The sequence below is a fragment of the Aplidium turbinatum genome, chromosome 4 (genome assembly GCF_918807975.1).
Source record: "Aplidium turbinatum chromosome 4, kaAplTurb1.1, whole genome shotgun sequence".
NCBI classification, from domain to species: Eukaryota; Metazoa; Chordata; class Ascidiacea; order Aplousobranchia; family Polyclinidae; genus Aplidium; species Aplidium turbinatum.
The window spans coordinates 38,701,774-38,840,881 of NC_137475.1; the positions used below are offsets into that span (position 1 = coordinate 38,701,774).

The 139,108-nt window shown below is 38.8% G+C and overlaps 3 protein-coding genes across 4 annotated transcripts; 2 read left to right on the forward strand and 1 right to left on the reverse strand.

Annotated features, from left to right (window-relative positions):
• The first annotated feature begins 1,362 nt into the window (after nt 1–1,362).
• On the forward strand, nt 1,363–12,555 carry LOC145769709 (deoxynucleotidyltransferase terminal-interacting protein 1-like). Of its 2 annotated transcripts, none has more exons than XM_082581388.1 (14): nt 1,363–3,550; nt 4,346–4,522; nt 4,708–4,800; nt 5,004–5,133; nt 5,623–5,693; nt 6,565–6,624; nt 7,072–7,167; nt 8,586–8,644; nt 8,763–8,823; nt 9,185–9,256; nt 9,708–9,760; nt 9,947–10,086; nt 10,612–10,735; nt 11,120–11,257. In XM_082581388.1, the coding sequence occupies exons 1-13, from the start codon at nt 3,443–3,445 to the stop codon at nt 10,689–10,691; spliced, it is 1,200 nt and encodes a 399-aa protein (XP_082437514.1). In that variant the 5' UTR covers nt 1,363–3,442; the 3' UTR covers nt 10,692–10,735; nt 11,120–11,257. The 2 variants fall into 2 exon arrangements, with proteins under 2 accessions (XP_082437514.1, XP_082437512.1); XM_082581386.1 differs by having other exon boundaries at nt 1,366–3,550; nt 10,612–10,687; nt 11,120–12,555.
• Nucleotides 12,556–15,333: 2,778 nt separating this feature from the next.
• On the reverse strand, nt 15,334–48,809 carry LOC145769144 (uncharacterized). The gene is made up of 31 exons (XM_082580736.1): nt 48,728–48,809; nt 47,066–47,102; nt 44,849–44,905; nt 44,446–44,517; nt 43,989–44,157; nt 43,362–43,501; nt 42,255–42,373; nt 38,280–38,394; nt 38,043–38,116; nt 36,308–36,547; nt 28,132–28,235; nt 27,725–27,834; nt 27,027–27,255; nt 26,487–26,606; nt 25,456–25,644; nt 25,008–25,205; nt 24,544–24,689; nt 24,034–24,232; nt 23,096–23,317; nt 22,207–22,368; nt 21,978–22,098; nt 21,530–21,581; nt 20,969–21,028; nt 19,854–19,956; nt 19,518–19,621; nt 18,986–19,072; nt 18,498–18,612; nt 18,179–18,348; nt 17,681–17,865; nt 17,274–17,452; nt 15,334–16,813 (listed from the first exon to the last, which is right to left on the reverse strand). The coding sequence occupies exons 1-31, from the start codon at nt 48,769–48,771 to the stop codon at nt 16,749–16,751; spliced, it is 3,987 nt and encodes a 1,328-aa protein (XP_082436862.1). The 5' UTR covers nt 48,772–48,809; the 3' UTR covers nt 15,334–16,748.
• An 18,908-nt stretch (nt 48,810–67,717) lies between these two features.
• Nucleotides 67,718–68,765, forward strand: LOC145769422 (AN1-type zinc finger protein 1-like). The gene has a single exon (XM_082581065.1). The coding sequence runs from the start codon at nt 67,775–67,777 to the stop codon at nt 68,531–68,533; it is 759 nt and encodes a 252-aa protein (XP_082437191.1). The 5' UTR covers nt 67,718–67,774; the 3' UTR covers nt 68,534–68,765.
• Nucleotides 68,766–139,108: the final 70,343 nt, after the last annotated feature.

Consider the following 139,108-nt stretch of genomic DNA (forward strand, 5'->3'; position numbering starts at 1 on the left):
ATATTTTGTTAATGTCACTTTGTTTAAAGTCAAAATATAGTTGTTATTGAGTACCTACTTGCTAATTAATTGTGACAAATATTATATCATATTTTAAAGAAGCCGTAGTATGACGATACTTCGGAAAAATATTCAAATTTTGTTTATCCGCCAATTCGAGAAAAAAAATGGCGGATTTCGAAAAAGGCGGATAACATTTTTTCACCAAAAGATTTTCACGGGGATTTTTTTTTGGTCAATGTACATAATCAACAGCAACAATGTGCAAAGTTTCAGCTTTACACCAATTAAGTCAAGGTTCTGCCCTTTTTTTCGCTTCAACGACTGGACTATAAAGGCTTCCGATATTACTATCAGGTATTGGAGGCTCAAAACTGCTTGGTGTTCCTTATTTGCCTGCACAAACATCCGATTCAAACGGAAAGCAAATAGCCAATGCAAGCATGGAATTGTTAAACAATTGGAACTGTACTGCATGTCTTGCTGCAATGGTGTTTGACACCACAAGTAGCAATACAGGCCACAAAACTGCGGCTTGTATCCAGTGCTGTATTCGTAAAAAAAGCACAGGGTATACTGTCAGATTTTCCAAAATGATAAATAATACACAACTTACAAAATAGTCTTTATTTTACCATAACATGAATTATCAACATCAAAATTATACGAGTACGGAATTAAGTTCATGGTACACCCAGGTACCATTGGTCCTCAAATGGTTAAGTAGTTAGTTAGTAGTTGTCAAGAATCAGTAAGGATAGCATAAGCACTCTCTTTGGAAAACCAGAGGGTATACCATAATTGCTCGAAAAAGCAGAGAGTATACTGCGTATATCGCCGTATACCCTCAAATACAGCACTGCCTGTATCCAAATACAAGATCATCTTGGAAAAGGCCTACTTTGGGCAGCATGCAGGCATCATATTGGGGAGATAATACTGACTCATGTTTGGGAAGAACTCAAAGTAGAAAGCAGCAGTGGACCCAACATTTCCATATTTCAACGCTTTAAAAGCAATTTTCAAACTCTTCTGATAGCGCATCAGGTTGTCTTCATACATCAAAATTGCACGAGGAAATTGATCTGCTTGCCAGCAAGCGGGAAGAATTGTCTGAGCTGATAAATCAGATGAAGCTCCATCCAGAATCATCCAAATTTTTAAGAAGCGACTAATTAAAACTTTTGAATTTGTATCAATTGTACTTAAACATTGAGCCACCTACCAGTAAGGATGTGTCTCTCCAAAGACCTGGTGCATTACACAGAGCCAGGTGGATGAGCAAACTTATATATTCACTGAAAATTGTGCTCTTACAAGACAAAATTCATAAATTGCCCCAAAAAATGCCATCATGAAAGCATCTCAACTCGAATAGTTAAAGAGGTTTCTACAATTTACAGTTTATTTCTATGTATCATGGTGGTTTACATATGTTGAGGCGAAAAAGAAAGTTGATGCTTTCAGAGTCGTTAATGATGCGCTGAGCGAGGCGTCAAGTTGGCCCATGACTTCTTTGTCAACTTCAAACCTTGAAGAACGCTACCAAAACATTCTCCAAGTAGTCGAAAATGCGAGGAAGGTATTACCTAATCAACGTACTCGACAACTACAGTCTGAGGGTACATGGTTTTTAACCATGTAATTGTCAAAGTACTGACTGTATAACTCCATAAAGTGTTGTCAGCTTACACAACGTTGCAATCAGCATTATTTGCAGCCTGTCATAGCATACCAGTAGCCTATTATGCTGCATTTTACTTTGTAATTAGATACTAGATAGTTGTGTGTTATTAATTGCCATTTTACCTTACCATTTCACTATTATTGCAAGCGTTAAAATAAATGTAGGCCTCCATAAATTTTACGCTATTGTGGTTTTGTTGTTAAGTAGTGGATGTCTGGACTCTAAGCATTCTGCTTTGTGTTTATCTTTCTGTGTTACGTTTTTACTGACTATGTTTAGTGTGTAAAGATCCAAATTTTTGTTTTTGAGTCCAAGTTCCGTACAAACATAGCTGAGATTTTGATCTTCAAAGACCAAAAAGTTTTCAATAAACAAAAACGATTAGTTTATGAATGTAGCCTACTTTTGATTCTTCAAATGCTGTAGTAATTTCATCTCAATAGGCATTTTCTTTACATGGATCCTTTTTTATAATGCATGAAACCTCATATTTTTAGGCATTTTTTATAAATTGTTGAACATATACAATTGACACATGGTATGTACGATTGTAAATTAGTAAGTAAGTTTACCAGAAAGTGTTCGAAGTTCAAATACTCCGTAACTGAGAAGAAATGTCTGAGTTTTGATGATCTAGAGAGGGTTTTACTATTGAAATTGTGAAAATTTACCTTTAACAACTTTAAACCTAATCTGCACGTCCAAATTTTATCAAAACTTATTGAAATTTCTCACACATGCTTTTTTTACTAAGTGTCACATATAAAAAAAAGTTCAGGTGTATCGGACGCAATTTTAATTTTTGAGGGGCGCCTGTGGCACCCTAATGAGCAGTCATAATAATAATAACAATAATAGGATGGAGAAAGAAACCGGACATAAAAGAAACCCATCCTCAGGCAAAAGCCCGTTTCAATGTGGCCCAGGAGAGCAGGTGTTGAGCTCTTTCTATGGTTAGACTGCACATCACACGGTAGCCTAAGACGATTGAGGTTTGATATCCAGTTTAAGTTATTGTTTCTTGTCCTGGTGGGTGATGGAATGGATGAGCTGGTAGATGATGGTGTTGATGAAGCTCTCATCCCCTTTTGCGACGTGTCGTGTTGATTATGGAGTATTGCATTTGCTGTTAATATCTACAAACATAAAAGTACAGCACCAGCAATCGATATTATTGTTAGGTAAGCCTAATCTTTTGTAAATAATTTCAGATTTCCACTAAAATCTTCACAAGAATGCAAGAAAGCCTTTCTATTGCGTGTCCGTTTTGCTTAAATGTTGTAATTGTTGTATTTTAAACGTAAAGCCCATAAACCTCAATGGTTAAAATAAATATGTTACCATCATTTGCTAAGTTTCGCACAATAGTCTTAAAATATATATATCATATTCAATTAAAGAGAGAGAAAACTTTTATTTTGTCTGTTGCGAGAATAGTGCGCTACTGTACAATAATAAAAAATAAATAAAATGGCACCTTCAGCATCAGTTGATCTATATCAGTCATCTAGTCAGCAATTTTCATAAAAAAATTATGCTTCCAAAGTGATCGTTAGGTCGCAAAGATTTAGCATTATTTTTTAGGATTGTGCCATCAATTTAGCTGATCCCTGCTTTATACCATGGTGTGGCTTGTACAGAGGGGAGGTCTTGTGATTTGTCAACTCCACCTCTCCAAACCCCAATTTGCCTTTCCAGTTTAGGCTCTAGTCTTGAAGAATTGCATAGGCATATTTGTTACTCGCATTTGGAGACATGGTGGAAACGTTTGTACCATCTGGATATTGTTCAAAGACTTTTTGGCCTCAAGGCTTAAACAATACTGAAGATGATCACATTCCAGACACTACTCTTGACCATAAGGTATGTGATCTATCTGCTATACAGTAATTTTGCAGTTTGTAATCAGCTTTATTGAAAAACTACTGTAGCTCATTTGTTTGGGATGAATATACCTAGTAACAAATGGCCCCATTTCATAAGCTCAGTAATTCATCTTCTGCTTAGATGAAGTGAGCACAACTTTGAACATAATTTCTATGCTTTGAAACAACATCATTCTACCTCATCATTAAGCATAATTATGATGTTTTATTGCCAGTGTGTTTTTAACTAAATTGGCCTTAAAAATTTGAATTTTTTTTGTATATATGTATTGTATATACCTTTAAGCGTATTTTAATATTAACTTATTTTAATCGTGGTCATCCGTATTCCGTAAGAACTGTTTAGTGGGGGCCAGCTGTTTTTAACCACTCATCCTCAATCCTCATCAGTACAACTTCAAACTTAACCATCTTTTTTTTACAATCCTGCACAATAAATATTCTGCCTGTGCTATATTTGAAAACTAAATCTAGGAATCTCACAGAAAATCTAATGAAAGAATCTACGAATGAAACCTTGCAGATTGGAACATTCTTTTTGTCACTAGGAGTTCAGATTTTTGACCTGTTACACAAACAATCATACTGCATGCTGCATATACACAACAATTCAATGTTAACAAGCATGCATCCTAACGCATTATGGACAATTTTGGACATGTTTGAGAAACCACACCTGTGGCATTTGTCCAATGAATAGGTTACCAAAGAAGAATTTTTGCAGTTGCAGTAAGCTCTAAAATCAAGCTTATGTCAATGACTTTTTCCACAGCAACCTTTCAGTGTTTATCATCTGGAACAACCTCATCATATAAGAGTAAAATATGGCCATCTGGGTGCTTCACCTGTTTGCCGAGCAAATGCCAACAAATCTATGCAGCTGTTGCGGCGTGTCTTGCAGCCAGCTATTAACCACGACATTGTTGAAGTTTTCAGAAAATACATATTGGTGAGTTTGTATGTTTTGCTTTCTTGTAAAAGTTAAGAAATACAATTGTAGTAATTTGAGACGTTATATGAAACCATAATTTATGCCATTGAGGCTTTAAATAACAAAGTAAAAATTTAATTTACATGTTTTAGCAATCAGATATGTATATTTTATTAGTATTTTATGATCGTTTATATTTACAGGTGTTCAGAGAAGCTGCTGAAAATGTTTGTGAAAACATGTCTAGAGAGCCATTTCTTTCATCTTCATCTACCAACCTAAATGTGGATACAATGGTATGACAATTTTTATGTATCGTAGATCTCCACTAGCCTATACAGATATCTCATTACTTTTACTAAACCAGACGTGATTTTTTATGTTTTGCTTTGGTTTATTGTTTTTTTTCTCCTGTGCACTGGTGGTAGTAGTCATATTATTTGTCCAGGTGCTACAAGCATGCCTGTGTTTAGATAAAAACACAAAATATTGATTTCAGGTTGCTGAAATTTGCCAAGAATCTTTGAGCAATGCTAAGACACTTTTTAATGTCAAGGAAAGTGCTGAAAGTTCTAAAAGCAAGACTAATGATACCAACGTTTCCTCTTCAAACAAGCTAAGTAATCAAGGTATAAAGATGACTGCAATGCTTGCTTTATAAACATCTGTTATATTTTACCCATTTAAAAATAAGTAGGTCTGCAGTTTTCTAAAAGTTTGTGTGCATTGATAACAGCATGTGTATCATATAGTCTTAAATCCTTTGATGCCTATACAGACGTTTGTATTTTTTTCTTGACTTAATGCGTGATATTAAAATTGTGCGATATTAATTTGAAATAGTGTAATGTTTCATTATTAGATAGTGGCTGATAGCCGTATTGTCAAATTACTGAAGTTCATTAAAACGTCCTGACAGAATGGTATATACTATTTTATAAATTATTGCCACAAAATGGCCTGGAATCGAACCGGAGTCATCGATTCAGCGACATGTGCAAATCGCTCAGCCACTCAGATGGTCTACGACCCTGAATTTAATCACAAAAATAATTTTAATTTGCCAGTATTTGATTGACATTGCACAGTTTTTTTCGAAACAATTTTTCATCTTTCAGTGTCGAGCATTCCCAACCGAATGATCCATGGAAAGCGGCGAGCAGCCAGTCCTGACTTCCCATGGCAAAGAGTATGTATCTGCTCTTAACTTGATTTTGTTGGTCTGAATGACTGAGATGGGATGCAAACCCTATCGATTTGTGTTTGCATTCAAATTTGAGTTCAGTCGTTTTCTGTTGTCTTCAACTTAGCTTGGGACAAAATTACCCAAGTACAAAGTTTACCATATCAATCTTAAAGTTAATGGGGACTTCATTGAAGTTATCCAAACTATTTTTATTTTATTTCCAAACAAATTGAATTCATGAGTGAACTCAAGCTTGATTTTTACAAGAATACGTTTATTCGGAAACAAAAAATGAGTTGTTTGAGTTGGCACTCAGAGTTAAATTCTCAATCAATCCTGTAACACTGTGTTGCCAGCTTGGGCATAAATTACTGCAATTCTCATTACGATATTTTTATTTTATGTGATTTTTTGTTTGTTCAAGGTTGCTGTCATTTTAACTAATCGCTCCACAAAACTAATGGAGAAACACACAAAGCATTTCTTTGAAACTGTTTACTAGTTTGCGAACACTCATTTTTTTCAGATATTGTTTTTGCGGTCTATGATTCGTGCATGATATAGGTTTTTTTTTTTTCGGTGATTTGTCGGTCATTGACCGATTTTTTAGAAAAATGTCCGAAAAAAATATAGTCAATTCGGTCAAAATGTCCGAAAAACTATATAGTCAATTTGGTCAAAAAGGAAATACTTTCATCAGAAAAAATGACCGAATTTTTTCAAGTCATTTTGGACAAATGACCGAAAAGTCTGCGCGCAAAAAAACCCAGAATTAGTCATCGAGCGTCATATTCCTTGCTTAAGCCTGGCCAAGGTTTGGAGTCGTGTATTCCGTACTAATGAAATTACGTCATAATGTGTTGCAACTCCACAGAGACTAAAGGACGGTCAGCATGATATCACCCAACGGAGATCTTTAAGTCCGATACCGAAGGTAAGAGTGCAATTCCATTCAACAATTTGGTGCTTTTGACGATGATTCAACGTGTACAGATGTGTGCTGAATAATACTGATTTGCTGGTTGGAATGTCAATATCAAAAATAATATTTTCGTTCCATCAATATCAAAAAGAAAGATCTTAAGTAGCCTATTATTTCCGTGATTGGGCGAAATAGGTCGGAAGATCTCTGCAATTGTTTTTTTTTGCGTCTCGCCTGGTTTGCGGCTTTTTTCTCTTCCAAACTTCCCCTCATGCTTCCGTTTTCCTCTTTAATTCAACATATTTTTCACCCCTTTAATCACAAAATTAAACATTGTTATTTAACAGAAGCTTATCGATTAACGTTGTTATTAGTTATTTTTTGTGACTACAAAAATATACATTCCTGCCAATGCTAATGTTCAACAAGCTCATTGCTTGTGCAACTGATTCATTCCAGAAACGACCAAAGAATACAGCCCCGCTAATGCCGCCAAGGAGATATGGCAGCCCTCATAGAAACACCAAAGAAATCGTTAGGAAAAAGATCGAGAATGTAAGAGTTTGCTATATATAACTTGGACTCTGTCAACTACTTGTTCGTTTCATGGTGTACGGTAGCCTCCTCAAATATCACAATATTTTTCTCCAGCTTTATTTGCTTTCATGGTGTAATTACTGTGAATCCCGATATTCCGACCACCAACCGATCCTCAGTCAGTGGTCGTGTTAGCTAGTTGTCTCGCCAGTGCATGTTGATCCGCTACTGTCTATTCCAGGGGTGTCCAAAGTCCGACCCGCGATACTTTTTGTATGGCCCGCGTTTGTTGTTTCACAATGTGTTATTTACGGCCCGCGGACTCTCAGAAATCATACCAGTTCAACTTGCATTATTAAAAAAATTGATTAAGACAACATTTTCTTACAGACAAGACAAAAGTTAGAATCATTATTGCGTCATAATTGCGAAATCAACTATTGCTATCCCGCGATTTGTGAGTGTGGCAAGGAGGAACAAACCGCAGACCACATCATCTGTAACTGCGTCATTTACCATGCGCCAAATGGTGTACGTGATCTGCGAGAACTGGATGACGAATCAATTCAGTGGCTGCTCGACATCTGCCCAAAGATGTAGACCGCGTCGCCGCCACTGCCCAAGGGTGGTAAAAGGCAAAGCCCCTCGACCCCTGGAGTTGCAAAGAAGGTTCAAACGAAGGAGTCCCGAAGAGTATAGAAATGAGTAATAGGCGAGCATTCATTCCTTGCTTACGAATTCAACGTTCGCTGTCGGGATTTTGCCGTAATTGAAAAGGACTTGCTAACTATTCACTTTTTTCTGCGTGAACCCTGATGAGGTTCCAGCTCACCTGCAGCTAATTGAGCTTCACTGCGACGCCGAGTGCCGAAGTCGACAGCAACACTGCCAACACAATTCCTTTGTGTGTGTTTTTTTTTATCAGCAGCTGGTTAAAAATAAATTTCCAGAAATGCAAAAGTTTGCAAAGAAAATGTTGGGCTTGTTCGGCTGAACATACTTACGCTTGTCCAAATGTCCATCACTAACCTCGAACCAAGTTTGACCTGGGTATTCAAATCAAGACGTCAGTTTCATCCTCCACATTAACACAGCTGAGTTTTACAAAAATTTTAGATAAAGCAGATAACTGATATCCTAACTTATCACATTGGGTGATATGTGACTAAGAAGATATTTAAACCTGCATATTACTTTGTTGTATATGAAAATGATATGAAATGAAATGTTACTATATAATGCATCTTTGAGCATAACAAGATTATCAGATATTGTTGGTCCGCGGGCTCTTCCGCATTATCAAACTTGACCTGCCTGGGGAAAATTTTGGACACCCCTAATGTATTCAAAACCTCCACTAAGCAGTCGTAATAACTAGGGGCGGTCTAGTCGACGAGGTTAGGACGAGCCTTGGCGTCAAAAGTTTTGTTTTTCAGTGGGATCCGTCTCGTCTGTCGGTCAACACAGAATTTGTGATGGGAACAAAAGCGAACAGGTTGGTGAGCGTGAATTTTGGACTCGTTCGGCAATTAAGTTTGAAACTGTGTCAAAACTGTAGTTCACTGCGATCCGTTGAGTTGATCTACAGTCACTTCATCTTTGTTTCTCCACAGAGCGCTTGGTCTTGGAGCCACCAGAGGCAGAATCTATATGAAGCACCCGGACTTGTTTAAGGTGCTCCTGGTTATTGATTTGTTGAAGAACTGTTATACAAGCTATGTGTTAGCTCAAGTTACTTGTTTGTATAGTCGTACATGTCTTGCACAATATTATTACTGCACATAGTGCTGTTTGGTTTAATTGGTTCGTAGCATATCGACATGGGTTGTAGTATTTCATTTTTTTTTTCTGCCCGGAACTCAGCATGTAAATCAAATGTCTTTGGTCACACCGGATTAAAAAAAATGCTGTTTTTCTGTGTACGATAATGGCCAAACCTGCCTTACTTTTAATAGGTTATTCACATAAAGTACAGTAGTTAGTTACGTTTGACAGATCATCGGTGTTTTTTCTACAATTTGTTCGTCTTTCTCAGTATGCTGGTGATCATGACGACAAGAAATGGATGGTTAAAAATAACTGCATGGCGGCAACTGGAGGAAAAAACGTAAGCTTGATTTATTGAAATTCAAAGAAAATGAAGGGGTGTACCAGCAAACATCTATAGGATTGGCCCATGATACTAGAGAAGGATCCACAGAGGATACAAACTGATATGAATAAATCAACAAGTGAATAAAAAAATAACAGTTAATCTCTCAAGTACATGTAGCTCCACACAGAGTGAAATTTACATGCCTTTTGACGTCAAAAGGCATGTAAATTTCACTCTGTGTGGAGCTACATGTACTTGAGAGGTTAACTGTTATTTTTTTATTCACTTGTTGATTTATTGACTTAGTTTTTGCTGTGAACATGTTTTACAACGTGTAACACAACTGGGTACGGTTTTTTCAAAGGCACAATTTTGATGTTTGATTTTACTCACGCTCTTTTATGGCTGATGATCTCGCTTTCCAAGTGTGTTAATCTTGTTTGTCACCACTTCCATTTCACAGACGTTTCTGATGTTGGCCGATGACGTCATGCAGCTCTTTGAAACCGAGTACAAGTGAGTGAAACTGGCACACAGCGAGATTTGTTTGTATGTTGATAGATTGTTGAATGGGCGTTTCATTTTCAACCCTTTTTAGAGGCTACAGGCGAGGCGGTTTCAAGATTCTAAGAGCAATGACTCTTCTAGGCTAGTGCTTTTTGTTGGAGTTCGCCAATTCACAGTTTCTCGGCATTTTTACAGAGACAGTCCAGGTACCATGCCTGAGGAGCTTCAATTCTTCAAACTTCCCGAGTTTGTGTTGGAGAAGATGCGGAAGTGTATGGTCCAGGAAAAGATTTTGAGGGTTGGAAAGCTAGGAAGCGCCAAACATTCAATCCCAGGTAGTAAGGACTGTCTGCAAAAATGACAAAATCTCCCAACAATTAATCCGCTTTCATGAGATAGAAACTACGCAACTTGGAAAAGGTATGAGTGGTGCAGTTGCTTGTAGGCTCGTCTCGCTACCGATGAGTTGGTACAGCGGATAATGCGCTCGCTTTCCAATGATAAGGTCCTGGTTCGGCTCCCGGCAAACATTGCTCACCTCTACCCAGGGTGTAATAAATCAGGTGAACGTAGTTACTGAAGGGAAAGCAGCCGAGAAAAAAGAATTAGCCACCCTGCTCTCGCCAGTGCCAAAGGTTTAGTATAATGAGAACCTTATGTTCTCATTCTCCGATGCTTGGTTTCAGGTATGGAAACATTTTTACTTTTGTTAGTCTTTGGTCGCTTTGCAGTATTAACTTAAGTCGCCAAGGCTGACCTCTGCAACTAACTAAGTGCAGAAATACGCATTTAGTTCGGTTTTGTGCTCATTGAAATTACACAATTACCTGGATTCGAATTGACTTACTTTTCAACTTTAGATTTACCACCCAGACCCCTGTCTTACACATCGCCGTTATCTGATCCTCCAATAAAGCAACCAAACAACAGGACGATGTAATTACATTGTGTTTTGTAGTTAAGGAGATTCCAGTCATGATCATGGTTTGTAATGAATGCAACTTATTTCTATGCTTGCCTTGTGTATCTTACTGTCAAATATTGTAAATTTAATACGCAGCTGACTGTTCCATGCCATTTGTTTGTTAGAAATCTTTATCCTCCAACTGAAAAAGTCTCTCTGAAAGATTAACACTAGAAGTTTTGCATATTATGGAGGCTTTGAACCACCGTCGCAGGCCTGGTCTGGCAGGCAGTTTGATAGAATGAAGTTTTCACGTCATATTGAAGCGTTGTTGCCTGAATTATTCCACCCATTAGGGTTTTTTCTACTTTGTAATTTGTGTCACTTCATTTTGTGATCTGTAATTTACTGTTGCTGTTAAATCTTAAAAAAATAGTTTTAAAAAATGAATCCTTTTCTTGCAGCCGACAAGCCGCCCAGATGGCTGCTGCCGCTATTAGCGCTGCGTCGTTGTCGCCCGAACTCGGCATGGGCATAACAACAATAGCTGTTTCCCCGCTTCGACCCGTCATGGAGAGCAGCAGCAACAGATCCGACAGTTCCTCTGGAGATATGGCATCGGACAATGATATCAACAACTGAACGTCGCTGTGATCAATGCAAATGCCATTGAATTGTCAGCCAAAAATATCAAACTTTCCGAGCGACGCTCATGCTATATTGCTGAAAGTGTAAACTGATTGCGCTTCAATGCTTTTCTACCGTTTAGGCGCTTTGCGCATGCTCAGAGTGAATGGATTGCTCAGGAGAAAGCCCATTAACCGCTTCAAGTCTCATAGAATGCTACAAATTGGTACAAATCCTACGAACAGAAAGTGTTTGTTTTAGACCGCTGCCGCGCACCGAGACAATATGGAAAGTTGCGTTTATTTTTAGATTCATACCAAACTTGTTTATCGCGCCATCTTTCGCTTTTTTTTATTAGTGAGGCTGACCGTGTGTTGTAAAGGGTGGAGCAAAAAAGCTACATCTTGCTGTTATGTATTTAGTGTCGCTTCCATACCTCCTATGTTTCTTTTCGTAAAAATAACATTTGTCTGCAAAGGCAACCGCACTATCGGTGCCTGCAAGTTCAAATATCGCTTGTTCATCTCCGTATGACGTCACCTGTCAACTTGGTTGGCATCGATGTTAGTGCTTTGAAATCGCTATTCCAGTGTCGCCTTTGTTATTATCAACTTGTTGGTGACACCGCAGGTTAGCCAGCGTATCGTCGTCATATGAAATAGAATTGAGTCAAAGTTTGTTGCGGCGCATTTCGTGTTGGTATTTTGAACCATCGCAATGTTTCGTCAATAATGAACAGACTTTTTTTCAACCAACATTAATGGAAGTGTAACTTGGGAAGCTTAGCTGCACCGTCGTAAGCTTCGCTGTCAAGCAATAAATATCTCAACAGAATTGCCCTATCCAAGTCAGTATTTCATGCAAGCAACAGTAGATTCAGCTGTGGTTAAAACCCTACGGCTTACATAGAAGTCTCACAACATGCAAGTGTGTCAAGAAACCTGCCAAAACCAGATCTTCTACCCATGAAAATAATTCACGATCACGAAGAAAACCAGACAAACATATGGCTGCTTTGAGTTTATTTTACATATTTTTGTGTCCAAATTCGAGTAGTTTTATCAAATCCAATAAAAAATTAGTTCTAAGTCAATTGTTGTACGTTTAGATACATGTCTTATTTTTATGTAAATATATTGAAAAGCTAATATTCCATAATAAAAAATTCACATTCGTTCTGTAGAGTTAGGCAGATCGGAAAGGAATTCTCCACTTTTGCCTTGAAAAAAAGCTGGTTGGAAGTGTGGTGTATCTTGGGCAAGAGTACTCTCAATTCGAAGCAAAAAAGTTAAAAGCCCCTGATTAAAACGTCCACACTAAAACAGTTCATTGAACCATTTGTCTGATGGAGAGGGTCTCTAACTTTGTTAGACCGAAAACAAGTCATTTTTTGAAACTACAAACAGACGCGTAACATTTTTTGCCAAATTGGATCGACAATTGCAAGATTTACAATGCTTGCAAAAGCGTGTAATTCGCATTTTGCAATGCCGGTTTACGTTCACATCCCAAAAGCTTAGGGCGAACACTTTATGCCAACTGGCTAAGTTAAACAAAGATAAGAGCAAACTTGTTGAAACAGCTTTGAAAAAAAAATCGAAAACGTTTTAGCTGAAATCTTAATCGAAAAAAACGTCACAATTTTTTCAGCGGATCAAAAAAAGTCGAGTTGATCCACAAAAATGGCGGTGGACTTGAGTAAAACGCTTCGATTAAGGCAAATTGCTTCGAAGAACGTGAGCTGTGATAGAGCTCCCTGTAAGTAGGAATTCATCACACACATAAAAATAAATTGGTAGACGGCGAAACAAGTTCATTTAACAGAAATCGACACAGGAAAATGCAGTTTTACCAAACGTGGTCGGCACTTCTTTCTTCACTGCTTGAAGCAACACAGAAAGAAGACAATGAGGGAGATTTGAAGACTAACACGACTTGGATGCATCAAATTTTAAATTACAGGAGCTGCTAACAACGAAATTAGCTAACTTTTGTAGCCTACTTATAGTAAATACACAAAAGCCTGTGTTTGAGCAGTAGATGAATATAGAGTAAAAGAGTCATGAAACAGCTGGATAGATGCGTGTACTACAGTACAACCATGATGCCGCTGGCAAAATGAAACATGTTTACACCATTTCAACGCTTTCAGATGTTGAAACAATGTAAAATAGTCACTAGCCAGCTTGAAACAAAGTTATTGGATTGTGAAAGTCAATGCGACAAAATTTCACACATGGTGATGATTGTTATTTTCTCAGTAGAGTACGTGTTGGGAAGTTTTGCATCAAAGTCGTAACCAGCAATCCAGAAAGAAGCGTACAACAATGCCTTGGCATAACTTACCACGCCAGCATGATCACAATACATTGCTTCAAATAATACACACGGGAAAAATAAATACAAATTCATTCTAACGAAAGTTCAATTCGCGTGTGCGCGGCTTGAAACAAGAATCTGGGCAGATAAAATTGCCATTTTCTAACGACTGTTATGTTATTAACTAGTCTGCAATACATGTTAAGATAGGAAAACACACGTGGGCATTAGCTGGAAACAAATCCACGAAGAGCACCTTTAATGCAACCTAGAAATTAAAGGCATCTAGAAGACATTCAAAAGGTAACATAGAAAATATGTTTTGTTGCGCAGATGATATGTCTTAAGCTGCGGTAACTTCAACAGTGGATAAAACATAACTCTGAAGTCTCGACAGATGAATATTAATTGAACGGAGTGTCGAACACAGCAGACTTCGTGTGTATGGGGCAACAAGAATGAGTCGCAAATTACAAGACAATATCGTTGCCTGTGAAATTGATTAACTTGCGGGTCATAATTATGTTGGAGTACAGACGATACTTGCGGATGCCCAAATCATAGTGACACACGAGGCCTGCCAAAGTGCGAACCTATAGCAATGACTAGGGGCCGATGTAATTTTGATTTTGAACTCTAGACCGAATGCACTTTATATCTCTTTCAAAAGATAGTTTTGAAAATCCAAATGGTCGAAGTGTGATCACAATAACCTACAACTTTCACTTTCTTGTTTAAAAAATGACAAATCTATCGGTGTTTCAGTAAAAACTTTTCGGATTTTCTGCACAAGTGCCAAAATTTAGTTCATTATTCGCATGATAACAATAACACAAAAGTTCACACAACATATACCCAAGACTATATTTATCAACTGCTACTCCAACTATCAATTGCGATTTTGACTGCCATTAAGCGTTGCAGATCGGCCTCCAGTCAAATTTGAAGCTTGCACGTTGGAATGGCCTGTTTATATACTGTAGGTCGCTATGCTTCAAACTATTTCAGTGCGGTTGTTTAACGAACATAACACGCGAGTAATTAACGAAACGAAATAACGTATGCATTACCCCGTAACCAAGGGTACTTGATAGTTCAACGATGAAAGCAGAAATGAACCATCTTTAAAGCGGCTCTGAGATCAACTTTAAAAATTCAATAGTTTTCCCTAGGCTATTTACCTAAGTGATAAGGTGGCAGGCTTGAAATGCAACAGCTTTGGCGGTGTGACCTGTTTCAGCAAACTGTGAATTTAAGTTGCTTGCATACGGATGTTGAGGCCAAGCAAGTGAAACAGTAGAGATTTTTCATCGGGTTTAACTCGTTGAAGACAGCAATGTCATTTTTAAGAACAAAAACCATGCACCATGAAGACTATGCTTCAGTTGCGAGAACGAACGGCTTACTTTGATATTGTTGTATGCGCAGGTGAGTGTGACCTGCACGACGTTAAGGGGACACTCCTGATATTTTAATTGCAATTTTCATACTCTTCCCAAAGATATATAATATGTAGGGTATTTTTCAAGTTAAGAACATTTTTCAACCAATTTATTTTGGGTGGTGTTGAAATTGATATTCCATCAGGAGTGTCTCCTTAAAGTGAAATTACATCGTCTCCATTTTAAAAATCGACCGCTGAGCTGTAATTTTCATAAAAATAAACAAAAAAAATACGTTCGGTTGCAGCAAAAGCAGAGTTGTAGCGGGTAGCAGGGTAGCTGCCCGGGTAGGCTGAGTTTTTTTCTTTTCTTTTTTCATAAAAAAAACGTTTTTTTTTTTTTGAAGGACATGGCTAGATCTACAAAGTTAGTCTTCTGCTCCAATTTGGAAAAACTTCAAAGTTGTAAAACAACAAATTTGTGGCAACACCTGTGATGGAACAAAGCTTTTTCTCAAAAAATATCAAATAAACACTGCTGAAATAAATACTGCAAAGTTTGGATCTTCATCGAGATTGTTATATTTTCTAGCATTAGTTTAGTCGCAACTATTGCTAGAAAGAAAAAAAGGAATTTATATGTTTGAATTAAAATTCTTTACATTTAGCAGACTTGGCAACCAGCAACCCACTGCCTGGGAGAATGATTTTTCACGTAAATGCATAATCAAACAAATTCCGCAAAAAATTTTTTTTAGGTTGTTTTTACGTGATAAAACCCACTTTTGTCTATCAAACATGTTTTTTTTACCAAAAAGCCCGTATTGCCCATAAAAACCCGGGCGGGCTGGGTTTTATTAAGAAAAAATACGGGATTTTTAAACCAAAGGAAAAAGCATTCTTCTGCTGCAACGTTAAACAAAGATAAAAACCATTTGTTTGTGCTTGATAGTTTCCAAGCAAAGTTGTTGCGTAGCGATGTGACAAGAAAGTGGTTTGCTGCACGAAAACCGTCATGTGAAAAGACTTGATCAAATGTGAAAAAATTTGACCAAAAACATCCAATTAGTGCATTCAAACCAAAACATAGATGTTTTCTGTTGTCTACCTTTATATTAGACGCATAACGCGGATTTGGTGAAGAGAACGCTGTCCAAATAATACCTGCAGCGATATCGCTAAATGCAAACCGCAGAAAAAAAACCAACAAAATTACTTATCACAATATCAACACAAACCCAGCCAGCAAAAATTAGCTTGATTTACATTCTTTCAACGTCTGGCGATGCTGAAACGATGTATAAACCCGTTTTTTTGCTGGCTGGAAAAATAAAGGTAGCAAAGAAAAAGTAACAGTTTCAAAATACAAAAACAAAAAACAATAACTTAAAAGTCTTCGATCCTTCAAATGCGAAGCAGCTGACATGGAGTGATGCAGCTTTTGGATCCTGTGTGTTTCCTCTATTTCCCTCTAGCCATCATTGTTTATGATTGAGACGCTGCTACCTTGCTATGATCCGACTTGACCTTGGCCGCTCGTGTCAATCAACAAGGAATTTTAAAGGGAACGATGGCCGTGAGCAAAAGCTACCGTCTGAACATTGAATTACAGTCGCCCGAATAAAAAATGAAAACTTTTGCTGGGGGGGGGGGGGGGGGAGAAACAGTTCCTGTGGCGTTTCCTTAGTTTGGTGGTTTTGCAAACCCAGCTCTCAAAAACTATTGTCTTCGCATTGGAGATCGCTGGGTTGGAAATGGCTGGGATTTCAGTTTGCTGCTGGCGGTTGTTGGTAGCCTTGCACCATCTGTGGAGGATGTGGATGGTTTTGGTCTGCAACAAAGCAAGCATTGTGATGAGAAACGATACAATCGGTTTTCAAAATCAACAACTTCCACGTCTGCCAAACGGTCCGAACCGCAAGGTTGATTTAAGGTCAGTTTCACAGTGCGGACAAAACCAAGCTTTCAAATGGCCGCGAAAATGAGAAAAAATAAAGCATAACAGTTCAGTTGAACAGCAAAAACCAAATCAGAACACCAAGTCGTTGAGAATCCAAATGGTAAGTTCGTATTTTTTACATTGATCCGACGTCTCCTGACGTTAACATGCAGAAGATGGTCTGATTTGCTTGGAGCTAATTGCTTCAGCATTTACGACACGATCAAACGGTCGCATCCACTATCTGCAGACAGCTGCTGAGTGAAAACTTAATGAAAAAATTATATAGCGTTAAAATAACGCCAAAAAACGCGATTTGAAGTTTGAAGTAAACCAAACGTTGCCTACTCACACTGGTGCCTGCCGGGATACTGTTGCTGCACCGTAGCAGAGGAGGCAGCAGCGACTGGTTGCATGTAACCATGCTGGCTGGGCGGATTCGGGTTGGACGACATTTGCTGGGCTCCGTTAGACAGGACCATGTAGGTAGGAGGGTTGCGGGGCTGCATGGTCGGGTACGATCCGTGAAGTCTACAAATATGATAACGAGTTTAGTTTTATTCAGCTGGAAATTTAAAAGCTAGAAGTTCACGGTGGAGATAAATTTTGAAGTGGAATATACAAGTGGAATCATTTCTGCATTACGTGACTATGATATATGTGAAGTGAAACGTTTAAAATTAGCTGTTTCGTTGTCACTTAAGCGCGCGAGATCAAAATGATATGGTACCGAAAAGTGGGACGTGTTACAACACGTACGTGCTAGGTATAATGTGGCCGTGCATTGACGGGTGGGCTAAGATGGGTTGGTGGTAGTAGTTCTGGTGTGATCCCATCACAGCGTTTTGTGCCGGGGGGTGTATCTGTGCCGAAGGAGTCGCCGCCATGTTAGTGCCGGACTGTGCCTGTACGTTCGTGGCGGGGCTGGTGGGTGGGATATGTGCCTGCAAAATAATGATTAGTTTATCAGCTTCAAACCAACCAATGAAGCGGCGCACCCAATAAAGAAGCAATGCAAGAAGGACAGTCAGATTGAAGCAAGAAGTCTAAGGCAAAACCTTCAATGGTAGATAAAGTCTTATAGCTTCGAAATGGATTACACAGCACAAACTCAACCAAGTCACTGTTTTATTACACTGATTCAACGTTCGCAGATGCTGCGTACGATAATACGTAAAATCATGTGGTGACGAATACCAGACGCAAATTTGTAAGCCAAATTGTAGGTGGATAAACGCAAAAGACAAACAAGCGTACCGGACTGGGTGTGTGTGCAGAATGGGGCCTCTGCTGCTGCTGCTGTTGCATGTAGGATGCGTTAGACTGCTGTTGAGGCTGCTGCGCTTGCTGTTGTTGCGGCTGCTGTTGATGATGTTGCTGTGGCGGTTGTTGTTGTTGAAGCTGCACTTGCGATGATTGAAAGTTTGCTGTGAAGAAAGACAATGCATATTGAACAAAGTGACAATAAATTCGGCACTCAACACACAACAAAAACTTGCAACAACCATTTTCGTGCATTGATTCAACGTCGGCAGATGCTGAAAAAGGACATATTTGCTGGCTGGAAGAATCTTACCAAACAAGGGTGGCTCGGTGGTGTAACCGGCTTGTAGTGCTCTTGGCGTCGCGGATTGGACAAGTTGCTGGTTGTGTGGGGAATAAACCACAGATTCTGCGTTCTGGTAAGGCATCTGGTCAAAAAGAAAATACTGGTACAGACTCTCAATGCTGATGCATCAAAACGTTTGTCAATTCTATCAACACGTCGCCAGACAACGAAAGTTTTTGTTATGTTTACCAGTACAACTGGCCATTTATACATCGTTTCAAAGTCGGTAGTCAGACCTTAGATAGCCGCAGCTTTCAATCAAATTGCTTCGTATTTGTCAATCCAACAATAGGCGCTATTAAAAGTTTTAGTTATTATTTTTTTAATATAGGCTACCTGCCTTTGGGATATGAGATACAAGGTACAATATACAAAGACTAAAATACCTAAAAAATAGAACATATCATTCAGTGAAAGATACATTGGTTAGTAAATATCAATAAAAATATAAAAACCTGGGGGGGCATGACTGCGTGTTGCCCTGGTGTGGCCATTTGCTGATGGGCGCCTTGGGCGGGGGCGAACACCAAGGGGGCCTGAAACTGTTAAAAAATATCGCGCCATGATCAATCAATTATTAACCCTGTTTCTGCAATAATGTCGCAAGCGACAAACCGACGGCAAAGACAATGGTTTTCACGGCTTTAAGAACACAGACACTTCTTCCTGTTTTTTCGTCTCATTTCCCGGATGTCGGGGTAGGACGGTGTCTGGCAAGGCACATATAAGTGCCTTGCTAGATAAGTTGCATTAGCAGTCAAAATAAGTAAACAAAATCAGCCATGTTCAGAAAATTTATTAATAAAGTTTTCGCCACCGTAAAGGCGGCTCCTTCAGTAGCTGGAAATGTACAGACAAGCGAAAACACAAAAATTAATTCACCAGTGAAATCTACTGTGAAAACCATTTAAAAAAACAACTTCTTAACAGTTGTAGGGCTGCATAAGATTTTACGGTTCTGCAACTACGTACAAGAGATAGACTTACTGCGTGTGGGTGATAGGCATGTCCTTGTGCAACAAAAGCGTGACCGGCAGTTGTGGGGTGAATATGGGGGGCGACATGAGGGGCCACCCCTACAACAGGTCCTTCTGCAATTGAGTTACTACAGTAATAAACAGAAAAAAGGCTATGATATTTTTACTACAGTGAGACAATGCCGTATAATTTATAAATTTCAACATTATGCCTTGCTACATAATGTGAAACGACATTAAATCTGAGGAACCAGTTTTGGAGAAAACTGAGTGACTCGTTCCGAAAATCGGTTACAACTTCATCACGGAAGCACGCAAGTTATTACGTTTAAGAGTAAAAACGCACCCTGCTTCGGCACTTGTGTCTTGACGTACTGCACAGGTATTGCTGGGGTAGCAGTTGGAGCGATCACTTGACCAGGATTGGAGTAATAAGTCCCCGAGCCAGGCTGGGTTAAAAAATATTGCAATGTAATAATAATAGTTTTAATCATGTGTGTTTTTATCCAACGCGGTAATCATGGGGGATAATCAATAATCATGTTGTGTTCTCAGCACTTTACAGGTACTTTCAGAGCAAAGGAGTCAAATATTACGGTACCGTACCCTTAATGGTGAGTGCCAACCAGGAATGAAACTCATTGCCATTTTTTAAGTCTTCGTAAGATTCGACAATGATATCGAGCAGGCGTTTACAGATTCAAAAGCAGGAAAGCCATCCACTCAGCCATCGAGCTGGCACAATATCAACAAAGACTGTTCGTTATGAGCTGGCTAATGGACAACACAATAACCCATCCTCGGTTAGAAGACTTTTGAAACGCAACGTCATTTCGACAAAGGATTGCACAGGGATTCATGGGATTGCATAACATACATCAAGCGATACTACACTTCTTCGTGGCCGTGCAAGCATATGCACTCTGATGTCGCTATCTGTATCTTAATGATAGTGGAAGTTAGCAAGTAAACAACAATACAAAGCCACGGGGCTAGATTAAGCCCTCGCCCAGACAACAAATCAGCCCAAACTGTCTAGACGTTGAATTAATGTAAAGGGGGGGTAATTTCTTGGTTGAGCGCTGGTTATCAAAAACGTAGGAAAATCTCAAGATATTAACAGTTACGTCATGTTCTAGAACAGGGGTGCACAAAGTTGTTTTTCGCCATAAACCGTTATTTTGCTTTTTGCAAGTCTTGGCGCAATAAATTTTCACTTATTTTTCCTTGAAATTCGGCCTAAGCTATAAGATTGTATTTCTAGACTAGAGCAAAGACGGGGGCTACAGATAGTGTTCGGGCGGACCGCATGCGACCCGCATTTTGGGCACGCTGTTCTAGAATAGAGCAAAGACGGGGGCTACAGATAGTGTTCGGGCGGGCCGCATGCGATCCGCACTTTGGGCACTGCTGTTCTAGAATGTAACGTATAATAACTTTGTAATACTTAGCATAACCAACCTGGTGTGGAGGGGGGGCAGGGGTAGACGACTGGGGGGTAACTCCGCCCCCGCCACTTTTCTGCATTACAAATAACATTAAACATTTCATTGACGTAAATCAAACTTCAAGCATATAATAGATTGAGTTTCGCATTCAGCAGCATGATGGTTGTTTATTTCACAAGTGTAGATACAAACTGATTGTTTTAGCCTGATGCCGCAAATTCTCTGTGGTAGTAGCGGTTTGCCACGAGCTTACGGAGCACAGTTCTCAAGTTATGACGGAATTCAAGATATGCACTAATTTAACTATCTAATTAAATAAGAAAAATGCATTTCTTCCTTATAAAAACAAATCTTCAAAGCGTGGCTTCTGCATTGAGAATGCCAACCTTTCACGGTCCATCAAAAATGTCTTCAAACACCCAGTTCGTGGGTTGCGAGCCATAGGTTATGAACCACTGCACTGAGTAGACATAAAGACGGAGCTAAGCTTGCAGTAGACATTTTGAGACATCTCAAACAATAATTATACGCCTTCGATGCATTGAGTTTTATGCGAAGGTTACGTGAAACTTACCGCAGTAAATGAACGGGGCGTGAACTCTTTAGCATTGGGATCAAGCTGCTTTCTGAAAGCAAAAGTTACACAAATCATTACACTGATAACCTACACCAGTGGCTTTCAACCTCTCATAGTCTGTGGCCCCCTTTCATAACTTTTGGCCTACTTGCCCATCAATAAGAAATCCCTAGGTCTGTTGTTAAAGTATTTTCATTTGTTGTTTAATTTGCCAGGTTAATAATAAAAAAGTCAATAAACGTAAGTCTAAACATAACTGCATTCACATTTCACACTCAAAGAATTCAACCGAGGGCCCAGTTGAGAAACCTTGACCAACACCACTTTACCGTCTTTGCCTTACCAGTCAGCAAAATCCAATCTTTTTACATAGATTCAACGTCTGCAAACGTTGAATCAATGTAAAAAGGATGGATTTTTGCCTGATGGGTATTTTCTTCCTTACTTGTCCTCGGGGAGGGAAGCAGCTTCGGTGGGAGCGTCTGATGGAGTTGGAGCACTTGAAGATGCTGCAGCGGGAGTAGTCGAAGTGGTGGCGGCAGGAGTGGGAGCATTTTGAGTAGGAGCTGGAAGTAAATTTGATTTGTGTCACATTATCGTTTATTTTTGTATCCAGGCTTACATTATCGTATAAACTTGCAACGTTGCTAACAAAAAGGAATTTGTTGAAATACCTGTCTGTTGAGAGGTCATATCAGTTTGGGGGGACACATACGGGCCTTTTGCTGCGCTAATTGTGACTACATCACTGGCTGTGGTAGTGGCGAGTGGCGAGGGGACGTTGATGGACGGCTGCGGGGGTACACTGGTGGTCTGGACCACTTGGGCTTGTGGTTCTAAACAACAGGGTGCCATCAGAAACTTGTTAAAAAGAGATAAAAAGTCAAATATGACAATTTTTCCAAGATACTTATCTCAGAGGTTTAAATACCAAAATGTTTTATGTCTCAATAAGTGTTTAAGAGCCTGTAGCAACAGAAAAATTTACACTAAAAAGTTAAGCATAATCTTAGGTTTCTTAGCTAAGCAATTGTCACAAACAAATTTATGTAAAATAACTCCATATATTTATAATCTATTTGAATAAGTTTGAACATTGTGATTGCAGATGCAGAGGCAAAAAAAAACGGGGACAGCGCATAACTTTTTTGGTAAGTTTTTATTGATATGCCTGGCTCGACAGTAGTGTATTGAGTACTTTTGTTTGCAGCTTCTGCATTCTGAAATACACAGTAAACGATATACATATAAATATGCTTACGACAACAGCATGGACATTGGACACAGTTCAAAGAGTTGATATGCTTCAGTTGTTATGTTAGTGCGTGCTGCATACAAACTTGATTGTAAAATTTATGCCTCATCGCACCAAATACTGTACAAGGGATGAAATGCAGAATTCCATAAGACCAGCAAACGGCAACTCAACGCTTAAAAAGCATTTAAAATATGCCAGAATGAATCGAAAGTGTATTTAAAGTGCTCTGGAAACGAAGGCTGCTTTCCTTCATCTAACAAAATCATTAACTCCTGTAGATGTGGCAAAAAATGTGTTTTTCTTACCTTGCAATTGCCACATGCTGACAGGAGGGATCGGCATGAGAGGTTGCGGTTGGAGGAGAGCTTGGGCAGGCATCGCTCCTCCAGGAACAATGAGAACTCTTCCTGGTTGGGGAATTTCCATGCCTTCAACGCTTTGGTTACGTACAACCGAGACAGGAGCATGATGCATAGCTTGGGACTGCTGCATCACAGGAGGAGCCATTTGTTGGGATGAAACGGGCTCTAAAACGAGAATAAGGAAAAAGTATAACTTTATCGATCATTATCTCGATCTTCTTCTACAAGAAGATTAACTTGATTTCTAGCGTGTTTTTGACCAATTTTTTTTTTTTTATAAAATAGTTTGCATTATTAAGGTAAAGGCCACGTTAAGTAAGTTAGAGTTTAGACAAGCCGGTAGTACTAGTAGTCAGAGAGAAAACTTAGTAAATGAAACGGGCAACCAGGAACAAACACCTAACACCCAATGAACATTGCATCTTATTTCTATTGACTTCCGCCTGTGTTGTTTTTAGGACTCTGAAGAGCTTCAGAATGAAACATTGCATCAGGGCTGTACATTTGGGCAAAAAAATACTACTCATCGGTTTATAACTGGCCGACTCCGGCTTCAGTGTTGCCAGACTTTTCTTTTATATTTTTTCATTGTTTTAAATTTAATTTCACTTAAGTTGTGATCAAATTGAAACGGCGGCTTTCACAATAACTGGTAAGAACAACCACTTCTATTTTCTGGTAAACTTTAGAGCGCAACACGGATCAGAAACAATTTTTTGAAAAAATATTGCAAGCAAAATTATATTGTTTATGCATCAAGCTGGAGTCGGCCTTTTCTTTAACGACTCCGACACCGGACACGCCAAAATCCTTCCAGCTCAACAGCGCTGCATTGCATAAAGCAAAATACAAGTCATGTACATGACCACAAAATGCAATACCTTTGGATACGGGTGCTACAGGTTGGGGGGTGACCTGGCCAGCTGATCCGGATCTTGATGTCTTGCTCATGGAGGCAGGAGAAGCTTTGGATGGAGGTGGAACCTCTGCACTGGATGCAGCAGTGGCGGGCGGCTTCATCTGTGGCGGAGGAGCTTGTGACTTTGATGGGTCCCCGGTGGACTGGTTTGTGTCGGCCAACTAAGATTCATGCCAAAAGTTGGGTATTAGCAACTCAAATTTCTCTGGTTACTCTATAATTGTAAACATTGTTAACAAGTACTAATAAGCACTGACACTCAGACATCAAATCAGTGTTATTTCCATTGATTCAACATCATGAGATGTTGAATCAATGTAAAAAGGTTTATTATGTTGGCTGGAGAAAAACTTTCTGTTGTACTGGCTTGTTCAGATGAAACAGCAGAGGAAAGTAGCCCATTCCTTCATAAACAAGTGGCTGTTTACATACAAAAGAATAATTAAAATAGATCATACTGTTTAAGCCGTACCTTAAAATTTTTTGAGAAATCGGTCAGCTCCTTTTTAAGATTTGTCTTCGAAGATCCGGTGCTTGAAGATTTCAAGATTCCAACTGTGGGCGATGGAGTGTGGCTTGCCGCGGTCATGGAAGTCTTAGACAATCCAGTCGCCTTAGCTGAAAAAGTCGTGAACTTAAGAGGTAAAGCCGATTTTTGTCAGATAAGTGTCGAATTGACAGGCAGCAGAAATGTTTTCGAGAGTCTGTTGATTCGTGGATATGTGTTCACAAAGTGTGCAATTACAGGGGTTTGGTTTCGGCTAACAGCTGTGCCTCCTTGACACGAGCAGGTTATCACGGTGAGCTTAAAACTTGCTTCTCTTCTTCACTAAGATGCTGACGACGTTCTAGAAGCTTCAACAGGCGATAACACCTCGTTGAAAATATTACCACGAGGGACACATTAAAAAGCTGGCGAGAAGTTAGTTGAATTACCTTCCGAGGACAATTTACGAGATGATTGAGTTGGGACCGTAGGAGCAGCAGTAGATGCTGTGGAAGAAACAGCAGAGGTGGACGAGGGATATCTCTGTTGCATCGCCATCATCGGTCTCGGAGGGATTGGATTCGTTTGAGCAACCATCATGGGAGGGACACGATTTGCTCCCATCGCTGGACTTGGAGGAGAATGACCTTTGAGGAGTAATGACCAAATATTTACGCACAGTCTTTCTATTTTGAATATATTTTTCTTTTTTGAAACTTTCTTCACTTAAAAAAACGTTTAGCGACTTTGACTTTGATAAGTTCCAGGTTGAGTTTTCTTTAATTAAAAAAAAAGAAACATAAAGCAACCACGAAATACGTTTTATTGTGATTGAATAGAAATCAAAACAATGGCTAGACAGATTAAAAGCCCAACTGACATAAACAAATAAATTACCTTTAGGAGAGAAAATCAACCTCGTTCCTTGAGCGCTTTGTGGGCCGCCAGTCGTGGGCATAGTGGGTCGATAACCAGGAGCGAGGGGCACGTAGCTCCTATCAGGATAAGGCCCAGATGAGGGCTGCCCGCCACTATGTGCAGGTTTGGGGTTCGAGTTGTTCTGCAGGACCGACGAGTAAGAATTTCCTAAAAAAATCGTTCTTTTTAGAACTAGAAGTTAATAAAATATGTTTCGTAGCTTCCTTTGTCTCACGTAAAATATTTAGGGTACATCGATATGCATTAGCTGCAGATTGCTCCCTACATTAATACTTTATCTGTTTATCATTACATATAAAATCTTCTTTCACAAAACTCGACCAAGTATTAAACTTTAAAAAGCGTGACTGGGATAACTCAAAATCTTATTGTCTGTCTTTTTGAGACCCTTTTTTGAATGGAGGCATTTTTACACAAACCGTACACCATCGTGGTAAGCTTACAGTTTCACGATCTTCTCTGACACACAAGTTCGTGTTGATACATTTTCAATACTAAAATGTGAAAATAGTGCTTGGACGGCAAGTGTAACATCAATAATTTCGTACATATACAGGTCTGCTACTATTCGGTGAGTCGGATTCGGTGAGTCCAATTCGGTGAGTTCCTAACCTCTAACCCCTAACCCTAAAACGGCAATGATAATTAGGCTACGGTACCCGATAATTTAAAAAATCACCGAATAGGGATCGGATTCACCGAATCGGACTCACCGAATCGGACTCACCGAATCAGACTCACCGAATCGGACTCACCGAAACGGGCCATTCCGTACATATACAGCATATGAAGACTAGTACTCTGAAAAAGCTGACAACTGTTTGCTTCAATCGGCTGCCGATTTCCATCTCGTAGATGTCACACCACATACAGTGCGTTGGTGTGTAAACATCTCATGTCAACGATCTACATTCTGCTACTCTAAGAAAATCCAGCACGGCCCGGCGAGGGAAACCATTCGAATACATCTGAAAAATGCTGGTGGTCACCTGGTCTTGAACAACATCCTGGATTTCCTGCTGACTTGCCAGATAGCTGTCTAGGTCGGCCTAGAATTTTGGAAATGCCACACGTTTGTGATTTATGCTGGGTAGACTTAGACCTGTCGCCTGTACAAATATTTGTTCAAAATCGTAATGAGCTCACCAATATAAATCTGTTTGACTCAATGCGAATGAAAACATCTGGCAACAAACTGACTCGTCTGAATAATGTTATTAGTCTACCACTTACAGTAAAACACAAAGCTAGACTGGCGGCTCAACCACCAATAATTTTCTGACAATACAATGGCAGAATGCATGAATAATTTTTCTGCTTACTGTCTGTTGTGAAACACATTACTGCACTGCGTGTTGCTACGACAAATGCAAACATTGAAATAATTACCACAATACGATGCTTGAAAGGGCGTATGATCCTATTTCTGAAGTTCATATCTGTTTCTTGTTGGAGACTCGGTGCGTGAAGCTAAGCACTTTTGAAGTACCAATAAAAAAAAAAATTCTGACAATACAGACTTCACCTACCATCACGGTTACTTCCCGTCGAGAAGTTTCGAGTTAAAGGAGGATTTCCACCGCTTGGAGGAGCACTCATTCCTCCTGGAGGAGGATGCCGCTCCTCGCTAGTCACTGGGGATGACTTGTTGTTCCAGTGGGAGGTCATCTGTTGGTTGACGGATGACGCGGAGGAATTTCTTGAAAGAGACTGCGGGGTGCTTTGCCCAGAGAAAGAATTTGCAGACTCTGCAGTTTGCTAAATGTTGGAAAATTATTTTAACATTCATCCAAAGATTTTTATGCTGCCACATAACATTGCACATTGATGGAACGAAGTGTCGTGATCTTTAAAACGAAAGAAGCCTTTTTTTGGAAGGTGCAACCCTGCACAAGTGCACATTGGCAGTGAGTTACATATCTTTCCATTAAAAGTGTCTTGTTGTGCAAACACAGCTCTACAAATGCGACTTGCAGTTTAACAAAACAGAGCTTTAGTGAAACTGTATGCCGTTCCAAGATTCAATCAATACACAAAACAAGCGTTTTTTTTGTTTACCAATATGTCAAGTATAACTTCAACCACATTTGCTTGGTCGGGTACTAATGCTTGCTCATCATACAACCTGGTCAGTTGCCATGCCATCTATTTACTGATCAACACGGTGCTTTGGTAAAAGATTAAAAATACTGAATAAAGTAGAAACCCTGCATTGAGCAATGCTTACATTATAATCTTGCGGTTGCATTGGCGGATGATTTCTTGGATAATTGGAGCGCGGTTGGCCGCCTTGTCGTTGAGACTTAGACTGACTTGAGTAGCTGATGTGGTGAGTTGCTAAAAATAAATTGCTGCTGAAGTTTGGGTTGCATTTCAGGTTTTAAATGTCTTGTGTTCCGATTCTTGGTGCACTCTATTAGATTAACTCACTAACCAGCTAGCACATCGGTCGTTTGCAGACGTTGAATCAATGCAAAAAGAAACAAATTTTTGGCAGGGTTAACTTAAACAAGACAAGCAGCTAATCAAAAAAATATATAAATTTGCATTTAAAGAAGAAAAAAAAAACGCAATTATGAAACGCTATACGCATTCTGCATGCTTTTCAACTGAAGTAGAAAAGTTCCAACGTACTGTTTTCGTGCAATCTGCTCTCATGGACCCGATTAGCCCGCTCGTCATCGCGCTGGTACGACCTATCTCCTTCCCGAGAATATCCAGTGCTACCTTTCGAAAATCTATTGAAGAAAACACCACAAGTTGTCTCTCAATCGTTACCAGGAATGGTTCAGCGATCAAGTTTCAAGTATGTACAAAATACATCATGGATAAAATTTGTAAAATAAAGAGATAGAAGTTTTCACATTGTTCACGCCACTGTTGTCTTATACCGGTAGCCAATTGAAAAGCCTATAATTGAGTGACCTAAAGGTAGAGTGAGCCAAGTCAACTTGGACCGAAAATGAGTTTTTGCTTCCATAGAAACAACAAAAGATGCAACAAATTTTGGGGATAATTGGGAAATTCTATTATTAGAAAAAAATATGACAAAAGTAAACTTGGTTTATCACTGAAAAAAATTACAAATCCAACAGCGGCTCAAGTCTACTTGGTTTGTATTTGTTATCAAAATTAACTAATATTATAGTGGCCCACGTTTACTTGGCTTGCAATACGTGAAGAAAATTACAAAAGTAATAACAGCTCAACATCTGTAATAACAGTATACTCTTTCACAACTTAGTAAATTGAGTTGGCATGGTAATAATGACACTTGTCGGAAACCCAGGGGTTCCCAACCTGGGGGTCATGGCCCCCTAGTGAGTCATGAGCCTTTTTCAAGGGGGCCATGATGGAAAAATTTAAAAAATAATAATTTGTTTAATTTATCATCTCTAAGTCCATGTAGTACTCCTGATGAACAGAGATCAGGTGATCAAGATAAAAGTTTTTCTGTATTTTTCCACTCTTGGAAGCTGTTATTGCGTAATAATGGTTGGTGTTAAGGTTTCAGTACTGGGCTTGTCTAGTCTTGCTATCTGGTTAAGCAAAGCCCCACCTTGCATTGCTCCGGGACTCTTCTTGGCGCCGTCCACAAAAGAAATGGCATGGTAAAGATATATTTCGTTTATGTGGAACATGCATTAAAGGGTATGAATATCATGACCAACTTCATCATTAAAATAATTGACCAGTCGAGTTTTGACTCCGGACTTTTTTCCTGTGTTGAGAGCAGTCGTATCAGCCATGACTGAATATACTTGGGATAGGTGAACTCTGCAAGCCTACTGGATGATGGTGCCAAAAATCAGTTCAGCAGTGACCGACACACTTTTGGGAAAAGATTTAACAGCAAGCACACTGTCGTGCTTCATGCCAAGTTGGCCAATCATCAACAAGTTGACCCAAGAAAACGTATTGATCTATTTTATCGACAACGCGCCCATCATAACATAACTGCATGGCAGAAGCTGAGTTGAGAAGGTTCTCACTTTCCATTAGAAATTTTTCTCTCGTTTTTTGTCGTTAGCGGTATACTGTCGAAGGTGATGCAGCATTGCAGCTACTTGATCTTTTCCAAGAACGGACCTCATAAGATCTGACTGCTGGCGTACCGAAGTCATCCTACGATCAGCAAGTACACAACTTCTATCATTTATGGAAAAAGAATATATTTTTTGTACACTTTTTCCCAAACAGCTGGTTTCAGAGGCTCGTATTCCTTATTATCTTCCCAATTCATATCACCATCACAGTCGCTTTCGCTACTGTGTAGTCATCTAACTACTTCATTTCTTTTTCTCTGTTTTAAAAATAGTAGTGCCGATGCTTTGGCAGATTGTATGCCAGAAGTGCTAGGTTTCTCTGTTTGCTAAGCACTGGAAGACCAGCTTTGTTCCATATGCCAACTACATCTTTCAGCAGTTCATCTTTCAAATCTTTGAAATGGGGTATTTTCTTCAAAAACTTAGGATTAGTTTCGGCTACTTTCTTCCTCAAGTAAAAATAGTGATTGACTATATCTGAATTCATGGAAAGCACGTTTCTCTCCAATTCCTTGAAGTTTTGCATCGACTTACTAATACCTGACCTTAATGCCATAATGACACTTAAAGTGCCTCTGACAGGTAAATAAATTCGCTAAGTTTACCTAAGATACCATAAAGATGACACTAACAAACTTCCCTGACCAGCAAATCATAAAAAATATCAACAGGCTACTAAGTTACACGCTTGCAAACTTTCGTTGGCATCGGCGAATCTGGCACTCACTCAATTGCGAAAATAAAAACGGCAACACCGCTGTGACGTCACAGTAAGCGGGAAGGATACATTCTTTCTCTGTGATGACTTGGTGAAGTGTGGTACGGCTACTGCAAAACGTGAATGTGTGGGGCTCTGTTGGTCCAAAGCATGTGCAAATTAAGAATTACCGAAATGAAAAAGTGAACTAATTACTATCAGGTTTCGATCAAATAGGTTGAGTTTACTTTTATCAAGCAGCATCTCAATTCAATTGAAATTGCAGTTTCATAGGGCTACAATTTTCATACTTTTTTTTTTGTCCTAATCTGGCTATAGCCATTTGCAGTGTAACAACAGTATCTCACAAACAGTACCTTTAATTTATGGTTGAGGCAATGCCTACAAATTGCTGTTTATGTGACATTGTCAGTGACAAAGACCGTGTGCTTTCTTTTCCCACTTTCTCACAAAACAAGGTAGGCCTGCTGAGAATAAAATGGTCAAAGTTTTCTTCAAGTGTTCGAAAGTGGGATGGGCCATACAAAACTAGTCGTATATGTTCACTTCACTGAAGATGATTTTGTTAATACCACTCAAGTAAAAATGCCTACAGGTATGTGTGCATACTACAAGGTGATGCTCTCGGAAGCAACAATCGGATTGTGATGCCGTCATGCATTGTTTGGCGAATCCGAAACAATTTTCCAGTTCCAGATGACCGTTACACAGGATTTCAATGGCCAACTGAAGGCACATTATGAGAGAGAACTTTTATTTATTTTTGAATAGTGATGATGAATTAAATATGAATGATGATTCGTACGATTTTTTCACTTCAAGTATATTTTAGGTTTTGTAGGAACGTATCCAGTACAGTTTTATTAAACTGCAAACAACAATAAATCTTCAAAAAAAGCAACCGCTTGTACCAACTCCGACCAAACTGTGATCCACCAATTACATCTAGGAAGCGTTTGTTTCATCCGTTGCTAACGACATCCACTTAGGATGACGTAATACCACCAAAGTCGTCCCAGAGCAGTGAAATATGGAGTTTCGCCTGCGGTGGCGTTGCGGAGCAGTCGTTTGATTAAATTACGCCCTAACCAGTCGTGCTACGAGGTTAAGATTAAAAAGTTGGCTAAGTGTAATTCTGCGCTAGGAAATGCTTTAAAAAGTTACTATACTTGGATCCAACCTGTCAGGGGCACTTTAACTCTTTCGCGCCCAGCGATTTTGCACGGTTTGACCGCAAAACCCAGGCATTTTTGCTATTTTTTCTCTAACTTTAACGAGTTGACACGCGTGACACCGATTGTGTATTTCGACATGGAATATCTCATTGGAAAGATAATTTCAAGTTCTGACTATAAATGTTAGAACCTATTTTCCTAATACAACATATTTGAAGATCCAGTATTTTCAAAATGTGTATTTTTTTAACTTTTTTTTTTGTTAAAAATTTTGTGAAAATGAAGCATCTTACAAAAAAAAAATACTCCCACCTTTTCTGTAGAAGCTAAAAAGATTTTTTTTCTTCAGTGGACTTCCTAATGATGGGAAGTGTCAAGCAAAAATCATACATGCCTTTGTTCCTTTAGTACATAAGCTACTTTTATTTTAACTGTTGTTGGCTAAAGTAACCACACTTTGTCAAATTTGAGCAATTTTTTTTTTTTGAAAAACACGAGAATATCAATAAAATAAGCATTTTACAAGGGACCAGTAAATTTATAGATATTCTGCTACAAAGACAAAGTTTTATATCACGCATCAAACAGCATCATTTTAAAATGATGCTGGGCGTTTTGCATTAAACCTCAAATCATTTTAAAATGATGCTGGGCGTCATAGAGTTAATCTAAAGCAGGTGAACAGCATACCTCTTACTCAATGGTTACATTAATATTATGTACCTTCAAATTACCATTTCATCTCTTGCAAAACGAACAAGGACTATTATTACGCAATAGCAAAGTTCTGATTCCGTGTGACTTCAAGTCTTAAAATGTAATGATAAAATCATTTACTGCAGTAATAGCTACTGATTTGCGTGTGGTTAGTACAACAAGCTGTGCTCTGCTACTGAACGTCAACTGATACTTTTTTAATCCGAATGCTCTAGACGCTGCGTAAGCGCATCATCAGTTTACAGAACACATTGTGACTGACAGTCATTACATTTTAAGACTTGAAGTCACACGGAATCAGAACTTCGCAGTGGTTGCCGGAGGATTCTGCTGCCTGTCGCTTATACCAAAAAATGTTTCAACAGAATGCACCATCAGCATCGGTATTGCGACTGACAAGTTTCGATAACGATTAGAGAGCGTTCATAACTGACGTCAACCACTTTTTGGCCATTCCTCTTGGGAGGTCTTCGTTTGGCTCTTTTCTGAGGATTTTCTCTTAAGCTTCACGATAAACCATGACGCCGCAAAGCAACTAAATAAATTATATATGTCGCCACCGCGGAATGGCCCGATTCGGTGGGTCCGATTCGGTGAGTTCCCTATTCGGTGAGAGCCTTTTTCGGTGAGAGCCCTATTCGGTGAGTTTTTTTTTAAATTATTGCGCGCCGTAGCCTAATTATCATTGCCGTTATAGGGTTAGGGGATAGGGGTTAGGGGTTTGGGGGTTTTTGGGGGTTGGGGTTTGCAGTTTTGGGGTTTTTGGGGTTTGGGGGTTTTTGGGGGCTTTGGGAGTTTTGGGGTTTTTTGGGGGTTTGGGTTTTTGGGGTTTGGGTTTTTGGGGTTTGGGTTTTTGGGGTTTGGGTTTTTGGGGTTTGGGTTTTTGGGGTTTGGGTTTTTGGGTTAGGGGGTTTGGGGTTAGGGGTTTTAATTAGGCTACGGTACCCGATAATTTTCAAAAAAAAATTCAAAAAAATCACCGAATAGGGCTCTCACCGAATCGGACTCACCGAATAGTAGCAGACCCGTTCCGAACAGCCAAACTTTCGCTACAGTCGCCCACATAGGCCTTCGCCCACTTGGGTCGTCGCCACATGGTCCCGCCCAAGAGGATTTCGCCCAGATGTTGTGTACCGTTTTATTTATGGTCTGTGGTTGCTTATCCTTGAGTTTTGGTGATGTCATGAGTTAGATCACAATGCTGAACCTTGAAGTAAAAACGTTTTTACAGAAATTTTTAGTACCAGTTGTTTGCCAAACGATTCATTATATTAAGCATAAGCAGTGGCGCGGGAACTATTTTTCTCTAGGGGGGGCTGAAGCTGCCGTAGTGTTGTCAGCTTCTGGGGGGCTTCGCCCCCCAGACCCCCCTTGAGTGGGGGAGCTAACAAATGCAAAGCGGCAGCAACAAAGCTGCTGTGCAGGAAATTGAAATGTAAACGATCAAATTAGAAAGTGATATGGAAAGAACGGTTTGTGGAAATGAGCTTTCACACGCTTCCAAAGATTGATTTCGCTCAGGTGTTTTCTCTATGAACTGTGTCATGAGTTCTTTGACATCGACAGTGTTTTGGTGGATATGCACCAACGCAAGATGAGTAAGTCTTTTTTGTGTCATTGAGCTCCTCAACAACGTTTTCAGGCGTCTAAAGCCAGGGGCGCCGGAACGGTTTTTGACTGGGGAGGCAGGATTATGAAAAAAGGGCATTTTTGTTGCTACAGGCCAATTTTTTTAAAAGTTTATAATAAGATATAGCGACAGCCGACAATGCTCATCCACCAGCTGATCATCGAGTAATAATACAAGTGTCCTGTAACTTATAGGCTACAAAGAACAATGGCACGGAAGGGCATCATGCTATGTTATAATGATGTAGGCTAACCTACTGTGATACAGAATTTTGTGTCGTGAATATGACTTTGAGGCAGAAACGAAAGATTATAATTAGGCTAAAAGCGAATAGCTGAAATTGTTATATCGCATTGCAAAATGTGCAGTATCTTATATGACCTTAAAAGGGCACTATTGCCTCCCTGTCCCCCCCCCCCCCCCGCTTTCGGCGCCCCTGTCTAGAGCAGAAAAAGAACGTTCTGATGATGCAGCTCAAACCGAGAGGCAAAGGGCAGAACTCCACGAATTTTCGCATTTCTTTGAAAAGGTCTCGTGTTTGAGGGCGTAGTTGCGATAGTAGGCTATCTCAGCAACCTTTTGAACAAAGTTTGCGGTTTTTCCACATAACATCGTTGAGCAAAGTAGCCTAAATTCCGTTTGCAGGCGATCTTTGCTGATGGCATCGGGTAAGCTGATCTCAGTATCAGATTTCCTCACCGTTTGGACAGCTCAGAAAGGCCTTCTCTCTATTGGCTGCTGTAAGCAGATCCACCTAGTCGAATATTCGATCAAGCTCAATTTGAACCGAATCAAGGGCTTCGATGTAGGCCTTATTGCCGTTTCTACGCTCCTTCTCCCGCAGACGACAAGGCATCCGATTCATCTGTGTTTCGAAATCGAGTTTTGCTCACTCGGGGATCCTTTGGCGTCTTTAGGTTATTGACAGACGCAAAGACGTTCGCTACTTCCATAAGCTTGGAAACGGATTCATCTTTTCTGAGATTTTTGATCTGTTCGTCGAGAATGGTGATTGATTCCAAAGCTGAAGAAGCAGAGATTTTCTTGTTTTGTAGCTGTCTTGCGACGGTTCTGCTTCTGCAGGCTGAAAAGCTTCGCCGCTGCATCGCAAAATAAAGCCGCATCGTGCGTGCTTGTTTTACCAAGCCGAATATGTTTGCATGTGCGTCTCCTCTCATTGCATTATCTTCTGTCATGTCGATCAGATATGACAAAGCAATATCATGTATTATTGTAATGTTCAGAAGTACGTGTGGAATTTAGATATTGCAGAATGATGTCCAATAAACGATGGACAGCCGTGTTAGTAGGGAAGGTGGGTAGTACTGCTACTGCGAGGTATAGCTCCTTGTGATTGACGACTCTTTATTGCGAATGATGAGCGCGACCACACGTAACAGGAACTCGATTCATCGTAGCAATTATTGTTCAAATTTTTTTCTGAAAATATGTTACCTTAGATTGTAAGAATTTTGTAGGGGAGGATGAAGCAATTATTGAAAATTCCAGGGGGGGCTGAATTTGCTCTAGGGGGGGCTGCAGCCCCTTGAGCACCCCTACTTCCCGCGCCCTTGAGCATAAGTCAAATTTATCCTGCCCCAATCCAAAAATATGCGTTGCAATTATCCACTAGATAAAATTTCACTAAAACATGCATTCGTTTTTTTTTTTATTCAATTTTTTTTAGATGGGTCGCTTTACTGTTGGGAAATTATGAAATTTTGCAAAACCAAGTAAACTTGGGTCACTTTTTTTGCTAAAAAAGCAAACAGTAGAGTGACCCAAGTATAAAAAAAGCAAATAAAAAAAACGTGACGTCATATGACCACACGATTTTCCGAAAATTTTTTTGTAGTCATATGAATTATTCCCTGTACTTTACTGGATAGATTCAACTTCACCTTCATAGTAAAAAAAGTGCCTAACTTTGAAGTCGATTTACTCAAAATGAAGATTTTCGACTTGGGCCACTCTACCTTTAGGTCACTCAATTTGCAATAAACCAGCCATTCTTCAGTTATGCCGTGAGATCAAATTCATAATCGAAAGCGCTTTAGTGACGTCATATGACGTTGAAAAACTGCTGCTAACACTGTTGTTGAGTTTTCTGTCACCGCAAACTTTCAATTTGCGTTCTATTGAAAACGGACATATATAAAAGCTCTTTTGACCAAACGCTTCATGTTATTACAAGTCGTTATTTCTTTTGCAAGCAAAAACTGACTTTCGCACATGTCACAATGCAATAGTGAAGAAACAAGAGATCTACGTAAGCGAATGCACTAAGCAATTCGAAAAAGGCTCAAATCAAATCGTTGAATTCTATTTTATTTAATCAAAAACTGAATGAAATACAAGCCACTTGGCTGAACCAGTTAAAATACTCATACATTTCATCCACAAAAATGGCGCCCTTTACGTTGGTTAACATCTGCAGAGACTGAACCAATGTAGAAAGAGTGAATTTTTGTATATGGAATGTAAAAGGGGTCAAATTTTCTATCTGGAATATGATATTCGGTACCTCGGCGGGAGCTGACTCTGCATCCCAGATGGTCGATTGAAAGGTTTAGCTTGGGAAGGGCTCGTTGGGGATTCGCTTGGATTGGTGGGGGTGTTCGACCGCCCGGGTCCAGGCCCGTATGACCCTCTTTGTATTGGGCCTGGTCCTTGGTAATAGTTGTGGTTCGGTCTCTGGCCACGGAGTTCCCTTCCCTGGTCACGGTTTTGGTCTCTTCCACGTCCTTTATTGCGATTACTGAACCTGTTGGGCAGATTTCGAAATGTGAAATGTTTGAAACAAAAATTTAAAGTGCTAGAAGATAACCGATGGGTTGTGAAAATATGGGTTGGGTGAACACTGAACATTGCATGACTGAATAATAATAATTTATAGGACACCAGTTGGGTGCAATATAGTGACAATAAAAAGTCTCCATAATTGGCGATTTTCAGCCAACTGTCGCAGTTCTTCAGGGGTTTCCAGGCATGAGTGAAACGTATAGAAATACTTAAAATTGATGAAATGGTTTAAAAGCAACAAGACTGAAAAATAGTAAAACTGCGACAGAAAGATAAAAATGTGTAAAACTACTTCTTCAAAAAACATTTTTGATAGTTCATTTTATTTAAACAGATAACTTGACAACTTTTCTTACGAGAAATAGTTTATTGCTAAAACAGCACGTGATAAGAAAAAACACTAAAAAACAGAAGCTATCAACTACGAAAGCAAGCGTTCACGTAAAGTACACTTCATGGAGTATATATCTTTTTACATGAAACAAAGGATTAAAAATGATAGAAAGCACTGAGTATTGCTATAGAAAGTCAAAGTTCCAATAAAAAAATATCCCGAGAAAATTAAAAATTCCAAAACCATTTTATGCATATCAGAATAAAAGTCAATTATTATAGAGACTATTATGTAACAATTGGAAAAGTTCTGAGCATCCAAATATAGGACATCAGGCAATCGGGATGTTACAATGAGAGAAAAACGGAAGTCAACCTTCACCCAGTAAAGTTACAGTTTTTACATAGTCTCGACGTTTGGCGACGTTGAAACCACGAGTTAAAGTCAAACACAAACAAGCAAAAACAATCTCAGACAGAAAATCAGTCATTTTTACGTCTGCAGACGTTGATTCGTTGAATCAATGTTAAAATGGCTGATTTGCCGTCTGGGTTTTTAAACAAGCAAGCGAATCGAATGGCACTCAATAATACGAAGTAGACTGATAAGCGAAAAACGCCCACACAGCTCGAAACGGCTTGCAAGAAATTGATAACAACTTTGATCAAGCCAAGAAAGGACAACAAACAAAATCATCAACGCCGTTGGCCGCCGAAAGAGTATTCTCTGTTTATTTGTGGAATTGTTTGCGGCTTGGCGGTCATTGCCGATGCCTGCGTGTCACCAAAGTGCGGTGTCAGTGCATTTAAGGCAATACGGAAACCAAGCTTTGCTCTCTGAGCGAGTAAGCGTTTGGTTAAATGCTTACAAGTGCATTTCCTGATGGTAGCATAATCTTGTTTACATTTTGCTCTTGCCCGACGAGTACCTTGTTCAACAAATTTATGGATATTCAACATTCTATCATGCAATTTTACACAAATTCAGTAATTTTGCCAAAAAGGTATATTGAAACAATTCTTTACTAGCCAGCAAATCAGTCCATTTTTGCATTGAATAAACGTCTATATACATCTTGAATCAATGTTAAAAAGGACTAAACTGCTGACTGCGTTAAACTTACTTATTCTGGTCGCGAGGTGGAACATCTCTTCGCACAGAACTGAATTTTTCTTCTTCTGTTGTCGTGTCATCCAACTGAAGAGTTCAAACAGCATGTTAATTGCATTAAATTAATTCAATTACAGCTAATACCTTTATTAAGATGCAGATCTACATGTACGGTTGACATTACCTACTGGCTGCTACACATCAAGTGTATTGGCGTATTTTTAGAAAAAGCAGCATCAGCCAGACAAACCTCCAGATCAATGTTTTTGACATAGGCCGGAGAACTTTCAATCTCTTGGGCGATTCTTGTGGCTCTTGCTTTGCGTGCTTCAGCCTCGTGTGAATTGTCGTTATCAAGGGGCGTCCTGGAGGACAAAATAATTCAAACAGTTTTTTTTTTTTTTGTATTCTTGGTCAACACGTCTCCACAGACAAAAGACAATTGGATTGAAAATCGTCATTTTTACGCCAACTAGATCAGTGGACAGTTAAAAGTTAATATCAGTATTTTCGTTCTGCAGTGAGCCCAAATAGGTTGAAAATGATCATGAGTCTGACACACGAGTTTTAATGCTCTAAATGTATATTACAATTTGGGTGGAGAGGTAACTTTTTCAAACCATGAACAATAATGTTAAATGTAGTGTTGTTGCTGAGTTATGCCTGTATATTAGGGTGTTTCATTTTTTCACCATTTTTGAAATTCAAAATGCCTGGGGTCCCATCTGGTGGTATTTGGGGAAAAAAGTTTACACCCCAAATTTTTTTCAATTATGACGTCATATTGAGGTGGTCCACGAGCTTTGAAATTTTTGGGCCTCAAAATCTCGAAATTTGGCCGTATCTCCGGAACCGCTCATCATAGATCGACAAAATTAGTATCAAAATGCGCAGAAGGGTCGGTTTCCTATACCTGATGTAGAGAATATTAAGGTCTATCTGCTTCAGAAAAAAAGTTATTACAAAAAATCTGATTTTCGGTGTATTTTCTCCTGATGAACAGAGATCAGGTGATCAAGATAAAAGTTTTTCTGTATTTTTGCACTCTGAGAAGCTGTTATTGCGGAATAATAGTTGGTGTTAAGGTTTCAGTACTGGGCTTGTCTAGTCTTGCTATCTGGTTAAGCAAAGCCCCATGTTGCATTGCTCCGGGACTCTTCTTGGCACCGTCCACAAAAGAAATGCCATGGGAAAGATATATTTCGTTTATGTAGAACAGGGTTGTCCAAAGCCTGGCCCGCGGGCCGCATGCGGCCCGCGACCTCCTTCAATGCGGCCCGCCGCCTCTTCTAGAAAACTTTTAAAAATTACCGTATATCCTCACATATAAGCCGACCCTAGAAAAACAACCTTAAAATGGTAAATTTATAAAAATCCGCATATAAGTTTTATGTTTAATTTGTAATGAAATGATATCTGTTATGAAAGAGTACAATGTACAACGACACTACAGCACTCTTCATGTCACTGGCTATGATAAATACACTGGTGAGGCGCGGCGAGCCCTACTCAATGATCTCAAATCAAACCTGCGTAAACGTCAAGAAAACATGTTTCAATTAGTGAAGCCTTCGTCTTCTACAACCATTGCTTCTTATGATGTATCACTTTTGATGGCTAAATCCAAAAAACTTCAATGTATTCAATGCTCCGCTGACTATAACTATATCAGAAGCCGATGACGATTTGCAGCTTGAATTGTGTGACTTGCAAAGTGACCAGTTTTTAAAGCTACACTGCCAATCACTCAATTTTGGCCTCTTCTTTCTGAAGAGCATTATCCTAATTTACGCCGTTTTGGATTGCACTTGCTGTCAATGTTTGGCAGTACCTACCTTTGTGAAGCAGCATTTTCCGCAATGAAGTCGATTAAATCCAAAGAGAGGAATCTACTTAAACAAACATCTCTCGAAGCCTGCCTTCGTTTAGCCTTAACCTCAGTTGACATTGACACAAAGGAGCTGGCTTCCAAAATGCAGGCACACCCATCTCACTGAATTTTAAGTAAACTGTACCGTTTTACGTAGGTACTTCCTTAAATATTTTTTACGAATAAATTTATGGTTTATTCTTATTCATACTTGTCAGTTATTTATAAGGTTTCCTGGTCTACTGACGTTGCTTAAAATTTCCAAAACTCTCTTATTCGTAGCATTCACATCTTAGCTTCTTTAATCTATTCCCCAATATGTTTTTATGATAAATATAAAGATTCATTTACACATGTACGTGTTTTACTTTACATCTGGTACGGTGAGACAGTGTATAAGAGGAAAAATGTCAACTGCGGCCCGCGATCTAATTTCCTTGCCGAATGCGTCCCGCGTCCCATAAAGTTTGGACAACCCTGATGTAGAACATGCATTAAAGGGTATGAATATCATGACCAACTTCATTATTAAAATAATTGACCAGTCGAGTATTGACTCCGGACTTTTTTCCTGTGTTGAGAGCAGTCGTATCAGCCATGACTGAATATACTTGGGATAGGTGAACTCTGCAAGCCTCCTGGATGATGGTGCCAAAAATCAGTTCTGCAGTGACCAACACACTTTTGGGAAAAGATTTAACAGCAAGCACACTTTCGTGCTTCATGCCATTATCATCAACAAGTTGGCCCAAGAAAACGTATCGATCTATTTTATCGACAACGCGCCCATCATAACATAACTGCATGGCAGAAGCTGAGTTGAGAAGGTTCTCACTTTCCATCAGAGATTTTTCTCTCGTTTTTTGTCGTTGGCGGTATACTGTCGAAGGTGATGCAGCATTGCAGCTACTTGATCTTTTCCAAGAACGGACCTCATAAGATCTGACTGCTGGGGTACCGAAGTCATCCTACGATCAGCAAGTACACAACTTCTATCATTTATGGAAAAATAATATACTTTCTTGTACACTTTTCCCCAAACAGCTGGTTTCAGAGGCTCGTATTCCTTATCATCTTCCCAATTCATGTCACCACCACAGTCGCTTTCGCTACTGTGTAGACATCTAGCTACTTCATTTCTTTTTCTCTGTTTCAAACATAGTAGTGCCGATGCTTTGGCAGATTGTATGCTAGAAGTGCTAGGTTTCTCTGTTTGCTAAGCACTGGAAGACCAGCTTTGTTCCATATGCCAACTACATCTTTCAGCAGTTCATCTTTTAAATTTTGGAAATGAGGTATTTTCTTAAAAAACTCAGGATTAGTTTCGGCTACTTTCTTCCTCAAGTAAAAATAGTGACTGACTATGTCTGAATTCAGGGGAAGCACATTTCTCTCCAATACCTTGAAGTTTTGCATCAACTTACTAATACCTGACCTTAATGCCATAATGACACTTAATCTAAAGCAGGTGAGCAGCATACCTCTTCCTCAACAGTTACATTAATATTATAATAGTACTGTAATACCGGTACCTTCAAATTACCATTTCATCTCTTGCAAAACGAACAAGGACTATTATTACGCAATAGCAGCTACCAAGATAGAAAAATAGAGAAAAACTTTTATCTTGATCACCTGATCTCTGTTCATCAGGAGAAAATACACCGAAAATCAGATTTTTTGAAATAACTTTTTTTTTGAAGCAGATAGACCTTAATATTCTTTACAGCAAGTATAAGAAACCGACCCTTCTGCGCATTTTGATACTAATTTTGTCGATCTATGATGAGCGGTTCCGGAGATACGGCCAAATTTCGAGATTTTGAGGCCCAAAAATTTCAAACCTCGTGGACCACCTCAATATGACGTCATAATTGTGAAAAAAATTTGGGGTGTAAACTTTTTACCCCAAATACCACCAGATGGGACCCCAGGCATTTTGAATTTCAAAAATGGTGAAAAAATGAAACACCCTACTGTATATGGTTTAAATGTATACTGTTTCCTAACAGCAATGCATTCACGGGGCCCTTAAACCCTTCCTGGACCCGAAGGAGTTCAGGAATCCCAGTTTGGAAACCTCTGGCCTAGACGTAGTCAGAGCTTGAACTGCACTTATAATTAAATCACACTTCTACTAAGAAATCGTGTACGAAATGCTTTTTTGAAAGTAATACGGCTTTGAATGCTCTTTAATCATATAATAACGTTTCAAAATACTATTGTATTACCGTATACAACGAATTTAAAGTGTATATTTGAATAAAAAACTAACTTATCAAATTTGTGTAAGTTTCTTTGAAACCTTTTGAAAGCTTCCCAAGAGTTGTGTCTAGTAGTAGGATATTAACTTACGTGTATTCTGGCAACGCTGGGTCATAACTGGACTTGACGCCGTACTGTTCCTTGTTGATCCTAAACATATCTTCGGCACCCCAGCCGTTCGTGCCATTCGTTGTACTGTCTAAGCCATCCTGGAGATAACATTTTGATCATAGTTGTAACGCGAAAAACGTAATTTGTATTTTAATACGCAAAGTTGTACTGGCGACTGGCGTATGGCAAGTTGGCAACAACAATGTTTGCAGATTAATCAAGTGCTGCATAATGGATAACATTGCTAAGAGTAACATACCCGTCATAGCGGTACCGTATGTTTTTTATGAAGAGTCAGCAAAAATATTAAATAATCACCAAGTAGGCTATATACTTCATCCATTCTACTATGATAGTGCAATAGGCTTACATCTTGTACTGTACATATTTTGGTTTCACGCTGATTGTAAAACTGTGCAGCAGTGCGTTTTTTAAACTCGTTTCATCATGACTCATGCCGTTCATCCTCCTCTCTTGTCAGTATTTCAGTTTCTTCCCTGACAGCAGAATCCATCATTTTTACATTGATTCAACGTCTGCGGACGTTGGGTAGATGTAAAAATGACAGATTTTTGTCTGGGTTGTTAATTGTTAAAATTTAAATCTTTCCTTTTTTCTAACTTAATTCAAACTTTGCGCGCGATAATTTTGTCTAGAGTTGAATTTTCATTTTGCGTGTTTAGTTGGTTTCAACAACATGGTCCTGTGTTTTGCCATGCTAGACAGGTAGTCACTACCTGGTCTAGCCCCTGAAGAAGTCAGTCGTGTCTGATTGACGAAACGTCGGAATAAAAGCAAATTGTCACTGTATACATCTTGTGATAGTTTAGCTCAATTTGCACCAGTAGAACATCTCCTATTATTTAATGTAGTGTCAATCGTAAGCAAAATTTGGATATTATAAAACCATACGCATCAATAAACAAAAGCAAAATTCAAATCATCAGGTGATAGCTCAGGCCTGTCGCCTGTATTAGTGCTTTTGACACTTTGCATGTAGGTTTTGTGAGAAACTGAGAACCTAAAAAAGTTAGGATCTTCAAAAAAGTTTATCTTGTTGGAAGATGACATCTCTTGTCTACTTACTTCCAGGCCGGTGATGGACATTGCCCCATCAGTAGGAATGTCACCGCCACCATCCCATGGCTCCAAAGACTTTGGTTCGGCACCGTTCGAGGATGGAAATCGAGATTCCAGTCCCACATCGCCGTTGGATTTCACAGCAACTGTCAAAACATTACTCATGTGCCCACAAAAATGTCTATCACAACACAAAAATGTAAGTTTTGATTCAAAACTTAATCTTCATCAATGTAACTTGTTCGACAGTTGAGTATAATATTGCGCTATGTCTGCCGAAGGCAAAGAGTTTCCTACGACTACGACACAGCCCTTTTCAAAACCACTCGTGCTAGCAAACTTTTACATTGAAAAAACGGCCACGACAGCAAAGAATTCTTTTCACCGGCAGTAAGCGACCAGAAATCGTAATTGCACAGCAATCATTGTGCAGACGTCATAGTAAAATTTCTCAATAGTTGTCATTGAAAGGACAAGAAAGCAAAAGATGGAGAATAAATAACATAATGTGGCTGTGCCTATCGATGTTGAAATCGTAAAAGCAACTAGGTTGTACAAAACATGTAAATAGGTACATCATGCATTCGACTGAATACTTTATAATCAACGAGCAAAATTAGACAGTTCACCAACCTTCAGCGAAATCAAGCTTAACGTCACGAAATTTGACAACAACAATATCTTTTGCATTGAAAATTAACTCTTCCATAAGTTGCCCATTACGTGGAGAAGCTGGATCAACGTCATTCACAGATGACGTCACATTCTCTTGTTTACTTGCAGCTCCAATCACAAGATCCATCTGCACATGGGGTACAACAAGGCTCACTATTGCATACATACTACGAACAAAATCAGTTGATACCTGGAGCTTAATATTGCCAAACTACGATTGCAACAAGGTCCATTGATATATTAGGCTACACAAAACTAGCAATAAGACTTTGTGAAGAAAGTGATAAGATCAAAAAACGAATAAAATATCAGCAAAAAATCATTTTTTACTCTCAGATGTCAAGAAAATTAAGAACAAATAAGCCATAAAACAACCTTGGATCAATTCCTACTGCATGTGTATTGTGTAACTTACATTTTGACTAAAAGTGTGAAATATTCCTGAGTACATGCCGCCATTTTTCACTTGCGCATTGCACTTTGTCCCCTAAAAGCAATGGTATCAAAGTATTAAATATCAGGCAGACTGTTATCAAAACAAAAAATATCAATTCACAACATGACTTGGGTCTTAGAATATGCTAGTCAACATCAGTTTCATTGTAATCAACTCAGTTTAAGAAAGTAGATAATTAAAGAAATAATCTTGTTGATATCTGACAATTACTGAGCGACAATCGTAGGCCATCACGAGCCAGCACATTCATAAATGGTCAGAATTTTATTTCCCATCTACAATTTTCAGTTATTTTCTTTTTTATACAGAATTTGAAATCTTTCTGCTTGCAATCTAAGAGTGAAGAGAATAAATTATTTACCATCAACGAGAGCAAAGCATGGACCATTCTTGGGTTCCCATACACACCATCATAGCACTGTAAGAATATTTGTAACATAAATTTAATACAATTTGTTAAAACAATAACAGTACATTGACATATTGAATATAAATTTAAAAGAATACTCTATTTTACGGAATGGCCCGTTTCGGTGAGTCCGATCTCTTAATGGGGAATTTTCTCAATTTTTTTTTAAATTATCGGGTACCGTAGCCTAATTATCATTGCCGTTTTAGGGTTAGGGGCATAGGCGCCGACTCCGGGGGGGGCGGATGGACGGCGCCCCCCTTGAATTTAGCTCGGGGTGGCTGCCCCCATGCAAATTATTTTAAAAAAATCTTAAAGCAAATGTTTTCAAGTTCAAATTTGCGTTAGTTTGACCTTCATTGCGGATCGATCTCAATTAAAAGATCTACTTGTTGCAACAAGAGCGCTGCTCCTAAGATAACAAAAGAAACAGAAGCACGGTAGCTGATAAACGCCAGCATGGTGCCGTTGAAGCATTGTAACAATGATTGAAAAACGTTTTTCTTGATTTCTTCCGCTTTGTTTTTTTCTTGGGAGTGTCAATAACGAGTGCAGTTTGCTCAGTTTAGTATCTACGCCTATTAAGAGCTACAGTTCAAAGTGACTAGCATATAAGTCGAAGTAGCCTACAGGCCTCGAAATTCGTTTTTGTTGACGGCGGACAAACGTGTCCGGTCTGAGCAGCTATCTCGGCGGACAAATCAATTCTCACGGCGGACACGCCAGTTTTAGCCGTCGACCGTCATGCTTAATCACTTTATCTTGATAATAATTCTTCGCTATTTCAGAACTATAACAACGGTTTTAGAAGGCTTTTTAAGAAATCAGTAAAGTCACTCTGAAAGGCTTTCATCAGACCAACGACTTGCACTTGAAGAGTCAAAGCGTCGTGTAGCTGGTCAATACGTCACATAACTGATTAACTTCCCCCGAACAAGGTCGTGTGGCTTATTGCGTCACAATACTCTGGGCAGGAATCGGAAAATTTCTACAATGACGCTATTATTTTTTGCTGTGCAAAGTTTCACAGGATTTTTTCTTTAAGTTTATTTCTGCGCGTCATGTGAGTGAAAGTGAATTTTCCTTGGGTCTTTTCTTTCTTACTGTAATACCAAAACTTAACAAATTTTGTTGCATCTTGCTGTAATAGCTTACTCGTATAATCTAATTTAGTAACCAACCTTGCCATATCATTATTACTCGGAGATCAAAGCCAGATATTGTGACGTAAAACTTGAACTAAATTGCGCGTGACTAGTGTAGAAGTACCTGTACTCCTATCGTTTCTTAGCGAAGAATTCACCGTTGTTACGCTGATTTAATGTCATCAATCCTTGAAGCAACGTAAAAATCGAAAGTTTTCCTCCTTGAATGGAAGCTAAGGGATACAGTATTCACATTTTCTAGCTGCGCGCTAGAATGCGCTGGAAAATATATTATTGCAATAATTGTTTGTGCTATGCAATGACGATTTGTGTCGCTAGTTCCTGTGTTGTTTCTCGGCGGACAAATAGGACCGATCTAGATGGTACCGGTACTTCCCGCGGACATCACATGCTGTGACGGCGGACATGTCCGCCGTGAATTTCGAGGCCTGAGCCTACATTATAAAGCTTGGCGATATACAATGGCAGATAGACGCAAACAAACATCAATGCTGACAAACAAACATCAGCATTTTGATTGTAAGCAATCAGTCGGCTAGAAAGTTTGCCCCCCGGCAATTTTCAAAACCCGGCGCCTATGGTTAGGGGTTAGTGGTTAGGAACTCACCGAATCGGACTCACCGAATAGTAGCAGACCCCTATTTTAAGCATGATAAGTTTAGGTGTCATGATAATTAATGGACAGCACCTCAACATATTTAAAAAAGAAACTTCAAGCAACCTTTCATAAGTGAATTGAACCTAGCCCAAAAGTTTAGAATGCAACGCACAAGCAGCACTACTGTGACATTATTCAGTGAAGCAATAAAAAGTCCATTACATCTGGTATGCAGCACTGGTAGACAACCTAACAAGCAGAAATATTTAACATTAAGAGTTTCAAAAGAAGTCAAAGCTAATATCTCAAAGCTGCACAACTTGACCAGATCAAGACAGTTTATCTTCTTTTTAAAAAGAGAAAACAATTTCTGTGGCATTAAAAATCTGGCATAGCCATACTTACAGCGGAGTTCTGATTGCTTGATTTTTTCGATAAAGGCCTGAAAAAAATTGAATTGTTGAAAAATTTCTATTTCACTTGTGAGCAAAACATGTCATCTTGGGAAATGATGCAATGCAATTAAGGAAATGGCTAGACTCACGGTGAAGTAAATATAGCCACTTTAATAATTATAAATTTGTTTTTTTGTGCATGTGGTTAGTCATGAGTTTAAATTGTCAACAAAAAATTAGCAGTGTTTTACTTTCAGAAAGAACTGTTTTAAAGATGTGATAAATGATGTTCACTGTATTTCTGAAGTGGGCCAAGGTGATGACTAAGGACGGGCAAAATAATAGAAGCGCATTTAGTAATATATATACTGAGGCAACTATTATATATATGAGGCAACATAGCTAAGTCTAAACCAGTAAGATGGTATATAAACATAAACAGTAACACGTTGTAGATAGTCATGTTAACTTTCATTTAAAATTTACCTAATCCTGGTATGTTGAAACTGAATAACAGTAAAATTCGCTATGAGAAAAGGACATCTTATATTAATAATGATGTTGCAAGCACAGTTAGTGCTTTTTCACCTTCATGATAACTTACGTATAGATGGTGATTATTTTATTTATACTATTAGGTTAAAATACTTTTTTGAATCCATAGACCCAACTTAAAAATTTGAGATAATTTTATAGGCTAGCCTAAAATAGCCTAATATAATGTAATAAAACAGCCTAAAATAATGTAACAACAAAACGAGTAACTATTTTAAATTTCCTCTTCTAAAGATAGAAGAATAACATCCAATCTTCCATACTTGCTGTCAACTGTGTCACCCTGTGGTATGATATGGTACTATAGATTTATCGAAGACAGCCATTTCAATTTATTATTGGGCAATTGTTATTTTTTAAATTTAAGCAATTAATTTCCTGTTTCATACACCTCAATTTTCTACTCCCGGTACAACGAAAGTTTTGCATTTAAGATTGTTTGTTTCTGTACATGAGATTTGATATTTGAAATGACTTTTAAAACAAAGAATCCCTCAGGTTCCATTTTATATTGTCCTCATAACATAGCAACTTAGTTTCTATCTTCTTTTTTTAGGAGAACACTTGGCATGAAATTGTAAATTGAACAAATGGGTATTAAACAAAACAAAGTGTATTTTTAAACACAGTAAAACATAACTCTTAGCCATAGTGATCTATATTCAGTTATTCACAGGCCTTGACAAGACTGGAGCTCCTGACTGGAGCTCGATGTAATTTCAATTGTGAATTCTAAATTAAATTTACTTTATATATTATAATATCCCTTTAAAATTAATAGTTTTAAGAATCCAAATTGCCAAAGTGCAATTATTGTAACTCTTCTTTTTTCTTTAAACCATGACAATTTTTTCCCAATAACCAGTGTTATTAGACGCTTTTTGGGTTTCCAGCATAAGTGCCAAAATCTAGTCCATTACTCAAATGATAACAGCAGCACAAAAGTAACTCAAAGTATAGGCCTACACAAGGACTATATTTATTAACTATTACCGGTACCGTACTCAAACTATCAACTCATAAATGCTAGGTATTTTTGCTATTAACAATCAGCCTTCAGTCAAAGTTTAAGCTGCATGTTATCATGGCCTGTGCATACAGGTCGATATGCTTTTACCTTGCAGTCTTGCCTCCTTTTCGATTTTTCGAACCGCTCGACATCTTTTTAATAATATAAAAATAACAAAAAAATAGTATCAATTGTGGTTACTCAATAAAAGGATCACTTGGGAATAAACATTCCACTGGAAACTTTTCTTAAGAAAATTTTAAGATTTAACGATCAAGAAGCACAACTTTAATAAACTTGCATTTAGTAGTTCTCACTTTTGTTCTCAAAATCTGAAAAAAACAAACAATTAAAACGGTAAATAAGATATCATATGGGATGAAATGAAAGACATATTTTGAGATGGAAAATTATAAGGATAGAAGCATTGGAAGACATTCATTGAAAGACATTCTTCCATTCCAACATTTAAACACTCTTTTACGGGTCCAAGTCTTTTAGGCGCCGGTCAAATAGGCGCGCACACTGTGGCGTCTGGATATTTAGATGCGGAGCATAGTGGCACTCGTTCATTTATGTGCTATTCCTAGTAAAGTTTGCAGATTGTATCAGCTTGGCATTGGCAAAACCTAGTCGGGGTTTTGACGGAAAACTAAGTTACTCTTCACTCAAACCTACCACTCACTTGAATATAAGCTATGGTATATTTTTTACTGATGTTTAGTGTAGGCCTAGTAGTTATTACCTGATTTAGCTAAAAGTGAACTCAGTCATGTTAGGAAGCTTGAATAATTTATTGATAAAGCTTTTGCCACCGCAACCTGGACTAACAACAAATAAATGCCAAACACCCGCATTAAAATACAAATATATTTTTCTGTTCAATATAACATTTGTGTGAAAAGCATTGCCAGTTTAAGCAGCTTCACTCACGGAAGCCATGACATATTTTTCTGTTCAATATAACATTTTGTGTGAAAAGCATTGCCGGATAAAGCAGCTTCACTCACTGAAGCCATGACTAACAACAAATAAATGCACGCGCATCAACAAAACAACATATTTTTCTGTTCAATATAACATTTTGTATGAAAAGCATCGCCCTACCTGCCAAGCTGATACAATCTGCAGACTTTACTAGGAATAGCACCTAAATGTGCGGGCGCCACAGTGCTCCGCACCTAAATATCCAGACGCCAACGAGTGCGTGCCTATTTGACCGGCGCCTAACTGTCTGCGCCTAAAAAACTTGCTCCAACTTTTACCAGGGTGCAACCTAATTGGTATACACCATGAACAATTCGTACTGTCAGTTCGTACCTTGAAAAGATCGAGAGAAAAAATTAAAAAAAGCCGTAGTCGCTGATCGCAGTTTCCGCAAACATTTTAAAAGGGTTAGGGTATCTGAATATCCGGAATGGCCCGTTTCGGTGAGTCCGATCCCTATTTGGTGATTTTTTTCAATTTTTTTTTTTTAATTATCCGGTACCATAGCCTAATTATCATTGCCGTTTTAGGGTTAGGGGTTAGGATCTCACCGAATCGGACTCACTAAATAGTAGGTTAGTAGCAGACCCCTGAATATCGGTATCCGCAAACAAACAAACTGAAAAGATCGAGAGAAAAAATAGAACATCGCTGATTGCCGTTTCCGTTTTTCCGCAGTTTCCGCAAACATTTTAAAATTTCCGGTAATGCAAACATTTTAAAATTTCCAGTAATGATCTTAAGAGTTTGCCAAAGTCGCTGATCACAGTTTCCGCAAACATTTTAAAAGGATTAGGGTTGATCAGAGTTTCCACAAACATTTAAAAGGGTCAAGGTTTAGGGCTAGGGTGTTTCCGCAAACAAACAAACTGAAAAGACTGAGAGAAAAAAATAGAACAAAGCCGAAGTCGCTGATCGCAGTTTCCGCAAACATTTTAAAATTTCCGGTGATGATCCTAAGAGTTTGCCGAAGTCGCTGATCGCAGTTTCCGCAAACATTTTAAAAGGGTTAGGGTTGATCGGAGTTTCTGCAAACATTTTAAAAGGGTTAGGGGTTAGGGTTGATTGGAGTTTCCGCAAACATTTTAAAATTTCTTTAAATGATCCTAAGAGTTTTTGTGATCCTAAGAACAAACAAACTGAAAAGATCGAGAGAAGAAAATAGAACAAAGCCGAAGTCGCTGATCCCAGTTTCCGTTTTTTCCGCAGTTTCCGCCAACATTTTAAAATTTCCGGTAATGATCCCAAGAGCTTGCCAAAGTCGCTGATCGGAGTTTTCACAAACATTTTAAAAGGGTTAGGGTTGATCGGAGTTTCCGCAAAAATTTTAAAATTTCTTTAAATGATCCAAAGAGTTTTTGTTTGTTTGCGGAAACTGTGTCTTCGGCTTTTTAAATTTTTCTCTCGATCTTTTCAAGGTACGAACTGACCGTACAAATTGTTCATGGTACGAATTAGGTTGCATACCTTTTACCATCATATCTTAATTGGTATTTTATTGTTTTCATTATTGCAAACAATCAAAAAACTGCCTAACATGCATTTAATTCAGTTTGTTCATTCTTTGAGATCAGTTGATGACGGCACCTCATTTGTTGTTTTGTGAAACAGTGTGATGAAATAATAATTATGCAATGAGGGGATTTTTAATTGTGCAGATTTGAAAATTTATCCAAGTTTGAAAGTTCAGCAACAATTCTTCATCTGGCAACACTGCTATAAATCCAAGCTTTGTCTTGATCAGCTTAACTATTGACTAATGTTTACATTAGTCGAAATGAAAAATAATAGAAACCATAAACCAATAAAATTTCAGAACTTAACTTTTGAACAATTTTCTCTCTTTTTGCTTTTTACAGTAGGCTACTAAAACCAGGCCTGGAGAGTAGAGTGAAAAAAATATGACTCTGACTCCTCTCGCTTTAGGATGCAACCTAATTCGTACCCTGAACCATTTGTACCCTGAAAAAATCGAGAAATTTTTTTAAAAAAGCCAAAATAGCACACGAATTGGAGTTTCCACTTAACCTTAACTTTAAAATTTTTGCAGAAACTCCGATTAGCGACTTCGGCTTTGCTGCGATCAGTGACTTCGGCTTTGTGCTATTTTTTCTCTTGATCTTTTCAGGGTACAAAGCGAGGGTACGAATTGTTCAGGGTACGAATTAGGTTGCACCCCTCGCTTTATAACTAACCGACTTGAACCACACACACGATAAAATCCCTCAGACTCTACAGTCCTGAGTCTGACTAAAATTGTGAAACATGTTGCACAATTACAACCACATACATACACGTTTTTCGTTTACCCTTCAAAGTGAAGCGGTCAACGAGGGGTGCAACCTAGCTCGTACCTTGAACCATTCGTACAGTCAGTTCGTACCCTGAAAAGATCGAGAGAAAAAATTAAAAAAAGCCGAAGTTGCTGATTGCAGTTTAATAGCACAAAGCCGAAGTCGCTGATCGGAGCTTCCCCAAACAATTTGAAACAAACTCGAGGGTTAGCGGAAACTGTGGTTAGCGGAAATTGCGAAACTGCGGGAAAATGTTTGTGGAAACTGCGATCAGCAAGGGTTAGGGTTAGAGCATAGATTACTCTATGGTTAGAGTTAGGGTAAGCAGAAACTGCGGAAAAATGTTTGCGGAAACTGTGATCAGCGAGGGTTAGAGCACAGTCAGACTGTGGTTAGAGCATAGATCACTCTATAGCTAGGGTAAAAGTTAGCGGAAACTGCGGAAAAATGTTTGCGGAAACTGCAATCAGCGAGGGTTAGGGTTAGAGCATAGTTTACTCTATGGTTAGAGTTAGGGTAAGCGGAAACTGCGGTTAGCGGAAACTGCGGAAAAATGTTTGCGGAAACTGCGATCAGCGAGGGTTAGAGCATAGATTATTCTATGGTTAGGGTAACAGCGGAAACTGCAGAAAAATGTTTGCGGAAACTGCAATCAGCGAGGGTTAGGGTTAGAGCATAGATTACTCTATGGTTAGAATCTAGAATTAGGGTAAGGGGTACGGTAACGGAAACTGCGGAAAGTTTTGTGGAAACTGCGATCAGCGAGGGTTAGGGTTAGAGCATAAATTACTCTATGGTTAGGGTTAGCGGAAACTGCGGAAAAATGTTTGCGGAAACTGCGATCAGCGGACTTCGGTTTTGAGCTATTTTTTCTCTCGATCTTTTCAGGGGAAAATTTTAAAGCGATTGCGAAAACTGCGATCAGCGACTTCGGCTTTTTTTGTTTTTTTTTCTCGATCTTTTCAAGGTACGAACTGACGGTACAAACTGTTCATGGTACGAACTAGGTTGCATCCGTCAACGAGACTTTGCACGTGATTATAATAATAATAAATATTTGATGTTGTAAGCACCGAGGTGCTTTTTTATCATTCTGATATACATAACGCATTTGCTGTTAATTAGGTTAACAGCTAGTTTCATAACTAATAACTCTAACCATCAATAACATCTGATAACATACCGGTATATAAACTTTTAGAAGACATATTAGTGGGAGCAAAAAATGAAAAAAATACGATCATATGTACATGAAAAATACATACACAATAGTACTGTCACTTAATACATAACATCATAAGATAATTTCAAGGTAAATTTCCAGTGATCCATTGAATGATTATGAAGCGATATATGCAACAAGAGTGCTACCAATCCTATACTGGCACACGTTTTTCTAAAATTTAAAAGTAAAGTTGTCTACACTGTGAAGTCATCAACAAGACTGTGTATTTATACTAGAGATGTACCGATACTAATATTTTGGCCGATACCGATCCCGATACCGATATCACTTTTTTAGGCCGATACCGATACTGATACCGATATTTTGGCCGATACTTTAGTGTTACAAAAAGAAGCAATTTTGGTATTTGCAAGGAAATATATCAAATGCTAAGTTTTACCTTATTTGCATAAAACTATTAAAAAAAACTTTGGATTGGCATAATTTATTAAAGATTCAAGAATCCAATCTCAACCACATTGTTGTGTCATAATAGTAGGTTTTAGTAATGAAAGGCCACCGTAATTGAGGATTGGGGTATAAGGGAAGAAACATTACATCATAATTGGGGTTTCTGAAAAATTAATAAAATGTTTGCGCAAACTCTTCAAATAAGGCTATCATAATTGATAATAAGATGTAAAATGTAAACCAAGTGATTTGTGTAGTCGTACAAAAACTACTCAACAAGTAATGTGCAACCTAAGGGCGTTTGGTTGAAAAGCTTTTGCCAGGCCAAGACTACCCAGGTAGCAAAAATGCACAATTCTGCATCGCTCCCACCCCGCCAAACGCTCAAAAAACCTGTGCAACTCGGCTGCCCAGAGCAAGCCAGCTCCACCAGTCGGCAATTCAACTTGCACCCTTAGCCGCAACAAAATCACCAAGCCCAAACAATGTCACAGCAGAATAAGTAGGCCCAAAAAGAAAGCAATGGGGCCACAAATCCTCAAAAAACCAATCAAAATGGTCCCGTTGCGCCCAAGATGACAACCTCATTGCGAAGAAAGGAGCGTCCCCCCCGGCCACCAGCACAAGGCTGAGCACTCACCAGCACAGCGAGCTGCCGCGACCCGTCAACCACAACGGTGCAGCTTCCACACTAGCCATTTCAATTCTTGTCGATGTCAATTCTTGCTACAAAACGGCTGCCGAGAAACATATAGTTGATTGGATGGTCTAAATGGCTAGTGTGGAAGCCACACCGTTATGGCCAGCGAATTGCAACAGCCCGCCGCACCAGTAAGCGCCCAGCCCCGTGCCGACAGCAGGGAAGGACACTTCCCCCCACAATGCGGCCGCCATCCCAAGCGCAACAAGACCACTTATTGATTAGTTCAGTGAGGATTCGCAGTCCCACCGCCCCCACTCCGAGCCCATCCAATCCGCCACGACATTGTTCAAGCCTGGTGAGTCCACCTCAACGAAAGGCGGAAACCAAATCACAAACTGACAGAGCCAGCCCACCAAAATAACCAAGCCACACGGGTCCCTCAAACGTCCAGCAATGCAAAAACGATGCAAAACTACACATTCCCGCCACCTGGGTACTGGGTAGTCTTGGCCTGGTTTTATCCTCTGCTGAGAGTAAAAAAGAAACACAAATGATAAACATTGGAGAAATTGAGTCTCCTTCACAACTTAAGAATTGAACAACGCAAAACTGCTGAAACAAAACGTTTTGTTTGAGTGAAAGAATCACTGTAAGCAAACAATGCCAAAAGGTGCGCCCATGAAGTCATGGGAGTGTGAGGTATCAAAAATTTGATCAGGTTGTTATTTTTCTACTTCAATGTGACGACATTGACGTTAGTTACTACTTTAAAAAATCTATATCTTTGCTTCTGCAGAAAATCCGCAGAAAACGCCTTTGTTTACACGTTTAGTATCGGCCACAGTATCGGCCAAATTTTGCCGATACCGATGCCGATACCGATACTCAAAAAATGGCCGATATCACCGATACCGATGCCGATACCGATATATCGGTACATCTCTAATTTATACTATGCACAACAAGAACGCATACGGTAAATAAGAAATTTACATGGAAACAAAACATTATGTCATGGTACTGAAAGCAAGGTATACACTATCATGAAACAACTTGAAAAAACTGACTTATTTTGAATTAGCATCATTACCGGTAGCTAGTTGTCCCTATTGTTTGTAACAAACCTTAGAAATTAACCAACTGACAGGCCTACCTGTGAAGCAAGGTTTACCAAATACCGTTCTATCTCATCTAGCCTACCCCTTGACAATTGCAAGCAGACCATAAAACCTTCTTCAACAACAAAAAGTAAATTCCATTAACAACACAATGCACAACTTGCAGTTGCATCCATGGCTTGCAGTTTCTGCGTTTCTGATTCGTCAGTTGAACAAAAAGTTCCAGACAGCTCAAAACCAACATACATGTGAATCGTTATGAAAATTTTAGACTCTGGCCAGTCACACTTCGAAAAACATGATTGATTTTCGGCAAAACTCAAGTTCAGTTCAGTTTGTTTTTATTTCTGACCATCACAATGAAAAAAACAATATATGACAAACATAACAGAGGTCTAGATAAAGGTAGAAGCGACAAAACGCGGACGTTATAACGTGCATGATACCAAAGCAGGACAATCAGTTTAAAATATGGCACGGTCGCAACACCTCAAGTCAAGTCAATTTATTTCAATAGAGCCACATATAAACAAACAAGCAGAGTAAATGAAAAGTTAAAATAACGCATTGAAAATTACAGCTCTAAGTTTTATCGCCAAAGCTCAGTTTACAGAATTCAATTTATGTTTTTGTTTAAAATAAAGTACAGGCACAACATCAGCAAAAGAAAAAGGTAGCAAAACTACAAAAGTTAAATATAGCCTACGATGTTGATTAAACGTGACGAGTGGATGAAAGCAAATTAAGCACTGCCACCAGCACCAAACCGAACAATTTTCGTAATTCTATGAATTAGTTTGGAGCGGACACTGCTGATTAGCAGGCCTGTCCATACATAGCCGTCAACAGGACGGCGACACTCCTGGGCATGATTAAATGGCGAAGAGTGACCTGGAAACGAGGTCTTTACTATTGATTCCTTTATTGACTTATTTTAACTGAGTAGTAGGCTGTGCCAAAAATGGGGTAAAAATTTATTTTTTGAGGTAGGTTCTTTTAACTTTCCTAAAAGTTGTAGCCTACAGTAGTAGCAGAGCTATATGTATATAGTGGCTCTGGCAGTAGACTATTAAAAACATACATGTGAAAAAAATGAAACTAATGACGTCACACGGTCGCGCTGGGCCGTTCTATGGTACTAAACTCGCCATATTTTGATAACCGTTTGAGATAGAAGGTTGAAGCGCACATCAAAATCTGCAGAGACACTATATTTATATACCTATGCTCTGAAAGCACTTTTCACTGTAAAAAGTCTAAAAAAATAGTTATCAACAAAAAACGAATTTTAGTCACAAATTGCGTAAAAAGAACAGTCTAAAACAGTCCAATAGCCTATAACATTTTTTTGAAAAACAAAACATTTTACTTTTTACGTCTTGCAGGCAATACTGTTTAGCGTATCAGACATTCTTACAGTTAAAATTGCGGGTTTTCGTAAGCATAGCATAGTCCAAAAACAGAATCAAGAGTAACTGAACCATGATACAAAAATACATGCCAAAACTTCTAAGATAGGGCAGCCCAAATTATTAAAAACTATTTGACATGCGAATTGCATAATTTGTCACATTAACACTGAAATAATTTCACTTCAATTGCCATGCAAAGAATATGCTCTTACATTCACTCTCTATTGAAACTACTTAGCTAATCAAGTGAATATTCGACCGCATAGGCTACAACCGCATACAAAATAAGCTTGCAATTGCAAGATCTTTGCACTGACAACACTGTTTTTCGTTTTATGTCTATCAATAGAGTCTACACTCTACATGAAGCAATTCTTCGAAAAATGTGTCTTTGGTATTTGTCACCTCAACTCCAGTTATAATCAACAACTGCAATGGCTTTTTTAGTAACCTGCTCTGATGATGTCAGTAAACTTCCAAGCTTTTCTCTCACACCTTTGAAATGAATCCTTGAAGGACCTATTAAACAGTAACGTCCATGACCTAATATACATTATACAATGAGTTAAGGCACTTGAAGAATTACTTTTGTACGTTTTAAAAATAAACCTTACTTTTCTAGCGACATTGTATTACATGTAGGCTAAGCTCCAATAGTAATTTCAACAGAAATAGTGAATTTTGTCCGTGGAGGAAAAGAGTTTAACACCTTCCTTATGAAGACGCTTCTTCCCCAATTGAAAGCTATAGGCTATGATGTAAGGGAACGTTCAAATATTACGTAACGCCTTCGAGGGGGAGGGGGGGGTTTATGCAAAGCGTTACGTTAGCGTCACATCGGGGGGAGGGGGTTCAAGCAAAACGTTACGTAACGCTTTCGAGTACGGAATGGAAGTTTTTTGTGCTGAATTCGTAGTGAAAAAGCGTTACATGGGGGAGGGGGGGATTGAAAAAAGCGTTACGTTGGCGTTACATGGGGGAGGGGGGGACAAAAATTTGGAAAAAAAGCGTTACGTAATATTTGAACGTTCCCTAATGCTAATTAATCTTACTTTGGCAATTAAAATGTTTATAGACACTAAGTATTATTATTTCACATTTCTACGTGCTTGTTTTTGTAATGAAAGTGAAAAAAACATGTTTTGTTTTTCAATGTTTGCTTGTGTATATTAGGTCCTTCAGGGGTAGAACCGATTATACACACTTCAAAAAAGTTTGTATAAGCTTTAACCTCACAAAAATAAATTCGATTGTCAAGATATTTACACAGTCAAAAAACATTGACCTTGGCCGTATTCTCTAAAAATGTTGTCTTATTTTGATATGAGCTGAAGAGATGAGAGCAAAAAAGAAAAAAATGTGATAGGTCCTACATTCCCTTACTACAAAATAAAATATTAAAATTCACTTTTTTGCTTAGGCTATAAATATTTTTCAAGTAGTCCTAGAATAAAAAGCGTTCTTAGGGCAGATATAAACATGCCACTTCTGCAGCTTTTGATGTAGGCTAAGTTCATCTTTTTATCTCTAGTGGTTTTCGAGATATGACAATTTTTATAAAAATGGGTAGGCCTACTGCGGGTAACCATAGAAACGCCCAGCGCGACCGTGTGAGGTCATTATTTTCAAAAAATGATAATTCACGTTTGTGTTTGCAAAAGTCTACTACAACTTTTCAGAAAGCTAAGGAAAAATCCATGAACCTCGTCATTTTTGGCACAGCCTACTGAGTAGTGCTAAACGACAGAATCAGGGATAGGACAGAATCCAGCAAGAACACCAAATGAAAATACCAGAACAACTAACGATTCCACTACCAGAACTCAGTGGGCTTACAATGCGCTGTCGTCCTACATGGTTAACTTGATTTCAGAAATTAGGAATTGTTCTAAGTAGGCCTAATAGCCTACTGAGTAAAGCTGAATACCGCTAAGTCAGACTAAGTAGCAAAAGTGAGTCAGGAATCATGGATATAGTTGCTGCTGAAGGATCCTAGTTTTGATTGGGAAACAGTGAGCATTGCAAACGCTGTACACAAACATACGATGTAACATAAAGGCAAATCTACGTGTCCATGAAGCACTAGTCAGAATGCGATTAGGCATTCTTCCAAAAATCGACTAGACTACTAAGCGAGACGCAGGATTGCGCTAAAAACCGGTGGTATTTGTACAAATCAAGTAGATTCCAGCGCGCGTGATGTCAGAGAAATTGCTCGGACGCTTCAAGTTGTTATAGATGTACCTTTCTAATCATCACACTCGTCGTCGTCGTCTGAGCTTCTGGGGCCGAGGGTCTATCCTTTTACCACCCCAGATTCACGATGTTCCCGGACTACACTGGAAGGCTGCTAGAGAGCAGCCAGTCTTTAGTTTCATCATCCATGACGCGCAGACCTTCCACTCCGTTAGGTGACTTGAACATGGTACAGTCATTGATGATGTGGTCTGCGGTCTGTTCCTCGGCACCACATTCACAGGAGGAGGAAGAAGCCATTCCCCATTGGTGCATGGTTGAGCGGAAAAGCCCGACGCCCGTACGGAGACGGTTGAGGCGCACCCATGCCTGTCTCTGTAGTATCAGGCCGATGGGGCGTGTGTCGGCGTCGGGGATGAATGAATGGAGTCTGGTGGTGCTTGACCTCCATTCAGAATTCCATTTATGGTCCGCCCAAGTAGCCGCAGAGATGTCTTGTTCATCAGCTTTGTTGATCAGAAGCCGAGCGGCTGGCACGAATGGGTGTCTTGATTTCAGTCGGCGGGGCTGCCCGTTTGGGAAGGCAGAGATCCTGTGGTGGAGAAGATGGTTAGGCTCCAGTGCCCGTCGACCGAGGGACAGAGTGGCTTCTTCGCGACGAAGCTCAGCATGTTGGATGCCAGCGAGAATGGGGAGATCGTCCAATGGTGTGGGACGCAGGCATCCGGTCACTGTGCGCAGGGCGCTGTTTATGGCAGTGTCGATGTTGTGGCAGTGAGCACAGCGGCACCAGACAAGTGCACAGTACTCTGCTGAAGAGTAGACAAGGGCTAAGGCTGCTATTCGCAAAGTGTCAGCCCTCGCCCCCCAGCTAGAGCCTGCCAGGCGCTTCAGTAGTGCAGCGCGGGATGTGAGTTTCTTGCGCAGTGACACCAAATGGTGGCGGTATGTGAGCGATCTGTCTAGTGTCACCCCAAGATACCTTGGCCCGGGGCAGAAGGACAAAGGTTTTCTGTTGTTGTGGACATGTAGCTCACGATCAGTTTCCCGATTGTGTAGGTGGAAAGCTGCCGCTACAGTTTTGGTTTCGCTGAGTTTCAGTCGCCAGTTCTGGAGATAAGCTGAGATGGTTTGCATGTCCTGGCTCAGGGTGTCTTCTAGATTTTCCCACGACTTTGTGGAGTGGAGAATTGCCAGGTCGTCCGCATAAGCGTATTTTGCGGAGACCGTAGTTGGCAGGTCGTGGGTGTAGATGTTGAAAAGAAGTGGAGCCAGGACCGATCCCTGTGGGACGCCGTTTTTCAGGCGTCTCAGTCTGCTTCGCCGTGGATTGCCGGTGGTGAGGGTAAAGCTTCGATTCCTGACAAGTTCCATAATCATATGGACTATATGTCGGTCAGGAAGCAGGCGAAGCAGCTTGTAAGTAAGGCCGCGATGCCATACAGTATCGTAGGCAGCTGTGAGATCTAGAAAGACAGCGCCGGTCTTCTTTTTTGCCTCAAAGCAGTCCTCGATGTCTTGGGTCAACAGTGTGACCTGATCTACAGTGGATTTTCCGCGCCGAAACCCAGCTTGCTCTTTTGGAAGAGCGGGTCGATGATTGGGTTGACGCGGGCATAGATCAGCCTTTCGAGGATTTTGAAAGGAACGCAGAGGAGGGATATCGGACGATAACTCCTTGGGTCCTCTGGTGGCTTGTGAGGCTTAGGGATCGCAACTACTAGAGCTCTTCTCCAGATTTTTGGAATTGTGAGGTGGTGCAGGCAGGAAGAGAGGAATCTACGTAACCAGGACTTGAGGGCAGGGCCAGCATGGAGCACAAGCTCAGGGAAGATTTTATCCGGCCCTGGAGACTTGTGTGGTTCCACTAGGCGGAGGGCGATGGCGAATTCCTCTGGAGTGAAATCTCCAGAGATTGTTTCTTCTTGTGGTGTTACCACTCGCCACAGGGCAGACACTTCCTTGGCGACAAGGCGGGATGTCTCGCGGTCCTTTGTCTTGTAGACCCCGTTCTGCACTAGCTGGGAAGCGATGGCATTTGCAGAAACCGGACACTGGCGAGGGGAGTTTGCTGAGCGCCCAGTGAAGTTGTTGATGATACTCCATGCTTTGCGGCTTGAGTGTGAGAAGTCGATGGTTTGGACGGCTTCATTCCATCGCTCAAGCTTCTTTGCGTCCAGCCGCTCAAGTAGTCTGGTGGCGGCGGTGTTAGAAGCAGTACCCGGGGTGGCGTTTAGGTAGGAGCGATAGAGAGCTTCACACTCAGAGTCCCAGCATGGTGTGTAGCTGGTTCGATGGCCACGTGGTATTGTGGCCTTTGCCGCAATTATTATAGCATTGCAGAAGTCCTGGTATGCCTCGTCTGCGTTGCATGTTTCAGGTGGTGGTAACTTTGCAGTAGACTCATTGGTCAAGAGGCTGTATTGATTCCAATCGGCTTTTTTGAAGTTCCATCGCTTTACCGGTGAACTCGGGACAGGAGCCACAAGTTTTGGGGCGATGATGAGGGACGGCCGGTGTTGGGACCGCGGGAACTTCTCAAGCACACGTCTGTCTGGAAGAGAGCTGTCGACACTCGTGAAGGCCAAGTCAGGGTTTGTCCCTGTTCCCCAGCGGCCGGAGTGGAAACTGGCTGGTTCCTATGGATTGAATAGGAGGGCAAGATGGTTTGTAGAGGCCCAGTCAGCCAGCAATTCTCTGTCGCTGCTTGTGTTGTTGTAGCCCCAGTCGATGTGCTGGCAGTTGAAGTCGCCAGCGTAGGGACTGGGGGAGGGGAACGTTGGAAGGGATGATGGCAACATTCGCGAGGGTGGGGGCTTGTAGATGTAATGTAGTCTGAGATACATATGCACAGTTACACCCACTCAATCTCGGCATCAGTTGGAGATTGGTCGACAAAGGTCCACTTCAGGCTCTCATGCACAAACGTGGCAATGCCGTGCTTCCTGCTTAAGGTAGACCCGGCTAGCGTGTAGTTGGGAATAGCTAGCCTATCTGCAGAAGTGCAGTGGGTCTCCTGGAGGAGGATGACGAGTGCCCGGTTGGTATGGGCAAGCTGCTCCACAACTTTGGTCTTACTTGTTGAGTAGCCTTCTATGTTGAGCTGCAGAATGGTGGGGCGTCTGAACTTATCAATTGCTCCTTGCAGCTGTGCCGTCCGTGTGGAGGCTCTTTGTTGACAAATTTCGTTTCTCATCTGGTTGAAAGCAGATGGTAGCCTACTCACAGGATGGGGCACGAGGAGCCATTTGTCGTCCATTCCACTGACTAATACTACTAATCATCCACTGACTAATCATCACACTGACTAATACTAACCTACAAATTTTTTTGGTTGCCGCCCAAAGTAGGCCTAGGTTTCCGTTTTGTATTGATGGTTGCTAAAATATTGTCAAATGTCAAATCTTTGTGTAGGCTACATAATTTCTTGGTAGCAGCTATAGCCTGAATGTTAACTGCTACCCAACCTGTCTTCTTCCTGGATTTTAAAACAATCTCTACATTTGTTGAGAGAAAACTGCATATTGCCAACCAGAGACGGGTTGTGATGTGAAATACTCATTGCAGCTCTGATTGCACAGTCTACGTCTGATCAGAGACGGCCGTTCGATAAACTTGCGTAGGCTATCGTGAAAGACAGAACCACGTTTTGTTGGTTTGGTTTTGAATCTGGTTGGTTTTGAATTTTATCTTTGCATAGGCTACTTGAAGAGGCTTTTGATGCAAGGCCGCATGTGAAACAAAAACAAAAAACAAGGCCGCATAGCATCTTTTCACATAGCCTACAAACTATTAGTCTCTTCGTCTGCCCCCCTAGTTTGAAACTAGGAGGGCAATTTTTAACATTTAATTTTTGTTTAAGTTTGATCGTAGTTTTATCTTAAAACAGCAAATCAGTAGTTTTTCTACATTTATGATAGAACACTTCCCTTCTGCGATCCATCAGCTGGCAATATTGAAAACAGCAAGGGGCAAGTGCAGCGTTTTCAAGGTCTGGTGACTTCAGCTGTTCAAGTCAAATGTAAAACTGTAAAAGTAAAACTTGTTTCTCGGCAGCCGATTTGTAGCAAGAATTGACAGCGATAGACACCGTGTTTCGCCCATGAGGCTGGGCTCGTCAGTATCGCACTGTAAAACTGTAAAAAGTTGTAGGCGCCTGTAAAACTTGGTTGACTGGGTTTGGGCAACCGGCAAGGTTTGGGTATTGGGTTAGCGCTGCCAACCAATATTCTGGCGTGAAGTTGTTGTGATGGCTTAAGTTATAGAGTGCGCAGCAGTAGGCTACCGAACGTGGGAATTCGTTAAAGGTTTTCGAGGTGTTTAGGCCCAGCAATAGCCTACCCTGATAGTGGTACATTACTCTGACTGTATCTGTGTAGTGCAAGTAGCCTACTTATAAAATGTACCATAACTTAGGTCAAGTAAGCTGATCAGATGAAAGACCTGCTGTCACTTACACTGAGAATTCCATATGATAACTGACTTTGCTAGTGTCTTACAGAACAGAGCTGTTCTACTAAAAATACTGTAATTATGGTATGGATTATATTTAGGAAGTGGCAATTTTTCCACAATCAGGTGTTGCCAGAGTTAGGATTAAAGTTAGGAAGGGTTAAGGTAAGGGTTAGAGTTAGGAATAAGATTAGGGCTTTGATCTTCCCAGGATTAAAAAAAAAATTCCAAAATACAAGTTTTTGTATTCAACAGCTTTAAACTTCTCTCAAATTAAGGCAGAATTCCTTATCTGGCAACACTATTGAGGCTATTATTACACTATATAGCCTTATATTTATCCTTGGACTGGAAAAGGCATTGTAACAGAAGGTGGTTAGGCTAACATTCTGAATACATAGATCAAGCACTACAGTGAGTTGCTCTTCAAAAGTGTTTCTTTACTGATTACCCAGCATACATGTCGATGTTCCCAGATAGCCAAGACAAGCACACAAATGCCAAGTTGTGTCAATTTAAAAAGGAAGATATTACTACACCAGTCTCTTTCATACACGATGTGACTTCAGAAATGTCTCACTTCGTGAGTGCTGCCAGACGCAATGCTAATAATATTAAAACTTGAAAGTGGGCTAAACAGCAGAATTATGAGAACGCTGGACTGCAGAATATTGGCTGGTGATAAATATAAGACAGCAGTCGGTACAATACGTTGGCCCCAGTCAAAACGACATTGAAACGTAGGAGAGACGTCGTGAATGACGAAAATAAAAAGTTATGATTTAGTGTTAGGAACTGAAATTGAATACTGGGGAGCAATCTGTAAAATCAGCCATGAGAGAAAATTTACAAGCGTTTTTAGAAGAAAAAATATGAAGTACCGGTATATATACAAACACGTAAGCGTCCATGGCTGTCCATGTCTTGCCTCCGAAGAGATAGGACCTGACACCCATGGAGGCAAACCAGAAAAGTAGAAAAAAAAAGTATATAGCCTAACGGTGCGCGCGCGCGGTTGAGCAAGACAAGGATGTCCGAGATTCATACTATTAGTTTAAGTATGGTGATACAAAGGGACGAGACGACAGCAATTGATAAGTAGTTCAGTTAGTAGTCCGTTGATGGATGACGAGCACGACAGCAGTTGAGTTGTGAGTCCGTTGATATAGGACGAATATGACAGGAGAGTTGCAAGCTGTGTGACATTGCAGCGATTGCATGTTTGAGTGGCGCCAGTGGCGGCACTGATTTGTTTAACGTTGAGGTGCTTCTGACGTGGAGAAGGCTTGAAACGATGGATAATGCAGCAATTGCATGTCTGAGTGGCGCAAGTGGCGGCACTGATTTGTTTGACGTTGAGGTGCTTCTGACGTGGAGAAGGCTTGAGACGTCGCGGTGTGCTTCTGACGCAGAGAAGGCTTGAAACAATAGACAATGCAGCAATTGCATGTCGAAGGTTGTGTCGCAGGAAGTAGCGGCAGACATGGGGTTTACCATGTTGGAGTTGCGTCGGTGGCTGTGGATAGCCGTGTAGAAATCATCTCCGTGGAGGCATCTCGTGGTTGAGGCATGTGATGAAAGACTGTGCTACTCGGGTCTGCTACTATTCGGTGAGTTCCTAACCTCTAACCCCTTACCCTAAAACGGCAATGATAATTAGGCTACGGTACCCGATAATTTAAACAAAAAAAATGAAAAAATCACCGAATAGGGATCGGACTCACCGAATCGGACTCACTGTAATGGGCCATTCCAGTGCTACTCAGTGCAAGTCGTGGATAACATGGGGTGCTGTGGTGCCATGTTGAAGTGTTCTCATCAGTGAGTCTGTCGTGACATCATCGTGGTGCTGCATTGAAATCCCTTGAAGTCTCGCAGCAACAGTAGAATTATGAGAACGCTGGACTGCAGAATATTGGCTGGTGACGAATATAAGACAGCAGTCGGTACAGCATAACAGTTGGGAGAAAACTTGGCAGCTTTTTTCGATTGAATTTTTAGATTATAAAAGTGATCAAGTAACGCTTTTGATACTCTTCACAGTTTGAACTATTTTATTTCTTTGGCAGTTAAAAAATGAACAGCTAAATGGAAAGCTTCAGCATGCATCTAGAATTTATGAGCCTACCTTTGACCTTACTTATTATAATATCCTTATTGTTCCATTGAAGCAGATTATTAATTTGTGTTATGAGTACCTCAAATTTTGTGTGAGATTTTAAAATTCTGAATTATCAAACTTTTTTTTCTGATTTTCATCAAAATAAAATACCAGATTTTCAGAATCATCTAATTCTGCAAAGATTCAACTCACTATAATATCTTTCTTTTTACTTTAGTAGGCTACAAGAGGCCTCTGCAACTAAATGTTGCTAGTTTAAATTTTATTACATTATTATTTATAAAATATTGTGGGCGTGGATGAATATAGGAATCAATTATCGCTCTCAAAAGTTTAGTCAATGTAGGCCTATAATATGTCATTTTACCCACAATTTGCCTAAGAAATCTACATTTTTTCATGCTTTGCGCTCAGAAAAAATGCTCTATTTCCCATCATTTACACACGAAAAGTGCCCTTTTCAACATAATTTGCACCTTAAAAGTGCCTCTTTTTGAAAATTTGCCCCCATAGTCCCAATTTGTGACAAGATGCTATGCAAGGCCAATCACCGAGGTTAGCAGAGTGAAGTTTTTTTTATTAATGAAGTGTTGTTGTCGAGGAGTTATTCATGGTTGATCGGTTTTGAATTTTTATCCTCGGACTGACAAAGCTTTGATAGGTTATTCCTGGTAGTTTCGCATATTTGTAGAGGCTCTTGAAGCAGGTCCTGTTACCAAGATTGGTAGATTGAAGTTTTCCGATTGTTTAAGTGTTGTTGCCTGGGAATTATTCCGTTCATTAGGTGCCCTGAATAGAGAGCAGTCCTGAAATGCATTGCTCAAGCGCACACCTCGAGAGTCGAACCAGCGCCGCGTGATATTGAGCCGGGTGTGTAAACACTGAGCTAACCTTGGTCTTGAAGCATAATGTCATGTTGTACTTCCAATTGCTTACAATGTTTCGTTTGTAATGTAGTCATTGCTCTGAATCCTGCTTCACAAAGCCATGTGGTTGAAAACGTGATGAGTGATGAGATAACAAAATTCAAAATAGTTGAGTCCTCTGAGTGCATTGACATCCAAAAACATATATTTGCTGAGACCTTTGGATGTTTTATTTTAAACAAGTTAAAAGAAATGCGGTTTTCTGCATCATCTGTTATTTCTGTCAATTCTTTTGCCCCGATAAAGGGCAGTTGCAGAAAATCTTTGACAGAAAAAGGATCTGTAACCCAGTCTTTTTCTTTGGATGGCGTCAGGATCTCACCATAGCAGTGCTCAAACTTTTTGCCAAGCTGCTGAAGGTGTTCATGTATGGAATTTTTGACAGATGCAACTCTGTCGACAATGTATCGTTACAGTTTGGAAAACATATATATCAAACCTATTTCACTTTAAATAACTTAGCCACAGGTTAAGTTTTTTTTAGAAAGCTGTTATTTTGGCACTGAGATCAATAATTGTAAAGTTTGTATGGTTTGTGAACCTTGTATGATATGGTTTCATTCAAACAGCTCAGGAATCAGACATGTCGGCTAAGTAGGCTTAAGCCACTTTTGCAATGACCTCTTAGCTTTTCGCGCTGCTCAATGACAAGCGGACTAGCGGAAATGAGCTCAGAGCCATCCCTGCCACAAGTATAAAAATATACTCAAACATTAGTTGTACTCAAACAGCAAGCATATGGTCAGTTACAGCGACCTCAGAAAATTTTTAGGCCACCTCATGTGGGGTCACAATCCACAGGTTGGTGACCGCTGCTGTAGTCTATTTGACTTGTTCCTTAAACCAATCTTGCAGAGTTTGAGAGTATCGAAATATTTTAATCTTGCATAAGACTAGTCGAAGGCATGTTAATTGCCCTCCATTGTAAAAACATCATTAAAATTAGGCTACTGCCTATTTGCTAATGTTTTGAAAAATATGCTATGATTTCAAGAGGGTCTATCATTTTTGTTTCAGAAGGGATTTGCTTCTGTTCATAACTTTTTTTTTAATCAAAAATTACAACTCATAATAATTCATCTGATTAACATTTCTATTTCTGTCCAGTGTCCATGTTGCTAAATTAGGCACAACCTAATGTGAGAGATTTGTTATTTCATGAGAGGCTTCATAGTTAACATGATTTGAAAAGCTTAACACATTGTACATTTCACCAAGTGAACAATCATAATAGTCTAACTATGTAATAGACTTACAGAGTTACAGTATATTAGCTTATAAATGTATTGTAAACATTTGACTTTACAGTAACTAAGTCACATAAACTATAAAAATATCATCTTATAAAGATTTGGATAAACAATTAAACATGGCTGAATTGGATGTTGGAACACAATGTCATTTAAAGTCGTGCCAGCAGCTTGACTTCCTGCCATTCAAATGTGACAATTGTTTGTTTATTTTTTGCTTGGAACACCGAGAACCCAGAGCTCATGATTGTAAAGCTGTTAAGATATCCACTAAAGAAACAGAATCCTTTTCTGATGTTTATGCATATCAATGCTTTGTTGAAGGATGCAGTTCATCCGAATTAGTTCCAGTAAAATGTTCGTTGTGTTCCATGCAAGTGTGCCTGAAACACAGAATTCCCGAGGATCACAATTGCATAAAACTACCTACAAAGAGAGTTATCAAACCTACAGTAAAGCCACAAGAATCAAGCATGGCCAGGACAAAGTTTAAAAAAATGAATGTAAAACAAACTAAAATGGCTTGTAAAATTGCATTGATGAAGCTGAAGCAGCAAGCCACTGGTAATGGTGGTTTACCTAATGAAGAAAGGGTATACTTTGCAGTGCATCCAGAAAGTTTTGAAAATGCACCAATTCCCATGTTTTTTAGCCAAAACTGGACGATAGGAAAAATCATAGATTTTGCTGCAGAGAAACTGAAATTACAAAATGTAAACAATTCAGCTTGCGATGAAAAGTTAAAGTTATGTTCAGCCGCTTCTGGCAACGCTGTATCATCTGGTCTTTTACTGAAGTCAGTGCTTGCAACACAGACTCTATTTAATGGTTCATCAATTATTATTTGTTACTTGCCAGAAAAGGTTGACTCCTTATAGTCTTATATTATTGGTATTGCAACTGTACTTAGGTAATGTTTCTGCTTATTTTCTTGCGGATGAGCTTGTCTGTGCATTTGTGTTTAAGCACTTTACTTTTTTCCATAACTGTGGTTATGTCATGCATTTATAGTACCTGCTATGGGCAGAATTGAAGTATATCATATAATAATGTTCTTCAAGATAAGCTGCAAAATAAATTGTAAATGCAACGAGTACGCTATATTGTAGGATCTCTCAAAATGTAATCAAATTTGCAAATAATCAAACGTTGTTGTCAAAAGTGTCAGTTATTGCCTGATCGACACTAGAGGCTGCAACCTGTACAGCTGAGTGGTGAGAGCCCTGGTTTGGTAATCGAGAGTGCGCCAATTCGATGTCAACTTAATTTCACGTCTGAACAGGTTGATTCAATGTAAAAAAAACTGTTTTGCGGACTGGCGCGGCGCGCTTGTAAATGCAATGGTCATTTCGCCGATCAATTGCAACACTGATTTGCTCCAAAATTCCAAAGTACGTTTCAATAGTTTCAATTTTATGTGAGCAAACATTTTAATTTAATAGTTCAAACATTTTTCGCTAAATTTCAATTTATTTATGAATCAACAAGTAAATAAAAAAATAACAGTTAACCTCTCAAGTACATGTAGCTCCACTCTGTGTGGAGCTACATGTACTTGAGAGGTTAACTGTTATTTTTTTATTTATTTGTTGATTCATGCATATCAGTTTGTATCCTCTGTGGATCCTTCTCTAGTATTATGGGCCAATCCTATAGATGTTTGCTGGTACACCCCTTTATTTTCTTTCAATTTATTTTTCTTTGAAATTCTATGAATAAACAGGGCGTCGTTGGATTTTCACAAAATCTCCGAAAAAGGCTCTTTCCGAAAAAGGCTGTCTCCGAATCGGATTCTCCAAAACGGGCCATTCCGCGATTCGACACTTCTCAGAAGCATGTGGCTGTTCTTTTTGTAGGGCACTTTACAGTATGCCTGAATGTGGACACAGACCACTTAATCACAGACCACTTTCCTTGCCTTCCAGACAACTTAATCTAAATCTTCAGCCACTGGGCGTAAGCTTGGATGCAGCAAGAAAAAACATTTTGGCTGCAAAAAGAGGAGCCAGTCATTTGGTATGCTTTTGAAACCTACCAACAAGCTGTCACCAAAATATATACCTCCCGTGTTGCATCGTATCACGACCGTTTGCGTTTACATTGCATGAAAAACCGCCACCATTGTTTTTCGTGTTATTAGGCGGCAATGTTGATCAAACCTTGAGACCACATTTACCTTTTCCCAAAGCTCTCGCATTGAACTTCAGTTGCATTGTAGTAGATTCGTCTATTCTGTTTATAGGCTACACTTTTTCATCCATCAGGTCATAGATATAATGGGCATATCGATATATGCGATTTTTTTCTACCATTAAAGATAAAGGTAATCATTTTCATCATTGATTTGACAGTGATAAAGTGTCAAATGTTCTGAATTTTGATGGCACTGTTTATTAAATGAAGAAAAATTCCATAGTGGAACTTTTCATAAATTGACGCATAATTTCATAAAAATTTGACCTTAAAATGCAAATTTAAACATTTTATCGGGCCCCCTGAATGCAAAAATTGAAAAATCTGTAGTTCTAAAAAAGGGCATAGCCTACCCATGAGGGGGCCCAATCGAAATACAAAACTAATATAAAAAACAATATTTTATGCAAAATTGACCTTACGACGCAAATTTAAACATTTTATCGGGCCCCCTGAACGCAAAAAATTGAAAATTTTGTAGTTCTAAAAAAGGGCATACCCATGAGGGGCCCAATCGAAATACGAAGCTAATATAAAAAAAAACAATATTTTATGCAAAATCGACCTAAGCAATCAAATTTAAACATTTTGTCGGGCCCCCTGAACTCAAAAAATTGAAAATTTTGTAGTTCTAAAACAGGACATATCTTACCCATGAAGGGGCCTAATCAACATACGAAACTAATATAACAACTATATTTGATGCAAAATCGTTGAAATCAATCTTTTTAGCGCGTGAATTTAGACATTTTGTCGGGCCCTTTTGAACTCACCGGGCCCCGGTGCAATGCACCGGTTGTCCCCCCCTCTTGTGGGCCCTGCGGACAACCATATATAGCAATGTTTTAACCAAGCGGTTGTTGGGTGTAAACGTCAGTGTAAATCACAGCACATCAGAAGCATCTGACTTCAACTCCACGATCTTTTAGGAGTCGATGCCGTCTTTGACTCCATAAGCATTCAACGAGCTATGGCTTCAATAATAAAAAAAAAAATAGAAAGATTTTCCTATGCTGTAAATACGCCAAACTGTTTTTCGAATCAACACTCATGCCCTTTAGCCTACACTGCGCGTCTACCGCAAAAAGTTAGGCACGCACAAGCATAGAGATTTCATTTTCATGTATTGAATGATAAATCCTACAGACTTCTGTAAATCTTCTCAAAGGTTGGAAATGAGGAAGTACCGTAGCCTGCACAACTTTCTTGATGTGGATTAAGTGGAACGGAAGGCAAGGAAGTCAAACTTATCGTCCACGTTCAGGCATGCATTTAACTGCCCTGTAAAGGCACAGTCTGCCGTCGTATTAGCCTGGATAGAAAAGTGAGATCCTCGATAGCAGGAACTCTCCCTGCAGGGGTAGTAGCCTGTAGGCTATTTGGGCAGTTTACACAAATACGTCTCGCACTTGACAATTCATGGACGAGTTGGCTAATGGTCTATTTAGACCTGGTATTCCTCCTAAATTATTTGGGTCTAGATGCTGTATAATGTTTACCCTATCACTTGCTGTAGTTTCGTTTGAAAATAGGCCTTCGTCACTGGTACAGAACAGACGAAAAACTACCAAGCATTTGAAAGTGACAAATATCCAGCTCCAAAAACCACGGAAAGACGCTTTTACACTCGGCAGCATAGCTCACTTTTAGAATTTAAGTCGGCACAAGATTCTGCAAAGCTCATTACCTGCCTGCTAACTGTTAACAAACAGGTCCGTCATCTAATGTAGCCAGTGTTGACGCTGAGGCTAGCGCCGTCAATTTATTTTTCAGTTGACGGAAGTGATAGCGCCGTCAACTATTTTGCCGATTTTAAGCGTCAAGCGCTATGCGTCATTTTTTTTCATGGAAAATCTCGTTACACAATAAGAGTTTCACAATGTATTCTGGCCAACGCGACTCATCCGAATTACCGGCTTTTGCGTTGGTTGGAATGGCTCCCTGGAATACACGCGGAAGAAGTTCGCCAAATGGTGATCACACATGTATTGAGAACGAGGGATCAGAGACAGAAAGCGAAAAATCCATGAATGGCATCGCGGACGTTGAAGATACTTTATTTCAAGAGCTTTATGCCCCTGAAAAGAGCGATATTGGTGCAGTGGACCTCGCTAAAATATTTATACATGCTAAACTATCACAGCACGCTTGGAACAGTGATATCTTTTCGAGTAGCCTAAACGTTTTCAACTTGTTTTTGAAATACAACACACCAATACCAACCAGCGCTGCTATGGAACGCATGTTTTCACTTGGAAAGGACAATACGCGTCCCAAACGCAGCAGATTGTCAGACCAACGTTTTGAAATGCTTGTTTTTCTGCAAGGAAATAATAAGCAGGGCCCGCAAAAGTCAATAAAGTCAAAATTTTTTAAGGACTTCGTTTATCGACAAATCAAAGAATAAAGTTGTTTTCAGCACCTAAGGGACTGTTTCTAAGAAGTTTATAGGTCAAAATAAAGTCAAAATTGATAATAAAGTCGAAATTTGTCAAATTATGGCTTTTAACAAACTTAATTCTGTGTTTCTAGAAAGTAATTTTTGTCAAAATCCTCGTGGAAGCATTGCAAATCAGGAACTGCGACACAATTAAACCATATTAACCCATAAAAGCAGGAATATGTCACAATGACCACGGATCAGCAGTAACTTTTATCGCAAATTGTCCTTTGTTTATTCATTGTTACGTCGTTATATAATTTTTATGAAACACTCCCTCTTCACAAATATGGTCTTTTCGAAGATCAACAGTTTTGATTTTAGGAATAGCCTAGCCTAATGACATTCTGTAGTACAAAAATGCCTAAGCAAGCTAAATCGTCTTCTGTCTTCAGCAAAAGTTAGATTTGTGGAGATTTTCCTATCGCTATAAAACACGAACTTTTTATAATCCATAAAACACCTTGACTTTTCGACAAAGTATTACGTTTGGGTCTGAAATCGACACATCATTATGTTTTGGTAAGTGGTATCAATTCAAGACAGAACTGTAGCCTACCCTCTATAAATAAGCAATATCGTTAGTTCAAAATAAAGTCAAAATTTGATAAAAATAATGTCAGAAAATTTTTTTTAGGCTGGGTCAAATTAAAATGGCCCTACTAATAAGTTAAGTAGCTAATTACAATACAGTCTCAACATAATAGGCCTACCTGCTCTTTATTTATAGCTATTGTTAGCCTAAACTTGGTTGAGATATTTCCGTTTTATAAGACGCTGGCAAAAATAGCGCTAGAAATTAGCGCTGACGCTGACGCCGTCAATTTCTTTAAGAGCTTACGCAGTACTTGACGCCGTCAAGTTTTTAGGCAATTCGCGCTGACGCCGTCAATATATTTCAATGACGCGTACAACACTGAATGTAGCTTATTCACTCGGCTTCATTTTTGCAATGTTTTAATTTTTTAGAGTACCGGTACGGTAAGTCTAATACAAAAACAAAGTGAAAAATTTAAATATAGCCTGCTAAAGACATTAATTTTGCTTGGGTTATCGACATGGGCTATCCATCATTGGCAATTTAGGCTACACCGGAGATAACATGCGTTCTTCACTTTCGTTCTTTCTCAGGTTAAAAATGGATGGAACAGTAGATTCAACCTCTTTGAGTTGCCCTTGGAAACGGGTATCTGAAATAAGTTGTCATAACATTGTTGCAATTAGTTACGTCTAAACAATACATAGTTTATCGATAATTCTATCAAACGATATTAAAAACGCTGACTTTTTAAAGGTATCTTGCCGCTTAATTCTTTTAAAGTCTCCTCTTCCTGGTACAGCTGAGCATCTGAAGAAGCTTTCAAGTCGGAAAAGTTGTACACTCCAGGCGAATCTCCGGAAGATTGCGAACCGCTTGATTGCTCCATTCCACTGTCCTAAAATTGTGACAAAATTACGGATTGATTGTGCGAATTTTATTAATCTTTAGACTGAGAAAGCTTCTTTGCAAGCTTAATCCCATCAGTTTTCATACTTGCAAAGGCTTCAAATCACTAATGCATAGGCTACTTGGTTTCCGAGTAAGACAAACAGAATGAAGTTTACGCTTGTTGCTGATATATTTCATCCTCCAGGTGCCGCTAAATACATGGCTGTCCTTGAATTTCGTTGCTCAAGCGCACACTCAGAATCGAACTACCGCCAGTTGATCTTTCGTTTCTCACTATTGAGTGCCACTATTGAGCGAAGTATCCTCATGCGATGTTTGGTCGCACTCATCGCTCGGAGCATTTTCCTAGTGTGATGGGAATAAACATTATAAATGAATGATTGGTTTGACAGCACAGAGAAAAGTGTTGAAGTTATTGAACTTTGCGTAGGTAGCAGTTGTGGTTTGCCAAGTCAACTGCTCATGAACCCGCGTCATGGCTTGCAGAAATGCCGCATCCACTTAACTCATTCGTTCCATTATATTAACTTGTGTGTCTGTGGTGCGAGAAGTCAGTAAAAGTCTTTTAAAATAAACGAACCTACTTCCGTCTATCTATATAGCCTCACATAACCTACAAATTCTTACTATATCGATGTTGTCCTGCCCGGGAAGACGAAATTTTCCTTTCTTTGAAGCGGCATAGTTGGGGTTCGAAATACCTTTACTTTCTGAAATCGAAGTTAAGCATTGGTGAAGTGATGAAAGCGGAGGCTACAAATCATGAACACGCCTTAATAGTAGGCGTTGCGTTACACCTTGGAGTTAACAAACTTTTTAACCTTGAAAGCATTGTTGTTATCACTTGAAAAATTTTGATCAACGACCAAAACCTGTCTTGCATAAGTGCATGAGCTTACGTCTGTTTGAAACAAATTTAGCCTATTAGCCTACTTTTAGATTTCTAAAAGAACAGCCTACCATGTTCAGGTTGTAGCCTAGCCTATTCAGAAAACATATTGTCACAGGCCGACACAACGGAAATAAAACGCTACAGATTTGCTCCATACCGTTTTCTTTTGAAGAATGATCTGCTTTGCCGGCAGCTTTTACAGGAGTTTCTGGGCTTGGAACAGACAAACGAGAATAAATGGCTTCACCTCGGCAATTTTTCATGTGGAGATAACCTTTTCTCCTGGGTTAGTTACAAAAACATGTAATCTGTTAGACCAGGGTTTCCCAAACTTTTTTTGGGCCACAGACCACTATTTATAAATCTGTATATTCGCGGACCCCCTATACAAAGGTAAAAATGAATTAAACCGAACTTTGTTTATTTAAAAAACTGACATCAATGGGACGGATGGGATTGCTTCTTATTGCTTAAGTCATCAATTCTCGGAATTATTTGTGAAAGACAAACTCGTAAGTCAGGGTCCACGGAAAGTCTGGACCTGTATTTTGTCTTCACGTTGGTAAGAGCTGAAAATGCTATCTCACACATGTAGATGTAGGTCGTGGCAAAAGGCAATAAAATTTTAGTTGCCTTTAGGCTTTAGCGATAGCAATGGGTATTCCTCCACAACACTCAACCAGAAAGATGCAGTAGCTGTTTGATTGAAACTAAGCATTAAAGTTCGATCAGACGATAATTCGGCTAATTCTTCTTCTTCGCGTCCTGACAGATCAGTCTTTGTAACAACAAAAGGGTTTAAAATCTCATTTGTCTCTTTTAAAAAGTACTTCTGGAAATATGCAGAAAGCAATTCCAAATGTTGTGTAACGTCAGAGAAAATCAACTCTGCATTAATTAAGGGTTTGTTGGTAATATAGTCACTAGTCACACAGAGCAGGAAACATAATATGCACAACATTATCATTTATCCTTGTTTTCCATATGTTGAGTTTCTTTATGAATGCTGTTATTTTGTTTGTTTGCCGCAATTATCATTGACAGGGTAGCCTACGCATAGTAGACCTACAACGTAGGCTATATGTGTGACTTTTTAATTTCTTGTCATATCACCACGAACCACCTGTGCAGTCGTCGCGGACTACAGTTTGGGAAACCCTGTGTTAGACCAACAATTGTCACCCTGAAGGTCAGATGAGATTATAGGCTACCCCAGGCCTAAATCGTTATGAAACTTGGTGAATGCTAGGGTTAAAAGGGAAAATGGTGGCAATTGGATGCTTAATACGATTCGAAGCAACGTTTGTCGAGTAGCCTACGGTAGTTCTTATGATCGGTTAGCCACGATTTAAATTTTAGATAAAGTCAAGGAAACCAAGTTTTGTGTATCTTTAGACAAGTCACTAAATGTCTTGCCAAAGGCATGGCAGTGTACTCTGCGAAGAGAATAAATCTCATTAATGGCAGCCAATAAGCTCGAACAATTTGGTGATTTAATTTGAAGAATTAACCACGCACATGTGAACCAGTGAACCCATGACAAACTACTTACCTCGCACACATCCACAAAATTAAGCCACAAAATGCAACGAGTAGAAGAAGTGTCAGCACAATTGCAACTATTTTTTCATGATTTTTATCAGTTACAGGATCCCAGTTCTTTGCTGTTGTTCCATCCAATGACTCAAAGCAACTCGTAAATGACAAACTGCCATCAGTACATTGACACACCGCTCCTAAAAAAATCATTTTAATATGTAAATAGCCTAGGTAAAGTTTTAAATGACATTTAAAAATATTGTAAACGAGTATTGTTTCAAACCCTGTTTTGCTTTCCACCAATACTTCTAATGTACCGTAGCCTATAGGCTACTAGTTTTTGTTCACCGTATAGCCAATTAGGCTATTCAGGCTTTGCGATGAGTTTAACATCAGTACAAATGGTTTCTTCTTTCGTATGAGACAGGATTGTTCAGATTTCAGGGCAAGTGACAGAGAGCCAAGTGAGTGTAACTTCGTCCAGTTCTGCTATGCCATGCATTCCATTTGGTGCCTTGTAAACGAGGCATTCAAGGCAAGGTCAGCCGTTTGTTCCTCCGCATCGTTATAGCCTACTCGCAGACCGATGAGAGAGCCAGACCCCACTTGTACATATTAGAATGGAAGCTAAGGCTTCTAATAAAACGGGTTCTAAAGGGCAGCTAGAAAGTTAATTAAAACCACTGTGCACAGCAAGAAGCAGATGTAGTATTTATATTGACGCTAACAGTAAACGAATTCTGAGTCTTCCTGACCAACACGATAGACTACAAACTAGAAAATCTAAAACATAGCGTAGCCTAAATAGTGCTCTTGCCCTTTGTCCTACCGTTTGAAGGCAATGTTTTGCAATTGCCGTGTGAACCACAATCCAAATCAACACATGAATATCCAACGCAATTTGGGACCGTATGATCCCATACACCTCCATTCATGCACCTGATGGTGAAGCTGCTATTGGCGTGACTTCCTGTGAAAAAAAAACTGTCACCTACTAACCAATTGATGGTTGTTAAAGACATGAAAGAAAGGGTTATAGGTGAATTGTTCGTAAACAGTTTTTCGTAAAACAATTGTTCGTAAACAATTGTTCGTAAAAGCAATTCTTCGTAAAGCAATTCTTCGTAAAGCAATTCTTCGTAAAGCAATTCTTCGTATACATCAATTCTTCGTATAGGTGAATTGTTCGTAAACAGGTGATAGGTCAATTGTTCGTGAACAATTTTTCGCAACAGCAAGGTTTGTCTTGCAATTTCCGATGAAGGTGCATAATGCAAATTTTCCTGAATAACCAAGTTACGACGACACAAAGAAATAAGCACAATGAAAAAGCGCATTTTTTGTTATTTATTGGAATACAACAATTGTCTGTGTTTAGCAATTCTTTGCTTACACTACCAATACTACTTAAAGTAACTTCGTACAAATTGTCCACAAGCCAAGTTTAGTATGAAGTATTGTGTGCAATTCCACGCAAGTAGGCTAATCACAAATTTCATCATCTTGAAAGTCTTGACGCCAGGTTCGGACGACTCTAGTTAGTCTTTCTGCACTGTCCTTGTACTTCTTCTTTGGAGGGGTTCCTGCCTGGCCACTGACATACTGTTCAATGCGAACCTCATTTAGGTTTTGCTCTCGCTTGATTGCAGATATGAACTTCCAAATATCTGGATGATTTGCAGATACCTGGAACATGAACCCTCTGTGCCATCCTTCAATGCTATTATTAGTTTTGGGAAGGCCACTGAGGACGCCATCATAGCAGTTCCACATTTGAATTGCAAACATTGGAGGACGGCGCCCTTGACGACGATCTGGGCGCCCAACCCAAGTGTCTTCAAAGTAGTCAATTACTGGCTGAGCAACATCTGGTAATACATTCCCATCGTTTTTCTCCAAATGCACTGGCACAAATGTGCATTTGGCCAGATAGTTGCTTACGAACAATTGTTTTACGAAAAACTGTTTACGAAGAAAACGTCGGACACCGAAAGAAAGAGTTGGTGCTGAAGAAGGAAACAAGCTTGCAGATGACGTACAACAATGGACTGACGTGTCATCATCGGATAAGCAGAAAGTATAGTGTACGAACGTGACGTGAAGAAGCAGATGACAGCCCACTTTCGGTTCGGATTCGGAGACAATGCAGCATTACCTCAACCGCCAAAACAGCACATGATGGTGATGGTGGTTTACCGAGCGTGATAACTTTAAATATTACACTTAGTATATTAGTTTCAAACATCCTAACCTTCAAAATGGAGTCCTTCGTCACAGTTGTAGCGGATAGTAAAGCCAACAGCATACTTCGTTTCCTCATCATCCAGAGATAAATTGCTTTCAGTTAAAACAAAAGGTCGGGGACACTTCTTGGCAGTAAATTTATGTGCTTTGATCGAAGTTAAATCATGCAATTTCGGAATTGAAGATTTTGTAATCGTTGAGGTGTTGTCATGTCCTAAGACCAATGGTGCTAAAGTCGTTCTGGTTGTAGTTGTTGATGTCGCAGATGTAGTTGTGGCTGTGGTTGTTGATGTCACAGAAGTAGTTGTGGCTGTGGTTGTTGGTGTCGCAAATGTAGTTGTGGTTGTTGATGTCGCAGATGTAGTTGTGGCAATTGATAGTTTTCTGCTCGTTGTGGGTGTTCGTGTTTCAGGTGTGGTTGTGATAACTGCTTGTTTTCGGGTAATTGTGGGGATTGCAGGTGCAGTTGTAGTAGCAGCAAGTCCTATTTTTTCCGTAGTTGTGATCGTTGAGGTTACAAGTGCGGTTGTAGTTGTGGTAGTTGCTGTTTTTCTAGCAGCTGTAGGTATTGGTGTTGCAGATGCACTTGTGGTTGTGGCAACAGATTGCTTTTTGGGAGTAGTTGTGGATGTTGGTGTTGCAAGTACACTTGTATCCGTTGCAGTTGTTAATTTTCTTGTGGTAGTTGTTGCTGTTGAAGGTGTGGTTGAAGTTTTTGATTGTGTAGATGTGGTAAGCCTGTGTTTTGTTGGACTGGTGGTATATTTTTCCGGGAACTTTGGGGCAGCTGTTGAAGTTGTTTGTCGAATAGGAGTTGATATAGATAATTTGTAGTAGCTTTCTGATGAAACTGAAATTGGATTCTTTGTGTTTGTTGACGAGTTTGTAGGCTCAACTGATGAAAATTCTGAAAAAAAGGTGATGGCTACATTCATTGAATTTCTGGCCTTAGAGTGGTTTTTTAATTTATTGTAGGCTACACGAAAAGCTGCTGTTGACGGGAGAAAATCAAAAACGCCAATCGTGCTAAAACGTTTACGTAACTGGCTTTAAAACTATGCTGTTGCTGTGATCTAAGATTGAACAGACACAAAACTGAATCAAATGCCTAATAATGGTTATTTGGCCAACTAGTTAGCAAAATTGTTCATTTACATCGTTTCAACGTTTGCCGACCTAAGATTAAGAACCATGTAGGCTACAAAAGCAAGTTTTACAAACTGGAAAATTATGAAGTCGATTCACTTTGCAACTTGGAATGACGCCTACATTGTACATTATAAAATTAACACTTTAATTAATTGTAATCTATGTACCAAAGCACGTGGTTTGAATCAAAACGAGTCCAGAAGGGCAAAAGCATCGAGCCCCAGTTGGAAACTGAACACAGATATGGCTGCAGCCCGCGTTAACGCACCCATTGTCTAAAATATAAATACACCGAGGTTAGGCTACATTAGTTTACGTAAAGGTTTATATATTTGAGAGCTATGATATATGCTACAGTAATAAAACAAAAGGCTATACCGGTACAACATTATTGACTAACATCCATTGCGATGAATACGTTTCTGTGATATCTGATCATAGTGACAAGTTGGTGCCTTGCCCTCACAACTTTTCTATCCCAGTCTACGCTTACTTGCATCTTTTTTACACACCGGTACTATGTGAGTGTACGGTACATTGGTTAAAAGTTTCATTATCATAGCAAAATTAATGCCAAACAATGGAAACTACTCGCAATAGCCTCTACGTAACTGTAGCCTGAGACAACAGCGCAATGACACGTGAAGGTTTGCTGATTAAGCTGAAGTGTATTAAGCTGATTGGGACACACTGGCCACGCTTTAAGTTAGAGAAATACTGATGGTGGAACACATGAAACGGCTGCCCAAGCGTTTAGGTGTAGAAATTTGTAAAGTTTCCGCCTTTTCAGCTTCCTATGATTGCTACTACTTTATCTTTTTACATTCTACCAGGACTGCAACCAGTAAATATTTTCGGGGCAGTAAATCAAAGAACAAACATTATAATGATGCATTGTGACATTTTTATGTTAATGTCCACAAACAAAATCGTTAGCATGGCTTCCAACCAGCGTAGCCTACTTTCGGTTTCGATAGTCTACACCAGTGGCGTAGCCAGGAACAAAAAAAATTGGAGGGGCCAAATATTTGATGAATCGAAGAGAACGACAAAGTGTTTGATTTAAGACATCGCCACCTGATGTGCAGTGGCGTATCCTGGTGGGTTGAGCAAGGGGAAGCAATGAAACTGGTGGGGGTGAGAGCGTGCCGAACGCACGCGTATTCTAGGGGGGTCCGGGGGCATGCTCCCCCGGAAAATTTTTGCAAAATTACACTCAAATAATGGATTATAGCGCTTTCTGGAAACACTTTCAGGATAATATTTGTATGAACATTATTAGCAGATAAACAGCTATTAACTTATTAAAGGTAGCTCTTACACACGAACGGGCAAAATCTGCGGATAAAATTAGAGAACACCAAAAACTCAGCTACACAAAAACCCAACAGAGTAAGCCATTCTGAAATTGCTTCCACAAATTAGTTAAAAGAAACGTAAATCGAGTAAATTTTGCGCGATTTACGATTTGCAAAATTTATTGGTGTCTTTCTGTGTGTCTAAAACAGCGGTTCTCAACCAGTGGGCCATGACTCACTGGTGGGCCATAGAAGCATTTTGAGGTGGGCCACAGACATATTTTAAAAATTGAAAGATTTATTGAAACATTTTGTTTCATTTTTGTCACTATAGTCAATTTTACACTTGTGTGTTTGTTTAGTTACAATGAATGATGCTGCTGTTTTTAGCTACAAAGTGGCAATCATCATTCTATCTAATTATTGCAACATACAGTACAATTTTACATCAACTCAGTTTTTACAACACTGTATGATGTAATAGACTACTACTTTGTGGTTACAATTAAGCCATCTTTTTAAGCGGTAGCCTTGTTGAACTTCTGCAGATCCGCGTTTTTAGTACGTGCAGCATTTTGTTTTGTGGATTATTTTGGGGAGGAATTGACAATACAGTATGTGAAGCTTTAAGTTTGATAAAAATTACATTCAGTATGCAGCCTACATCAATTTTTGATAACAGAGAAGAAAAAAGACGATGCGTATTATGTTGTAAGGTTCTTAGTCATCCAAATTACAAGGAGAAGGATGAAGATGTGAATTTTTTTTAATGAAAAGATACTGTGAAGCGTCAGCGCATGGATTCAACAAGGGGATTCCAGCAACATTCCAAAGGCAATGTTCTGCTGCTTTTGTTTATAAACCTGTTTTGTAAATTTTTTCTTACATAAAAACTGAATGGGCCACAGAACTTTTATGCAAACAAAAATGGGCCACGAAAGAAAAAAGGTTGAGAACCACTGGTCTAAAACAAGTCCTTGTGGTGTTCATAGCCAGATGTCTTGGAAAACGTTATAAATTTCTACAAATTTTATTATATTTTTAACAAAGCGCTCAACTTCGGAATTCAAGCTTTGAAAATTTGGGGGGGGCCATGGCCCCTTTCGCCCCCCCCCTGGCTACGCCTATGGTCTACACTCTACAGTATGGCTGTACGTGTACGACGTACGTCTATTCATAGTAGGCTACATTTCATACTGCATAGAACGCTGAAAATTTTTTCAAAAAATTTCGGGGGGGGGGCAAATGCCCCCAATGCCCCCCCCTGGTTGCGGGCTTGCATTCTACTACATAATCAATATCGCATATTGTTGGTAAAAACGTACTTAAGATATTACAAGGACTAAGTCACTGTCTCGCAATCAGATGATGTTTCTAAGTTTTAAATTCCGGTGGATATAACCACTGTGTAACCTTACCTGCTGTTGTTCTTCTTTGCTGTATCACTGAATGGGTTATGTGAATGCCAAGCAAATCAGTGCCATAAGGAGATTTAAGCAACGGCGATGAGGATTTTTCGAGTCCAACAGGCTTTCCACTTACAGAATCAATCCTCCAGATTTCACCGGTTCCATTGTCACTAAAATACACCGCGGTCTCAAACACGGCCAATGAAAAGGGGCTTGAGAGCCTCCATGCACCATCTGCAGACGAAATTAAAGTCTGCAAAAAAAAGTAATAATGTTCAATTTGATAAAGTTGTGTTTTGTTTTACCACACATACTGCACATGAAATATAAACCAAGTGATATAACACCAGAGGTTAAATGAAGGTTCTTCACTCACAGGGCCGCAGGACAAGTTGGGCCTGGTATCAATGAGACTCTCGGTCCCCACATTCAGACACTTTAGACAAAACGCACTATATCCTATGACTACGAGGTGATTATTTGAACTTTCCGGCCCTCTAAAACCATCCGGGCCCGGTCCAAAAGTATCCTCTGGACCCTCTGTTAACGCTACTGCATGCTGTAGTCAAATCTCTTGTTATAACTTTTGAAACAAGTTTTCATAGTCTTTTGGCAAATTACCTTTCTCTCCAAAGAATCCAAATAAATCATTTCTATTTTAGCTTCATGTAAATTTGACTCGCTCCAATACACTATTTCAGTGATGTAATCAACAGTGACGCAATGAATAATTCTCTCGTGTTCAATAGCAATCGTACTGACATTTTCTCCATCCGCATCAGCCAGATACAAACTTGATGGAATTGCAAAATCTCCCGAATCAGCAATAACCAACTTTCTAAACACGTAGATCAAAAACATGATCTCTTTATCAATATAGCATCAACATAGCATTGCATACTGGAACATGAAGAATTTAAGCTCGCATGTTTTTTGCAATTAAAGTGAACCTCTAAACATATAACTTAAAATTAAAATGCAAATAGCTACACACTTCACAACATAGTGTAGTAACTTATTAAGAACCTCTACTCTGTTGGGTGGCCAAGTAAGAAGCTCTTGAAATCACGTTTCCATAGGATAAATTTGTCACTGAATTCTTCCTTACACGTTGCACACTTTAAATCGTTTTTTTGTCCCTCCCAGTTAGCTTAGTGGATACGCGCCCGGCTCAAGATCACGCGGCGCTGGTTCGACTCTCGGGGTGTGCCTTTGAGCAACGCATTTCAGGACTGCTCTCCATTCAGTGGCACCTAGTGAATGGAATAATTCCCCGGCAACAACACTTTAACAATCGGAAAACTTCACTCTGTCAATCTCGGTAACCGGCCCTGCGTCAACAACCTCTACAAGCACTAGCTTACGCAGGGGGGGGGGGGGGGGCATTGGGCCATGGAACACGCCATCGGGCTTCGCCCGTCGGCCGTCAACACCCCCCTTTCAAAATTCCTGACAACGCCACTGTCTTGCACTGTCAATATTTTGCCTCTCCATTGTTGAAGGCCTGGCGGCGCCACTGGCTGAGTATCTATGCCAGTAACCTATCGGCTATTATTAGCAAATGTGCGTTTTTTAATTTTTTTCGTTTTGATTCCAAAGCATTTTCAATGCTTTGAAAGATTGCAATAATGATCTTAAACAGGCCACTAAGAACACTTACCTTTTGTTTTGGATGATGACAATAGATATTGGACGAGATACATGAATTTTATCGAACTTGTGCAAATACGCTTCATCAGAACCATCTAATGATTTTTTTACTCCAATAACTGCAACACCAGCACTCTCTTTTGCCTTTGCAGTGTAAGTTACGTAGATGTTCGTTGTAAGGCAGTCGTATGCGATTCCGGACAATCCACTGACTGAGTAAAAATAATCAACGTTTAAAAAATATCCTGACAGCATAGGGGTTTTTTCTAGAACACCCAGTTTGAATTGCATTTCAACACAGTATTAGACTGAATAAAACTTTAAAACTTATTGACTGCGTGAATCGCTTTTCCAGAACACCCAGTTTGAATTGCATTTCAACACAGTATTAGACTGATTAAAACTTTAAAACTTATTGACTGCGTGAATCGCTGTCGTCGGATTGAGAAAGGTTTTTTCTGATGCTGCGTCTAGGATTTTTGCATGCTTGTTTCGGCTTTGAACTGCTGGCGTGGGCTCGGTCACCGAAATCAAGTGATTTTTTTTCTTTTTCTTGTGAATTAATCTATCGAACAGGTGCAGCTGAATGCTGAGCGGTCCACCAAATGCCTTACTCAAGAGTACACAGTACACACCCTTAACTGGTTCGGTAGCCTAATGATCAACTGAAAACATTGATTTCATTGACATTGATGCAACGCCTGCAGACGTTAAATTAATGCAAAAGAGACCAATTTTGCTATCAGGATCAACTATATTTGACCTGTTGTTAGTATTTTATGCACTTGGTGCTGCTGCTGGGATTGCTGAAGAGTGTGAAGATTTCCTGTGGAGTGGTCTGCCCAAAAAAGCGTTTTCAAGGTAGCACTATAGTCCAGTGCTAAAATCCTGTAGAGAAAATTGTATTTGTTTACTAGGTTGCTTTATGGCAAACCACAAAAATATTCACTGAACACTTACAGAAAAAGAACATCAATTAGGTTTTCAACCGTCTCAATAACAGCAAAATCCGTCATTTTTACATTGATTTGCGTCTGCAAACGTTAAACAACTAATGAAGCACACTGTTGCTATTGCTTTAATGTCACTTTGCACTAAGCACTCTGTTGCCATGCCACTCACACAATAGCCTTTAAGTGTAAGTCGACGAAACCTCGGGGCCGAGGGTTTGAAACTTCTATGAATAGAGGATTGGAGGATTGAGTAAGATGTAGGCTACGTAGTAAGTTATCACGCATTATACTGTAAATTGTAGATCACATCGTTGAAAAACTTCGTTAAATGTATTAATCATAATTATACAAAGAATCATATGTATTGCGCATCTTAAACGCAATTACAAAGATGGTCTGCCATTTTTCTATGGAAAGATGTCTTTGATTCTGAACGTCAAAGTAATCATGCAAAAGCTGATTTACGTACTGAGCTTCATTGTTGTCAAAATCAGTGAAAACGACTTTTTCGGAGAAAGCTGGATAACTGAGTTCCAGTTGACGTATTTCATTGTCGATAACAAAAAACAAGGTTGGCACTCCGTAACCTGCAAAGCAAAAGTAAAGTGAGTTATGTCCCATATATGAATTACCGTACACATCAATACTCATGTTATCGCTGAATAAACAAAATGAGGGGAGTACTGATCGACTTAAGAATTGAACCCAAGTCTCTAGAATAGACTATGTCATATGAACACGTTCATAACTGCACCAGTAGGCCTACCAAGTTTAAACAGCATCTACTGTAGCAGTGCATTTCAGACTAAGTCAATAACTTTCAATTATTATCCACTATTTCACCTTCTAGCCTGCAATGAATTCCATCCGGTTCTAATCTGAAATATAACAAAGATGGTTAAATCTTAAATGTAGCCTACAGTAGGCTACTGAATAGCATGCGAGGTGGGCGGTAAACCCCTTTTGCCTATCAGTTATGCTTATACCTGCAGCTGAAAAAATGTAGTGAACTGACTGCTGGATGTCAATAATGTCAATATAGAATAGATCGACCGTATCATGTCAACAATACCCATATGAACAGACCCTAACCCTACAGCATGCCAATGTTTGACAATGGACAGAGCGAACATGTAGCCTACAGTAATAGTTGATTTGCTGAAGCGCTAAAAAATGTTTTGCTGCAATCAACCACTCAAGTTTAGAATGAAACCAAGTAGCTTGATGTTCACTGTTCATTCAATATACTTGTTTGTGATATGGTTTATTCTTGAAGACCACGCATCATCGGTCTTAGGTAACTCGAATGAGGTAGGCTATACTGCATGCATTCTAACATATCAAACATTAATTTTAAACTGAATAGGGCTCAATCATGTAGTTGTTGTCAAAATACGATCCCAATAATGTACATCCACTTGCTTTAGACATTAATGAAAATGATTTTATCATCGACATAGATTCCAAGCCAAATATGATTAAACCAACAAAAGTGTAGCAATCTTATATGTTCCATGAAACACGTGGCCTAGTTGTTTACATTTTAAACCATGCGTTGTCGACAATTTGCCAAGATAGGCCAGTAGCCTACTTCAACGTGTCCTCGGTCCAGTTTGATTTTTATTTCTGACACAACGAAAAACAAAGTAGCCAATCCCAAACACAGCAGAGGTCTGCAAAAAGATAGCGGCAAAACGCCAACGTTTTGCCGCTTTTACCTTCTATCTTACCTGTATCCAGATAAACAAAAGCATTTTGGGCCAACTGGAGTTTGGCGGCATCGTTGATCACAAACATAATCTAAATCATTATTGCTCCATGGTATAGGATCGCCTCGCGTTTTGCAACTGCTGGAGTGACAAGAGCCCTCGTCTTCGCCTGCCCTACAATCGTGGCGACCATCGCAAGCTTTATTAACAGCAACGCATTGTCCATCCCAGCATTGGAACTCGCCTATGTCACAACTACTCCCAAGTGTTGTTGTCGTCACTGAACAAAAGATGTATTGGTAGGGCTTACCGGCAAGTGTTTCATATATTGCAAACATTGGGGTGTTTTTAAATAAAATTACCCGCTTAAGCGTGATAAAAATCTTTTTTCAAATGTAAAAAAAGTGTAGCCTATTTCGAAAACTAGGCTACTTATTCGAAAGATTTCGCTTTCGAGAAACAGGGCTCCAAAGATTCAAGTTATTATTAATATGCATCAAACTTTTAGTAAACGTATGCAAGTGAAAAGTAAATTTGAAAGCATTTCCCCAATTAAACATTTTTCTGTTAATAGCAGGAACAAAGTGTTGCTTCGCAAAGTTAGCAAAACACACCGACGTTTAAGGTGCAGTTCAATTCATCGTTGCCACTGGGACAGTCTTTTTTTCCGTCACAAACCCATTTCTTGTCAATGCATGATGGTTGCTCGAAATCAGTGCATCTAAACCAATTATATCATAATAATTCATCTTGCCTTTAATTGCAGTGAAGATTGAGGTTAGCGTAGCCTACTGGAAGGCAGGTAGGCTACGTAGTAACGTAAAGTAGACGGAGTAGTGAGTATAGTCTACACTTCGTACAGGTAGGCTATCCAACACACATGCTTTTAGCTTAGAACAAAAGCGCCACTTTTTTATTAACACCGTAGAATTCATACTGTGGCTATTAAACAGCAAATCAGTAGTAAAAGTTGTAACTGACTGAAATCGAAAATAACTCACGAAAATTGATCTTCGTTGCATGTGCAGTTAACTTCATCTTCTCCATCGTGGCAGTCATTGTCTCCATCGCATTTGTATTCAAGTCGGATGCACACACCATCGTTACACTTCATTCTTGTGGCTGGGTCACACAACTCGTGTATTTCTGCCTGAAGTGACCGTGCAGTTGATTACCGTACATTTTTCAGCTGCGAGATCTCAGTGACGTAGTGGATATAGTGTCCTACCCAAATCGATAGACGTGTTTTTTCTACTCGGTTAGGTCGTAACCATCTTATAGAAATAGCATTAAATGTCTTTACTACCTGGAACTTAGCCTCAAAAAAATGGATTCAGGGTGATTATATTGGCCTTCTTCGCAGCTGTGCTTGCATTGGGTGAGCTAAACTTGCCTGCCATGACAAGCGCTGATGACAAGCAACGCACACATGTGAGATTGCGATGATTGTAGCGATATACACTATAAACTAGGGGTGTACGCACCACTAAGGGGTGCGAGGGTGCGGGGATGCTGAATTATCAAGGTTTGTTATAATATGACGTAAGCAAAGTTGTTTTACCAGGTTTCAACAAAAACTTCCTTTTTTAGCCAAGGAGGGTGTGCGAGAACTGGTTGGTAATTTCAAGGTGGTGCCAATAAGGCAAAAGGTTTAAGAACCGCTGCTATAAACACAAATTGCAGTTGTTTCTGTATAAGACTCACGTAGTATTCTTCGCAGTTGTGGTGCTCATCAGAATCGTCTCCCTCCACTGGACAGTCGGGCCATCCACTGCAAACAAGGCCGTGGGGGATACAGCCTCCAGATGCGCATGCGAACTCATCAGCAAAACAATCGCGAGGAGCTAAAAAATATTGATCTCGTTTCAGAGCAAGTTTCAAATAAAAATCTCACGCAGCTGCATTATTCCAAAGGCGGTTATTTTCAGTTTTCAATTCTACTCTTCTCTATTTCCGATAAGAAAGCGAAAACTGAAAGAACTACTTGCCATACCCGTTTAGGGAATAAAAAAAGTTGGAAGAGACAAAATTAGTTAAAGCGTGCTCTAAATAGACCAACATGATTTGTTAGATGCAAAGCCTGACACGGTTGCATCAACTTGAACTTTCATACGATAGGAAATTCAAGACAAAACCGCAGTGTGAATTTACACAACATACTTTACCAAACATTCGAAAAGTAAAATGTGAACACTATAATATAAACGACGACCTTTTAGAGTACATGTTAATTGTATGAGAACATGCATAAAAGTGAGACAAAAAAGAATTTCAAATTGGAAAAATGTAACAGAAGAATTTCAAATTGGACTTCGTCTCACTTTTATGCATGTACTCATACAATTAACATGTAGGCCTACTCTAAAAGGTTGTCGTTTACATAATAGTGTTCACATTTTTCTTAAATTTTTGATGCTTTTTTTGTATCTGCTTTACGCGGATCCCCGATTGACTTTACGTTGACATGGGTTTAAAGTAATCGCCCCTTTTTTTTAAATAATTCGAAAAGTATTTTGCAAGTTTTACTCAAGTTTTTTTTTTTAAAGTCGTGTGTGACGCATCAATCCCACGCTTTCATACTTTTTAGCAGCAGATTTTAGCAATCATACGCTGTTTTTCAAAAACTGGTTTGGAAGATCTCAAAACAGACCATACCAAGAGAAAGCCGCAAAGAATACATAGCCTACCTGGTCTCACAACTGAAAGCAAAGAAATGTATGAAGAATACCTGAACCAATACAACCAGGATCCTTTCAGCCAAGAAGCTCTGCGCCTTGGCGAAACAGTCCTCAGCAAACTCGATGAAGAAAGAAAAACGCGCTGGAGAGAAATGATAGTCAACTGACCTTCGCCATAATAGCAAGAAAGCATGGGCTACCAATAAAAAAATTTAATTCTGATAACCAACTGCAAAATAACCTCGCAGCAGTCACACCAAACCAAGTTGGTCACAGCGGTAAACCATAATCTCTTCGTGGGAAAATTGTAACATAAAGTTCCCGGATCCGTTTGTCTGCATGTAGTGACCAAAAAAGAAACACTCCTCGAAACGTCTATTCAAAAAGTGTATTCCTGTAAAATTAGCCCGCGGCTATCGAAATCGAGATGCAACGCCGTACACCTCTAAAACTGTCACTACGATACAGATTACTTGGATAAAAGACGGAGAATTTGTCCAGCTAGCAAGCACCAAATAAACCAGTTAAATGTGCGACCGACTTCCAACAAACAACTTTGAGAATGAATCAGAAAAATTTGTGATAACTCAAAGGCACGTCAGCAGTAGTGTGACGCAATATTTCATGTTTAAACAGGTTTCAACTGAAACAGGTTTAAACAGGTTTGACACAAGTCTCACGAACGATGGTGCAATTTTGGCTCATGTTTTAGGAATTTCCATGACGTAAGATTCAGTAGACCTGAACGGTTTTTATATGACGTTTGATTAGGTGAACAATTGTCTGGAACACAAGTCGCCCACCAACTGTTCCTTAATGAAAAGACCAAAGCCAAGCACCGATACCACAAACCCACCAGGTACAAAAACGATACTGTACTAGAAAGAAAAACCAACGATCAACTTTTCACACCAGCAGACCTCCAGGTAGCCTTCAAACACTTGAAAAGTGGTAAAGCAACTGGCCTAGATGGAATCACTACTGAACAGATCCTCCATTTTAGAACGAAAGCTAAATCCTGGATCTTAAAATTCTTCAACAATTGTCTGGCCAGTGCAACAATCCCAAAGACTTGGAGAAAAGCAAAAGTAGTAGCTCTTTTGAAATCCCAAAAAGATCCCTCTTCCCGAAAGAATTATAGACCAAGATCACTTTTATGCATCCTCATGAAAGTATACGAACGCCTCATACTAAGTAGGATCTCAACGCAATTAGACGACCAACTCATACATGCAGGGCCTCTGAGAGAAATTTTTACTAGGGGTACAAAGAGTCATTCCGGGCCCCCCTCTCACTTCGGGCCCCCTTTGTCTTGAGCAAAAAGCGCGATGTTTGCTTAGGCGTATTGCACACCACACAACATTTTACTGCAGAATTGGACATCTGTGCGCAATAATACTATCAGGCTGCAATGAAACTATTATTTTGTGTTGTGCACATCATGTGATCTGTCCCTCGCCAATTTGTGTATCCTGCATTGAATTCGTGTGTCACTTTTTGATGGTGCTGTTGAGAGGTGTCGCTTGTACATCTTTAATGTAAAATTTTTAAATCCATTTTTTTATATCTCTTAGATGTAGTTTATAATTATTTCTGAAGAGGACACTATGTGGTGTCGAAAACGTTGGATTTAGTAGTTTTTTCATGTTTTTTTTGTGTGTTTAATGTTAAATCCGTTAACGTTACTGAGTGTTGTATGTATCTGGTACAAGTCAAGCTCTCTACCAAGGCTCAAACATAACATCTTGTTAAAACATAATCAAGTTAATCATCTGACCAATCCTAACCTTTCTTCATTAACTTTTGCATTCACAACATGCCCGGCACTAGCAGAGGTGAACAAGAGAAGTCACTTTTTTGACTCCGGCTCCGGTCCTGCTCCGAAAGTATTCTCCGGCTCCTGCTCTAACTCCGAAATTCATTTTGAAGTGAAATAATCGTGAAACTACCTTTGTCAGATAGTTTTTAAATTGCACAAAAAAAAACAAAAAATCCGGGTATTTTGGCCGGGTTTTTCTCAAACCTGCTTTTGCTACACTATGCCCCCTTCCCCCGGACAGGAGAATAACTAACGTTTATGATTTAAATTAAGGTGCTTTTAACAGAACAGTTTTGCATGTAAAGCATTAAATTACCACTTTGGGCCTCTATTTGCTCGCAAAGCACTCGATTACCTTTCTGGGCCCTTTTGCTAAATTACGGGCCCCCCAGGACTAAAGAATAACAACTTTTATGCTTGAAATCAGTCGTTTAGGATGATTTTAACCAAACATTTTTGCGCGTAAACTATAAAACCACAATTTCGGGGCCCCAACAAACACAGGCCTGGGCCCTCAAGGGTACGCCGTACCCTCCGTACCCCCCTCTCATAGGCCCTGCATGCATGACCAGGCAGGTTTTTGACCAGGGCGCTCTTGCTGCGGTCAAGTTTTAAACCTAACTCAATATATAGAGGATGGTTTCGAACAGAAACTCGCCACTGGAACCGTCTTCGTAGACCAATCTGCCGCTTATGATACCATCAATCACAGGGCCTTGCTTCTTAAATTGGATCAAGTCATCAAGAACCCCACAATCAACCAAGCTATCCAATCACTTCTTACAAATAGACGCAATGAATGAGCAGCAGATAAAAGGAGTTTTTATGGCATTCGAATGTCTTTGTAGTCTGAACTTAGTTGAATTGCCCAACTACACCAAATACCTAAAAACTTTAATTTAGTGGCTCATGGGCAACTTACGACAATGATTTATGCTTTCATCGGACTTATCAGTACAGTCAGGGACGTCATCGCATCGAAAATGAGACATGATCTCTTCTTTTCCATCGTCACATGTCCATATTTCACCATTAGAAGCTACGTCTTGAAAAACAAACGGAAAATAAAGTTCAAGTTAACTGTAAAACACAAATTTAAAATCGAGAACGCCAAAGTCTGCAACTTGGCCAAATCGTGGGCTCGGGGATAGTGTTATAAATAATTCGATGAAACACAATGACGTAGTGTGAGTTTTGAATTTAGGCTAGGCCTGCAGTGTGGCAGAAAAATATGTGACCCTGTTTTCTGTAAGTGAACTTTCGATAGGTCCTATAGCCTACAACTTTTCAGAAATGGAGAGCAGCAATTTCAAAGAGTGAAAAAGCAAACTGATTATAGGTAAAAGTTAACAAAAGTTGTCAAAGTTTGTCTATATATAATATATCGGCTCACTGGATGATCACATGGGCTTTGTCAACAAAGAAACAGCAAGCCTCAATAAATTTGTTTCCATTTAATTCGTAACAAATATAAACAAATTCTCAAAATGAAAATGTTATTGCTTCGATATGATAGAAAAAAACAAGGCCAACAATAATTGCGAAGCATTTTACTTCGTAAGACCTCAACTAAAATTAAAAAAATAAGATACAAAATGAATAGAATAGAACTTCAATAGAATAGATACAGAATGAATAGAATAGAACTTCAACAATTACCTTTCAACAGCGCAATGAGTAGCAATATTATAACTAAACGTTTCATGATTTTCAAAACAGAGACGTTCTTCAAATAAACCTTTTACAATAAATAAATATTTAATAAACTATATTGGCAAAACCTTTGACATCCTATGAAAAGAATTAAAAAACAAGGCCTGCCATGAGCTCAACGCAAGATGTAAGCTTATGTAAACGCTAGTAGGCTAATAAGTAGCGTGTCATGCTACCTAAAAACTAGCCTAGTAGCCATGGACCTATATAACGGTCCGTGACGTTACTTTTTTTCAATTTTACAGAGCCATAGCCTACATGCTATAGCCTACCATAGCTTACTGAAACTGCTTTATTTTGATGTAAAATTTATTCGGCAATTTCAAGGAATCGTATTTACGAAATAGGCCTATGACATACACAACCAAGCAACTACACGGCATTTAACATAATCCATTAAAATTGAACATAAACTGTAAACTACAAACGTTTTCGGCCATACACACGTTAGCCCTTATCAAGTAACAAAAAATAAAAAATAACTGCTTATCATATCTACAATGAAAATGAATAACTGATCTAAACACTGAAATTGAAAAACGAAATGCAAAATGAAACATCAGAACATAGGAGAAAGGCATATCACAAATGCCGTTTCATTTTGCATTTCGTTTTTCAATTTCAGTGTTTAGATCAGTTATTCATTTTCATTGTAGATATGATAAGCAGTTATTTTTTTTTGTTACTTGGTAAGGGCTAACGTGTGTATGGCCGAAAACGTTTGTACCTTATAGTTTATGTTCAATTTTAATGGATTATGTTAAATGCCGTGTGGTTGCTTGGTTGTACAGTCGTGGCCAAAAGTTTAAGACCAAACTTGATTTATGACGTTTTTTGTATTACGTCATAATACTGCATCAGATACTGTTTAAATTGCATCATCTTTTTTCTGGGTCGACATCTGATGTAATCAGTCATTATGTAGCAAATATCAATTGAACATTAGCCAGTAGAGATCACTTTTCTGTATTACTTATCTGCCCAAAATGGGTAAAATGTGCTTCCTTTCGGAGGTTCAGCGATGTCAAATTGTTGTTCTCCGCAGGGAAGGCTACACAGAACATCAAATTGGTGAGCAGCTTGGATTTAGAAAAACTTTTGTGCATCAGGCAATTGTGAAATTTAAGAAATCAGGAACTTATGCTGATGCAAAACGCAGTGGTTGTCCTTGAAAAACAACTCCTAGATTTGACATCTTCATGAAAAGGCAAGTGGTGACGTCTCCAACATGTTCAGCCAAACAAATCAGGGTCGATTTGAATGAAGCCGGTATTCCAGTCAACAGGAGGACTGTTAGCCGCCGTTTAGTTGTAGAATTTGGCCTGAATTCACGAAAACCAGCAAGAAAATCGCGTATTATGCCAGCGATGAAGAAGAAGGGTCTCCTGTTTGCATTTCAGCACAAGGACTAGACTTCTGCCCAATGGTTTAAAGTTTAATTTTCGGACGAATCAGTGTCCAACAGTTTGGTGCAAGAAAAAGAAATGTCCGTCCACCCTCAGGAACACAACTTGATGAAAAGTATACCCGGCAAACGATGAAACATCCACCAGGTGTGATGATATGGGGAGCCATTTCGACCAAAGATACAGCCAAACTCATTTTTCTAAAACCAGGAACCACGATAAACGGCCAGAAATACTTGAACTCAATGAAAGAGAAGCTACAACTGCACAATAATGCACATGTCGGTGCACGAGTGTACAATTGTGGTGCAAGATGAAGCCCTATGCCATCGTTTAAAGACAGTAACAGAGTTTTTTAGGGCTAAAAAAATTACTCTTCTGCAGTGGCCGGGGAACAGTCCCAATCTTAAACCTATCGAAAACTTTTGTACTTTTCTCAAGAATAATGTTGTTGAAAAATATCGCTCGAGTATTTCTTCCTACTTGAAGCAATCAAATTAGTCTGGATCCGTAAAATTCCTGAAGAACTTTGCAAAAATTTAATCGAAAGTATGCCCAGATGAATCAAGGCCGTCATCAAAGCGAAAGGAGGACACACCAAATATTAAAAGTTTGAGATTTTGATGCAAAATACAATATAAATGCTTATTACTTTGCCTACAAACAGTTAGCAAGAAATAAGTGAAAAAACGACAAGAAATTGGACGGAGAACTGATTTTCTCGAAATTTGCGGTTTGGTCTTAAACTTTTGGCCGCGACTGTATATGTCTGTGGTTGAAGAAAGTGACCTCTTTACCAAAATTGTATTATAAATAGGCTATAGGCCTATGAAACACATTCTGCGTGCAAGACTGGGCCAGGGATTGGACTCACTTCACAAAAACAACACACTCACTTCACAAAAATACATTTTGACCTCTCCTACTTCTCAAAACGTACAAACCATTAACTGGCGATTTCCCTACCTTTCACTACGCTCACACTGAAGCTTTGAAAAAATTGCTATGACACTGTTTACCCGCTGGTTGATAAGCGCACTTTTTATTTTAGCTGTGAGCAGTAAAAACTTCGTATGTAGAATTAAACTTTTTCAGGAATTTGTGCTTTTTTAATAATTCCATTTTTTGTACAACAGTAAAATGACTGCAATGCTGTTTGAAAAAGTACCAAGCTGCAGGTTGTGTGAGTTCAAGGAAGACTGAGCGAACGTATTCCATTGATTAATTTTGCTTCTGTTCAAAATGCGCAATACTAATTTGTTTTTCAGGCAGTCAACAACTCACAACTTTTGTTCTGAAAAATGGCCCGGTTTAAGCGCTGTGAATACCCGAAGTAGCCTATTTAGCTTTGGCAGTGGCAAGAACGTTAAATAAATTTTGTATTTTGTGTATTAAACTTCTAATTCCTCCATACAGTAATTATTTAATTCATTTCGTTTGACTATACCAGGGGTGGCCCGTGGCCAACACGTCTTCGCGAGCGAATCGCCAAGTTTCAACTGGTCGATTGCATCAGATTTGGTGTTAAATTGACAAGATTTCTTGTCAATTTAACGCAATGTCAATTTGTCGTATTTTTCAATTTGTCAATTTGGCGTAATTGACAAATTGCAATGGCAATTGTCAATTTAACGCATTTTTTAATCAATATTCCTTAGAAAAATTGTCAATCAACTCAAATAATGTAGGCTACTTGGTTGGATAATTCAGTCACACCTTTAAAAAGTATAAAAATATAATAGGAATACCCAGTGCTGTGTTAAACCCTTTGTAGGCCCCGGGACCAGAATAATTTAATTTGGGCCCTTTATCGTCAAGAAGACTTATATTGTTGTGTATACTTTCACTGCACCTATATGGAAAAGTGGTTCACTTCAATAAACTTTCTTACCAGTTTAGAAAACAACACAAGTGTAAGTAAACGCAAACACACGTCTATCATTTCTTAGCTACACCTTTGCTCGGATTGAAAGCTAAAAGTGTTAACAATTTCTAATAAAAAAAATTCTGCCAATGGAGTATGGTCACAACGCGATAATACCACCATACCAGGCGGAATTTTGACTGAACTTTGCCGTGCGGTACCGCGCAGATAAAATTTGAGGATGAAACCAAAACTGTAGAAATTATTAATTTTCATTCAGATTTAGTCATCTGATAACATTATTGTTTTTCACCATTTTTATAGTTTATCTGGCAACACTACTTGTTCTGTCAACCAAGGTAAAAACATTGTGATTGTAATTTGTAAACAAAAGCAGTGTAAAGAGTTTTGAGGATCAGGTGTTCAATTATTTTTATTCAACATTATATCATTAACGTGATCTGTGATCTGTGATATGTGATCTAACGTGATCTGTTTCCCACCGCATAATTTACTCGCAATTATTCTCGTATCATTTGTACAGTTTGTGCTTTCAGTCCAGAGTGTCGTTACAGTTACAGTGCATAGTCAAATTTATCTTACGATTTTTCATTTTATGTATTGCAGATTTAATTCCTGATGAGGACACACGTACGTGTCGAAAACGTTTGAGTTTGTTTTATTTAATTATGTTATATTTTGTGTGAAATAAAGCATGCTAAACCCGCTAAAGTTACTATGTGTTATTGCTCTATTATATCATTCCAAGGCAAAGCTTTCATTATTTTATGCAGGCATTCAAGTTAATTAAAGCTTTTACTAGGAATGGTAGCCTAGGTTAGTGGCAAGAATAAACAGGTCACTTGTGATTCGATCAATCAAGAATCATTTTTGTTTGGATCAAAGCAATTTCAGTAGGCTACCGTACATGTGATATGCCAGGCTTATAAGGTATTTGAAGACAAGAGCAATTTCATGTGCTAATATTCAGAAAAAAGTAAACACAGAAGAACGTTTAGCTAATACCCAGCATTCAATAAAAGGCAACTCAGATGAGCTATCAAAGGTGGATAAATAGCCTAAGTGCTGCAAGTTACTCAATTGCCTAAATTTTTTCCAAAATTTGCAGTGCACATGTGCCCTTGCGCAAGTGCACTCTTATTTGTTGTGGTGCAGGGACAGTGTGACATTTTGAGATGTTTTGCGTTGCAGTGTACGGGAAGACATTGCAGTGCAGCAGCGGACAGGTTTTTTCTGCTCGTGACATCACTAGTCAAGGATATTTATAATTACAGTTCTTATGTAGCCTATATAAATGTTAAAAATGAAATGATATGGTAATTAAACTATCAGAAATGCTGTTTTGGCTACACCGTACAGACTTTTTAAAACAAAACACTTTTATTGACGAAAATAAATTGAATAGCCTAGGCCCTATGTAAATTTACAAAGGGCTCAACTCCATTTGTTTTCATTTCACTTTTTGTGCATTCCGATTTCTTTCAATGAAAAGAAATTTAATATGTGAATTCAAAAGGGCCCTCCAGTTTTGTTTTTTTTTCATTTCACTATTTGTGCTTTCCGATTTCTTTCAATATCTTCTAAATGATATGCATCTTACCAGTATGTTTAAGAATATAATCATTATCGAAGTTTCACCACAAAAGTAAATGACCAAAATAATTAAAACGGTTGTGAAAAACACTTTGTGGCAATTGGGCCCTTCTTGAATTCACATATTCAATTGCATCCTACCTGTTATATGTTAAATACATTTCTGCAGATCATGTTACTAACGTTATCGCATTTTAACATTTTTTAAAGATAGTAATGGTGTTTTTAGGGATGTTTCAGTGTAGTAAGGGCCCAAATTTGAGATGTTTTAGATTAATAAGACCTAAATCATCTTTTTAATGGACAAGTACACGCAGTGAACTTCAGCAGCTCAGAAAAAACTTTACTGAAACGCAAAAGTCTGTTATTTGTGGGCCCCCTGAGATGGTAGGCCCGGGGGCCGGGCCCCCCTTGGCCCTCCCCTTAACACAGCACTGGAAATACCTGTCATACACGCCTATTGAAACTCATTATGATGTAGGCCTAACAAGTAGGCTACGAACATCGAAGCAGGGTGTGTTAACCGTTTAGGATGTTTACACGTTTTACTCATTTTAGTCTGTGTGCACGGCTCCACTTAGTTTAGCATGTTTAATGTTTAAAAAAGAAAAAAGCTGCTACAAAAGCTCGTTAATCAATAGCTTCAATCATACAAGGCTGTAATTATTGCTTCCCAAACCGTCGGCTGGGGTCTACCTCGGTCTAGGGGTCAACGCATTGTTTAGGTTGTGCGTCTTTTGGTTTGTAATTTTACATGTGTCACAATCAATGTGCAAGGCGTCGCGTCGGGCTGCTTTGCGTCTTGACAGAATGTGCTGTTTTCATTATAAAATTCTTGAGCGGTATGTTATTATCGGTCAATGACCAGTAGTAACCTCTAATTGTGAAGTCGTTGTTCTGCAACGTAATTCTAGATTATTCTGTATCTGGAACGTTCTGTTGTTTTCACAATTGCCAATATCGTTTGTCATGATGTCACAAGGTTGTTTACGAATGGATCTCTGATTACGAAATCTGTATTATGTAACAGTCCTCTACTCCTACGTGGCATTCTTTAGACTTCTTTAAACTTGCTTGTTTATGCCGCTCAATGCTACGTGACCGACGATGAGTTCGTGTGATGCAACACTACGTAACCTTCTCGAAGTTACTAGACCGAACAAACCTTTTATAAATAGTGGTGTAATTTGCGTAATGGATTATTATGATGATTATTATGAGTTGGTTATGAGAGTTGTGTTATGAGTTGTGGATTGGTAGTTGATGCAGAAATTATTGGTGATTGAGACTTGAAGTAATTGAATACAAGTAGATGAGAATTGGTGCTGATATAAATTGTGTTCGAATTTAGAGTTATTGAGAAGCCGTTCGTTGAAGTTCTTCAAGAAGTCAGATTATCATTTCACTAGTAGAATTATTCGACATTTAATTGACTGCTTTTCGGTTTGACCCATTAAACTACGTCATTGAATCTTTCCAAGTCTTTTTCCTGGTAAGAGATAGAAAGAAATCGTGACATTCTGGGGGCTCGTCCGGGAATAAACCGAAAAAAAATTAACCGAAAAACCGAAGAATACCGAAGATTGATTGAAAGAATAATAAATTAATGTCAAGATGCCGGATACTGTCAAACATGAGATGATTGAAGACTTAGGGAGCATGGCTGAACGAATGGGGCTGACTGGTAATGAGAAGTCTCAGTTTGTGATGGAAGAGTATCACAAGATAATGGACCAGAAAGCTCAGCGAGAAGCTGACGAAAGAGAAGCTAACGAAAGAGAGCTGCTCGTGAAATAAGGAAAGCAGAACTTGAAGCTGAAGAAAAACGAGCACAGCGTGAACTTGAAGCTGAAGAAAAGCGAGCACAATTTGAAGCTGAAGAAAAGCGAGCACAATTTGAAGCTGAAGAAAAGCGAGCACAACTTGAAGCTGAAGAAAAGCGAGCACAACTTGAAGCTGAATAGAAGCGAGCACAACTTGAAGCTGAAGAAAAACGAGCACAGCGTGAAGCTGAAGCAGAAGAGAAGCGGGCGCAGCGCGAAGCCGAAGAGAAGCGGGTACAGCGCGAAGCCGAAGAGAATCGGGCGCAACGCGAAGCTGAAGAAAGAAGAGCGCAATATGAATTGGAAAAGATAAGACTTGATTTAGAAAAACAAAAGCTGGACATTGGTGAGCGATCTAATTCTACTAACGATAATGCTCGAGATGTTATTGTGGCGCAAGTTAGACGTCCAGATTTGCCATCATTTGTTGAAGAAAAAGATGAGTTGGATAGTTATTTGTTAAGATTTGAAAGATATGCTACAATAGCCAAATTGGAGAAGTCAGTTCAGTTCAGGTTGTTTTTTTATTTCTGACCATCATATCAAAACAATACACGTCCACATAGCAAAGGTCGACGTGGGCTACCCAGCTAAGCATGTTATTATCGGGACAAGCTCTTGATGTATATTCAAGACTTTCGCAAGAAGAGGCCATGAACTACGACAGATTGAAGTTAGCTTTGTTAAAGCGATACAATTTTACCGAGCATGGATACCGTCAAAGATTCCGTGAGGCAAAGCCTGAACGACACGAAAGCCCAGGTCAATTTATTGAACGTTTAAGAAACCTTTTGTCAAAATGGTTTGAACTTTCGGGGGCCGAACAATCATTGGACGGATTGGCAAACCTTATAGTTAAGGAACAATTCACAGATTCATGTTCAAAAGATCTGTCTGTTTATTTAATGGAGAGAAGTCCAAAGACTCTAGAAGACATAGCCAGTGTGGCGGAACAATACTTAGTTGCTCATGATGAGAAGTTGTCGACTGAAGAAACGTTGTCATGCGATAATGACGAGGAGCAAACAAATAATTTTAAAGAAGGTGCGGTTCCAAGAGAAGTACGTTGTTTTAATTGTAATGGCTTAGGTCATAAGTCTGTTAACTGCCGGAGGAAGACTAACAGAAATCATCAGGAATCGAGGAAGTGGTGCAATCGTTGCAATAGGCAAGGACACGAAGCGAAGGAATGCAAGGACAAGTCGTTTTCCCGATCCAATCAGTCTGGAAAAGATAAAGACACGGACGTTTATTGATGCGGTTGTGCGTTAATGATTCCTGAACCCACGCTTGGGGAGGAGAAACCGGATGAAGATGTTTGCGGAAAAATAACACCTGAAGATTACCTGCCAGTAGTGGATGGAAAAGTTGGAAACAAAAAGGTAAAAGTTTTACGTGATTCTGGTTCTACGGGTATAATGGTGAGAAGAGATTTGGTTAAAGACAGTTAGTTAACGGGAAAAACTGGAGTTGTGATGTCGATAAATAACACTTCAATCCAAGGACCGTTAGCTAAGATATGTATCGAAACTCCGTATTGTAGTGGGACTGTGAAAGCGTTATGTTTACAAAATTCTTTAATTGATCTTATAATCGGAAATGTGATTGAGAGAAATTCTGAAGTTAGGCTACTTGTTATTCTTGTGGCAAGAATGGTCACTTTGCTCGAGATTGTTCTGCAGATAACCAGCGACGATCTTACGGTCATGGATACAATAAGCGCGAAGAACCGAGGAGAAGAGGCAGGCGACGACCATGTGGAGTTTGCTATAGATGCGGTAGACGCGGACACTTCGCCAGGGACTGCGTTGCTGACGGCGGACATTCGGAAAACAGACGTTGCCGTGACAACCACTGCTACCGATGTGGAGAGATTGGACACATAGCCAGGAGCTGCCCTTTTGATGAAAAGGCTTGCTACAACTGTCACAGAGAAGGTCATCTGGCCAAGGACTGTCCGGAGAGGAGGTGTTTCCGATGTAGGAAGATGGGTCATCTCGCTCGCCGATGCACTGAAGATGTTGAGGACGTTGGAGACTTTCGCCGAAAACGTGACTATTGTTTTGAGAAAAGCTATCGTTGGTAGATCATGCAACGATTGACTTACGAGAATTGATTTATTGAGTAATTAATTGTTTTGTGGTGTGTTTTGTATTGATTGTGTTGTTATATTGCTTGCAACAATATTCTAAGGGGGGGCGTATGTCACAATCAATGTGCAAGGCGTCGCGTCGGGCTGCTTTGCGTCTTGACAGAATTTGCTGTTTTCATTATAAAATTCTTGAGCGGTATGTTATTATCGGTCAATGACCAGTAGTAACCTCTAATTGTGAAGTCGTTGTTCTGCAACGTAATTCTAGATTATTCTGTATCTGGAACGTTCTGTTGTTTTCACAATTGCCAATATCGTTTGTCATGATGTCACAAGGTTGTTTACGAATGGACCTCTGATTACGAAATCTGTATTATGTAACAGTCCTCTACTCCTACGTGGCATTCTTTAGACTTCTTTAAACTTGCTTGTTTATGCCGCTCAATGCTACGTGACCGACGATGAGTTCGTGTGATGCAACACTACGTAACCTTCTCGAAGTTACTAGACCGAACAAACCTTTTATAAATAGTGGTGTAATTTGCGTAATGGATTATTATGATGATTATTATGAGTTGGTTATGAGAGTTGTGTTATGAGTTGTGGATTGGTAGTTGATGCAGAAATTATTGGTGATTGAGACTTGAAGTAATTGAATACAAGTAGATGAGAATTGGTGCTGATATAAATTGTGTTCGAATTTAGAGTTATTGAGAAGCCGTTCGTTAAAGTTCTTCAAGAAGTCAGATTATCATTTCACTAGTAGAATTATTCGACATTTAATTGACTGCTTTTCGGTTTGACCCATTAAACTACGTCATTGAATCTTTCCAAGTCTTTTTCCTGGTAAGAGATAGAAAGAAATCGTGACAACATGCAACATTTAAAATGTACTTTTTTTCGTTTTTGCAAATTCTTTTTGTTCACCTTGTTCCCTCAACTACCCTTATTTACCTAACAAGCGATCTTGGACATGTATAATTTTTAAAGTGGAGTGAGAGAGTTAAATTTATTTTGCTTCCCTCGAAAGAATTAACAAAATAATGTAATATTCCGAAGTATAAACACTGCTAACCCTAATAACCCAATTAATTTACAGTTAAATTGATAAATTTTAGTATAAATGGAGATATGTTATATAGACTAAAATGAATGTGCGTAAAAATACTCTTGGTGAAGCAAAGGGGAGGACTCTTCAGATAGATTTTTGAAGTTATAGCCTGCTGAAAGGCTATACCACACTAGCCTACACAAATTTTCTAGAAACAAGTTTATTGAAATCTTTCTGTGAATAAAGTTTTTTTTTAAATGGAGTGCAAACTTAAATTTTAAATCAACCTTTTACCCAAATCCAATTATAATTTGATGAGTTTGGTGACATACAAAGCGACCTATAGTTGCACACACAGGATGCATCTTTATAAAAAAAATATTTTTGCACCAAAAATGCCTGAAAAATGACCAAAATAAGTTAAATAAAATTATATTTGTTTATTTTTTGGAAGGGCAAGTCCTCCACATCCTTTATCCCACTTTACTTTTTAAGACATTAAGTTTTGCATTGTCCATTTGTCTTATAAATGTAGCTTTGCTAAAACTCTAGTCCTTTCACAACTTTTTTCATATCCGCAATTACATTGTCATCATATTTACTACTTTTTTCTAAAAAATCTTTGCCAAGGTATGGGATGGAAAGGAATACGTTTTTCCATTTTTCAGCATGAGATTTTCTTCAAACCCATCTCCATTCCGTCACAGAAATCGTCTATTTAGACTACAGTAAGCTATCATGCGTACTGTATAGGTTATAATCAAAATTGCACGCGATTTGTAAGGTCTTGGGTTTTATTCTACTTGTATTTAAAATGATGAGAAATTATTGATAGACGATGAATGGATGATTCACCCTGGTAGAAGCGGACTACCGGTGAGCGTGACGATTACTTGACGAGAGGAAGCTTATGGATTTCAATGCCTTTTATTTTCGTGAGTCGGATTGTTGATAGACGATGAATGAACAGAAGAACATGTAACCATAGATATAACATTAAAAGCATGGACATAAGATTCAGCCAGAAGTCAAACGAGACTGCACTTGACAAACAAACCCTGATGCGATCGAATGTCAGAACATATTAATAATTGGTATCTGATTAGGGTTGCCAGATGTTCATTATTTTAGTGAACAAATCACTATTTTAAGAAAATGTTCAGTGTAAACTATTTTGCTAATAGTGATAGTGAACATGTTCACTATTTTGACAATTAATTTTTGTCTACAATTCTGTCAATATATTTTAGCCAATAGCCATGGATTAACCAGTGACTATACACTTCTGCTGCTTAGAAAGTAAAAGCACATGAGTCTGGTGCTTTGAGGAAAAACTCTTAATATGCTACCCCAGTGTAATTTCGCCAAAGCCAGGCTTGGCCAGCACGAAGTCCAACAGTGGAGTGTACACTGTACAGCCTAGGTAGCTGACAAACTGAAAGCCACTAGCCTGAGCAACTAACAGCCTAGAAGTTTGGCCATTTAACTGTTTGTTTATAGACTGTGTAGGCCAGCTACTCAACCATGTGTGATGTGGCTAATAAGTTAAGAATTAAGATCATCGCTGGAAAAGTAGACTAACTTCTTTCAGAAAGAAACTGCACCTAAATTGTTAAAATTTGTCCAGTATACAATGTCTATCCCTGTATTTAATGCCAATGTTGAGAGAATTTTCAGTGTTATGGGTAACATATGGACAGATGAGCGCAGTGGCGTGGCCAAGGGGGGATGTTTTGGGGGTTACAACCCCCCCCCCCCTTTGTCACCCGTGTGACATATTGAGAATGATGCTTTCAGTCTCTATGCCTCAAAACAAAGTTTGCCTAATTTTAAACGAAACTGCATTAAAAGAGCGAGTTTTGCCAATACCAAACATTCAAATATCTCAGCTTGGAATTAGCAACAAGAAAACATAGAGGCATAGCTCTATTACCGAAAAATGCCCAAGAAATAATGATCTTATCCTTTTGCTATGCCACCAGACAGCACCATTTTACAGGAATATTTATACCCACATTTTTGTTGAAAATGCTCTCAGAATGCACCAAATCCAAAGTCATTTTTCAAAATTTTCTGGGGGAGGCCCCCCAGACCCCCCGCCACTGCTTTGAGAACTTTGAGGATGCGGTCGCGCGCTTTCAAAATGTTCACTATTTTGAGGAAAAATATCTGGCAACCCTATATCTGATTGGAATGATGATCCAATGATGGAAAGTTTAAATGCTGAACTACGAATGTAAAAATGATAATCTGGAACGATGATCTATTGCTTAACTTTTGTTTGTCTGGGGTATTTATAGTAGGCCTAGGCTATCTTCAGATTAGAAAAAAGCCAGGCAGCTGTAGCAAAAAAATGTCCAAAAATGGAAACTGCAGCGAAGTTCAATCCGTGGTCAAAGCAACATGTCCAAAACAACTTAAAAAGTAAAACATAAAGGGCATACGCATCAAATTAATCTTTTTCACATTGGCGCAACGTGCAAATGTTGAATTTATGTAAAAAGGAACCGACCCGTTGAAGCCATGTTTTTTTCTCAGACTGACCAAAGTCCAGGCAGCAACAAAAAGTATGTTATGTCCAAAGCAATTCCCTGCCAGCAATGACAACTGAGGCCCACCTGGGTACCAAATGGGGAATATGTTGGGCCCCTACTGGGCTACAGTTATATTTGTCATCCGGCTCAAGTTTCTACGCAATTGGGCAGCCTAGTTCGAAAATGATTGACAAAAAAAAAATGCTTCCGGGTAGTGTCGAACTGATGCTCGTAATCTGGATCACAGACAGATGCGATGCGCCACTGAACCTCATGCCAATAAAATTAGAGTTCAGAGGTAATGAAAGCAGTTTTCTTTGTTGTTGAAGGGAAGGTGAAAGAAAAAAATGTGTAAAAATGCCTGAATTGTCACGATAACAAATAGTTAGTGCATTAACTTAAATTAGGACTAATCTTCTGAACTAATGTGGGAAATTCAACTCAACTTAAATCATGTAAATGTTACTGTGCGGATGGGCTGCCCAGAGTGAACCCAAGTGAGATCTCACAATAACTCTTGCAATAACTATTGGCAATATAAAAACAACACTGACAAAGTTGTCAACAAAAAGGTCAACGTAGGCTACAACACTGCCTGGCCCACAAGCCCAAGTGCCCACTTGGGCTTGAAGCCAAATTTTCACTGGACCCAAGTTGAGATTGCTGGCTGAAAAAGTAAGCCTAATTAGAAATATTTTAAATCCAGATGTTGAATAAGGTCGTAGCCTACGTAGGTCATATATCTAGCACACTAGTCCTTTTCCACATTAACACAATGTAGCCTACGCCAACGTTAAATAGTGACAGTGACTGACCAGATATGCAGTATAATGCAATATAAGACCAAAGTTCGAGTTGGACATCGAAAACGGGTTTAAATTAGGTTATCAAAACACGTTATCAAGAAGAACTGTCTAAAGCAGTGGTTCCCAACCTGGGGTTCGCGGACCCTTTGGGGGTCCGTGAGAAAGCATTTGGGGGTCCGTGATTACCTTAATGAATTTTGGAAAAAAAAAATTGTTCTATATGCACGGATAGAGCACCAGCTATGCTCGGAACAAATCCGGATTTGCTGCTTTAGTAAAAAACGAAGCTACTCGCGTGGTTGTTACCCATCGCTTCTTGCACAGGTACGCCTTAGCAGCAAAAAACTTTCCCAGCAAGTCTCTAGAAAATTCTGACAAATTGTGTGAAAGTTGTTAATTTCATCAAAAGCAGAGCTGTAAACCACCGTACTTTTAAAGCGCTCTGTCAAGTAGTAGGGTCAGATTACGAAGTACTTTTGTATCATTCTGAGGTAGGCTACGTTGGTTATCTAGAGGAGAAGTTTTAAAACGACTGCAGCAGCTAAAAAATGAAGTATCAACTCTTTTGAAAGCAAAAGGAAGTCTGTAGATTTCCATCACGCATTGAATGGGGTGATCTGATAAGGGGTGATCTGATAATGAAATTTTCTACGGTTCGAGAAAAAGTTTTCTCTGCCTATAAAACGTTGAATGGTAGTTTAATTAATTAAAAGGAAGTCCCCTCTCAAAATTGTTTGAGAATAAAGTTTTCTATACGGCATGGCCTACTTAGCTGATATTTTCGGTCATATTATTTATTAACAATGTTAATTGTGGCATTCAAGAACCAGGTGTGACAATAATTGATGCAGCTGAAAAACTGATAACGTTTTTAGCCAAGATGCCGGTTTGGAAACGCAGATTGGAAGCAGGTAATTACGCTAACTTTCCAATGTTAGAAGATCTTATCTTGATGAATGAAACTCAAAGAGAATGTAGTATTTTGATCTTTATGAGAGAAAAATTTTGCGCACACTTGGAAACCTTGCAAATCTCATTTCAACGTTATTTTAATTTAGAACACCTGCCACACGAAGTTGAAACATGGATTCGAAATCCTTTTCTTTTTGACTTGAGCAACATTAGCGATGACGATCTCAATAAAGATGACCTAATTGATTTAAGATCAAAAGAGTTATTACGCATTGAATTTCATTCAAAAACTGTGGAAGAATTTTGGTGCTCACAACTGCAAACCTCTACATTCTTGGCAAAGCAAGCGATTATTGTTTTGTTACCATACATAACCACTTACCTTTGCGAGGCAGGATTCTCAGCTCTTGTTACAATAAAAACTAAACATCAAAATCACCTGGACGTTGAAGATGACATGCGTGTTGCATTGTCAAAAACTCAAGCACAGTTCAATCGTTTAGTTCAGGAAAGGCAACAACAGCCCTCTCATTAAATTTGCTTACGTTGAAAAAAGTTTCGGCATGGCACTTTGGGTCACCTTAATATTCAAATACTGCTGACATTTCTTGAACAATTCATTCATTTTCTTATTTGAGCAACTGTTTAACCTGATATTTGCCGCAGGAGTCATAGTGGCAATGCAATATGACACAGTACAGTAGTTGAGTAGCATAATCATTACAATAGTATGTTAATTGAGTTTCAGGCAAAATTTAGGTAGGGGCCCGCAGAATTAATAATTTGTCTAAAGGGGTCCGTGACAACAAAAAGGTTGGGAACCACTGGTCTAAAGAGAGGTATCAACGCATAAAATTAAGTTTACAAAGTTTAAAATAATTACAACAATAGGATATATTTTACATATTTACAAATAGTTTAACAGTCAAACCTTTTTGGTTTAACTGAAGCCCTCATCAGGAATCTAAAAATATTAAAAAAAATACAATAAATTTCAAATAAAACAATAGACGGAGATGTATCACGTACCCCGTGGTGCGGTAGGCACTTTAACATTACCCACTGGTCGAAGAGGTACGCAATCATGCGTGACATGTTCAATCAATATTTGTGTTTTAGTCACAATTTCGACTTGTTAAAGTGGCTACCATTAAGATCCTTCTTGCACTCAGTTCAGTTGCAGAAGAAAAAATAGTATTAGCAGAGGGTGGGAATCGAACCCACGAAATAGAAATTACTATACTCCTCTGCCCTAACCATTAGGCAACGGTGGTTGTGGTGAAGCATTCAGTTAAATTTCTTTATATCAAAATTTTTGATCAGAATATCACGTCACGAGTCACATGACTGAAATCAGCTGAATCGCAAATGATTTATGAACATGTCACGCATGATTGCGTACCTCTTCGACCAGTGGGTAATGTTAAAGTGCCTACCCCGTGGTGCAAATTCTTTTGTAACTTAGTCATGCAGTTTCCTTTTCCTAATGTAATGTGTTTTCCGTCTGTCTGTATGTTTTCCACACTATTGCTTTTAATCGTTGCGTGTTTCTTGATGCTTATACCGTAGTCAGTTAGTTAGTTACCTTCGAAGAAGAAAGCGGGGTCTGTTTTTATCGACCTAACAGCAGCCTATGACACTGTTTGGCACAGTGGCCAAGTCTACAAGCTACTCCGCCTACTTCCTGACAAGCACATGGTCAAAATGATTATGGAACTCATCCACAACAGGAGTTTTACCCTCACCACCGGAAGCGGAAAACCAAGTAGACTGCGGCGACTCAAAAATGGTGTCCCACAGGGATCAGTCTTGGCTTCCCTCCTTTTCAACGTCTATACGCACGACCTACCATCAACAACATCTGATAAATGTGCATAGCCTATGCTGATGACTTGGCCATCTTGCACTCTGCGAAAGACTGGCAATCATGACAAACGATGTTGAGCCAAGACATGACCATCATATCTGGATACCTTCATCAATGGAAACTGAAGCTCAGCGAAAGTAAAACTGTGACGGCAGCCTTCCATCTCAACAACAGGGAGGCAAAACGTGACCTGAAAGTGACCGTTAACGCCAAATTTCTGCCGCCCTGCCCAGAACCAACATACCTTGGTGTTACACTTGACAGGTCACTCACATACCGTCATCATTTACAGTCACTACGCAAAAAGCTGACATCTCGCGTCGCCCTGCTGAGACGTCTGGCAGGCACAACTTGGGGTGCAGGTGCTGACACCTTGCGCACTGCAACCCTGGCTCTGGTTCACTCCATTGCTGAATACTGCGCCCCTGCCTGGTGCCGCAGTGCCCAAACCCGCCTCATTGACAGCCCAATCAACGACGCATTGCGAACTGTGACTGGATGCCTGCGCCCAACTCCAACAGAGTATTTACCGATCCTTACAGGCATCCAACCTGCTGAGCTCCGTCGAAAGGGAGCCATCATACACCTGACTCGCCGGGCGGGGGATCCTAACCACTTGCTTCATGCAAAACTCAACATCCCACCTCAAGAATCCCCCCGGCAACTAAAGTCAAGACACCCCTTTGTGCCAGCTGCTGTTGAATTACTACATCCATTCAGCGATCATGCCATCAGCGCAGCACACTTCATGGAAGATACTTGGAATGCAGAGTGGTGCGCCACCGACACGAAACTACATGGTTTTATACCCCAACCGGTGACGCGCTCCCCTGGTTTGGACCTGCCTCGGCCGACTTTGGTCAAGTTCAACAGAATCCGAACCGGAGTCGGTCGCTTCCATTCCAACATGCGCAAGTGGGGTCTGGCTCCCTCATCGGCCTGCGAATGCGGCGTGGAGGAACAAACTGCTGACCATGTCGTTCTCGAATGTCCCATCTACAAAGCACCAAGTGGAACGCATGGTATAGCAACGCTGGACGAAGCTACACTCACCTGGCTCTCCACCACCTGCCCTGAAATTTGATCTAGTCTCAAACGAAAGAAGAAGAAAGAAGTTGAATTTTATAACGCGTAACTTCGTAAACGAAGAAGCTTCAAGATCAAGCGGCGTGATTTAGGCTATGTTCTTTGCTATGTAAATTTTTGTTATACCTAATACTTTTGTAACACTTCGGTATTTTTAGTAGAAAATTTAGTGCGTTGGTGTAATTCTAGGTGAAATGGTGTAATTTGGAGGTTGAAATGGTGTCGTGAGCAAACTGGAGTCTGGCAACATTGTTTTCAGAAACCGGCGTCTTCTCGAATGTTCGGGATGAATGAAAGCACTTGGGCGTGCAAAATACCAGAGTTGCCAGATGGCCTTTTTTTAGGCCAAACTTCAGAAAACTGGCCTTTTTAAATTGCAGTTGGCCTAAAAAAATTGATGCAAATAAGGCCAGAAAATCTGGCCTTATTTGGCTCTTTTTATGGATGCAATTTTTGACCGGTTTAGAAAGTATTATTTTAAGGAAATTCAATTTCAATTGTAATATAAAAGTATCACTTATCATCACTTAGAGCCTAGCTTATATTCGTTTTAATTTTAATTCGTGAGTAGAAACATAGGTAGAGAGTAGAGAATGTGTTAGCAGTGGACAGGGCGGTTCTATTAAGTTGCACCTGCCGTAAACTGTAAAGTATACACTTGCCTTGTTAATGTGGTAGGCACTTTAACATGCAGATATCCAATCCACCACGAACCAACCAGATGTGACGTTGTCTGACCAATTGTGACCATTCCAGCATTCAGCCAGAGACTTGATTATTACTTTGAACTTTGTTCGGTAATTACAGAAGAAAAAAGAGCTATAGCAGTGGTGAGAATCAAACGCACGTCAATGAAATGACTAGCCTACCACCGCCCTAACCCTCTGCGCCAAGCCAACCGATGCAAAGCGATGACTTAATTTAGCTAGAATTTGCGTTTTTCCTTTGTTCTTTCTCAACGCAACCTTGATGACGTCATGAACAGCGTAGCTTCTGATTGGTTCGTGCTGGATTGGATATCTGCATGTTAAAGTGCCTACCTGTTAAGGTGATGTGTTTGCATTCCATTTGTGCAATCTTGTCGTATTTTGTTTGCTGCTAAATAATTTCAAAACCGAGTATAAGTTTTAGTTCTCATGACATTTTAAACGTATTGATTTCGTACTGGGTTGGTCTGTGAATAAGTTTATTATAAAAGCCTACGACAACACATTTCACTGATTGTTGAACACTCCACGTTTACTTCTGATCCGGTTTGCAATACGCAAAATGCTACAGAACGACAGGGAATCTTTGCATTCGTTTATTTTTGATTTTTTAGATTTGTGGTTTATTTAAACTTCTATACATCAAATAAGTTTTGATGTGAGTGAAGGTTATATTTTATATTGTTATTGCGAAATTGAATTTAGACATTCTTTAGTTGATACAAACAGTGTTTTATTTTAATAATTCTTCTGTAGTCATGTATAGCACTGAAAATAGTTTCCAATCCTGTAGTTGTAGACATCCCTGATTCCCTGGTACATATACTCAATAAGACAAATTCATGCTTATTGCTTAGCTAGATGTTCCGAATAGCACTGTTCATGAATTGAAGTAATAATGGTTTCTAGTTTCTCTGCTACTACAGTAATTTTTCATTAATCAAATTATGCAAACGAACCGGTCATTATGCTCTGACAGTGCTAAATTATTATTTGTCACATTTGATTGTAAAATGGCATTTTCAAAAAATTATTTCAATTAGGTTGTTAGCGTTTATTTAGCCTTAGAAGGAAATAAAAAATTTGGCCTATTTTTGGCCTTATTTTATAATGGATTTGGCCTTATTATAGCTTGAGTATCTGGCAACCCTTCAAAATACAACAGAAATTCTCCACGGGTAAACCCCTTTAGGTCATCATCGGTCGTTATCTCCGCCTCCGCAAGAGTGGCGATTTTGAGCCAACTCGCCCAGTGTCGTCAAGTGGAGTCCGGTCCATGATTGAATGTTATCTTGCCATCGTTTTGGTTGTCTGCCACGTTTTCTTTTTCCTTCTACTTTGCCTTCTGTGCAAACTTTGCTGATTCCGAATTGTGATCTTTTAGTGTGGCCGAACAGTTTTAAAACTTTTGATTTTATTATTGCTGCAATTGGATGTAGTTTTGTCATAGTTAGAAGATCTTCTATTTTTGTGTGATCAAGTAACCTTTTGTTGGTCATGCTTCTCATGATGTGCTTTTGGAAGGTAGTGAGTTTTTTCATTGTTGATGATGTCCAATTTACGCATTCTAGACCGTACAGCGGATATAGGTCATTTTTTACGCGTGCCGCAATGATAGTGATAAAGAGTTTGTATACATGACTGAGTAGACTTATTGGACGGTAGTTGCTGCAGTCGAGTCTATTGCCTTTCTTGTAGATTACAATTATTAGAGCTTCTTTAAAATTGCTGGGTATCTTTTTCGTTGTTAAAATAGAATTGAAGAGATGAAGCAGTGCTGTGATTAGAGGTTCGCCTCCTGCTTTGAGGTATTCCGAGTAAATGCCGTCTATACCGGGAGATTTGTCATACTTTAAGTTGCTTATAGCATTAGATATTTCGCTTCTTAAAATAGATGGGATAGATTATTAAAATAGATTCGTGATAGAGTTCTTCATAGAATTTTGCCCATCGTTCGAGGATACAGCTTTTGCTCGTGAGGATGTTTCCTTTTGCATCTTTAATTCCCCAACTGATGTTTTTAGGTTTTGTTTTAAGTTTCTTTATGTCAGCATAATAGATTTTGTGTGGAGGTAGGGTGTTGAGTTCATCGATTTTATCTTCTAATTGCTTCATTTGATCTTTTTTACGAGCTTCTTCGACTCAGATTTAGCGATTTTGTATTGAGTAGATGAGGATCCATGTTGTTTTCTAATTTTATGTTTAGATTGGATGGCTTTTTTAGTTTGTTGCGACATCCAGTTCGGTTGGTCTTGGTGCATTTTTCTGGGAAGGACAACTTCTGATTCTTCCCGTAGTCCTGCGGTTATAGCTTCTTGTATGGACTCTGGGTCTGTCATTTGCTGTAAAGTGGCATATCTGTTTTGTAAATTTACTTCCGAAGTGTCCAGCGACTTCTTGTTGTTTCATAAGGTGGGGTCTCTGGATTGGTTTCTGCTTCTGCTTCTGAGGCCATGAGAAGCTTATTCTGAATTTTGTACAGGATACCCCTTTAGGTAATGCTAGGTAAATACGCTCAGTTGACAATTTTATAGCCAAGTTCCCGAGGGTTTATTCATTCGTTTTATTTTTTGTCATAACCACCGGGACTAAAAAGATACTAGACTACTAACTACAATAGTCGATATAGGGCATAGGCCTACAAGCACGTCAATAAATGAACGGGAAAAGATAGCAAAACCTTGAAATGTTTAAAACGTGCCTGAATAGTAAATCATGTAGTCGACAGTAGGCTATATGTCTGTAGTAAGCACGGCCACAAAAAGCACACATGTAGTAATAAATGCCAGCCTAATGAAAAGTGTAGTGGTAAGTGGATTGTATGCCAGCTCCTTGGTTGGCCTAATTGCTTGAGTTGTGATCACTCAACACCAACAGATGGAACTTTCATTCAATCACTGGTTTATTTTTTTCTCAAATTATTACGACAAATACACTGGTACATTACATAGAAGTGAGAGAGGAAGGAAGCGAAAGACCTTATGAGGTCACCAAGTCAGCTTCCACCCCGGCGGCAGTACCGTATTTTACAAAAAATACTACCAATGAAAATTATACTGAAAACACTTAGAGAAAATATTGAAACGTTGAATGAGGTTACAATTGCAATGTGGTTGTTAATAAATGCAAGCCAAAACATGAGAAGATTGTATGTGAACATAACATAAAAAACAAAAACAGAGAAATCAAACAAAACACAAATTAGATCCCAAAAGCTGTCAGACATGTCAGATCAATTCCACTGAAAAATACACAACAGAGTTGCATTTATCAAGAGTAACAACCGACCAAGTGCGTTTGATATTGCTTTTTGAATGAAAAGGGAGACAAACATTTAATTTCTGAAGGAACCTTACCCCATGCTTGGGGTCCCAAGCACTGTAGCATTTTTTGCCCGGAGTTATTATTAGTTCTGAGTAAGAAATATTGGCATTTTATCTTGTGGGGAGTATTATGATGATGGATATTATTTAAATCATTAAAATAAGCACTAAAACAATCAGGTAGAAGTCCATTTTTATATTTGTGCATGAAATTTGCATACTCAATTTCAATTAAGTCATTAAGCTTGGGAACATCCAATTTAACATATAATAAATTTACAGGGGCATGTCTGGGGTAAAATAAACATGCTCTAAGAGCTTCATTTTGAATAATTTCTATGGGATGTAAAATAGATTTATCAGCCCTACCCCAATTTATTAGTGAATATTGTAAAATGTAGATTGAAAAAGAGCAAAATAAACAACACGCAATGTACTAAGTGGTACAAAATGTCTGAGTTTATATAAATTTCCACAGGTTTTTTTAGCTTTGTGCGAAGACAAGTTAAATGTGATTTCCATGATAGCTTGTTGTCAAGGGTAACACCAAGATATTTAATTGAATCTACTTGTTGAATAGGATTTCCATTCATAGGCTACTTAATTGAAAAGATTTGGCTTTGAAAGGATTTTTTCATATTATCATGTATATATGCAGTTTTTGAATAGTTAATTGACAGCTTATTTTGTCTCATCCAATATCGACATATTTCATTTCTTCATTTACTCTTTTTTGAAGGCAAGTTAAGTCTTTATCTGTCATATGTAAATTGGTGTCATCAGCAAATAATGTTGTTTTAAAATTTGTTGCATTTGGTAAGTCATTCACATATAATAGAAAGAATAATGGCCCTAAAACAGAGCCTTGAGGGACACCACATTATACTTGTTCAAAGTCAGATGTATTTCCAAGTATTTTAGTACATTGTTGTCTATTAGATATAATAAGTAGGAATTTAAAAGATTCAGAACTTTACCTCGAAGGCCATAATTGTAAAGTTTACTTTGTAAGATTTTATGATCCACAGTATTAAAGGCTTTGCTTAAATCCAGAAAAATTGAGCATGTAAATTCCTTTTGATTCATGGCAGATAACAGTTCATCATAGGCGTCGAAATAGGGTGGGCCGGGTGGGCGGCGCGGGTGCAACCTAGTTCGTACCCTGAACAGTTCGTACCCTGAAAAGATCGAGAGAAAAAATTAAAAAAGCCGAAGTCGCTGATCGCAGTTTAATAGCACAAAGCCAAAGTCGCTAATCGGAGTTTCCGCAAACAACAGACTCAAGGGTTAGGGTTAGCAAAAACTGCGGAAAAATATTTGCGGAAACTGCGATCAACGAGGGTTAGGGTTAGAGCATAGATTACTCTAAGGTTAGGGTAAGGGTTAGCGGAAACTACGGAAAAATGTTTGCGGATAGTGCGATCAGCGAGGGTTAGAGCATAGATTAGTCTATGGTTAGGGTTAGCGGAAAGTGCAGAAAAATGTTTACAAAAACTGCGATCAGCGAGGGTTAGGCTAGGGTTAGAGCATAGACAGGGTTCAATCTTAGCACTGGTCCTCTGGCCAATGTCTAGTGCGAGTTCCCCGCGGACCAGTATGAATCGTTTCGCACTGGTCCGACTGTCCAGTGCGAAAATATCATTGTATTATGTCGTTTGGAGTGAGTGGTTCTCGTTTGCGCTTCTCTTTAAACAACAAAACACGTGATCCGTGCGAGTTAAACCGTAAGAAAAAGGCAATCGCAACATCACGTGTTAAATCGTAAGAAAAAATGCAATCGCAACATCACGTGACAGTATGTTTCTCGGCAGCCGATTTGTAGCAAGAATTGACAGCGATAGACACCGTGTTTCGCCCATGAGGCTGGGCTCGTCAGTATCGCACCTCTAATTCTGCCACAAAGGTATTCGACCACCGCTTTAGCAGTCAGTTTAACTCTTATCTTTGTTGAAAGAAAAGAGCCAACAAAACCAGCAGGCGCCAGGGCAGAGGACATTGTGAAGAAAGGGGCGTTCTTCCCGGCTATCAGCACAAGGCTGAGCACTCACTAGTACAGCGAGCAGTTGCGATTCGCTAACCATAACGGTGTAGCTTCCACGCTAGCCATTCAGACCCTACACCGTTATGGTTAGCGAATCGCAACTGCTCGCTGTACTAGTGAGTGCTCAGCCTTGTGCTGATAGCCGGGAAGAACGCCCCTTTCTTCACAATCACGTGACGGTGTTAAATCATAAGAAAAACAAAGCTGAGGTCAAGGCTCCGGGCTGACCACGTAACAGATCTTCTGACCATCCAGCTACAGTCAGCAGAAATAAAAGATTTCGACCCCAAACCTCTTATGGCAAACGATTCATCTGTGAGGTCAAGAAGGCCCGACACTGGTTATGTGTTTACAAGGCCAGACAAACACACATCGGATTCCGATTATGACCCCGTGATCGTCCCGTCATCATCAGGGTTCCCACGCAGTAGGGAAAAAGTAGGGAATTTAAAAACCCGTTTTCCAGACCGGGAAAAGGTCGGGAATTTTGTGAAACCTCCCTCGTGGTATTGAAAAAGTATGGAAAACCTTGATGACTAAATTGTAGATAAAAAATCCGATATATCGGTATCGGTGATATCGGCCATTTTTTGAGTATCGGTATCGGCAAAATTTGGCTGATACTAAACATCTAAAAAAGGCGCTTGCTGCGGATTTTCTACAGAAGCAAAGATATAGATTTTTTAAAGTAGTAACTAACGTCAGATTGATGTAGAAAAATAACAACCTGTTCAATTTTTGATACGTCACACTCCCATGACTTCTTGCGCGCACGTTTTAACATTGGTTGCTTGCAGTGATTCTATCACTCAAACAAAACGTTTTGTTTTAGCAGTTTTGAGTTGTTCGATTCTTAAGTTGTAAAGGAGACTCAATTTCTCCAATATTTATCATTTATGTTTCTTCTTTAATCTCAGCAGAGTATAAAACTTGTAAAAGTTTTTCATCCATACGACGTCATAAATGAAATTATATTTCAAATCGGCGTAATGACGTGACATCACCTAAACATTTTATCGAATAATACATTAACAAATTCGATCGTCACAAGTGGTTTGGTGGTGGTAAACAAATACGTTTTGACTTTGAAGTTCAGTGGAACAAAATATCCATTAATCGATATGTAATATATGTACTCAAATTCCATATCAAGAATAAGTCCATATTTTTTCAGGTTTATGTAAGCTCCAGAGATCAGTAGGCACGTTTGGCACAACAAAACCTTTTACTGATTGGTTCAGTGAGGATTCGTGGTCCCGTTGCTGTCATTTTTAGTGGATAGACTCGTTTTCAATTCATTCTTATAAGACATTACGTAATGAAAAAATATGTGATAAGGTTGGAAGACATTACGTCATGTATTTTCAATACAAATTGAAGTTTAAAATTTATTTTTTTGTTCATAGTCGCAATCCACCTTCAAAGCGGTATTACAAAGCAATTTTCGTTAAGGGGGGCATCAAGAATATGTCGACATGACTTTTAAGGTTTGCATCAGCTCCGGAGATCAGTAAAATATAAGGTTGTCATCTTCGGTGCAACAAGACCATTGATTGATTGGTTTAGTGAGGATTCGTTGTCCCATTGCTTTCATTTTGAGTGACCATACTGATTTTCAATTTATTCCTACAAGACATTACGTAATGAAAAAATATATGATAACTAAAGATGGAAGACATTACGTCATGCCTTTTCAATTCAAAATGAAGCTTAAAAGTTATTCTTTTATTCATACTCATAATCCTCCTTCAAAACGGTATTACAAAGAACAATGTTGTGGCGCAACATGCAGCTTTTTCAATGAGGTTCGGGAACTGTTTTTTTCTTGTTCATCTGCGCTTTAAATACCGGTCATTCTCCGTTGTTCATCCACTAAGCAGTTTAGGTTAACTGTGGTTAGCCTACTTGCAACAGAGTTATACTGTACGGTACAGACAGTGGCGTAACGTAACCATGGCGTGACTTATTTAATTGTGGGGCACTCCAGAAGCAGAAATATTTAACTTGACATGAAAATTTAGCCTTGGGCGATTTTTGTTCTGTAGCCTAACATTCAAAATTTTACTTATTACCGTATATACTCGAGTGTAGTTCGAGATTTTCGTAAGTGGTTTTCACCTCAAAAAGCCGGGTTCGACTTATACACGGGACAAGCTGTTTCCAGCTCGGCAGCCTTCAAAATTAACTCATTTTTGCTGCGTCAAAATTATTGCCGACCTAGATTACTGAGTGTGAAACAGCGTCGGCTGAAGTAAAAGTTTTGAATAAGTTCATTTGCCGTGATTCAAACTTCAGTTTCAAATTTAATGATTTCTTGTCAATTCTAAACTTTATACACTTGTTGAACAATACGCAAAGCTTAAGAGACAAAAGAGCTGATTTAAGCAATCAATTTTTTTTATTTTGCGTGTATGATCGTTCTTATTACGTAACATTTCATGATCGTTGAAGTCGATTAGCGGCCGCACAAAACAATGATGTTAGGTTGGCTAGGTGATAATAGCGATAAGAGACATCGTTAATGCAGGCAATATCTGCGACCAAGACTACAATACCTCAGTCCTCAATCACGGTGGCCTTTCATTACTAAAACCTACTAATTATGACACAACAACAAAGACAATGTCATAAATCTTATTTACTGTATAATACAATGTCTTTGTGATATAGTGTTCAGAATCACAAAGACAGTGTTCAGTGTTCTTTTCACTTGTAAACTTCATTTTGTCAGTAGTGTGATTTTTAATTGTTTTGGTTTGGCTTATGGCAAGTTGTCATGTCCGATGGAATGAGGCTTTGAATTGCAATTTTAGTATAAATGTGACAGTTTATCCAAACTGATTTCAGTTCGGGTTTTTTGAAAAAAAAGGGGTTTTTCTTCAAACAGGAATCTTCTACTGCACATCTACTCTACTGTACTTCTAGTATTGTTTTTCATACTGATTCGAATGTAATAGAGTCCGGATGTACAATTTTTAACCTGTGCATGATCGTGTTTGGAAAAAATACAGCACAGAAATTTTCATTGATTAAGCACTGTTAATGCGCAATTTAGATCAAAATCAGGTTGGGAATTTTTTTAAATTTAGTATTGGAAAAGTAGGGAATTTTTAGAATTTAGTATTGAAAAAGTAGGGCATTTGTTTATAAAAAATGTGTGGGAACCCTGCATCATATTCCGATTATGACCCATCATCGGATTCAGAAATTGAAGAAGAGCCCCAAGTAGATTGAAGACTCAACGTAGATTGAATGTCTTGCCTAGATAAACTGTTGTTACTGTTTTTGCCATTGTATATTTCCATGTTATTGCCCCACCATTCATTATTGTCGTTTTAAGGTGGTTTTCCCTGGGTTGGCCTCATGCTTCCCACGACAATCTTGTTTTTATCAATAAACGGGACGGACCAGTGCGATCTCGTGCGGACCAGTGCAAATGGTGAGCCACTGGTCCGGTTGGCCAGTGCGAAAAAAAGTTAAGGTCGAACCTTGATAGATTAATCTATGGTTAGGGTTAGCGGAAACTGCGATCAGCGACTTCGGCTTTCTTTCTCTCGATCTTTTCAGGGGGAAAATTTTAAAATGTTTGCGGAAACTGCAATCAGCGACTTCCGCTTTTTTAAAAAATTTTCTCGATCTTTTCAGGGTACGAACTGAGGGTACGAACTGTTCAGGGTACGAACTAGGTTGCATCCGGGCGGCGCCCAGCCGCCCACCCTGCCGTGAAACGAGGGTGGGCGAAATATGTTTTGCCCACTCTGTTTTCATGACACTTATAAAGTGATCGTTACAATTATTTCCGTATTTGTTAAACGCTGATTTATCCAACTAACTACAGCGCAACTTCTTGTTTTACGCTATGTCTCTCGCTAAGTATCCGACAGAACAAAGCAATTCCGCAACAACGCTGCGTTGAAAAAAAGCGTTTGGGTACGATTTGATCTTTTCTCCGAATAGTCTCTCTTATGTTACGTCACAATCAAACTTCAGTTCCGGGTCAGCGTTAGGGAATATGAAAAAGTTGGTCAAATAAACCTTTTTCTGTTCAGGACTACTTTACAACTGAACTCGTGCTGCGTGATTGAATGACCACATTGTACCAGGCCTCGAAATTCGTTTTTGTTGACGGCGGACAAACGTGTCCGGTTTGAGCAGCTATCTCGGCGGACAAATTAAGTCTTACGGCGGACACACCAGTTTTAGCGTCGATCGTCATACTTAATCACTTTATCTTGAAGATTCTTCGCCATTTGAGAACTATATCCTTTAACTACAGTTTAGAAGGCTTTTTAGAATTTCAAGAGTCAAAGCGCCGTGTAGCTCTATAATGCGCTGCATAACTGATTACCTTCCACCGAACGAGTTCGTTTGGCTTCTTGCGTCACAATGCTCTGGACACGAGTCGGAAAACTTCTACACTAATGTTACTATTTTCTGCTGTGCAAAGTTTCACTAGGCTTTTTTCTTTGGGTTTATTTTTGTGTGTCATGTGAGCGAAAGTGAGTTTTCTCTGGGCCTTTTCTTCCTTACTGTAATATCAAAACTTAACAAATTTTGCTGCATCTTGCTGTAGTAGCCTACTCGTATAATATAATTTTATAACCAACCTTGCCATCAATATTACTCGGAGATCAAAGCCAGACATTGTGACGAAAGACTTGAATTTAGTTGTGCGTGATCAGTGTGTCGAAGTACCCCTACCCCCATCGCTTTTTAGCGAAGAATTCACCTTTGTTACGCTGATTGAATGTCACTAATCGCTGAAGCAACGTAAAAATCGAAAGTTTTTCTGCTTCAACGGAAGCTAAGAGATACAGTATTTATATTTTCTAGATGCGTGCTACAAATAATGCCCGGGAAATTATATTCTTGCAACAAATGTTCGTGCTATGCAATGACCATTTATATCGCCATTTCTCGGCGGACCAATATGACCGATCACCGATCTAGATCGTACTTCCGGCGTGACGGCGGACAAGCCGGACATGTCCGGTTGTCCGCCGTGAATTTTGAGGCCTGTTGTATGTAAGCTTGGCGCGGTACAAAACCGCAATATCCGCACAGTCAGCAGTCACCTGTCCGAACATTTTGTGACAAATCCGGAGGTGCTATTTTAAAGATAACAGGTCACAAGTCACGCCCTTTTTAGGTCGCAAAGGAAAACATAAAAGAAGTTTGTTTAGTTTAGCTGCGCTCATAAGATCGCAAGGCGCAATAAATCAAACATCAAACCTATTAAAGCTTAATTGCTGCAGCGACGCTAAACGCAGTCTTTGTTAGAAAGACTAACCATTGCGAATTTGCGAACACACTCCAGGCCTCGAAATTCCGGCGGTCATGGCGGACATGACCTCCGGAATGACCTTGAATGTCTGCTGAAGCCGGCTCATTGGTCGGTCATAAATGACCGCCGCATAATTCTTGACAAAAATAGAGCTAATGCAGCAAAAATATATTTTAAATTTGAATTGTTACAATTGTTTGTTTAACGCGGTGTCCGACAAATTGTTCGTAAGCAATTGTTCGTAAAGCAATTGTTCGTAAGCAATTGTTCGTAAAACAATTGTTTGTAAAATTAATTCTTCGTAAAACAATTCTTCCTAAAGCATTTTTTCGTGCATGCTGTTAAAATTTGATGTATACGAAGAAATGCTTTATGAAGAATTGTTTTACGGATTTCATTTTACGAAAAACAGTTTACGAACAATTGCTTACGAACAATTTGCCTATAACTGTTTAACGCGAACAAATACGGAGCTGAAACAATAATAGTACAGGCAATTGCTTTAAAGATCCCATTAGAGTGGCGTGGTTAACGAGCTGATGACAAAAGTAGCCATTTTTACATCATTTCAACGCCTTGCAATGTTGCCTTGAAATAAAGTTGTCCGAACTTTTCAGCAGGATATGTATTCTAATTTTAACAATGAGGATTATTGCGTTACATTGATCGTTTGTTAAAAAGAAACGTAACAGAGAAGCAAGTCTCAGCCGGGTTCCGCAGGCGACCTTATTCACGCTGATACTGATAGAAATAGAATTTCTGCACAGAAGGGAGGGTATTAGACTAACATTATTGTGTTAGTTAGTTAGTTAATAGCTAACACTATTGAGTCACTAATGCGCATTTGTCTGGACGGTCCTGACATGGAGATTTACAACCCCGCGCCGGCAGTAATCGCTTGGCACAACGATTCTATAATGCAAAAACCACGGAATAAGTGATCGTAGTTGCGTTTGTAATAAGGAAATTTGGATTGTTGTTTTCAATTGTGTTTATTGCGTCATTACACGACTGTCATTAACGCACTGATTTATTTGCAAGCAATCTGCTCTAGTATACTTCAGGGTCGGTTAATTAAGCCATCAACCAATGCAGAGTTATTCTGTTGTAGAAAATCTTCTTTCTACAAACATGACTTCACAATACTGTAGTGTGATTTTGTGCAAAATCTACATGTAAAAAATATGTCCGGTTGAGACATTAAATGTCCGCTGAAAGGGCCAGTCCGGTAGGACATGCTTGACCGCCGGAAAAAAGTACAAATTTCGAGGCCTGCACACATTCAATGAAATCTGTTTGAAAACTCTCGCCCACCCAGTATTCCTCTCTTCTAAGAAAAAATCGACCCCTATGCAGTTTATCATATATTCTTGTTGTGGCTAGTGAAGTGGAGTTATTACTTTTAAAGCAGGGTTGAGAAAAACCCGGGTTTTTTTGGGTTTTATTGGGTTTTTTAAAAAAGAGTAGATTCATGCTTATTTCACCTCAAAACTACTTTTTACGAATGAAGTGCCTTTCACTCACAGTACATGCTTGCATAACTCAGTAAAATAGTCCACTAGGGCTGTTGTTGCTTGAATGTTGCATCATCCATTAATTTCAAGATCAAGTTGGATGTTGCATCATCCACTGATTTCTATACCAAGTTGATGCTACCGTGGTAGAAATCACATTATTGCATCATTTGCTTTAGATTTGAAGGCAAGGAGCATTTATGCCATCATGTTTAAATATTTTTTATTATTTATATATATACATTATATATAGTAATGGATGAGCAATTGCTTGGCCATTTAGGCAAATGCTCTGAAAGAGCCATGCGTTAGAATCCAGAATCTGTAATTGGTAAATAGCCTCCTAAATTGCATTACACATCATATATACAGACTACAGTAGAGTACTTTCACCAGTTTAACTATAAGGCCTTCTTGCATAAATGAGTTTTAGTGTAGTGTACACAAAGTGACATTACTTGATTTTTGTGTACTGTACAATATCCACTGCGTTTTCAGTTTATTCTTGGAAATTTACTTCACAATCACATTCTTAAGTCCTAATTTAAAGTTTGTTTTAAGTGCTTTGTAGTGTTTTTGTTCATTTTTTTAATTTTCTTATAAAAACTGGACAAATATGATGCTCTGGGTTTTTTTATGGTTTTTTTTGGGTTTTTTTAAGTGGGTTTTATTGAAAAAACCCACCCGGGTTTTTTTGGGTCGGGTAAAATACCAACAACCCTGTTTTAAAGCCATGCTGGCATGTAGACAAAATGTTATGTTTGTTGAGAAATTTATTAATCCTTTGGTATAGAATTTTTTCAAAGATTTTAGAGAATGTCGACAATAAAGAAATTGGTCGAAAATCAGTTAAGGCTTTGGGATGAGGGTGTTTTGGTACTGGAGTGATTTGTGATAATTTTAGACAATTTGGATAAACTTCTTGAGCAATGCATTTGTTGAATAGTTTGACAAGGACAGGAGTAATGACACATTTAGCTAATTTAACAGTTTTACTGGAGACACCATCCAAACCAGGAGCTGTTTTTGTTTTCATGCCATTGATACAATCAGAGATTTCGCTTTCATTAATATCTTCAAAAGCAAATGATTTTAATTGACTTTTTATATCACTACGTGAATGTACTGATGGTATTTTAGCTGCCATTTTTGTTCCTATTTCAGTGAAATGTTTGTTGATTAGATTTGTAAAATTCATAGAATCAGTTTCATACGTTGTGTCATCAATGATTAATGTTGAGGTATATAAATTATTTTTTGAGGAAGAGTTTTTGTATATATGTAGTTAGATCATTAATCACTTTCCACATTTTTCCAGAATCATTTTTGTTAACGTTAAACAGATTGTAGTAATATTTTTTTTTTGCAATTCTTTCATCATTTTCATCATCATCAGAATCATCATGCCTGTAACACAATCTGAAAAGTTTATTTTTTGTTTTGATTGATTTGTAAATGCCTTTAGTCATCCAGGGTTTATGTGTTAGTTTTTTTTCACGCCTAGATAATTGTCTTAGAGGTGCATGTTTGTTGATCATAAGTTGTAGATGAGAAATAAATTGGTAAAAGTTACTGTTTACATCAACATCAGTTAACGCTATGTTGTTTTCAATATTTTGCATACCATCTTGCAATTCTAGCAAAAAATCTTCAAAAACAAAATTTTTCCATGACCATTTTTATTGAGTATGTACATTAGAGAAGCGTACAGTAGAATTCTTTACGATTGCAAAAACAGGTGAATGGTCAGATATGTCATATTTACAAATTCCACTAGAAATGTTTTGTTTGCAGTTGTTTGAGTATATATGGTCAAGAAGAGAAGGAGTGTTGTTAACAAGAAATCTAGTTGCATTTTGGATGAGGCAATTACACCCAAGTGAATTCAGTGACTCTTTATAGATTGTTATATTGTTATTTTTTAGAAGAAGATTGATGTTCATGTCACCACAAATTAAGTAGTCTTGTTTAGAGTATTCTATGGCTGATATGGAATTACATAGTTTTTCTTAAAAGTGATTGAAGCTGTAGTTTGGATGGCGATACATGACACATTGACACATATAACAAATGCTTTACCTGTTTTTTGAGGAATTTCTATCCACAAATCTTCACATTCTGGCAATTTAAGGTTGAGGTCAATACGCAATGCATATGGAATGTTCTTTTTTATGTAAAAGGCAACCCCACCAGCTTTCGTTGTTGAGTCACTATGAAGAAAGTTATAATCAGGGAGATGGAGATTGTCAACTGAGTTAGTACTTATTTTTGTTTCTGAAATGGCTATAATTGAGGGATTAAAGTTACTTTCAAGCATGAACTCTTCGATACGATCTTTATTTTTGCCAAGGCTTCTGGTATTGAAATGAATGATTGTTAGGTCTTGAAGTTTACAATTTTGAAAAATATTTTTCATTTTAGAGATTGATAAATAATCATCACCGTCATCAGCAACAAAACAGTTGTGCATTTCAAGTGGTACAGCAAATTCATCAGAAAAATTCTTGGAGCATATATTAACAAACAAAAGGCTTTCGTTCAAACATGTTATACAAAAGTGAGGACTGGCAGATTTAGAAAGGCTTTGAAACTGCTGGCAGTCATACTTATGCAATTTAAATGAGACCACCTGTTGCATAAATCACAGCAGATGCAGTTTTGGTTTGTTTTACAGGCATTGTTACAATTTGAGGGTATTTATAATTTCGAACCATTATTTCAAAACATTAAATCTTAAACAAAATACAAATCCCACAAAATATGAAATTAGCTTAATTTTGACATGTCTGAGTGCTTGGATATGTTGACTCGTGGTGAGTTTCCATCTTTCCTCAAGAAAATTTCTCTATTGTTGGTCCAAACATATCGATAACGAAATTCTTGTTTTGCTTTTCGAGCTTTGGCAAACAAATCTTTCTTCTTGGGTGTGAGATTTTTGTTAATGAAGAGTCCTGACATTCCTGTTATGTTAAAGTTTTTGGCCATTAAAAATTTTGTTTGTCGTGAATAGATGTTGTTTCGTACATTTCGATTGATGAAGCATACAATAACACTGCGTCACCAGGGGTCGATCTTAACTTTTTTTTTCACTAGCCCACCGGACTAGTTGCTCCCCGTTTTCACTAGCCCGCACGATTTTTCACTAGTCCGACCAGTTTACTGACTTTTTACTTGTCTGATGACGTATTAAGATAAGTGTTTTGGCTTAGACTGAAACTAACTGAAGGCTTTCAGATTTCAGCACGCACAAGAGAGCAACAATACGCACAAAAACACCTTGTAGGTCACGGAGGCACACGAGGTCTTCAACTACGACAAGGTAGCAATCCAAAGAAGAGGGAAAAAAACGAAATAAAATTCAAATAAAATATTGTTTGTAAAAATGTTCAGGCTTGGGACGTATTAACATTACACAGTGACAACAAGCTTTTCTTCGCTGTCCGAATCAGAAGACATGTCAAAATCAGAAGCTTGCTGGGATGCTGGCTTCTCCATGCTGGCGTGCTCACTACTACCACGCTGTTTTTTTTTCGCTGAGACTTTTCGGTCATTTGTCCGAAATGACTTGAAAAAATTATGTAATTTTTTATTTATTTTGGTCATTTTTTCTAATGAAAATGTTTCCTTTCAAGTAGCTGGTACAAACCAAAATTTGCACTTCCTGACTAGCTACAACATTAAGTTTCGCTGAGAAACTTTATCGTGTTTTATCTGAGAAAAGTTAGAACAGACAAACGTTTCTTCAACGTTCATCAGCGAAACTCAACCTTGCAACGCCCGGCCGCAGACATCTTTTATTGCACACTAACACACGTTCAAAAATAACGCAAAACAAAAATACAGTACAACGGAAAGGAATAAAAACAAGTAGGAATGACCAAATAAAAAAAGCACGTTACGCTCTAATGGTTCGCAATTACAAAGTGTTTTAACTCCTCAACAATTTCACAGCTCACGTTGTAGCGTGCTCGCTTCGCGTTACTGTGCCAGTACGCGTATGCCACGTCATAATTGAATGTTCTGTATGATGCAGCATTTAACCTCAAACGCATAAGTTTATTTGCAGTTGAACAACGCAAGCGATTTCTTGTTGGAATTCACAACCGAGAAAGCAAACTGAGTCCACGTTCTACGGTTGCATTCTCTGCATTAGAAGTCAGCAAAGCATTAGCAATAGCTGCCAAACTTGGCCAATCTATGCGACGCTTCGCAGCTATTATTAAAACTTTCCGCCAATTGTCACCTTGACCGAATTGACTATATATTTTTTCAGACATTTTGACCGAATTGACTATATTTTTTTCGGACATTTTGCTAAAAAATCGGTCAATGACCGAAAAAAAAAAACCTAGCTACCACGTGTCGTGTCTAGCAAAAATGCGAGAAAAAAGTAGTCACGTACTCAGTTGACCGACTTTGCAGCCTTCTTAGTGCAATTTCGCCTCTGGCAAGCAAATTTTTGCAGTATTTCAGAGTGACGTTGCCAATCGCCATTTTGTAAACCAAAACTTTTCACCGGCGAATATTTTCACTAGCCAATCGGACTAGTACTGCACCATTTCTACTAGTCCGTGCAAATTTTCACTGGCCATTGGCTAGCGGACTACCGCTAAGATCGAACCCTGGTCACAAAAAAAATTTGGCATGTCAGTAACTGAGATACCAATATCCATTCTAGACGTAGTTTTGGGCACTGATTCCGAATCTGAAATCGGTTTTGCTCTATCACGTCAGGTTGTTGAGTTATTTGCAATTTTTATGTTTAAATTTTTGAAAATTGGGTCAATTTTGTTATAATGTTTCTTTTTTTGCCGCAGTCAAAAAAGTATTTTTAAAATTCATGAAAGAGTCTGGAAATTTCTTTTAATCACTGCCAATCAAAAATTCAATTTAACATGAAAAATAATATGCCGTAATAAGGAGCCTAACTTTACGAATATTTGCATCAATTGACAGCTATATTTAAGTTTGTTGGTAATTGATATGCAGCATATACGAACAAATTAAATGCAATCGCAAACACTTAACAAATATCACAATTAACAAACTTTTGTTAGCTTAAAAAGTCGTCTTTTAGCATAAAGGCTACGTTATAAGACCAAGATATCAGTCATTTTTTGCAGAAAAAAGGTTCTCATTGAACATTTTAGAAATGCTGTGGACATCTTTTTTTCCTGCGATGGTCTTCATTGGTGTCTCTTTGAAGAGACCAACAAAAGTCAGCCATCATGGCAGGACTGACATTCCCCTGGTATCTTTCTTCTATGATTTTAATGTCTTGATGAAACCTCTCTCCATGTTCATCACTGACATCAGCATTGTTGGGTGGAAAAAATCTAGGTGACTATGCAAAAAATGCATTTTCACCGACATCCGAGCCCCCATCGCTTCATATGACTTTAGCATTTTGTTGACAATTTCTTTGTAATTGGTTGCTTTGTGCTTACCAAGAAAATTTTCAACAACCAAAAAGAAACCGTTCCAGGCCGCAAGTTCTTGTGGAGTCAATTTGCTTTTAAAAATTTCATCTTTCAACAATTTTCTTATTTCTGGTCCAACAAGATTCCTTGCTTCAGTTTTGCGTCAGATTTGTAAAAAAATATCTCGCAAATATATTTAAATCCATCACTTTGTTTATCCATGGCTTTCACAAAATTTTTGAACAAGCCAAGCTTTATGTGGAGTGGAGGAAGGAAAATTTTGTTCGCATCAACTAATGGCTGATGTTGCACATTGAAATTGCCTGGGTTGAAATTTGCACGGGTGGGCCATTTTTCTGTACTATAATGCTGTTCATCTGCCCGGCTATTCCATAAATAAAGGAAACACATGTACTTAGTGTAACCCAGCTGCAAACCAACTAAGAGTCCAACAACTTTTAGGTTACCACATAATATGCCATTTATGGTTTTCGTAACCGATGCATGTTTGCAAATTCTTCATTGTTTCATATGTTTCTTTGGTCTTGGTACTGTAGGCCACTGGAACTGACGGTTTTTCATTTCCATTGTGTAGTAGAACAGCTTTTAAACTAGTTTTATTGGAATCTATAAAAAGTCTCCATTCACTGGCTTCATATCTTTCATCCATGGAATGCATAAGGCCATTGATATCCGAACAGTAGCAAATGTCTTCTTCAAAACAAAAATAAGGAGCCAAGTTTGCATGTCTTTTTCGAAAAGATGTGATGCTGACGCCTTTTTGCAATAAATTCCATTGCTTCAGTCGTGACCCAAGTAACTCAGATTTTTCTTTTGACAAATTTAAATCTCTAACCAAATCTCCTTGTGATAAAATGTGTGGGAATTGGAAAGTTTCTTGAGTTGTGGATTCTTCAAATTCAGACGCACTACTTGTTCCCATATCAGTGCTTGTTTCGGATTCAGAATCAAATGAAGTTACTGTTGCTGGAGGTTCTGGAATAGGATATGCGTGGCTATGAGGAACAAGTTTGATTGCTGAAACGCAGTTGGGGTATTTGATTTTGTTTCTTAGAAAACCCAGCAATGTTTGTCATACAAAAATAGCAATCCGTGAAATGATCTCTCTGTTCTTGCCAAACCATTGGGACACAAAATGGCATCTTCTTCTTTTTTCCATTCATCCACTGGGTTAGGGAAGTGTAGCAAGACGAGCAGCTTAAATGGGGAGCCCACGACCTATCTTCATCTCCCAATTTAACTCCGAAATAAAGTTTGTAAGCATGTTTCAGTCTATCAGTGATAGGTTTTTGAAGGTCTTGACTTTTGAGGCGTAAACTTTCCACAAATGTAAACTTTTCCACGTTTTTTTTTTCTTTCCACAATTTTTTTGTTGTGTTTGTGGTATCTTCAATCGATTTTTTTCGTCATGTTTTTTTAATCAATAAAAGCAACTTTGCAGGCAATAAAGCGATTTAGAGGCACATTAGTAATTGCCAATATAATCAACTATAAGCCAATTTAGAGAAAATAAAAATTGTGAATAACTCAAAAACCTGACGTGATAGAACAAATCCGATTTCAGATTCCGAATCAGTGCCCCAAACTACGTCTAGAATGGATATTGGCATCTCAGTTACCGACATGCCATATTTTTTTGTGACGCAGTGTAATCGGAGGTGGATGATCGGAGTATTTTGATTGAAGTCGATGTGCAGTGCTAATCGATTGGGTCTGCTACTATTCGGTGAGTCCGATTTGGTGAGTTCCTAACCTCTAACCCTAAAACGGCAATGATAATTAGGTTACGGTACCCAATAATTTAAAAAAAAATTGAAAAAATCCCTCGTTAAGGGATTGGACTCACCAAAACGAGCCATTCCATAATCGATTCATGGGCAACTTCGATTCCAATGAGCCTCAATAAATTTTGGATTACTGAAATTGGTTGTTCATTTGGTAGGACTGGAATTCCATGAAATTCCAAATTTTGTTTTCCATATTGGTCTAGCTCAGGGGTGTGCAACGTGCGGCTCGCGGACCAAATGCGGCCCGCAAAGAAAAATTGTGCGGCCCGTGAGACGTGTTTATAATTTAGTTTAGTCTGGTACGTGTAAACAATTCATTGTGGAGTGGATTATTGTAGATTTTGCTATACTTCTGTTAACCATTTTAGAAATCTTCCACCTGCCACCGCTAATCTAGTGTATTTAATTATTTGGAACTTAAAAATGTATGGTCACATAAAAGGCATTATGAACAAATTACGACTTTGGAAAGTTCACACACAGGCAGGAAATCCTTTCCACTTTCCAACTTTAAGAGACTATAGAATGCATTCTGAGAAGAAAACTGAATTTGCAGACCAACTTGAAAAATTGTTGCATGAATTTTTGGCTCGTTTCAAGGACTTGAAATCTCATGAATATTTGTTTGGTACCGGTATATCCTCTTCGCCATTCAACACAGACATTGACAAAGCACCAGCTGATATCCAACTTGAACTGATTGATCTTCAAGAGAAAATGGATTTCAAAGCAACGTATTTAGAAATGAATTTTGGGCGACTTTTACCGAAAACATCTCAACCAAGATGACTTTCCACATTTGAAAAAATCCATGGGTTCAAAAATGGCTCTTTTTGGCTCAACGTATTTGTGCGAACAATTTTATTCTAAAATTGGTGTCATGAAATCTCCCTATCGATCGGTGCTGACAGACGAACACTTGGAAAATGGACTTCGAATTGCGAGCACTTCCATTAAAGTAAATTTGGAAAAAGCCGTCGGAAAAAGAAGCCAGCTGCAAACTTCTCACTGAACTCGTTTAAAGACGGTGTGACAAAAACTTTGAATAGCAGTTTTCTTCAGAAATTTATTCGTCTTAACTTATTATTTCTGCAAGGAGATAACCCTTAATAATTCCATAAAGTTACTATGAATTACAAAAAACCTCTTTTTTGGGCCTGCAACTACTAGAAATCATATATTGAATAAACGGTAAACGTGCGGCCCGCGGTTTCACCCATTTATTTATATCTGGCCCTCCTGTAATAAAGGTTGCACAGTGCACACCCCTGGTCTAGCTCATCTAAAGATTCTTCTGTTTTTACTACTTGCTCCTCAAGTTTTTTGTTATTGATTTCCAAAGACTCTAGCAAAGATTTGTTAAGTTGATTGTTCTTTTTGTCTTCCACTCCTTCTCGTTTAATTTTTTCAAATTCATCATTAATGAAAATTTGGCTTTGTTTAATTTCTTCAATTTCAGAATCCTGCTGTTTTAGTTTTTCCATGATTGTATCTAATTTGGTTTCAAATTTTCCGAGGTGGTTATTTAATGCCTTCGATACTGCTTCAGATATTTGCCTTTCCATTTGATTCATAAGTTGCTTGATATCGTCCTTTGTTGCAGTTTTTCCAGACATTTTTAAACTTAAACTTTTAAAAAAATTTAACCAACTTAAACACTTAATCACCTTATTCAAGTAGATACCTGTGTTTTGGTCTTATTCAAATAGAATTTGAATAAGACCAAAGTAATTTGCAACAGTGTCCAGCAAATAAATGGGTCAGTATTCTTCAAGTGATCCAGAGCAGTTAACCATACCCTGGAATTTCAAATTGAAACTTTGCAGTTACATAGATCTCAGCATTCTGAGCACAGAAAACTTTGAATTTTTGAAATCGGACTTGTATTTGCAATGTTATTGCGAGTTGAATTTTCCAGTGCTGCCATCAAATTATACATAGCATTTGCACATAAAATATTTGTTGCTTACTCAAACTCTTGCAGCTCTGAAGTAGGTCAACATTTTTGTCCAGTATTTGGCAAAATCACTTTTGTAAGTATGCTGGATAAGAATTAAGTGAAGTTTACATAATTTTTGACTTTTAAACCTTGGAAATTTGGAGTAAAAATTGATCAGTTTTTCATGTGCAGTTATGCGTAACAATGTTTCAAATGTGTATAACTCAAAATGGGTAACTTGGATTTCAAATATTTTTTTTTTAGGTGAAAGGTCTTGACGAAAAGAATTTATATTTTTCAGGCAAATCAACGGTATTTTTTCATAAGATATGCATAAATGACAATATACATAATGTGGGGTAAATTTACAAAACTTCACATCCCTTGTTGAGATCGTTTTTTCTTAATGCTGTTATTTCATCTCCCACCACATAAGTAAAGTTTGAGACATAGGAACTGGTTGGCATTTACAAAACATTCAAAAAAGAAGTCATTCCATGTACTTTTTGTATGAAAGTTTGTGTTAACCCTTTGAGGACCACCGCTGGGACATATGTGTCCCATGAAATTAGGCCGATTTCCCCCCAGTTGACTTTAAAAATTTGCCACTGCTGATACCCTAACATAGTATTTGATATCTATGCTAAATTTTAGGATGGATATCCTTTTTTAATTTTTTTTGCGTAGGTGTTGTTTATATGACATATGAAGTGTAAACAAACAATTTCTACATAAATATTTTTTTGGAGAAAATTAATGGTCCTCAAAGGGTTAAAATAAAAACCAAATTTTGTTTTTGTATGAAAATAAAGCAACTTTGGTTTCATTACTCCAATAACAAACTATGTTATTTTGACAATGGATTGATGTAACAGAACAAAATGTGAAGCAATCTTTCAAAAATTAGGAGAGGGTCAAATTGTGACTTCAAAAGTTTAGGACAGTTGACATGGAATGAATGCCCCAGTTAAATTCTGAGAACAAGAACCTGTGGTACACTTTTGTATCACCTTCAATTTTGCATTGCAATAAATGTGGCTGTTCTTCAATTTTGCAGTACAACAAAAGAGTGATAGACAAACAGACCAAATGTTTTTGGTCATGTCATGTTAAATTAAAAGTCACAGCTAGAATCCATTTAATTTTTGACTTGCATAAAAAATAACCGCAACAATTGAGTAACTTCACAGCTTTTAATTATCATTGTTCTACGACAGGAAATTGTAGATTTGTAAGTACACTGTTAACCTTGTCCACTGAGTGATTTTTATTTTTCAATAATTGCGATTCTGGTAAACTTTGTACAGTATTATATACTGTTGATATCAGAATGGAAAACAACTGCTCAATTGGAACCTACATTGGATCTGAGTGCCACAAAACAACCTATAGTTCAAACAAAGGTTTCATTTCAGGCAACTCATTGTCTGAAAATGAGTTAGACCTGATTACATTGAGATGCATGAATGGTGTGCCACCAGGCAAGGATAAAGAACTAGAGATACTGGACATCTGCTTCCACCACAAGGAAGTTTTTTGGTGTATCTATCGAACACTCGCAGTCATAGCAAAATTGACTTTATCCTCCTTCAACAATATCATTATATAATACAAACACAAAAATGAGAACACGGTAGCATGTTGCATTTACGGAAACGCAAAACCTAATGTGTGCACTTGAGTTAAAGAAAAGGACAGGAATAAGATATCTTCAGCACTTTTATTAGTGTACGTAAAATAGATACGCCACTAAATGAACCAGAAGTAGTTGAAAAAATTAAGAATTATTTCCTTGATAACGAAAACACAAGAATTCTTCCAGGGATAAAAGATCGAGTTTGTATTGGCAAGAACACATATGAACAGAAACGCTTACTACTTTGCACATCAAAAGAATTATACTTGGCATTCAAAGCATCCAATCCAGATACAAAAATAGGTTTTTCTAAGTTCTGCACATTAAGACCAAAGTGTTGCATTGGTGCAGGTGCATCTGGAACACATTCAGTGTGTGTCTGCACAATTCACCAGAATGTAAATCTGCTCTTGCATGCAGCACAGCTATAGGATACTTACAAGGATATAATAGAGATGATGGTATTTATGTTCTTCTGAGAATCAAGACTGTATGCTTCAGAGATGCAGCAACTGTCCTATTATTGCCACAGTGGAAAACCTCTTGCAAGCAAAATTTGAAGATTTGGATGAAACCATTGAAATTAAGCAGTGGGTATCTGTAGACAGGACTGATTTGATAACACAACAGATGCCTATCCGAGAATATATTTCATTCCTGATTGAAAAGATGCAAAAGCTTGTGCCTCACCACTTCATTTCGAAATTACAATCCCAATACCTGAAAAAGAGGAAAAAGGAAATAAATGTAAAATCTGCAATAATTCTTATGCATTTCAGTGAAAACTACTCCTTTCACATACAGGATGAAGCATCACTGGACACACAGGGGTTGCACTGTACATCCTGTGGTCTGTTATTTTAACCGTGCTGGTGATGCATTGTCCCATCAAAGCATTTGCTTTCTTTCAGAAGATCTTGAACATGATGTATCAATGGTTTATGGTATTCAGCAAGAAACTATCAAGTTTTTAAAAAATTGTGTTCCTGACTTAGAGGAAGTAGAGTATTTCACTGATGGATGCGCAGCCCAGTACAAAAACTGCAAGAGCTTTTACAGTCTTTGCCATCATGAAGTGGATTTTGGCATCAAGGCATCTTGGTCATTTTTTGCCACCAACCATGGCAAGTCACCTTGTGATGGCATTGGTGGCACTGTCAAGCGCTCAACTGCCCTGGAAAGTTTACGCTGCCTATATGCACACCAGATTTTAACAGTAAAAGATATGATGACTCACTGTATAACCAAGATTCCAGCCATCCATTTTGTTGAACTTTCATGTCAAACTCTTTTAAAACTTAGGACAGAATTGCAGACACGATTTAATCATGCCTCTACCATCAAAGGTACATGAAGTTTCCACTATTTCAAGCCTGTTTCCCCAAATAAAATTGGAATGAAACGATTTAGTCTTGCTTCGACTTATTCTTTAATTTCAACAGCAACTTTGGCACCTACATCTTCACCAGCAATTACCAGCGGCTCTTTCATTGCAGCTCTTTATGATAGGAAGTGGTACATTGGTATAGTGCAAAGCATTGATCAAGAGCGAGAAAATTGTTTCATAAAGTTTATGCATCCAAATGGCCCATCTTTGTCATTTTTCTGGCCTGAAAAAGATGATTTCTGTTGGATACCATTCCAGCATATTATCTGTATCACTGAGGTGCCTTCATTAGCAACAACAAGAGGATTTTATCAGATTGATGCAGCATCCATGAAGAAAATACAGAGTGGTTTGGAAAAAGCTTCATCCTGGAATGTTTTAGCAGAGAATGTACACCAATAATCTCTTTGACTTTTGTATGGATCCAGTTTTATTTCCCTTTTCACAACACTGATACATTTGATGTGAAAGGGCTTCCTTTCTGGGATGGATATGAAATAAGGAAACCTCGATAATGGGTACACCTTGACGTTGGTGTCCAGGCTTTCCACTAAGTTACCCAGAATGTGAACCTCGACTATTTGTGTTTTCTTAAAAGCTCGAATCTGATTAATCTTAACATTTTGTAAAACCAAATAGTTTTAAAGTTTCAAGTTTTATTTAAGAGACTAGTTAATTTTAAATCTTGTTATTTTTGCATCTCTAAAAAACAATACCATTGATATGTATATATAAGTAATAAGTAATCTCCTCATCAAGACCTTTCAAACAAAAATTTTTTTTTTGAAATTCAAGTAACCCATTTTGAGTTACAGACATTTGAAATGTTGTCACGCATGACTGCACATAAAAAAGCGATAGAACTTTGGCCCCAATTTTTAAGGTTCAAAGGTCAAAATTCACGATAACTACTTATGAATCTCATTCAGCACACTTACTTATGTGATCTTGCAAACTATTAGAAAAAAATGTTGACAGGTTTTCAAGTTACAAGAGTTTGAGTAATCAAGAAATGTTATATGCAAAAATACTATGCAAAATTCAATGGAAACACTAGAAATTTCAACTTGCGATAACTTTGCCAATACTAGTCCGATTTCAAAAATTGAAAGTTTTCTGAGCTCAGAATGCTGAGATCTATGTAACTGCAAAGTTTCAATGTGAAACTCCAGGGTGTGGTTAAAAAGTCAATTTTTTCTGGATCACTTGAAGAATACAGACCCAAATGTAGTAATGTAGTAATTTGCAACAGTGTCCAGCAATATTATGCCTACGGTTCTCTCGAAAGGCTATGGTCTACTAAACTACACTTGACAACACTTTCTAGCTCACAATCAACTTCTTCAAGCCTCATGCTGTTGTTTGCAATTGTGCATTGTGGTCTGGACTTTGTTTGAGATGGGGTTGAGGTTTGCAGTCAGGGAATGGGATGGAAGGCAAATTTTGGGATAGAAGATATAGATGATGGGATGGAAGACAATCTTTCGTCATTCCATCATTTACTTTGTTAACACAAATTTAAGACATAAAACAAATTGTAAAATAATTTGAACAAGGGTTGTCATTTGATTATTTTGCTTAAACTGAAATAATTCGATTTTCGATTTGTATAATATTGAATCAATGCGATTAAAATTAAAGTTAGAGAGGGTGAAGATATTTGTTGGAGTTAAGGGAGGGGTTTTGTTATCAGCCCAGTACTTCAGATCTTTCCAAAATACAGGTTTTTGTTTTCAATGGCTGCAAACTTTTCTTAAATTAGTGCAGCATTCCTTATCTGGCAACACTATTGTCGGAAATATAGCCGCTACCATCAATCAAACAGTTTGAGGAACAATAACATTATGTGGCAGCATGCAGAGCGCTTTGAAACGAAAAGAGCTAACTGTGATAATAACTCAATCAAGTTTATTTCAATATAGCTTCACATACCGTTGCGGTACATTTGACAAAAGTCCAAGACAGAATTAGTACGCTATATCAAACACATCGCCTAACATTTATCCATATTGAACCTTGAAGGCACCTAAAAAAAACTTGTGGTTATCTAAGATAAGGTGCCCCCAAAAACATAAATAAAACGGGCCTAAACGTTTAAAGAGAGAGTAAGCTTGCCCTCCTAAAAACTCCAAACATACATTGGACAGAAACTGCCACGAAAACAAAACACATAGGCTATAAACGCAGCTGCTTCTATGCTTCACCAACATGCAAAAACAGTTATTTAAGTAAGATGCCCCTGATGTTTCACATAAATTGATAAAACACGGAAAACAGCCACTCCAAGCATTTCATCTCGCTGCGCTCCCTGCACACCAAGTGCTGAAGTTGCACCGAAACAAGACCACTTTCGAAACCACAGATATAGCTCTTTTAGCAGCATGATTGTTGCTTAGTGCTTACTTCACAATGTAGATACTAATGTAACTTGTTTTAGCCTGATGCTTCGTGTTTGCTGTGGTAGTAATAGGATGGCCCCTTTTGAGGCAATTTTTTCATTTCAATTTGCCTGGGTGATAAATTTTTGCCTTAGCCCAAAGTATTAATAAATCTATTTTTTTTTTGAATTCTGACCCTGTTTAGACTCTGCCCCAACAGCATTTTTAAATCGAGCCCCCTAAATCACGTTTTTAATGATAAAATTAGTACAATTTGAGATAGATATATGTTGTTGGTATTCATTTTTATTGTTTTTCAGAAAGGAAGACATTTGCATGCCTTAATTCAAGATTTGAACAACTTTTTATTAATTCATTTTATAGTATCAATGTAAATGCTTCTTTAATTGACCGATGAAGTGATATCAGGTCGAGCTCTATCATAACAGTATCATTATTATGTTCCCACTGCAACCAGGGTAGCCTATGGGATGGAAGACGTTTTTCCATCTTCCATCCTGAGATTTTCTACCTTCTCATCACACAAATCTTTTATTCCATATCAAAAATTTCTTCCATCTGTAAATTTTGTGATGTTTCCATTGTATCATATATGCTACAAGTAAGCCCATGGACTGTAGGCTGAATTTGAGCTAAAAATTCAACAGCAGTATTATTCAATGAATTGCTTAAGCCTACCATTTGGTGACTAGGATGAGTGAATTGTATTCCGAAAGCAAGTGCAGACCGTTACTACCGGCAGCACATGGGTATGCTTTCGAATGTCTTGTTTTGTGTTTAATTGGTGCTGCCTGGTTAGTGCTCCAATTGCTGTATTTGTGCTTCTGTTTATCGGGCTAGTGGCGGTGACACCGGTCTTTGTGCGAATCCTAGTAGAAACTTCTGTTACGTTGGACTGCTTTACGATGACAAAAGATGTTCTCTTCTTGGCATGAATGCTGAGAAACTATGTTTTTTGAATTATATACAATTTGAAACTGTTTAACTTTGATTATTGAATTGAACACAAAACAGTATTGTATTTGGTTGTCTCTGTTTTTTTTGTGATTAGTGTTAAGAATGGTTTTTCTATTACAGCAACCAATGTATATATAAACTTTTTTGGACGTTTGTTGCTTAATAACTTTGTTGGTAACAAATTTTTCGTATGTTTCTCGGCAGCCGATTTGTAGCAAGAATTGACAGCGATAGACACGTGTTTCGCCCATGAGGCTGGGCTCATCAGTATCGCACCGTATTCTGCCACAAATTTATTCGACCACTGCTTTACCAGTCAGTTTAACTCTTATCTTTGTGGAAACAAAGAAAGAGCCAACAAAACCAGCAGGCGCCAGGGCAGAGGACATTGTGAAGAAAGGGGCGTTCTTCCCGGCTATCAGCACAAGGCTGAGCACTCACTAGTACAGCGAGCAACTGCGATTCGCCAACCATAAGGCGTAAAAATTTAATGAATATTGGCATCGGCCTGAAAAAGTGATATCGGCCAAGGCTCAAGCTCTATGTTTATTTATTGTCGCTTTACAACTGCCCTGTTACTAATCAGTGGTTAAGTTCCTGACTCAAGATCAAGCAGCGCTGGTCTGGCTCTCAGGGTGTGCGTGCGCTGGAGCAGCACATTTCATGACTGCCGTCCATTCAGCTGTCTGGTAAATGGAAAATTCCCTTGCAACAACAATTAGAAACTTCACTCTGTTAACCTTTGTAACTGGCCCTGCGTCAGTGGTTCAAGGTCTCTACAAGTATGTGAAACTGCCAGGAATACCATATCTAAGGCATTTTCAGTTCAAGGATAAAGATTGCAAAC

Excerpts from the sequence above, each read along its gene's own strand:
- LOC145769144 (XM_082580736.1), bottom strand. The coding sequence starts at position 48,771 with ATGTCGAGCGGTTCGAAAAATCGAAAAGGAGGCAAGACTGCAAG. Across the intron at positions 38,117-38,279 it reads TCAAAAACATTGATCTGGAG|TTGGATGACACGACAACAGA; the intron begins GTTTGTCTGGCT and ends TGAACTCTTCAG. Across the intron at positions 18,613-18,985 it reads ACGCAGTCATGCCCCCCCAG|ATGCCTTACCAGAACGCAGA; the intron begins GTTTTTATATTT and ends CTTTTTGACCAG.
- LOC145769709 (XM_082581386.1), top strand. The coding sequence starts at position 3,443 with ATGGTGGAAACGTTTGTACCATCTGGATATTGTTCAAAGACTTTTTGG. Across the intron at positions 4,523-4,707 it reads TTTTCAGAAAATACATATTG|GTGTTCAGAGAAGCTGCTGA; the intron begins GTGAGTTTGTAT and ends TTATATTTACAG. Across the intron at positions 10,688-11,119 it reads CAACCAAACAACAGGACGAT|CCGACAAGCCGCCCAGATGG; the intron begins GTAATTACATTG and ends CTTTTCTTGCAG.
- LOC145769422 (XM_082581065.1), top strand. The coding sequence starts at position 67,775 with ATGGCTGAATTGGATGTTGGAACACAATGTCATTTAAAGTCGTGCCAG.